Source organism: Battus philenor, unplaced genomic scaffold (genome assembly GCF_028537555.1).
Source record: "Battus philenor isolate CCGP_79_NKW_IND1 unplaced genomic scaffold, ilBatPhil1.0.hap1 SCAF_14, whole genome shotgun sequence".
Classification (NCBI taxonomy): Eukaryota; Metazoa; Arthropoda; class Insecta; order Lepidoptera; family Papilionidae; genus Battus; species Battus philenor.
The window spans coordinates 13,787,204-13,904,826 of record NW_027181676.1 but is presented as its reverse complement, the minus strand read 5'-3'; the positions used below and the strand labels follow the sequence as shown (position 1 = coordinate 13,904,826).

The window sequence follows — 117,623 nt, the reverse complement described above, 5'->3', positions numbered from 1 at the left end:
ACCTCTAAAACTGTTACTAAGCGCAAAACTTGAGAGATCGTCTTGATAAATAAATTAAAACGTCACGTGTTCGCGTGTTGAAAATAATCAATACGGAAAAAAGGTGTGTTAGAATGTAATCAAACAAAAAATTGCACCATAAACATTACAATGGAAATATACCTAAGAAAACTATTTTTTTTTTGTGAATGATCGTTCTTTATTCTCAAGACAATAAAGCAATCATTTTAATTTTTTTTAACTGGCTGCGACATGCCAGTAACATTTGCTAATACCAAGTGTTTTGGACAGTTTGAAGTATATGGAATTAATTTGAATACTACCCGCTGGATTTTTGACTACGATATCTGTTTAATGGAATCAGGCGTTACTTCGCGGAAGTCCATCCTAAGTAAGAAAAGGACCAATATTTAGCCACTTCCGCACATGCAGTGGTAGTCATGCAATAAATTGCACCGCCCGCCAGCCCGCTGATAAATGCGTATGCGGCAAACAATGCGAATCACACAACCGCCACCGCCAAATCACTCAACACGTGTTTCACCCCTCCACGGGGCATCTTCTGGAGTTGTTACACCGATTAGTGCCAAATTTGGCGGTGCATTTTATTGCATGACTACCACTGCATGTGCGGAAGTGGCTAAATATTGGTCCTTTTCTTACGATATCTGTGGCGATAGATCGGTATGGTGATAATGATATAGTGGTATTACACCATCATAGCCGCACCAATCAGAGTATCAGTCATAAATATTATGTATACAAAATAGTACAAGAAATGACATATTCTGGTACGGTATTGTAAAATATTGTATCCGTATCCTGTGCTGCCTGAATCTAGCGACTTCTAGCATAGCATAACTAAGCATAACTTCTAGCATGTAAAAAGAAAAAGGGAAGAATGATAGACGAACAGAGCAAAAGGGTAAGAAAGTAGAAATGTAGCATGAAAAATAGAAAACGGACCGAAAGAGAATGTGAAGAATGAAAGAAGAGAGATAAAATAAAAGATCCCACCATAAATAGGGGTACGAGAGGCCCCCAATAGCGGGGGTCATAAAACAAAAAAAAAGAAACTTCTAGCATTACTATGTCCTCGGTCCAACTAGAATTTGTGACTCGTCGTCGTCTCAACAACCTTTCGTTCCCAAAATAGTTTTGCTATATTATTTTTACGTTAATAGGATGTATCATAGTTTATTTGAAAGTAAATTAGCGATAATATCCTTCGTATAAATAATTGTAATTCGACCTTTTTATATCTACTGAACTACTTTCAATTACGCTAAAAGCGTTATATTAGAACGTTTGTGTATTTGGACGCAAACAATGAGGACCTTGGGGGCGTGCGATGTGTAAGAGTTTCTCGTGGTCAGAGCGCGGGGGGGAGGGGAGTGCGGGGGAGGCTGGGACGGTAGCGCGGCCGTCACGCACCGTCTACCACCAACAAAAAACTACGGCACGCGGTTCGGCATTCGCTTGGTTAAATCGAGACTAAATCTATTCACATATTTTTCAACCTGAAAATTTGAATTTGGAGTATCTTTTTTTTTCATCACCTTCTTAGTGGATGTTAATTTAAAGACTTATCGTATACTCTTCACAATCTTATCATTATTTATGTGGTGATGTTATAATTAATAAGGTGCTAAACATCAAACCTGCGGATTCTTAGTTGTGTGTTCCCAGAATAACAGTCGTGGCAAGGATCTTCCCATATAGATTTCCAATATGACCGTCTGAAAGTGACTTTCATCACTGGGTACCAGCGTTGACTATAATCGACGCGAACAGCGAACACATTTGTGATGAGAGTGTTGTACATATCTAATGGATTCAGGGGTTACTTTGCGGAAGTCCATCCTAAGTAAGAAAAGAACTAATATATAGCTACTTCCGCTATGTAGCAGTAGTCGTGCAATAAAGTGCACCGCCCGCCAGCCCAAATAAATGCGAGTGTTAGTCACTCGGTGTTTGGCACTAATCGGTGTAACTTTACTCTCGCGGATGCCCCGTGGAGGGATGAAACACGTGTTGACTGATTAAACGGTGGTAGTTGTGTAATTCGCATTGTTTGCCGCATGCGCATTTTTTTTTCTTTTTGCAATGAATTTGAGCGAAATTATTTATATATGAAAATATACAAAAATTTTTACTAACTCCGCCAATATCAATATATTTTTCATGTACCTCCAGTAATACCACTCGTATCTCCAGGATTAGGAAGGTTGGTAACGCTGTCATAGAACTTAAATGAAATGCCAAATGCTCCATACTCTCTGCATCGCTTTCTATGGCATTTCTCTCTCTCTCTCTCTCTCTCTCTGTATATATATATATATATATATATATATATATATATATATATATATATATATATGAATATACTCTTTACTGAATTAGATGGCTTCCTGCAATGCAGTATTATCACCTAAGTACACTTCCGGCATTATCAAGGTTAATATCGTAGATAGAATATAAACACTGTTACGTCTATTGCCATGCATTGGATTAGATCACAAGGTGATGGAATATCTCTTTCTGGTTATCCGCTTCCACTTGGCAATAGGCAACACATCGTTTTCAAACGGAACATTATAAAAAGATACATAACAATTTATTTGGTTCTAGAATTTAAAAGAAGGTATTAGTGGATGGGCCTTTCGACGCCGCGTTTACCATGCCCCAATGTAGCCTGTCTAAAAGTATGCCCTGCTATATATATATAATTCGTATCGAGTCCACTTTCGAATTGTCTTTCTTAACCATCAAATTGCCTAACGGTTGGGCATGAGCCCCACGTTGAGAAATACTAGACTAGACTGTATTTAATGACGAAAAATAAACAAATAATTGAACTGAAAATTTCTTGTTGTAACAGTGACCTTATTGGTGAAGTTGGTATAGTACATCCTGAGGGGAATCCCAGAAAAGCCTAATTTGATTGAAATTACAATCAGATTAACCTCCTCTAATATTACATCCTTTAACTTAAGGCTGTGAGGTTTCAAACGCGCACTGGTCTGAGAAGAGCTTGCAACAAACTTAGATAGGTTCTTTTGTGGTCACTTTTGCATTATATTTATTACTTAAAAATCACTTAATCTTTCACACTATAATATGTTTTATCAGTTTTATTTTCAAAAATGTTCCAAAAATATTTGTAAATGGTAGTTGTAGTATTCTAAACAAAGTGACAAATCAATATGTCGATCCACTGTTACTTCAGACGGTGTCGATAGATGGCGCTGGTAGTAAATTGCCTCGCGCTTTCCTTTGATGTTGGGTAATCGCATATTTAAACACCGCACTGGTCGGAAATTACCTAATACAAACAACGAAGAACAGACATGCATACTTTTAATACAGATAACGTAATGATTACCATAGTTAAAGTGCAGCGTACAGCGCAAGACCGATCATCGCGGTGATGTTTAGAGGAGTCATAGGGCCTCACACTGGGGTGATTGATATGATGATGAATGCTCTTTAGCCACGAAAGTTTTGTCACTCATCACACTGATATCAGCTGTATGTATCAATTTCCTCGTGTAACATTCCAGAAGCATCTCCCGATCGCCGTCACCTTCGCTCCGTCACAACGAAAGCAGTTCCGAGCTAGTTGATGATAAGGTATGTTTTGTGTGAACATTTGCGTTAATTTGACCACTGTATAAAAATTTACATATATTGATGTAAAAAGCTATAAATAGATGAATGTATACCTCATTTGCTGGCAATAAATATATGTCACACACACTCTAATATCCTATGGTTTTAGAACTAAATAGCATAAATATAATATAGTAAGTAAAAAGGTTGATAGTAAATAGGAGTAAAGAGTTTAAAGGTGTGAAAGTATATGTTTTTTTACTATCAATTATTGTATGGTACACCATATATAGAAATCAATTGTTTTAGAAATAATAGCGTAATGATAATTTTACATAATTCGAATTTCTGAAAATTTATTATTGTTTACTATATGTCGTTGTAGACTTTGTACTACCGCGTTACAATACAAAAAATAAATTTATAACATATTTCAGAAGTGATCACATAAGCTGTACATTGTTCCTTTAAAGCCTTTACTGTTTATTTACAATCATCATGTATGTACATTTTATTGGCAATTTAAATTGCATAGAAAAATTCTATTGTAATTAAAATAATAAAAATATGTAAAAAACATTATTTACGCTGATGTGGACGCTTACGATAGGCCTGATGAGAAGGTTTAGGGTCAGCCAAAGAGCAGTAAAGAATGAATGATGAATGAAAAAATGCTACGTGGTCGAATTAGGAATGAAAAGACCTCAGAGGAATCAAGAAAGGCAGTAGGTGGTTACATAGCCTTTGGGTCCGAAAGTTTCTCGAACGGTGAACATGAACAGGTAGACGTGGTGAAGGTAAGCCCTCGACTGGGTGAAACATGATGAAGGTCGTATCAAGTCATCATCACTATATTTGGACAAGGCCTATCCTATGTAGGGGGCGTCAATCGGCTAAAATGATGAAGATACATGTTTCTGCATGTTGCTCTGAAGATCGAAGCCTAAATTATATTCTACTAGATAGACTAGATCGTAGAGGGGTAAAAACTTATGGTTGTATGTATTTTTGTATGCTGTATCATAAAAAAATAAAAATCAAAAAAATTGTCTAAAAAATAAAAAAAAATTAGGGGTGGACCACCCTTATCACTTAGGTGTGTGGAAAAGAGATAGTAGCCGATTCTCAGACCTACTGAATACGCATATAAAATTTGGTAAAAATCGGTCTAGCCGTTTCGGTGGAGTACAATAACTAACATTGTGACATGGAAATTTTATATATTAGATTTATTAATAAGATAAAATATAGTTTGTTTATATGTTCACAGTCAAGTGATATCTACATTCAAGGATCGGGGGATGCGCAGCCTATATCCATAGAAACGCCACTGTCCAAGTCTGACAGCAGCAAGGTATGTATTTCTGTGATCACCTACCACAAATAAAGAAAAAAAAACTACTTATCAACTTTTAAAGATGTTTCGCGAAGTTACGTATATTTTCTTCACCATTCTTGTATTTCTATAGAGTTGATACGTTTTCTTTGAATCCATCTCTAAATTAAGTTTTATTCAAATTATACTATATATATATATATATATATATATATATATATATATATATATATGTACTCAAACCTGTTTTTATGCGGTGGTGCTGTGCCAATATAAATGCAAAACTTAAAACGTTCCCCAAACTTTTTTGTGTCGTAGACCCCTTGCCATGTTTTTCCGTGATGGGTGGACCCCCTACTTACCTGATATTGATTTCCTGTAAATTTCTAACTGTAGTGAAGTTTAGTGTATGTTCAAAATGTATTGCGACCGCAAAGCGAATACCAACATCCTTCAACTTACACAATTTTATAAACATATATAATAATGTAATGTAAATGTTTTGATATTATAAGATAGTATGATGTAAGTAAATAGGTACTATCAGTATATGTGTTGAGATCCACTATCGTGGACCCCATTTTCATTTCATGGAAGCCCGATTTTTTTTTCGCTGACGTAGACCCCTTGCAGATTGTCATACACCCCTAGGGGTCGATATAGACTTCTTTGGGAATCACTGATCTATAGGATTAATATCAAAACTATCTTTGCAACCTGATTATTTATTGTTAATTATTTTAAAAAAATGACGTAAAAATGGCACAAAATTTTGTGAAATACATAGAAATCTGTAAATGTGCGAACTATGTTGTGATAAACAAGTACAAAATAGATTTCATTTGAATGAAAGGAAAAGAATACGAATATATGAAAAGGACTAACTTACAGCTACATAGTTATTTAATAAACTTCGAGTGTGATATATGAATGCGAAAAAGTAAATGTATTTTATAATTACAAACATTGTAAATATCAAATATATCGCGGCGTAAACATATTACCATATAATTTGTTGACTTTTTTAAATTACCAGTTTTTATGAAGACTTTTATTTGACGCACTATATGTCTCTGTAGAGAGATATAAAAGTTCCTGAGTAATTTTTTTTATTGGTATCTTTAATTATTTTTTATATAAAAAACACAAAAAAATCGCATTAAAACAATTCTGTACGTGTTCAATTTAGTACAATAGTTTGTTAAATATTGATCACCATATTATTTGATGTTATATATAGACAATACCACAAAACCCAGTGGTGCTGCGTGGTGGTGCGGACGCGGGCAGTGCGCGTAGCAAGAAGAAAAGCTGGTACAACGCCCTCTATCCTACGTACAAGAGCAAGTCCGAGGACTTCAAGCGGCTGTTCAAAGATCTGCCTGATGAGGAACGTCTGATTGTCGGTATGTACTAATTAGAGCATCTATACTAGCAGTTCACAAAGTCCAGGATATCTACGTCGGAGTAAAAAATAGGGGTCGACAATTCGTAAAAGAGGGCCCAAAAAATATATCACATCTAATGGATTCAGGCGTTACTTTGCGGAAGTACATCCTAAGTAAGAAAAGGACTAATATATAGCTACTTCCGCTATGTAGCAGTAGTCCGCCCAAATTAGTGTGATTAGTGATTTGATTCGGTGTTTGGCACTAATCGGTGTAACATTACTCCTGAGGATACCCCGTGGAGTCGTGAAACACGTGTCGAGTGATTTAACGGTGGTAGTTGTGTAATTCGCATTGTTTGCCGCACGCGCATTTATCAGCGAGCTGGCGGGCGGTGCACTTTATTGCACGACTACTGCTACATAGCGGAAGTAGCTATATATTAGTCCTTTTCTTAGAAAATATATCATCTTTACATAGTAAGGAACTAAAATTGTCTTGAACAAGGGAGTCAGTTAGAAGCATACTTTTTTGTTGTTAATTTGTCTAATAAGGATCTATAAGGTCTAATAAGGATTTAAATATTATTAAGTATCATTTGTACATATATAAGGTAAATAAAAAAACAAATATCTGCGAATGGAATTCTCTCCATCAGTGCCAGGTCTAGTTTTTTTGCACGTGGCGGAAACTGTCTCGTACTTATATTCCAGGTGCAATAAAAGATGACTACGAACCGAAAAGATACTAAAAACCAATATTTCGCTAACGAAGTTATAACTTAAGAATAGGACCAATATTTAGCCACTTCCGCACATTATATATATATATATATATATATATATATATATATATATATATATAGGTCCTTTTCTTACCTAGGACAGACTTCCGCAAGGTAGCGCCTGATTCCATTAAAGAAGTTAGAAAGTTCAAGAGCAGTGCAGATTCTTTACTATGTTACTTCGCGCGATGCCGACGCCGTACTGGCTCATAAAAGTTGGTCGGTTGCCATCACGCGCCGGCGCGTGATCGGCAGCTGTTGACCCTTATCTTGGCAGATTTTTTAAATATTACATTAATATTCATACCACATGACTTTTAAGACCCAAGGATGCCAACAGAAAAAACTGAACAAACGTTTGAAAATTAAAAAATTACCTAAACATTCACATACAAATGATTACTTTACCTACAATTTTTTTTCAATTCTGATGTATCTCTAAAGATACATTATCAAGAAAAGGGTTAATAAGCTCAGCCACTGTTACTTGTAACAACTTGCATATTCCATGTTTAGTACGTGTCTAAACTTGAATCTTTAATATTCACATTTCTGTGGAGTTTTGGGAACATGGTAGAAATGTAGCAAAAGATTCAGCACTACCAGATATAACTAAAAAGTGTTCTATAGAAAAAAAAGTCTAGGGATCTTTCTTTTATATGGAAGGATGATGACATGTTATTGCTTTCATATAAACATGGTGTATATATAAATAAGATAAAGGACGAGTCGTTTTCGACAGTGTGAGCTCAGTCCGTCGCCGCTTGTTATTTATATGCTAAATATTGGTCCTTTTCGTACTTAGGATGGACTTCCGCAAGGTAACGCCTGATTCTATTAAATATGGTGTATATATAAATAAAAATCCTTATTTTTGTTTGTCTTGCCATATCATGACAGACTTACCAATTTCATCCATAATTTTTTATAAGGCTTTATACTGTACTTTTTAGAAGTTGTGCCAATTCTACTTGCTATTTTGCTAGACTATATATACAGGCCTCATAGCACAGGACATTCGGGTTTTAGGGTCTTCGGGTGCTAGAATGGAGACCACGATCCAGCTGTGGATAAACTACCTTGTTAAGACCGTTGGAAGATGCAGAATACCGGTCTCTTTTAACCTTTCCTATTGAAAATGTTTGGATGAGGCATAAGCCCAACAGTGGACTTCCTATAGTTTAGAATTAATCAGCTATTTTAACCTTTTCTATTGAAAAACTATGTGTGAGGATTATGCCCAACAGTGGACTTCCTATAATTTAGAATTATTCATCTACACGTCCTGATATCTTGAATACTCACTAATCATATTAGTTCGCTATTCCTCGTAATATCTCACGGCTAGTTCACCCATTTCGGTTCAGACTATTCCTGCGCACTCCAAAAGGACATCCTTGCACATGGGAGGCTGTACGCGTCGCAGAATTTCCTTTGCTTCCACGCGAGCATCTTCGGTTGGGAGACCAGCATGACGCTACGCTGGAAGGATATAACCGCCATCACCAAGGAAAAGACAGCGCTGGTATGATCTTTCAAAACCAAAACATTCATAATGCTCGTTCAAATTTAGTTTGTATGGCTAGCTTACATTTCTAGCTTATTGGTAACTTGACATACATGGTAGATAAATAACCTTTAAGATAGTCGGAAGATTCTGGATGTGGGCATTCCAACGGGTCTTTTTATATATGTATGAAAGGCCCATGCCCAGCTGTGGACATAATTAGATTAGGACTAAATAATATTTATACATGATTTTGAAGGACAATGTAAGATAAAAAACGAAGACATTTTTATTTTGACTTAGTTTAAATTATCTTGTAACACAGTTGTTACATTTTATAAGGATTCTCACGTGTTAGTTTATAACAGTGTTTCCCAAAGTGTGGCCCATGCCCTCAAGGGGGCAATTCCGAAGTGGACTCGACACGAATATAACCCATTTGCTTTAATAAATAAGTTGTGTGTTAAATATAGGTGTGTAAGAATTTTAGAAAAACTAAGGTTGGGCATATCACAAAAAAGGTTGGAAAAAATTAGTATTGGTGCAAACGAAATACTATATTCAAATATCTTTTTATTCAAAATTAGATAAATAAAAGATAATGTTAATTTATTGAGCATTGAAACTATTATCAGGACTTTTATCCATCAAACAACTTTTAAAAAAACCAAGAACAAACTCTACAATAACACATCTTTTATTACGTTTATCAATAAAGATTTACACATATACACTTTATCAAATATATCCTTAATGAAATCAAAATAATCAGACGACATCACTGCCGAAGATTCTTATCATTTAAACATTCGTTTATTTAATAATACGCCTATTTTAAAATGCATTTTGAATTTTATACATTTAAGATTTTGGAATCATTTTATATGCTGCTGCGATCGAAAAGTAAGGTGAATTGAACATTTATAACTCGCGAACATTAGGGATGTAGATTATTTTTTTTCTAGGTTGGTAGGGCACTGCCTATAATATTCGCCAAACGTCTGTCAATTTCTCTGTCCGTCTTTCAAAATTTGTAATATCATTTGATTCAGCTCAAATCATTTTGAAGGATGTTTTGTATCTCAAATAATGCACCATGTCATATGCTTTTGTTCTTGTCGAATTTTTCTGCCAAAAACTTGACTCATGTCGTTCAACAACCACCGTACTCATCTGATTTGGCTCCGTGTGACTTCTGGCTATTCAGCAAACTCAAAAGACAAATGTGGCAACACCGTTTTGATAGGATTGAGGTGATGAAAACTGATTCCAAGGTCTTGAAGGTTACACAGGAATAATATTATTCAGACTGTTTCGAGGACCCGAAAAAGCGTTGGAAAAAGTGCCTTTTATTAGACGGAGATGAAATTGATTTGGAAGAATAAATAAAGAATTTACATTTTATAAACATTCGCATTACTTTTCGATCATATTTTTATATAAGTGAAACAAAACATATCGAAAAGAGTACAGCATGCAAGATATATATATCATAGTCATAGATGTTTTATTTAAAATAGGCGCTCTGGGTTGCCGACTTGCCCGTCAGTTTCTCCAGCGCTGGGCGTATCCATGGAATGCTTAGTTACGTCTTTATAGGAATATCTAAAGGAATTAACGGCGCAGGTGATCCCGAACGCGATCCTAGTGTGCACGGAGAGCGAGAAGAACTTCCTCACCTCGTTCTCCGGCAGGGACAAGGCGTACCTGATGCTGTTCCGCATCTGGCAGAACGCGCTCATGGACCAGCCCATGAGCAGCCACGAGATCTGGCAGTGGGTGAGTGACAATCAACGTTATGTTAAGCAATTCATCTAACAGTCCATCACCTGATATCAAAGGTCCACGAGGAAATACTCATATAGGAGTTATAAAAATGTGGCATCGCCACTATGTAGGTTGCTGTATAATTACTTTGAAATCGTCTATTCAAAATAGTTACTTATTTACTTAATGAATGTCGTTCTTTCTTCCCAAAGCATCACGTCCACTGGAGGACACAAAGCCTCCAATATGCTTGGACGCACTACCTTTCCTCTTGAAACTTGTTTGTGTGCAGTGGCAATCGTATACATACATATGTGCACAAAGTTTGAATTATATACCATTGCATTTCGGGAATCGAATCCTCGACAACGATCGCAAATCTCATTACTCTACCGCTGAGCTACCACTGTTATAATGAATGTATTGTTGTGTATTAATCTAATATATAAAATTCTCGTGTCACGGTGTTCGAACTTGAACTCCTCCGAAACGGTTTGACCGATTTTTACCAAATTTTACATGCGTATTCAGTATGTCTGAGAATTGGCTACTATCTATTTTCCATACTCCTAAGAGATAAGGGTGGTCCACCCCTAAATTTTATTTTTAATTTTTTTAGACAATTTTTTGGTTTTTATTTTATTATGATACAGCATACAAAAATACATATAAACCTAAATTTTCACCCCTCTACGATCAACCCTTATCTTATATTTGTTAATTAAAAACTTTAATTTTTTTTGCAAAACAACGTTTGCGGGATCAGCTAGTATTTAATAAATATCAATTGGGTACACCTACAGTATTACTTCTCTGCAGTTGTAATTACTTCGTTTTGCCTTTTAGATAAGATCGTCTATTATTATAATAACAGTACATAGTTAAAAGTAATCTAGTGTGAAGTCCATTGTATGTGATTACCTGTGTCATACTATAGCGCGAGGCAATCGACCACTAGCGCCATCTACCATAAATTAATAATTTAAGATTCGCACATCTTTATTGATTAACCACATGGACTTAAAATCGTTTAAGCTCTTAGGAATAATCATATCCATTTTTACTCTAACTTAATAGTTATATACTCTTACTTACTCCACTGGCTCAGTGACCCAAAGTGGGTCTTGGCCTCCGAAGCGAGAGACTTCCACTTTCCTCTATCTTGCTCCATCGTATGCCATTGGTCTACATTCAATTCGCGCAAGTCTGCCTCAACGCGATCGATCCAGCGATACCTGAGTCCACCCACTGGTCTTCGACCCCTCGGTCTTTCCAGGTACGCTACCTCCACGCTCCGATCCGATCCCATTCGCTCCAAGTGATCAACCCAGCGGATTCGTTGAGCTTTATATTATATAACTATAGATATATAATTATATAAATATATCGTAATTTCAATCAAATTAGGCTTTTCTGGGATTCCTCTCAGGATGTATACTATACCAACTTTACCAATAAGGTCACTGTTACAACAAGGAATTTTCAGTTCAATTATTTATATTTATTTTTTGATATTAAATACAATCTAGTCTAGTATTTCCCAACGTGGGGCCCATACCCAACCGTGAGGCAATTTGATGGTTAAGAAAGACAATTCGAAAGTGGACTCGACACGAGTTTAACCCTTTTGCTTTAATATATACATATAGGAAAAATATAATAAGTGGTGATCAAGCAATAGTAGTGATTAGAAATCCAATGCATAAAATTAAGTGTGGGTATTCTTAAAAAAAATTGTTGATTTCATTTTCAGAAATAGTTTTTAGGGACGTAATAACTCCAGTTATATATGGATATATAAATATAGGATATACGCATAAAAGTTTTAAAGCTTTATGCTGATGAATAACGCATACATTCACCTTTTTAAAACTTTTACAACTATAACCTATCATCCTCTTTATGTACTGAATTCTATAGAGTAATGTAAATAAATAAATCGAAATTTTTACATACTTTTTTATAGTAAAACGTTTGATCTCATAGGATAAAACGCGGTCAGTAAAACACGAATATCTCTAAAAGTGAAACTCTCCTGCGCCGGTCGCGGCGACGGGATTTATGCGCATACGCAACGAGGCGCGCGACAAGTGGGGCAAACAATATTTTCAACGTTTCGTCGAATTTGAAATTCAAAATCGTCACATGAATCCGCGAAATATTACCACCTCCATATATCTATTTGTGTTTATTCGTTAATTGTTATTAAATCTCCGTGTATAAAGTAAAAAAAAATAAACCGGTTGAAATTTTGAAATAAGAATTTTTAAAATTTAAAATGGGAAGTACCATTTTTCTTCTTTACAGCCGATATAGGCGCAATGCAAGGCATACCTTACTTTACCTTTTCCTGTATACCTCAATCTATATATAAATTTACTTGTTTTGTTAATAAGTCTTAAAATAATTTATTTAACCCTTACGATACTGTAGGTATATATATGTCCCATCAAACATATGGACTGTTGGGACATAACGTCCCACTGAATTGTGATAAGAGACTGCTACGTCAAATTTATAAGCAGTTTGGTTTGAATGGTCCCAATTTAGTCTTTACACTCCTTAAATCTTAGTGAAAATTATATGTTTATTACCAATTGGCACAAATAAGTACATTCACACGCCTGAAGTAAGAATTAAATATAATTTCAATTTTAGTCCTGACACACTATTGTACTGCAGTATCGAAAGGGTTAAATCAAGACAGGAACCACGGAAATGTCCAAACTATATATTTTGGACTGGCATCATAGGGCAAGTTCACCAGGAAAGACGTGAGAATGCAACATACAAGTCTGCAATGAAGAATGTCAATATTATACATATGAAGTTTCCCTTTTCTGCACTAGATGGCGCTAGATGTATTTTATAACGCGCTATCGTTTGTGCGTTTGATGAATATTGAGTAAACGATTCCATATTCACCAGCGATATTTTGACCTTCAATAGTAGACCTCAAACTCCCCACGGTCCAAGAGTTCTTTCTGGCTTACGCAAAAACTTACTTTGAGTCGGCCTCCGCACATCCCCATCCCCTAATTGCTAGCGCCTCACGCTACACACCCCCCCCCCCCCCGCACCTAAAGTAAGAACCAAGAGACGTCCTAAAGACGTTCTCACGCCCATCAGAGGGTTCCCACAGAACACTACCCCACACCCCCTGCAGACACTGCACCTGCAACACTTTACACACAGGTCGTCGCGTTCTACATAACAAAACAAAACATCACCCACCACGCCACAACACCCGTTTTTAGTGAGCGGCCGCCCGCTCCTTAATCGCGAACAGCGTGGGCGAACCGTAGTTGGATCCGGATCCCTCTTCGGCTCGCCTGTGATCCACGCTGCCGTCCCAACCCGCAAGCACACTCCAGCAACACACCCCGTCAAAGCTCTACCGCGAAGAGCCTTAACAACTTGCGAGCGTCCCCGTGCAGCTGGTAGGCGCCCCACCAGCTTTTAGTTTCTAGTTTAAATCTAGTTACCAGACCCTTCCGCTCCGTGAACTCAGTATCGATGAAACTGTAAAAGCCTTAGGGCTAACAGCGTTAACATCTTCAGTAACAATACAATACACCAGCGATATTCCAAAGGACCCTAAGGATATTCTTCCTTGTTTCACTGATGACATCACGCTATATGAATCGGGTAGTCCCCGTTCTTCCAAAACTAAACTTGCATATGATTAATTCTAAAATATAAATAAACAAAATGTTATACTTGTAATTATAAATTGAGAGAAGGTGAAAAGTGAGGCGAGGTATGAAAGGTATACAAAGAATGAAATGGAATGCAAATTGTGACGAAAAAATGAGGAATGTATAGGGGACATAAAGATAGAAGGAAGAAGGGTAGATAAATAAGAAAATTTAGTAAATAAATTATTATTGTAACTGTTATCCCTGTGTAATCAGGACAGGAGAAGTACAAGAAGCCCCCAATAGGGGGTGCATAAAATATCTTGCATACCAGTGTTCTTTTACCGGAAGTGTTGTCTTCCTCCAAGGTCCAACATCTACACTGTTCACTTTAAACTCTGCAGAACCACTTCACTCAGCTTACGATGTAATGGTTCCAACGTAACAAAGATCTTCCTCGTGTATTAAAGATGATAGTGACAGACTCAATAAATAGGATTTATTTAAGTTCGGGTATGGAAACAAAGATTAGATTATAATTAAAAAAAAACTATAGGGAAAAATTATTAATATTACGATAATGTAATAAAAGAATTGATTGTGATAAAATGTGATAAACCGAAAATAACCTAAAATAATGAAGTATGTGTAATATTTGAAAAACGTGGAGAAGAAAGAATGTTAACGAGTGAAAGAGAAAATTGCTACGAAATAGAACGGTGGATGAATATTAGAATGTAACAAGAAAAGAAAGATCTTAGGAGGATTGATAGAGAATGATAAAAGTGCGTAAAATTAAAAAATTATGTGAAAAATTTGATAAAAGTGAAATAATAACCCTGTCCAAAAAATCAGATAGCGGTATGGGAGGTCACTAATATCAGGGGCATTAAAAAACTTATTGTATATTATTAAAGACCTCCACAGTGACCTTAGCTTCTTATCGGTTCACGAGTTCCTACAAGCCTACTTAAAGATATCGGGCGCGTCTCGATATACCCCCTAAACTTCCTTCAAGATCCTGAATAGGCGTCCTAAAGATGTCTTCACTTACTCCATGTTAGGATTCCCATAATCCAAATGCAACTCACCACACGCTGCAGACTCCTGTAAATCTGCAAGCGCCATTCCCACTACATCACACTATCAGGACATCCACATGTCTCCTAAAACAAAACATTTCCACGTCTGTTAATTTTTAAAACATCACGCATTCTTTTACATATATATTTTTAAGTATATACACAATTGTTATCATTTACCTAAAAATTTCAACTGATAACACGAATGATAATTGAAAAGAATATTATCTTCGGATAGGAGTTGGATGACGTAAGCGAAACATAAAAAAAAAATTAACGTGAGAACAGAAGTAGATACGAAATATTTCAACAGAACCTAAGTATGGAATCCAACTTTATACAATTTGGACACGTAGCTCGTGACGTCACGCAATTTCAAATCTAAAAAAGTAGAAACTAGGCAATATATATAAATATATATATATATATATATATATATATATATATATATATATATGAGTGTGTGTGTGTATCTATTATATCGTCTGTGTGCTTAGGATGAATGAAAGTCCCGGGAGGTTTTGGCTCTTGCAAGTCAATGTCGTAGAACATCTGTCGTGTGCGCTGTCCAAATTTCGTAGCTCCGTGCCGTGTGCGTCGGTGAGCGGCAAAACATTTTGACGGGCCCAAGGTCGGCTCACAGATCGGACACGGCGCAGTAGATAACACGCGTCCGTCATCTCAGGTACGACCTATTTCATAATTACATTTATTGCTTAACGTTCATCCTTGCGTATTGTTTTATAAATGAAAACGTACATTTAAAATTCAACCGTCAACTAGTGTTTTCACGCCGATATACTTTTTAATAAAAAAAAAAAAACATTACATTTATATTTACGAAAAAAAAAATTGTTTATTCCGAAAAGTCATCATTGATATCAAATTTTAACATACAATCGCGTTCCAATATCATATATAGTCATAATTTTTGACATATATTTTTATCGTGATCCACCTTGCTTTCTATTCCTCAATAATTTTAGGAAAACTTGTCATATATATTATGTGAAATTATTATTTGTATAACGAAATATTGGCGTAAAATAATTTATAACAACAATCGGTTTTTTAAATCACGTGGACGTGATGACTTCACGTACACGCTTATGAGGGAGCTAGCGCAAGTCACGTCGACATGCACCGATTAAACTCCGTACAATATTCCCCATTTTTCTCTTTTTAAACACTTTCCCCCCCATTCTTAATTTCTGGACAGGAGACTACACCTTCCTACTTTCACATTTCCTCTATCATTTTATCATTCAGCATATATTCAACATGTAGCATCCACCTCGTCACATCTCCTGTTGCACGGTTTTGTTTTCCCTAATTACGTCATCCACCACCCCACAATAATACCGCAAGAAAGTGAAGCGGCTTTCTTCCTTTTCCAAAAGGAACAAAACCGCAAGAAAGTGAAGCGGCTTTCTTCCTTTTCCAAAAGGGTAGCGATGTCACAAGTAATGCTCCTACCAATTTTCATTTCTCAAGTTACTCTAAGCACTCCATTTACGGAACAACAAGTAATTACGAGAGGAAGTAATCACGAGGAAGTCCTTTTGAACTTAAACCTATACACGGACCATACACGTGTCCTGCTTCACTGTGCGCAGTACACGGCTGTCTCGGTGTCCAGGAAGACCTTCGTGGTCGAAGTCGTCTCGCCTACCACATACCTATTCCATTCGCCAAGCTTGTTTTCTTTAGCTGTCGTTTGACGAACGAAACGAGATACTCCTAGTATTCAATATATTCTCTACTACGAGGGCCAAACTGAAAGTTTTTAGAACTGGCAACTTAAAAGCATTATATTAAAAAAATAAGTTTAAATTTTGAAAATAGAACTCTTTACCAATAATATTGAGTATACATTTCATTCATTTGTCATTTGTTTTACGATTTGGCGGCAAATTGAAAATTGTCTGTGCACGTCAGAATGAATTTAAGCCGAGAAAATTTTCGTGCAATGATTTTTTATGACTTTCGATGTCATATAAGTCAACAAGAAAGTTATGATAGACTTCGATTGGCTTTTCACGATGAAGCCCCATCTCGTGCCACAGTTTACAACTGGTTTAATGAATTCAAACGTGGTCGAACTAATCTCACCGATGATTTGCGTGAGGGACGGCCTTCTACAGCGACGACTGAAGACAATATCAGTGTTGTGCGGCGTATGATAGAGACTGACAAAAGAGTGACCTATCAGCAGATTCGGACAAGTCTAGGCATAGGTATGAGTCAAGTGCACAAAATCCTCCATGAACATTTAGCGGTCAGGAAGCTTTGTGCCCGCTGGATACCGCATAATTTGACCGAGGCTCCGAAACTCCGCCGTGTTGATTGGTGCCGAGAAATGATCTAAAAATTTAACGGAGGTGACTCAAATGCTGTGTTCGACATACTAACGGGTGACGAAAGCTGGATTTACTGTTATGATCTGGAAACCAAAAGACAGTCTGCTCAGTGGGTGTTTCCTTGCGAAGAGTTGCCAACTAAAGTGAAGAGAGGTCGAAGTGTTGGAAAAAAGATGGTGGCCTCGTTCTTCGGAAAGACAGGTCATTACGCGACAGTTGTCTTAGAGGATCAGAAAACGGTTAATGCAGAGTGGTACACTAACAACTGTTTGCCACTTGTCTTGGAAAAAGTTCGAGAGAAACGACCTCGCAGCAGGATCCTCCTTCATCACGACAATGCCTCGTCGCACACCGCCAGGCAAACGATCGACTATTTGGCGACCTCAGACGTGGAATTACTGGGTCACCCGCCGTATAGCCCCGACCTCGCACCCTGCGATTTTTATTTATTCCCGAAAATAAAAGAAAAACTTCGAGGAAAACATTTTATGGACGCCGAAGAAGCAGTGGCTGCGTTTCAAAACGCCGTCGAAGAGACTCTTAAGGCCGAGTGGGCAAGGTGCTTTTCTCAATGGTTCCATCGAATGCAGCGATGTATTGATGTAAATGGACGCTATTTTGAAAAGTTATAATAAAACTAATAACTTGCTAGAATGCTTAGTTTTTGATTTTCTAAGAACTTTCAGTTTGACCCTCGTATATGGCAGTGCTCTGAAAATATTTTCATAAATCCGCAATTCTGCAATAAACGAACACCCACCTCATTCCGGACAATGCAAAGGCATTAAGACAGGCATCATACAAAACATATGACAGCCGTTCGATAACCAATCAGCTTCGTCGGAGTCGAGGTGGAGACACATGCACAGGTAACGCCAACCCCTGGTTATACTAGATAGAAGCGTTTCTAAAGTTTCTTCCGTCAATTCTTCTCCCAGCGCTTACACCATGGAACGCCTACCAAAGCGATCTAATAACTATGCGACGTCCCAATTCGGTGAAATTGTAGTATGTAACCGCCCAAGCAGAGGCTTCCTAGGAAGCCATAAAGTATTGCAACCTTAAAAAAGGTTTTTTTTATTGGTCCTCGCCATTGATGTCTCTCGTACCCTTTATAAGGACTTTTATTTTCCTTTTTTAATATTTTTTTCATTTAATATTTTTATTTTCGCGCTCTTCTTTCACGCATCTCAGGATCTTTCGTATTTTTCCTTTCTTCCTACAATTCGTCTAGCTTCTCCTGAATTTTACATTTCTTTATTTTTATTATTCTATCCACAAAGTTATTTAGAACATATTTATTTTTATTTACATTACTTGCTATTTCATTTCTACAATTTTTCTTACATTCTAACTTTTATTTCTGTGAATTGCATATGCCAATATTATTCTGCATAACTTGAGGAAATTTTCTATTGTTTTTTCTTCTTTTATCAGCGAGAATTTCGAGCACTCTCTAATCATTGTGCCTAACCGGCATTCAGAGTCGACGCGAAGTCTTCCGTTTACAGGACAGTTGGCTGCTAGGTGGACCACGGTCTGGTCCACGCCCGGTTCACAGAAGCACGAGGGATCCTCCCTGAGCTTAAACCGGTGAAGGTACTCAGAGATTCCCCCGTGCTCCGTGAAGAGCTGAACCAAGACCGTGTCCACCTCGATACTGCTAAAAGAGGTGTTAGCATGTAGCATAAACACAAAAATAGTACCGCGGCTCTCTTTAAGGTAATGCTCGGACCATATACCAACCGGCACCGCGGCGGCTCTCGTCAAGGTAATGCTCCGAACAACGGACCACAGCGCCTCTAGCGGCGGAATACTAAAACTAGATATAGTGTAAAATGTAGAAATATGAGGTGATGGCGAATACAGAATTCATTCTATCAAAGCATTCGTCTGTTTATATCCGCAAAAAGGCTAAGGCGCCATGCCCCCTCGAATCCGCGGAATCTGAAAATGCCATTTGGGCGGCAGACCATATCATGAGCGTTTGGTCCGTGAAGAGTTAAAGAATGTGCCATATCAGCTTTGCCGACGTCTCCGGTACGATTTGGTCGACTTTACGTCTTTCAATAAAATACAATTACATTTTATATTATACTCTCATCGTAACATCTTCTTGAAACAACTATTACAGTACCCGGCGATAAATATTCACATCGACCTTAGGAAAGAGGCAAACGGCTAATTTCGGCTTTGTTTGTTATCTCTGTTGCACGAAATACAACGACTGACAAACATAACATAGGTAGTGTGGGACAGAGATAGTGCTCTACGAAGCCGAAATTAGCCGATTGTCTCTTTCCAAAGGTCGATGTGCAATATTTATCGCCGGGTAATGTAACTAGTTTTGTGTTATCGCCTCGTCACCGTTTGTACTGAACATACTATTCATAGCAATTTTCAAAAATTAAACATATGTGTCTACCCTACAATAGTCATTTTACAATACTTTTTTTCGAAAAGCTTCAGTTATTTAACTTATATCTAATGTCGACTTAAAAGTCTTTCTAGGTGCTAAATTTTGATGTAAAAATATATCACAACTGATGATTTACACTTGCGATAGTGGGACGCGCGTTCGATTCCTAGATTGCAATGTTAATTCACACTTGTGCCATATTTATATGGGATTGCCACTGCTCATAAAAAAGATTCAAAAGGATGAACAGCAGCGTCCTCTGCGTACCATAATACCACACTGCAATCGCCAACCTACCTGCCAAGTGTGGCGATTATGCTATATTCCTCTATAGACATCTTTAGGGGAGCCCTATGCCTGGTAGTAGGAGAGTATAGGCTTTATTTATAACTTAAATCACTTAATACTTCTTAGAACACGACTAAAAATACCAATTAAAGTAACCTTTGGAAAGAGACAATCGATTAATTTAGGCTTCGTAGAGTATTATCTTTGTCCCACATTACCTATATGTCGTTTTCTTAGTTATGCGAAAGAGATAGCCGATTGTCTCTTTCCAAAGATCGATGTGCAATATTTATCGCCGGGTATGGTACTACATTTCTCCGTTCTAATGATACATAGATGAGTTAGTAAGTAGATATTTGATTCAACAGGTGCATTCGTGCTACGGTGAGGAGTTGGGGTTCAATTCAGAAGACGAGGGGTACCCGAGGGACGTGCGGGACGCGCCTGACGACTCCTCGACCACGCAGCTGGACCCTCACGAGGTAAACACCAGTCCACCATATCTAACAAACTTAGCTAACGGGTGGATGGAACTTCAATCAGATTTCCATGTAGATGCATGAATTCATGATTTGTTCAAGAGATAACTGTCAAATATAGGATATCTCTGAAAGAATGTCGGTATTTAAATTATTCTTTTTAGCTGATGGATGATACTGCAAGGCATATAGGCCTCATCCAGAGATCGCCACGATGACTGGGTCTTCGCTGTCCATGTCCAGCGGCTTCCTGACCTGGACTATGTCGTTGGTCCACCTGATGGCGTCTACTGACTCTTGGCTGCCCCTCAAGAACCTATCGACTTCGAAGTCCACTACATACTATTTAAATTACCAGCTTGGGAGGGGCCGTCTACCTGATAGATCGCTTGTGCAGACTTATATAGAATGAAATCCCCCCCCCCCCCGCCGCCGCCGCGAGCCCACTGATAAATGCAATGTGAAACAACTACCGCCGTTAATTTTCCCTACACGTGTTTCACCCCTCCACGCGGCATCCTCAGGAGTAATGTTACACTGTATTAGGACAATACTCAGGAGTATTGTGACACTGGTCGATAAGATAACGGTGGTAGTTGTGTTTCGTATTGTTTGCCGCACGCGCATTTATCAGCGGGCTGGCGGGCGGTGCACTTTATTGCACGACTACTGCTGCATAGCGGAAGTAGCTATATTTTAGTCCCTTTCTTATTTAGGATGTATTTCCGCAAAGTAACGCCTGAATCTATTAGATACATAGAATGATCTGGCACAATGATCTTCAAAAGGCGCAAAGGCCGGCTTGGGATGTCACTCAGAACACGTTTAACATTTGGACTCAAGAAAAGTCACTTATATACAACTGAATGAATTTCTGAATAGCGTTATATTTTCCGAAAAGTTACATTGATTGATGACAATTTATATATTTACTATTTTAGGATAATTATCAGCATTATTTCATAGAGGATTGACGCGCAAATATATTGTGAATAGCGTAACATAGAAAGTAAATGAAACGACCACATGCAATAATAAACAATAGGTGATATTTTTTTCGTGGTCGCCACTCGAGTACCTTTCGACCCCATTGTCATCGTGTGTATCTATCTCTCTCTCTCTCTCTCTCTCTCTCTCTCTCTCTCTCTCTCTCTCTCTTTCTCTCTCTCTCTATGTGTGTGTGTGTCTGTATTAGCGTGTGTATTTTTTTGAAGAGTTTTAAAAATAAGTTACGTATCTTGAGATCTCACGGTGGTGCCCCGTATGTCAATTTAGACGTCAATACCGACTAAAAATAATCCTCTTTCTTCGGTATCCGTGGTCCTCACGGCATGGCCGCTAGGCATTAGTTCGCGGGGGTGATTTAGCCGCAGCTTTCCTGGTTACAGTGGCTGTTCAGTCCAACTTCTTTCGCTCCTGCTATCTTTTTCACAATTCCTTCTGCATAGTCGTACAGTACGCGCTTGTAAGTTGCCAGGCCGAAGATGAGGATAGATTTTGCATCCTACGTCTTCTTCTCAAGACCTCCTGGCTTCATTAAATCGGGGGCAGACTAAAAGACATGTTCTGCATCTTCAATTATTCCAACACGATTCGGACAGTCAGGGGAATCTTCGTATTTGAACCTATGGAGGTACGCTCGGTAACAGCCTTGGCCGGATATCATCTGTGTTAGGTAATAGTTCAACTCTTCATGATCCCGGTTCACCCATGGCTCTAGGTCTGGTATTAGCTTACGCGTACATTTTCCTTTCGTCGACTTATACCAGCAGGATTGCCACTGTTGGAAGGTTTTTGGTCTACCCTGGGTTCGAAGTTCAACGGAAGTTGAGAAGTTTAAAGGGGCACATTGCTTGGCCGAATGGTTCTCCAGACCTGTGGAGACGGTAGACAGCTGCGGTTGTGCATACTGCCCGTGCAGCGTCCTAATCAGTCAGATTTATAGAAACAAGAACCCATAAAGCGAATAATACAATCGCGTCGACCAGTGATAAGGTTTATCGGCGACGTTATCGTTTGCGTGTCGAGATATCGACAGTCGCAAACAGGCCACGCGTGGGACATGCGCGTTTCCAAAAAATCAAAGAAAAAAGTAAGACATAATCTTGTCACTTTTTGTTCTCGCTGTGATAATATGGTGATGAATCATCTATGTGCTTACGAGTTTATATAACCATAATCATATAAGTGTGGATTCTAGAAGAGCATTCGCCTGTCATGCATACTCAACGTCGCGGAACGTCGCTGGGAGTGCTGGAACATTTCTGTGGGCCTCTATGAAATACGGAATACACCAATACCTCACTTTGCGTCGTGGTTACGTTTCAAAAACACACGACGCAAATTGAAACGCCGCAAAGTTAATGAAGATTTTCTATAGCAAACCATGTAAAGATCGAAGATAGGTTCCAGGGTAACGAAAATACAACTTTTTAAAAAGAAAATTGAAGTAAACATTTAAAAAACAAAAATAATATAACTCTGCCAATAAATAAATTGGAATAATATTAACCTTTTTTGTAACCAAAAACACACATTAAAATTTAAATAAATTTATTATTCTCTTTTAAAAAAAAGCACAACATACTACATTACAACACAATACGTAATTGAAACTGAACTCTTAAAATAACCAAAACAAAGTGAAAATAAAACTGTAATCAATTTGCGTTGTTTTTGATTAGAAAGGGAATCCCCGAGTTTTGATGACATGGCGCAATTAGAAACAAAAGTGTTTCCATTTTTTGAAAAACAAGAAAATTTCAAAGGAAAGATTGAAGACTCGAACCCAAAACAATGCAACCTCGAAAATCTAATGACGCACAGTGAAAATTAGTACTAATTAAGCAGCGACGCAACTTCGAAAAAAACGCAAAACGAAACGACGCAAAGCGAGGTATTAGTGTATTTATATTAGACTAGCGTTCCATATGGAATAAAATCCTGACATTACAATCTGTAGGGAAAGGTAGTAAAGATAATCAATTATAAATAGTAGTTATTCTAATTTTGAAAGCCATTTTAACTATATTATCATTACGTTCTTTGTTACATTTGAAATCATTGATTTCTGGACCAGATATTAGTCAGTAGACTTGCATCAGATGTCAATCCTGTTTAGTTATATGTCAACTTAAATTCTAAACGTGCACTGAGTCCAAAACAAACTCAGTCGAGACTTGTGGTCACTTTTACAAAGGCCATTAATACTTCTGGTTTTTTTATGGCCCCCGTTATTAGGGGTCTCTTGTTCCCCTATCTTGTCAAAGGACAGGGTCCTATCTTTCTATTTTAATTGTTTTTTTCGCATTTTATTTTAAATATTTAATGGAATCAGGCGTTACTTCGCGGAAGTCCATCCTAAGTAAGAAAAGGACCAATATTTAGCCACTTCCGCACATGCAGTGGTAGTCGTGCAACAAATTGCACCGCCCGTCAGCCCGCTGATAAATGCGTATGCGGCAAACAATGAGAATTACACAACCGCCACCGCCAAATTACTCAACACGTGTTTCACCCCTCCACGGGGCATTTTCAGGAGTTATGTTACACCGATTAGTGCCAAACACAGAGTGAGCTCAGTCCGTCGCCGCTTGTTATTTATATGCATTTTATTTTACTTCCGCACTCTACATCCATTCATCTTAAGTTCGTTAATTCTTTTTCTTACTTTCCACATTTCGTCTGTCTCACCCTTTCATCCTATTTCCCTCTTTTCCGATTCCTTTCTTCCGTCACCTAATTCCTAACTTTTTACGTTATTATTTTGTTTTACAATTTTTCTCAACTCCTTTCTTTTTAGTATATCTTTTACAATTTTTCCTATACAGTTTTAGGAATGCAGGTTAATACTTTAGTTAGAGCTGTTCATTTCCAAGCTGTATAACATCTTTTACAACGTAGTAAAATTCTTAAGATCGATTACGTACTCGTAAGTTGTAGGTTCGATTTCCGGGATGCAATATTATATAATTGACACTTTGTGCATTAACTTTATAGGGTTGCAACTGCTCACAAAACTTCGTACCATAACACCACGTCGATCGCCAACCCATCTGCCAAGCGTGGCAAATATAGTATATCCCTACATAGATACATTTAGGAGAGGGTACAATAAAACTCGTGGCAAAATAGAAAGAGACGTTGCGTGTAAGCATCCAAAGGTTACATCACCAGGAGTTTAAGAATGAGGAGTTATTAATAGATCATGGTGAACAGGAGCTGGCGGAGGCCTCGTCGATGGAGACAGGGGCCACCGGCAGCGCGGTACCAAGGACTCGGGATATTTCGCCCATGCGAGGTAAGGCTTTTATCACCTCACAGCCTCCTTATACAATACATATTTCAGAGTTGTACACTTCGTAATACACTAATACCTTGCTTATTATGCGGATATTTTTTCCGAGCGTCACGCAGACTTATCGTGTACCAGGTGCAGCTGGACACGGTATTGGTCCAGATGTTCACAGGGCTCGAGGGATTCTCAGAGTACCTTCATCTGTTTAAGCTGAAGACCTGTCCCTCATGCTTCTGTGAACCGAAAGCAGGCCAGGCTGTGCTGCACCTGGTCACCGGTTGAAATTGAATTCGAGCAGGAAATAGACAGTGGAAGTTTTCCCCTCCTTTTGTGTGACAAGTGTGTCGCCTGCCATTTCTGAAGAACTGCAGAAAAATAAAGAATATAATTGAGAAATAAAAATTAGATCTCAACTATAAAAATTTATAAAGGGTCAGTTAATACCAGAGGAATGTATTTTTAACAATAGATAAAAAAATTATTTAAGATTAATAATAATAAGTTGCAGAATATAACAAAATGTAATGTACAAAAGTCGAAAAACAAAACTAGAAAACAATAATGTGGTAAATATCTGTGATAATCTGGAAAATGGAGAAGAAGAATGTAAGGACATGCTAGAATGATAATAATGCTTATGGAGTGATAAATTTTATGATGGATGATGAAAGATACTGTAAAGCATGGATGCACAGACCGCGGCCCGCCGGTCGAATACTGGTGGCCCACCGACAACAAAAATAATACTCTCGTACATTCGAAAAATATTGAATTATATTCCAGAATGAAACCAAAAAAAATTAATTATCAATACTTCTGGCGCCCGGCCCGCCATTAGTTCATGATTTGCCCGAGTGGCCCCTAGTCTTAATAAGTCTGTGCAATCATGCTGTAAAGGAGAAAAGAAAACAAATGGTAATAACAAAATATATCTGGAAAACATGTTACCCGAAATTGTAACGTCTCACTCTTACACCAAACAGGAGAACCGTAAAAAATTAAAAAAAAAAATACCTCGCTTTACACCGTTACGATTGTCGTTCTTTTGAAATTGCGTCGCCGCTTGATTAGTACTAGTTTTCACTGTGCGTCGTTAGATTTTCGAGGTTGTGTTGTTTTGGGTTCGAGTTTCAATTTCCTTTTTTTTTTTTAAATGGCAACTTGTTTCTAATTGTGCCATTCAATCAAAACTCTGTGATTCAGTTTCTAACTAAAAATCAACGCAATTTTATTAGAGCTCAGTTTCAATTATGTAGTGTGTTGTGCTATTTTTTAAAAGGGAAACAATAAATTTATTTAAATATTTACATGTTTCTGATTGCAAAGTTTATCGTGAGGCATTCTTTCATTCTTATCAAGTTTATTCTCGGAATTATTTCCGTAGTACCGCAATGTGAAGTCGGATAAATTTAATATATTGACGATTCGCATAAAATAAATAAGTATTATTGTAGTTAATTTAATATTAACAAATAAATATACGCTATGTATGTCATGAGGATCGGAATGTGATGTCGCTTTCTTAAGTTAAATTCACACGATTACATTTTTAACAAGTTTTTATTTCTAATCAACAATATTTTCACCTTCGTTACCAACAACCTTTTGTCATCTAGTATACAAATCAATGCCGGAGCGGTAACAAATCAATCGGTTTTTCTGTAAAACATGTCGACAGGAACGACATTACAGTACCCGGCGATAGATATTGCACATCGACCTTTGGAAAGAGATAATCGGCTAATTTCAGCTTCGTAGAGTCACATAGGTAGTGTGGGACAGAGACAGTGCTCTACGAAGTCGAAATTAGCCGACTGCCTCTTTCCATAGGACGATGTGCAATATTAATTATCTATCTCAATTACATTCTGTTATTGTACGGTACAAGCTTATACAAAAATATGATTTGATGACATATATATTTAAAATATTATTAAATGACATAATGATTAATATAAATATAGAAACCGTTTTTAAATTTCATGTTACTAGGTATTAAAATTAACAATTGTTTACTATCTGTCCTTGTAGACTTTGTGCTGCCAGAAACTATTGTCCTGTTCCGTTCTGATAAAAAAAAAACAATGAGTGTGATATATTTCAGCGATGACTTTATATAGGATAATCGGAAATAGATAAATAGACAGTTGTCAACATGCGATGGAACGAAATACACCTTAAGAGCGTGGAATTATTGTCAATGTTTATTTGACATAATTTCAGTCTGTTGTTTTACAACAGCGTGAATATTGTTGACGTGCTCTTGAATTGAACTGGCCATTCAGGTCGCCAGATCTCTTTTAAAATCTGTCGTTTACCGCAACAAACCATTAATAACATTGAAGATATAGACAATTCAAAATGCCAAAAGATATTTATTTCTAATGAATGTCATAAATTTTACACTTTCGAATAAACTTTTATTAAAAACCAGAGCTCTTTTTTTGTAATTTACAATAAAATAGGTGCAGATTTAAATTGTGACATTAATTTTGCGCCACCTGTTATAAGATCTTTGTCGCTTTACGGTGGATGTGTATGGTTAATAATAATATTAAAACTTGAGAGAGAGAAGAGACGAAACGCTACGGAAGTTTAGTATGGCGTTGCTATGGCCTAGCTTGCTCTACTTCAAAGTGTTTTCGTGCGCCTTGAGTGTCAGAAGTGTTTAGTGCACATAAACTTAATATTTCTTCGTTTTTTAATACGTCATAAATAACAGTCAGGTTTTATAAGAAATACTGTTTGCGTGTGTTCTTGCATATAAAAATATTTTATGTTTAAATCTACAAGATGCTTGTGTTATGTATATTCAAATATTGAACCCTTGTTTTAGAAAGTTCTCTTTACTTATGAGCGCAACTTTAAGATTTTTTTTAATTAATAAGTTCTCTACCTGGTTTTGTGTTTAAATTTTTCTTACAATAATAATAATAATACGGCTGAAGTGTAGATTCAGACACCGATAGAGTTGTTAGAATCCGTCGTGAACATTTGAATCGGTTAAGATGCGCCAAGATAAATATTTAAAGATGTATTTAAATTCATATAACTACATATTAAAATTAATTATTGTTCATATCTCCTTGTAGACTTTGTATTGCCAGAAGTCATTTGCCTGTCTAATCGTATAGAAATATAAATAAATGTTAGACATTACAAAATGATCATATATGATTCGAAATAGGTGTAAAAACTTTAAAAGGTTGTATGTATCGCTAAAAGATCAGTAAAAAGCATTTCCGATCACGGTTTTGAGTGATCACTCTGAAATATATTACATTTATTTATTGTTTCATCATTCCATTCAACATTCATGTGTATTGTTGTAAATCTGCATTGATAAATAGTAAATAATAATTAATTTTATTTGTCGCAAATCGAATTTTTAAATCTCTTTTTATTACTATATTTGTATCAATTTATTTTTATATAGGGTGTACGATATATCAATGTTCCGAAACCGGTGTTCCGTGTAGCGCAGTAAAAAGAAATAAATGGATTAAATTTGCCATTATACATATTTTGTCTATGAAAAGGACTAATATATAGTTACTTCCACTATGCAGCAGTAGTCGTGCAAAAAGCGCACCGCCCGTCATTCTGTTGATAAATGCGCTTGCGGCTAACAATGCGAATTACACAACTATCACCTTTAATCTACTCTACACGTGTTTCACCCCTCCACGGGGTATCCTCAAATGTTAGACCGACCAGTGCCAAACACCGACGGTGTTTATCAGCGAGCTGGCGGGCGGTGCATTTCATTGCACGACTACTGCTGCATAGCGGAAGTAGCTATATATTAGTCCCTTTCTTAGTTAGGATGGACTTCCGCGAGGTAACGCCTGATTCTATTAGATATATTTTATATTTGACACACAGTGGAACGTCACGTTGAATCGTCTTACGAATTTAGTTTTCGGTGTGTCGCGTAATTCTAATAAAGATTTTTGTGTGCCGTAGACAAAAAAAAGGTTACGGAGCACTGCCATATATAAGCACAGCAAATGTGCTATACATTACCTTTGAAATTTTAACACCAATTACCCTGCTACATATAAGATAATTCAATATACACCTATCCCCCGAATTACACGGTACTTGTTTTACACGTTTTCGCTTTTAAACGGTTTTCCAAATAAGTTTTTTTTTGTTTTAATAACCGATTTTATTACCATCTCTCATAATGTAAATATTTGTGCTTCGAACATCGAATCGGCACAAATAACTTCGGGTGATGAAAGTGAATTCGAACCATCGATTCCGAAAAAAATAATGAGAGTAATTTCTGACAGTGATTAAGTATAATAAAACATCTTTGGTTTTATTTTTTGTTCTTCTGTTTAATGTATTGTGATTAAATAAAAAAAAACAGTGTTTCCGTAATATATTAAATATTTTCACTTGTCAATGCATTTTATTTTTATTTCTGTGTACACCAATAAATATTGAAAAAAATCACAACTGTTAATTAGCAAAATCATACATTTTCTGCAAGCTTTTCGATTTACACGGTTTTGAAAATATTAAATTTTCGATTTACACGTTTTTCTCAGCAACGTATCTACCGTGTAAATCGGGGGATAGGTGTATTTAAAATTGTCCCCTATAGATTTTTATAATAGCATTTCACGTGATAAATATGTGGGACGTATATGTATTAATAGTTTTGAATCGAGTTTATACGTACCAATATACTACGGTGTTGGATTATGAACTTGCTGCTCTCGAAGAAATGGCGGATGATTGCCATGTTCTATCTCCGGGTAATTTTTTTTATTCAATTCTCTTTAATATTTCTGCCTTTTCTATTCAATCGTAACCGTCTTTAAATGTGGCAACATTATATATTAACTATATGAATGTAATATTTACGATTTGATTTTTTTTTAAAAAAATCACAGTTCGTCGATTGCAGTGTTGAGATATATTTTCACAGTTTCATATCATATGTGTTATATGATTAATATAGCTGTCTATACAATTTTGTGGTAAAGAAGAGAGCTGTCGGTAGAATGAGATATATAAGAAGATATAGTAACAAACAAAAATATAAATAAACATATGAGAAATAATAAAACTGTATGTTCTTTATTGTTAAAGGTGGTAGTAAAAAATTGAATGTAAAGAAAACCAAAACTGTGATGAAGATATGATGAGGGAAGGAAGGTGATGAATGGAAGGTGATATGTACAAGAAGGCAGCGAGAAGTTGTGAAAGTTAAAAGGATGTGTAGAAGAAATTGATTGGAAGAATTAAAAAGAATGCGAAATGAAGAACCAATATATGTACCTACATATGTAATGTCCCTGTCCCTGCCATTATAGGAAAAAGGCTTTAAAAATGAGGCCATATAAAAAAGAGGTAAATACACCGAGAAAAAACTTTCGTCAAAAGAAATGACCAAAAAGTTAATCTATAGAAATAAATAAAATTGTAGTGTCCGTATGAATATACATATATATGGTATATACAAAAAAAATTGTCTTTGTTTGTTCCGGCTAATCTCTGAAATGGCTGAAGCTGATGTAATAAGAAGTAACTTGGCTACGTTTATTTAAGAGAAATTCTTAAGAAAGCTATATATGCTAAATATTTTTTTTTAATTTCACGCGGACAAAGTCGCGGGTATATCTAGTACAGTTAATACAGAGTGATTGGTTATAGATATAAAAGAATTAAATGTGTGAATGTCTGTCCATAGATCAATGGTTTTTGAAATAATGTATTAAGTTTTTGAAATAATGTGTTACTAAGGTTCGTTACAAATAATTTCACATTTCAAATATATTACTTTATACAAGTTGATTGTAAATAACTAGAAGTTAAAAAAATTTGTTGACTAATGAGCTATACTTTCAACTCTTTAATGATTTCATACCCATAAATAATCATCCTGTATATAAAAAAGATCTGAAAAGTATGAAATTTATGAATGTGAAGCAATAGACAAAATGGTGGGAAATTGTTTTTGTTTTTCTGCTTTCGTAATGTCATGTATTTAATGGTATCTAAAACAGTACGTCCAAAGAGGTTTTACTGTAACTGTTTAATTTTAATTATTTTAATAAAATATTGTTAAATTTGATATAATACGAGCAACTGTTGAGTTTCTTAGCAGATCAGCTTTCCGAGTCTGTGGTAGCTTATAACTTATAATGTGTAATTCACGATTTAAATATGTGTAAATGTCTACTTGATTGATGATAATGTAATTAAGAAAAAGTCTTTTTTTGGTCTGGCTTGGATGGGTCAGGGTGCAAAAGGCGCTTAGGCTATGTCTGTTGAGGTCGAAGCTGGAGAGGGCCCTGGAGACCCTGGGCTCGTGCAGCCTCATGATATAGTTTCAGGTTTGCAATTTGTTTCAGTGACGAACGGAGTCGCAGACTTCCGGGAAGAGGAGGCGGGCGACACGCTGCCCACCGACATGTCCGACACAACAGATAGCGAGCCCGACAAGCACCACAAGTAATGCAGCCTTCTTTACCATATATATATATATATATATATATGTATTATCATTGTTTTTATGCCTGTAGCACATCTCTGTTGCGAAACTAAGCGGCGAACCGCGATACTTCATGTGAAGTCTTGTGTTTTAATTTCTGTTTTGCTGCCCAAAGAACTTGTAACCATGTATTGTACCATGATGGTCCAAGAGCTCTTAGCTGTCTCAGAGAGCGCCTCCTGAGACGGCGGCGCCCGTGAACAATGCGAATTACACAGAGTCTGTTTGGCACTAATCGGTGTAACATAACTCCTGAAGATGCCACGTGGAGGGGTGAAACACGTGTTGAGTGATTTAACTGTGGTAGTTGTGTAATTCGCATTGTTTGCCGCATGCGCAATTATCAGCGAGCTGGCGGGCGGTGCACTTTGCACGACTACCACTGCGTGTGCGGAACTGGCTAAATATTGGTACTTTTCTTACTATATTTCTTATAGTTACTTACATTGTCTTACTATTTAGTAATACATCTATACACGTACAATATATAGATTGTCGAGTGACGATCACGAAGAGAAGAGTGTAGGAACACAAATGGTATAACTGTATAGCATTTGGCTTGCAGCTGCGGCGAGGCTGAAAAATGCACATCGACGCACGAAGGCAAGCAGTTCCTCAGCCAGCATTTCCCGTTCAACATCGATCAGCTGTTCACTATGATGTTCACCAACTCCAAGTTCAACCTCGAGCTGCTCACGGCGCGAGAGAGCACCGACTACACTCAGGTAATTTCCATCACCGACAACAGAATGAAGGACATTTTAAAAATAGAACGTGCTTCTAGCTTTTTAGGTTTTTCAGGAAAAATTATTAATTTTAATATGTGCAAATCTAAATTTTAACACCGTTCACTAACAAGTTTCCAGAATATATGTAGCAGCGTTATGCTTCACTACGATCGTCAATCGTCCAAACGTGGCGATTATAACATATCCTCCCATATATATATATATACATATATATATATATACATATATATATATACATATATATATACATATATATATATATATATTAATGGGGGGGGGGGGCGTTCATACTTTGGAGTCGGCATAAATGGGCTGATACTATGACGAATTAAAAATTTTCAAACACTGTTTATTATTTCTGAAACAATCGACTTTTTGTATAGTGTATACCGTGCTTTAGTTGACAGTAAATCATCTATTCATTCAACCCCTCAATGCTTCTACACTAAATCAAACATCTGATTAGTTAATAAAACTTAATTTAAAACACTTGAGTGTGGGTCGTAAATAAACATTTTTGCTTATACAAGATAAGGCAGGTATCAACTTCTAAACCAGAGTTCCCCAAACTTTTTTGTGTCGTAGACCCCTTGCCATGTTTTTCCGTGTCGGGTAAACCCCCTACTTACCTGATATTGATTTCCTGTAAATTTTTAACTGTAGTGAAGTTTAGTGTTAAAAACTTAAAGTAAAAACACATGTTAATTTATACATTTATTAATTGAATTTAAATTAAAACTACTCAAAATAAAATTTTGTATCCACTATACCAATTAAACCAATCTATTACGCCACCATCCTAAAACTTACACAATTTTATAAACATATATAATAAATTTTTAACTTCATAGTTACTTTTATAAATAATGTAAATGTTTTGATATTATGAGATAGTATGATGTAAGTAAATAGGTACTATCAGTGTTGAGATACACTATCGTGGACCCCCATTTTCATTTCATGGAACCCCAAATTTTTTTTCGCTGGCGTAGACCCCTTGCAGGTTGTCATAGACCCCTAGGGGTCGATATAGACCACTTTGGGAATCACTGTTCTAAACTAAACAATGTTGAACATTAACTGGTACGTATAAATATTATAGTAATGTTTATAGTTACAAAAAATGTTGTTATTGTTTGGCTCTTGTTCCTTCGGGTAATGTAATCTGAGCCTTTATGGGGTTTTTTATCAACACCACTCCACTCGCATCTTGTTACTCAGTAAACAACTGCGAAAGAATATATTTATTCAAAATTAAAATACAAAGTATAGCTATATATACAAAGTATGCTGATTGAGATTAATTTACCATGCTATTAGTCGATTATTTATTTGATTTATTCTTATTACAGTTACATTGATGACCTTTGCATGAAATGAGACTAAACCATTGTGTGTAGTAATGTTTCCCAATGTTGAGCCCACGCTCCACAGAGAGACAATTTTTTATTATTAAACGGTTTTATTTAGTTCAACCCGTACGGAATTTATTTGGATCAAAATTAAAAATTGAAATTTAAGCACCTTCCCGTTGTCAGATTGATCTGAAATTTGGTACACACATTTAATTTAGATGACAATACAATATAATAAAATCAATAACATTATAAATCTAAGATGGCCGCCGATACAAAATGGCGGATTACGTATTTTTCCTTAACGCCCTCAATATGGGTATCAAATGAAAGGGCTACACTAGTTAAACACGATGATTATGTCAAAATTTAAAATTCAAGATGGACGCCGTTCCAATATGGCGGACTAGGTACATATTTTTCCACAACCACCACAATATGGGTATCAAAAAACCGTTTAACTTAAAAGTTTTTAAATATTTATTTACTTTGACTTAAGTCTATGGCAGTTATATAAACACACGTCCAAGCGTCGACTTTAGTTGTCAAATTTTAACTTATATCTGCAATTACAGTTTATTATAATTACATTAGATGAACGTGGTGTGTCGTATCAGGATATGTTTGGTGATATATTTGTATAAATAAAATAAACCAATCACATCGGGTTTAATTTAAAATTTTTATTTATAAGAATGAAACTTTACGTGTTGAAACAATGAAAAATAAAACACTACCATCACAAATGTGTTAAAGAGCAAGATATGCTCATTGTCGCGGCAGGTAAAAACCGGCTTTGTGTATTCACCACTGGCCGTCATACCGAAGTGTTTAAAATTATGATACATAGGAAGCTGTAATTTTATAAAGGCTAAGGTGAGTCATGGCACAAATAGGGTTGAAAAATACTAAAATGAGGAGATCCGCTGAAAAAAGAAGTCACCGACGTACTTTGAATTGACCACCCGAAGTGACAATAAGTAGAGCATATCGCACGCAGCCAAAGGCCGTTGAGGTTGAAAGGTTCTAGAGTTACGAACACGGGCCAACAGACTGTCACAGACTTAGTAAACACTTACTTACTTACTCCGCTGGCTCAGTGACCCAAAGTGGGTCTTGGCCTCCGAAGCGAGAGACTTCCAATTTCCTCTATCTTGCGCCATCGTCTGCCATTGGTTGACATTCAATTCGCGCAAGTCTGCCTCAACGCGATCGATCCAGCGATACCTGGGTCTACCCACTGGTCTTCGACCCCTCGGTTTTTCCAGGTACGCTACCTTCAGCGGTTTCGTTGAGCTTTATATTCGCCAATGATATTTGGTTGTGCTACTAAAGTCTCAATTTCGGCATTCTTTCGGAGCCCCCGCGCTGGGCCTCACAGCGTAGGGGGGCATCCCCCGGGTGGCGGATGGAGGGATGGTTGGTAGCACAGCTTAGCTAAGCTAAGCTAGCCGTTTAGGCCCGAAGGGCCCGTTGACCAAAGAAGGATGTGGTCCTCCAGCACATTGGGGGTTGTGCGAAGGGCTAACTACCCTAGAAGAAAGAGAAAATAGTAAACACTAGCACTAGTTCAAAAACGTATACAAGTAAAAATCGGATATATTAGACGTAAATATTAAAACAAAGGCGCGAATGATAATGTCTATGGAATCTAGACATTTTAGAAATAATGAAAAAAGCCAATAGACTCTAACCAGGTAGGCTGGTGACAATTTTAAGGTTTCTGGATGGTGGGTGCACAAGACCGGTCATTGAAGCGAACTTTGGGAGAAATCCATTCCCATCTTGTATATGTGTATGCCTGTTTTTGTGTGGTGTATAGAGATCGCATAAAAAGACGAATGAAACTGTTTATTTTTGGAGTATCTGTAATTCAAGAGAATCTTCTTATATATAACTGACTGCTTAGTAACATGTTAAAAGATCCCAACACCACGGAAGTTTAACCCTTTCCACTCCAATGTCGAGTGTCACTCGACACTGATTTTGTTCCACAAGCTCCACTGTCGAGTGATACTCGACATGGTGTAATACTTATTTTAATTACTTATTTTTTCATATGTGTTGTATAAAGACTGGAGAGTTAGAAATGGAAAAGTAGCAATGAGTCATAAGAAGTACAGACAAACTTTGCTCATGTCACTCATTGGAGACTTTAGGGCACCCGAAACAAGTCGCAGAACTGAGGTCGCGGCAGATACAGAACAACGGCTCGATAGAACCACTCACTTTATTTATTTACAACCTGGGGGGAAGTACAAGGATTGTGCTGTGTTCCAACCGAAAAATAAAAGGGGGGAGAAAAGAAACATGCTATTTTTGCAAAACATGTGAGACAAAACCTTCGCTTCATCCTGGGATTTGTTTCGAAAAATACCATACCAAAAGGGATTAAGAAGATTAAAATTAAGAATTATAATATAGTATCATGTAATTACTCATAAAGTTTATTAAATAAAAAAAAATCGTTTTTTTTTTACAAAATACTCAAAAAAACACTAAAAGTTAAAAAATGTAATTTTAGCGTGGAGCTGGTGGAATAAAAATAAAAACAGCCCTAGGGTGGAAAGGGTTAAACCACAATGCATAGCGTCGTTATACAAACAAGTTAGAACATGCGACTTTTTATTCGTCTACCCTACAATAATCAATTTTTAAAAGTTACTCCATTGTCCACCAGGAAACCTGGCAGACGCAAGGAACTCGCAAAGCACGCCGCGTCTGCTACACCCTGGGCCTGTCTTCGGGCCTAGTCGGCCCTAAGAAAGTACGCGTCACGGAAACACAGGTAAGATGTAATATATACCTACCCACAATTTTGGTAATGTATAACGGATATCTTTTTTAGGTTAACAGGTGAAATATCTATACGAATAAATAAAATTTAAGTGTATGTTTGTAATATGAAAGTAACCGTTTACTACATGCATTCGAATATATATAACAGGTTGTCAAATATCTCCCTTCCGCTTTTTTGCTCTTTATTCAATGCTTTATAAAAAGTGTTAGAGTGATCGGATTTAGTTCAAATATGCGCCGTTTTGTTCGATAATCTGTTTCCATCTTGACGGCAACTTCATAATACCTCCCTCGTAGAAGCCCCCCTCCTCATTTGCGAAGAACTCGGACAGCCACTTTTCACAAACCTCTTTTGAGTTCAACTTTACACCACCAAGGGCGTTCGCCATGGACAGGAACAGGTGGTAATCACTTGGCGCTATGTCCGGGCTATATGGTGGATGTGATAAAACCTCCCATCCGAGCTCCTGTAGCTTCTGACGAGTCATCAACGAAGTGTGTGGTCTGGCGTTGTCCTGGTGGAACACTACACCCTTCCTGTTGGCCAATTCTGGACGCTTCTGGTCGATCGCCTGCTTCAAGCGGTCCAGTTGTTCGCAGTAGATGGTAGAATTAAGCGTCTGACCATATGGGAGCAGCTCATAGTGGATGATTCCCTTCCAATCCCACCAAACACACAGCAAAACCTTCCTGGCCGTCAATCCCGGCTTGGCCACTGTTTGGGACGATTCACCGGCCTTCGACCACGACCGTTTTCGCTTGATATTGTCGTATGTGATCCATTTTTCGTCGCCAGTCACCATCCGCTTCAAGAATGGGTCGAGTTCGTTCCGTTTCAGCAGCATATCGCAGGCGTTGATTCGGTCCAGAAGGTTTTTTTGCGTCAAATCATGCGGCACCCAAACATCAAGCTTTTTTTTGTATCCAGCCTTCTGCAGATGGTTTAAAATGGTTTGGTGACTAACTCCCATCTCCTGGGCGATGTCACGAGATGCCACATGCCGGTCTAACTCGATGTAGTCCATGATTTGATCGGTATTTGTCGTCACAGGTCTTCCGCCGGCTGGCTTATCCATGGTGTCGTTTTCGCCGGCTCTGAATCGTCGAAACCATTCCTCCGCGGTTCGAAGTGATAGAGTACCATCCCCCAAAACAATATAAATCACATTTTTTTTTGTTTGTCTGTTTGCTTCGAATGATCTCTGAAATGGCTGGTCTGATTTTGAAGGGACTTATACTGGCAGGTAGTTGATGCATAAGGTATAACTTAGGCTAATTTTATTTTTAAAAAAATCTTAAATGATGAAAAAAACGAAATAAACTATCCCTCTGTAAAATTTCACGCGAATGAAGTCGCGTTGAAACTTAAATTAGTGAAGCCCATTGGGTGGGCAGACATGGACATGGTTGCGAAAAGCCGCCGGATGGTCGCAGTTATAGACCGGCCATCGTCATGGAAGTGGGCTTTACCATCTGACATGATTATGACATTCAAACCTACAAAGAATTTTTGAACTCGAAGCAAACGGTTAGTTACAAATACGAAAAATACTACACTTATAATGAATAAAGTACCCGGCGATAAATATTGCACATCGACCTTTGGAAAGAGACAATCGGCTAATTTCGGTTTCGTAGAGCGCTATCTCTGTCGCACGAAATATAAACAGTCCGGTATCTATTAGGAGCTGTTAATAAAAATATGATATGCTTCTTTTCATAATTATTTTAATTCTTTGTATAAAATACACCAATTTTTCTATAAGTTGTGGCTTTAAAAGTTAAAAGTATAGATAGTGAAATGAAAGTAACTAAGAATTAGAAATACACACATACTATTTCTTTTACAAATACTATTTCTTAAGTTGTTCCGAACGTAATAGTGTCTTTGTACGTGTGCGGAATTTTTTTTCGGTATCGGAGGGGAAATCTTGGGGGAAGGACAGGGTTATGTGGAATTCCTACCCACTCAGTGGTTGTCTTCAGTACCTTTGGAGATACCACATAGAACTCGGAACTAAGAGAAAAGCTGTGCCTCCCTTGGCATCCTCTCTGTACCGCAGCATCACGAGATTACTTCGCGTTGCAACCCTTCTCGGGTTTGCATCGAGTACACAATGAAGGTCCCCAATATTATCGCCCGCAAACCCGATGCCATTTAAATCGCCTGTTACGATAGTCAGGGGATACCTATACCTTAGCCTTGTTCTAGTCAACCCAAGTTAGAGGGTTTGCTGATTTTTCATATTCCCGTTGTGTTGAAAGCATACCAGAGCCCAACCACTATGTCCCAAATTCATATATGAGCGTTAGTTACAACGTGTTATAGACATAGTCGCCTTATTGTTCTGTTTTCTGTACTTTTTGCAATATTTTCTTGAGCCTTGATCTAAAAAGATATCCTCAGGTGATGAACAAGTGCTCGAAGCCAGGTGCATTGTACTCCATCGACGCCACAAGCGAGAACGCGGGTATCCCGTACGCGGATTACTTCAGCGTGGAGGTGCACTACTGCTTGCAGCGCGTCGCGGAGACCAGCACGCACCTCGCGCTCTACGGACACGTGCGATACAAGAAGAGCATGTGGCCCATGGTCAAAAGTAAACTACCCACACTTACATATATAAGACTACCCACGGTTATTTATTTAAACGAGTATATAACTACCCACAGTTACATAAATATAAGACTACCCACAGTTACATAAATATAAAACTACCCACAATTACATAAATATAAAACTACCCACAGTCACATATATAAGACTACCCAGAGTCATATGTATAAAACTACCCTCAATTACATAAATATAAAACTATCCACAGTCACATATAAAAGACTACCCAGAGTCATATGTATAAAACTACCCACAGACACTTATATAAGACCACCTGCAGTCACATATACATAAAATATAATTACAATACAAGGCGATAAGTATTGCACATCGACCTTTGGTAAGAAACAATCGGCTAATTTCGGCTTCGTAGCGCGTTATCTCCGTCGCTCGAAAAACAAATAGTCCGGTATCTATTAGGAGCTGTAAAACAAGAAATCATTTGCCTGTTTTGATAATTATTTTTATTCTTTGTATAAAATACGCCAATTTTTCTAAAGCGGCACCTATAGCTTGGGGTAAAATAAAATAAAAAAGCATGTTGACATTATGTTTACGTATTTAATTATTTAGGAAAATTACAACTGTACATATAAACAGATATACATACATACATAGTTGTTTTAACAGCTCCTAATAGATACCGGACTGTTTGAATTTCTTGCGACAGAGATAACACTCTACGGAGCCGAATTTAGCAGATTGTCTCTTTCCAAAGGTCGATGTGAAATATTTATCACCGGGTGCTGTACATAGTTAATATCAGACTAACATATCTTTGTTAAGATGTGCCTACCTTGATAACGTTTTTTAAATCTGACAATGTAAACTTTTTGAACATTACCCGGGTTTTCATTTTAAAAGTGTAAACATTGCCTGTAGAGAGATTTGTATACACAAAATTTATTTTGCATCCCATCTTTATATTGTCTATTACACTTCCATTGTAAAACAGTTAAATTCATCCACTTCGTAACAACTAATATTATAGATGGCTAACCTAGTACGTCAATATTAAAGCAATAATTTTTATTCGTCCCCCTGTTGGGCGCGGCCTCAATTTGGGGAACACTAATGTAGACATACTATATTTTCTTCAAGTATTTTTATCACTGCATATGATATACTTCATGATCATATCAATAAAGTTATTTATCCATTCTGTTGATTAATTTTAAATTTTTGAAACTCAAGATACAGTACATACGTAATAAGAGTTTTTATTTTTTCTGTAGCACTCCTGGAGAACAACACGATGTCAGGACTTGAGGAGTACGCTCGACTGCTGGAGGCGCGGCTCACGGCCTCTGCGCCAGCTCCTGCAAGACTCGCCAGGAGACGGCGACGGCATCTCGGTATGTATTCCTACAACTATACCCCCCCTTCCCCTCAACGCCTTTTTTTTTGTTTCGGTGGGGGAAATCTTCCGGTATTCAAGATGCCCTGCCTCTGGGGGGAGGACAGGGGTATGTGGGATTCCTACCCACTAACCCCCCCCCCCCCCCGGTGGTCGCCCTCTGCGCTACACGGGGGACCGCGGTATCTCCCGGTCAGGGATCGCCACGCGGTCTTCCCTCACGCCGTGCTATTTTTCCCCTCAACGCCTATTATAACTGAACAATATCTGAACTTTTACAATTTCACTACACTCTAGTAATTTCACTGTATTTGTGTTAATAAAATAGTGTTTCACTGTTGTCTAATCTGCCAATGTACATGATAGTTCATTATGAACACAGCTTTCTAATCTACTCTGCTATACTATTGGTCATTTTTTTGAACACAAATCTATTATAGTTATGCCTCTCTCAAAAAGTTTTACAGTTTGAACATATGTCGGTCTGCAGTTACTTCGGTGTCGATAGATGTCGCTTGTAGTCGTTTGCCTCGCGTTGCTTGTTTCTTGTTGAGTACGAATTAAGGGTGAAAGAATTTTTGTAAATTTTAGGATGAAATAAATAAAGATAATAACAGGTAAATCACAATAAAAATAAAGAAATTTGTAAAAGAAAACTGTTTTTCTAAATATTTTTCAAAAATACTTCCTTATCTAAGTGTTGACATGTTAGAAGATATCTAGCCCTTAGCTTGAGCCATTACATATGGCATTTAATTGGGAAGCTCCAAAGATCTTAGATCGCTCCATAGTGACTTAGAGAAAGGGTCCCAAGGAAAGACTCCGGATTGGACTGTCTTTCGATACGCATTTTAAGAATTAGAAACGGTCCAACATGTGGATATATCATCATCATTTCAGCCGTAAGTCATCCAATACTGGACATAGTCCTCCCTAATATATTCCCAAAGGGATCGGTTGAAAGCGCATTGTATCCACCCTCTTCCGAAGTCGTTAATAAGGATGTTCAGTGAGTGTGAGTGTCTGCCAACATTTTCATTCACCATATATGAACAGTTGCTTTTAGTACAATTATCGATTTTAGTCTAGTTGTCAGAAAATCCGACATTTACTTACTAACCTCAAAGGTTCCTTCGAAAACCTAAGCTAGCCCTTACATATAATTTTGTCGGTTTGAATACTAATTCAACTGACCTCTCATCACTTTCATTATCGCCCGCGTCAAACTAGGCGCACAATCGTTTGCCAGCGACATCTATCGGCGTAGTCAGAAGATACAACGCTCCAAACGCCATCTTGTGTTAAATTATAGAAACTTCATAAAGTCTGACAAACATATGTAGTATTTCTAGATATTAATTTCTGATCCCAGCGGCGGTAGGTCAAGAGATGGGTCCTCTGCTGCCGCAAGCGGTGGGGCCAATGCTACCTCGAGCAGGCGTGCCTGCAAACAATGGCACCTCTCGTTGGCTGCCCCTACTTCTCTTAGCGCTGCTTGTCCTCAACGCTGCACTCTACTGGAGGCTGGCTACACTGCAGAAACGAGGCTTCGACGCTGATGATTTGCAGGCCAGGTGAGGCTGCACGTTACCTTGTAGCCATTTATTTCTTCACATCTTTATTAGTGACCCTAAAGAGGTGCAGAGATAACTTGTCGACAAGTGTATAAATATATAAAAATATAACACTGTACACACATGATTAATAATAAATTTATTATATAATTACTGATAAACATACATATACAGGAAGTGATATATACAATAAGAATAATACATAAAAGAAGTGATAATACAAAATTGGTTATTAAAGGGAGACTTATAATTAGGTGATGAGAACAGGGTCGTCTTAGTGGATTTCTTATGGTCGTGACTAAGCTTGACAATCTCCCTTACCGTTCTTCACCAGCCCGAAGTAGTTCGCGTAATCATGGTGGAGGAGTTCAATAGCAGTGACCTGGTCATCCATGGTAAAGATAATAGGAACCAAGATTAATCCGAGAAATGCAGTGCTTGAGAAAGTTGAAGTTTTGATATCGTATATGGCAAAGCATGGTCTAGGATTAGAAGTAAGCTTTGAAGTATCTCAGTCATCAAAAATTTAATCATCCTGTATTTGACAACCAATTTCAACATGACGTCCATTGCTTAACATATATACTTGATACCAACAAGTTTTATTGCAATCATTGTTCTATTTATGCTACGGCGGTAGTATACTGTCTACTTTATTCTTCTTTTCAATAGTCTTATTTTCTGAAGTTCATGTTCGTCCTGAATCGATGTGAAACTCATTCCATACTATTCGACCAGACCAACGTGTAGGTGATCGTCCACTATGCCTTGTAACGTCCACTTCCCCTAACTTTGGACTCGTTGGTAGCACATTAAGGCGAGTCTGGTCTTGAATTGATAGGAAATGGAGGATAATTTATGTTACTGGTCACCAGCATATGGTGCTATGATCTCCGAGCGTAAGATTACCGCTGGTTGCAGGATGAGCACGGTAAGCGGGTCGCAGATGCAGGACTGGTCGCGGCTGCTGGAACAGCACACGTCGCAGCAGCGCTCCGAGCTGCTGGCGTGGAGGGACGCCCTCGACCGCACCGTCGCTCACCTGGCACAGGTACACAAGGACATACGTGTGAATAAACATATGCTTATTCACAATTGAAAACACAGGTTTGCACAGATATTCTCACTCGGATGGGGACCCTCTAGTCGACATATACACGTACAAACACACACCCAAGCATCACAGATCCCTCTGTTCCGTGAACTCGTTTCCGATGAAGCTGTAAAAGCCGCAAGCCTAACAGCAAAAACTTCACATGAGGCAATAGACAATAGACATCCAAGCGCATATGTTCAAGTTAAGACGGGTAAATGATTGCACTTCGGCGACTCTGAGGCGGACGATGGTTCGACGTGGTCTCGAACCATCGTGACAGCACCACGAGGGTTTCGGGGGTAACGTATCAACGCATACCCCGGGACGGGCTATCGAAAAAAATAGCACGGCGCGAGGGAAGACCGCGTGGCGATCCCTGACCGGGAGATACCGCGGTCCCCCGTTTAGCGCAGAGGGCGACCACCGGGGGAGGGAGGGTTTTAGTGGGTAGGAATCCCACATACCTCTGTCCTCCTCCCAGAGGCAGGGGGGTAAATGATCGCAAACATAGCCTCCCTGACACACACGAATGGACAACCAGACGTCTACGCATGGAAAAGCAAAAACACGCACAGACAGACAGACATTCAAATAAACATAAGCACGCAACAACGTGCATACAATTTCAAATATAAGCTCGAGGTAAACACCGAACATCGTACAAGATATGTGTTTACCCTACAATAGTTGACTTAACATGTATAATTTGGCTTAAACACTGGCCAACAAAAATTATAAATATGAGATAATTTTTTTTCTTCTTCTTCAACAAAATTTAAACATTCATAATGAAAAGTATTTTATTATTTCCCGATTTCATCACATTTGTGTCAAAAAAAAATTTTTATTTATTATTTTATGTTCATTTTAAAATATCTTTATTCAAATAGGCATGAAATGCAACTTTTAAATATTATAAGCTGTAAGCTACCACCGGCTGATCAATACCAACCTGATCTGTTGAGAATAGCCAGCTGGAAACTCAACAGTTACTCTTTTAAATGAAATTTAACAATTTATGATGTGTACATTGTAATATCAACAATGTAAATTAGATAATAAACCAAGTTCAACACATTTCAATCAAGTAAAAACTTTTATTTTAGATTCAAAATTAAGTAACGGAAGATTTGAGACACATGTCTATGATTTTTGCATAAAGAATTTTAAATTAGTAGTACCTTTTAAAATAGATGTTAATACCAAAAAATCATTTATTCACAGACTTATATTTTTTTAAACAATGCATACTGTATTTAATGGAATCAGGCGTTACCTTGCGGAAGTCCATTCTAAGTAAGAAAAGGATCAATATTAAGCCAATTCCGCACATGCAGTGGTAGTGCAACAAAGTGCACCGCCCGCCAGCCCGCTGATTGCTTGAACACAAACTCTGTGTTTGTCACTAATCGGTGTAACATAACTCCTGAAGATGCCCCGTGGAGGGGTGAAACACGTGTTGAGTGGTTTAGCGGTGGCATTTGTGTAATTTTCATTGTTTGCCGCATACGCATTTATCAACGGGCTGTGCACTTTGTTGCACTACTACCACTGCATGTGCGAAAGAGGCTAAATATTGGTATTTTTCATAATGCATAATGTGTCTTCTTATATTTAAGATACAAATTCTTTTGTGCCATTTTTTTTACATTTATTTTTAATATTTGTTATATAATCTATTTTTGCTTATTTTTTCTTTTAAAAAAGATATTAATAAATTTGTGAACCATTTCTCAACAGACGGAGCAAGCGTTGAGAAATCTACTTGAAACTATAAAACCGTCATTAGAAAAGGCACAAGCCGAGGCGTCCACGCCCAATAGTGAACTGTAAATAAGTGATGTGCTAAGCAGAACTTCAGCTGGACTATTTTGAAATGGTATGTGGGAGATATATGTTAAGTACATAAATATATGGCGAAAGGCCAGCGTTGATACCAAGTATAAATTAAATTAAGAACACGTTAGTTATCATCTGAGATATATTCTCTGTGAGCAGAATTCTTAAAAAGTTTTCTAATGACAGATGGCATACGGCTATGTGGTACAATTTTTAGGTTATGTAAAAGTTTCATGACAAGTTTAGTAATTATTAGCAAATAACACATTACGTATTATTTTGTGATTATTAAATCTGTATATTTTGATTAAAAAAAAAATTTGCAACAATAATTATATTGAACCATTTTATTGCATATCCGTTAAACATTTAACTTTTGTTTATATTTATTTTACTTAGTGAATAATATGCTCTTATATCGTCAATTTTTATATATAAATCTAAATTAAACAAGTCTGTTTAAATGTCATAAATATTTAAAAATAAACACCATAGAGTTATGGATCTTTCAGATTATTAGTTGTGGAAGTGCTGTGATAGTCAAGTGCCAAGGCACATATATTTATTGCCCCGGCATGCACATGCCTTTAGAATATTTCGGCAACAAACATAAATATATCAAATATATATATGGACTAAATGAGTTCATTTACTCTGTATATGGGCAGCAACAACATTAACAAAATCCAATACTAAAATTAAAGACCAATTATAAACTTTGCAAAGTGCAAGACGAATAAAAATCATACCAAAAATATGTTAATTAATAGAAAAAATCGACATTTTAACCTTGAAATTATTATATTTATCAGAGAATTTAATTAATGTTTTAATTATTGCCGTTAGCATGAAAATAATCATAATATATGCAAGTCCATAAACAAAACGTTTTTAATCAACATTTACTTTTATAATTAAATAGGCAATTTATGAAAAAGGTTTAAATATATAACAAAAAGCTGATTATCTTCAGCTTTCAGCTTCTTTAGCTGCTTTAAAACATAAACAATATATTTCCTGTCATTTCTTTGGAATATTTTGTTTTATATGTACAGTGGTATTTACGACAATAAAATGCAAAATGAATAGATCTCTTCACCTAAACCGTTGTGTCGGCCAAAACTGAACTCAACAAATACGTATTTACGAATTTTGCAGCACACTTTAACTTAAATGTTTCACTTAGGTTAAATTTTAATTTCAAAATATATGTACTTACAAAAAAAAACAAAATTTTAATATAAAACTATCGTTAACCACATGATCGAATTCCCGCCAAAACATCCGTCAATTTTCAATTGTCATCGCGGCGTTTTCTTTTTAATTACATTGATCAATCAAACGGCATTAGAAATCACCTTGCGTCCATCAATTTTTTAAATTAAAATAAAATGAATTTTAATCTTCGGTTTTAGAAGTATGATAAAGTATTTTTCCATTATCCTTGTATTATATTCCCTTAGTCGCATAATTGCTTCATTAGCGTTCCAATTTTTGTATAGTGGAATAAAGTGAGATATATTACCAATGTGTTTATACACTATTCCTTTAGTATAAATTTTAATTTGCTTGGGCAGCGATTTCTGTATTAATGTTTAACTGTAAAATAAATCGTACCGGTACCCCCTTAGACGTAACCTTCCGTACGTACGCACATTATTTATATAGATAATAAATATAACATCTCTGTAATATAGATGTGTGGAAAATTATATTCAATTAATAATTTTCACTTTCATATAACAAAGACATTCATATATTTTAGTACACTATTGATTTTAAAAATATTTAAAATATCATCATTCAACCTTCAAGGTATACTGCGAGGAGTTTTTACTTAAAGGTGACAGGAATTTTCTCTCATGTTACCACAAATTTAGTTAATTATTGATAATTTGCAAATTGGCCTTTGTACTGCAAATGTAAGCAATAGTTTAATTCATGTCACAGAGACCCTAAATCTTTGCGTGCTTGATTTTGTTATGCTTCTAATTTTATGTTGCCACACTTCCCGTCATTTGGCCGTGTACTGTCAAATGTTTTTAAATATGTGAACACTACAAAAAAAAATTGTTTTTCATTAACACATTCCATGCGATGTGGGACGTATACGACCTCTGCTGCACTTTCCGTTCAAACCATTTGCAATTCTTATTGAAAAACAAAGAAATCTGAAATAAATGAATTGTAGGCGCGAATATAGATAACTTCAAGTCACGTACGCGCGAACGTAATGCATATAAATAAAATTTATAACTTTTTCCTGATAATTATTGCTTTGTATTGAAAAAGTACAAAGCATACGTCTTTTTTAATTTTTAAAGTGTGGGTCGTATACGCCCCATGCGGCCTGAATGGAAAATCTTCAAAAATTGCCGCGGCACGGAACGTGTTAATAATTGTTTCTGTGACACTTAAATATTTAAGATTGAAATGTATTTTATAGATTTCTGTACATCTTCATATATTTATTACGTGTTAAGACTAATTAGAGTGTATCGAATGTTACTACCTATATAAATTGTTGGTTAAAAAAAAATAACTATATCTAAATCTTACATCTTTTGTATATTTTAATTTTACGGCGATCTCTTGTTATTAGTAACAATGGTGCTTTTGTTTCTTTCTGTTATTTTTTTTTTTATTTCAAATCGTGCCAAGTGGTTGGCATCGTACAAGCGTTGGTGTTTAGGCTATAATTATAGACCATTCCAGGTGTAAGTGATCTGAATACCCTGTGTTTGCGTAGCGGTAGATTCCTATTAGTTGTATTTGCGTGAATTTAGGTGTCGATGTTACAACTTGTCAGTACCTGTTGCGCAGTTGTGTAGGGCAATGTGTGGTCGAACTTTTAGATATATAAAATTCATATCACTTTGACAATAAATTAAATATACATTTTTCAGTGGAAACATTGTATTGCTGTCAAATTAATATCTACTGAATGTCAAAAATATAATTAAACAAAAACTATTTTCTTCATGTAAAATGTTAATTTTTTAAGCGTCCACTATTTCTCGTTTAACACAGCATATAGTTTTGAAGGAACTCTGATTAGCATAAACCACGTAAGAATGCGTTTACATTAGTGATAAAATTTCAGTGTTCATCTGTCTACACAATAAATTTAACTGGTGTTTACCTTAAAAATATATTTCAAATTTCATTATTAACGTCAGGAGAAAACTAGTGATGTTTTTGAAATATTGAAAATAATTACTTATACATGTTAAAAATGGGCGCCAGTAGAAGCATCTTTACCCCTTTCATTAAGTCACAATTTTAAACAGTTTGATTTCTCTTATATTGAGTAGATATTACTTTGACAACTACTATTAATGGTGCATTTATAACAAATTTTATTATCTGTTCAATTGCTATGCGATTAAAAGGCATCATCTGTTATTTATTAGCTCTAACAGTTGCTTTGTATTGAGCGTATTTATTAGAAACAGGGTGTAGTACAAAATATCACATTGCCCCACGCTGCGGACAGGTCTGCGTTGCACAAAGTCCGTAGTCGGCCACAAGTCTTAGACTACATGTTCTCAGTATTTGAATAAAAATAATTATTATTGAATTGCATTGTTTTATTTTGTTACCTACGCGAGCTGTAAAACTACAGTGAAGCAAATTGTTACCTTCTTTGTACATGTCATCACCTCAATCAAACCTGTATATTACATATAAGAATACTAGAATAAAATGCTTAGTAACACTATTTTTTCTAATGTCGTACATCTGTCTGTATTATTTAATTCTATTAGATTTATTTATATTGAATCATTTCTGTATTTACCTGACGCTTTTAACGAGTAGATCATTTAACTGTGCATGATACCATGTATAACAGTAGAAGTTCAAATATGTCCAATGCATAAAGTATCCTTTTTGGGACAAGCATTTCACTATATCTTTGAACATACCATTCCCATCAAAAGCCATGTGATAATTTGGTTCATGGACAAATGAATTCTGCTAAGCTACTAATAAAGCTTTAATCTAAATATGCTTTTCAAAATATGGAGTTTTGACTAGCCCGAATCGCAACACAATTTAACAAAAATGAAAACAATTAATTTTAAGGGAAAATAAAAATCATGTTGCATATAAGTTATTTATTTATTAGTCAATCACTTCTTTACTTACCTCACTCTGCATCCTGTGATCCTGAAGGTATATGTATATATGAAAACTCTTCACAAAATTCTTCGTCATTTCGATTTGTATTATTTATACCACAGACAACAATGTAAATAATGAGTTATAAAAGTACTTTGTCTTTTCTTGTATTTCAAGCAATAACTAGAAAATGTTATTTTAAAATAAGTAAATATACAGTACCCGGCGATTAATATTGCATATCAACTTTTGGAAAGAGACAGTGTGCTAATTTCGGCTTCGTAGAGCGTTGTCTCTGTCGCACGAAATACGACTGACAAAACGTCACATAGGTAGTGCGGGACAGAGATAGTGCTCTACAAAGACGAAATTAGCCGATTGTCTCTTTCCAAAGGTCAACGTGCAATATTTATCGCCGGGTAATGTACAATAATGCCTAATTTTTAGTATTCAACTATATATCATCTATTAGTTTATAAATCCATTCAAATACTAAAATATTGCTCATACAGATAAATCATACGTTAAGAGTGAAAAAATAGATTATTTGCTGTCAGTTAGTGTATGGTAAACCCTATTCCAAAACTCAATGGTTTCAAAAATAATATATTATGTAATGATAACATGGTAAGAAAGTTGTTTTTTAAAAATTGAAATGACAACATATTAAAATTAAATCTGCATAGATCTGTCACTGCAGGATATGTAAGTTATTAGCTTGTATTATTCCAATTTAGAGAAATAATTGTAAGAACTTAAGTTTTACATTAACCATTTTAAAACTTAATGTTTTGACAATTGATGAAAAGGCAGTAAAATAAGAAATTAAATTGTCAAATTACCTCCGAAAGTAGGAAAGCTTAACTGAAGAAAAGGAATCCTGGGGACTTCATACTTACTGGGGGGATAAGCAAATAAAACGAAATGTATTCCGACACTGTGTCAAGATTTATTTCAAATCCATCATACACAGCAGTCGGGAGTTAACTTAAAGCTAGGTTCATTTGTCGTCATCCTTGAAGACCATGGTGCTGTGGCACTTGCCGCAGTAGTGCCGGTCCTCCATCACGGCCATGAACACTCCGGCGCCGCACTGCTCGCCCGTGCACTCGCGGCGCAAGCGGTGGATCTTTCCGTTCTCGTCCACCTGAACAAATTTCATGTTATCAACTTATTGGATCACAGATGTCACAATTAATAAAGTTAATTATATTTCATTACCTTAAAAGGTGACTTAGTTTTTAAGGTGTCGAAAATAAATGAGTTCAGAAATTATAAATAACAAGGTTACCATTGTTATTTATATATAATTAGAAAAGACAAGAATTAGGACAGCTTAACAATATCTTGTGAGATTCTAACACTACAGCGGTTCAAGTTACTTTCAACAAACTTTTTGCCACCAGTGAAGCATTATTTATAACAACCAAAGAACAAATTATTAGGATAGGTAAAAGGTCTTTTTGGCAAAATTTTAAAAAATATTTGTTATATAGTTATAAACACAAAAGGAAACTTATTGCAGATTAATGTGCAAGCTAAGCAAGAGATAACATCTATTTCAAAGACTTCTTTAGGAAGGAAGTGCTGTCTCGAAAACTACTTAAATATCCTACATCCTCTCCGAGAAAAACAGCTGAACAACTCAAGAGATCAGATGGTGATAGAGGCAGTTCTAAGTTAGGCTCCAGCAGAATCACTGTACACCAGAGCCCTAGCTTAGACTCACAGAGTCCCAAAGTCGACTCTTAATAAGTTAAACATGCTAGCATAAAATAAATATAGCATTTCGTAAAAATTTTTAGCATCCGAACAATGAAACTTAACCATAAGCTATCTATATTTTTTGTGTTATTTTATATTTGTCACTGAGTCTGCAATGTGTATATATTATGATATTTTTGCATATATTATTGTAAACTTTGCTGAGTACCTAATTAAAATAAAAAAATTGACTGCATTATTTGTATCTGGCTGGTTATGATACTACAACTATTTTTTTTCTTTCTATCATGATGATGAGTGAAAGTCTATCTAAGAAGACTGATACATTTTAAAATTTTCATCAAAAACAAAAATGGCAACCAAGGCAAGAAAAACCTGTGATATTTATAAACCTAATGATGTCTGTAAGACTAGCAAAGTTGGTTGAAGCGTATTTAGCCCAGGAATTTCGACATCACAAAATCGACAAGATGCACCACACCCAGGTTGCACTATTATGGATAAAAAAAATGTATGCCATCTTTGAAATAGTTAATCAAGACATACATACATATACACACACACACACACACACACATATATATATATATATATATATATATATAAATATATATATATATATAAATATATATATATATATATATATATATATGCTGATATCAGCCTGTTATAAAATAGATAAATAATTTGTGACCCATTTATAAAAAGCTGGATTTACAAACTTGGGTACCAAGACAATATAACTGAATGAAACCTCAAACCATGGACTCAGTCGAGACAATGAAACTAAATGATTTTTTAATAGATTACTGTTTTTAACAAGCAGATGAAGTCAAGGTCATGCAAAAAAAAGTCATGGTTGAAGATTAGCCAGGCTTCACAGATTGGCTAAACGTGGGTTAAATTACAATAAGGTTGTGCTATGTATGGTAGGATTGGAAGGGCAGTGTTTATGATGTTTAAATGACAGGTAGAACCATTGATTCAGATCTCTACTGCAAACCACTGATAAAATTAAAGAAGTTCAGGATGGAGTTAAAAAACTAGGAAACCAGCCCGCTGAGAGGATGGGTTTGGTTTATCATCATAATGCTGTCCATGTTCATCTTTTGTGAATCAGAAAAAATTAAAGGAGTTTGACTAGACAGTGATAATGCATTAAAACCATTTAACCTAGACCTTTTACACCTTTACATTTCTACCTGTTTTGTTCTCTTCAGATTTTTTTAAGTATTCAAGTCAATTCAAATTAACATTAAAAGGAGATTGCCAAAAGTATTTTTTACCTATATAGCAGTTCAAGAAGACTGAAATTTTCATATGAAATATAAAGGAACATTTTTCCTGACTTACCAACATGACACGGAAGTAGTTTGTAACTACAAATTATTTTAATGACTCACCTTGTAAAACCTAAGTACAGCTAGTTTGACCTTCTTCTTCTTGTGCTTGATCTTTTTGGGTGTAGAGTAATTCTTCTTCTTGCGTTTCTTGGCGCCACCACGCAGGCGTAGCACCAAGTGAAGTGTGGACTCCTTCTGGATATTGTAGTCTGAAAGTGTGCGACCATCTTCCAGTTGCTTGCCCGCAAAGATCAACCTGTGAAACAATGAAATTCTTTTATTGTAAACACTAATAAAAAATTAATTAATATATATAAAAATAGTAATATAATAAAAGCCTTAAAATTGTTAATGTCTCTTTAATAAATGTATGGTACTCTATCAAAAAATTAATGATTAGAATAATTATTATCCTTCATTTTTAGCTAATGGATGCACATTGCAAGACATGGGCCTCCCTCAAGGATTGCTACAATAACTGGTCCTGAGCTGCCAGCATCTGACTTTTTGTAACCTCAAATATGTAGTCTGTCCACCTAGTGGAAGGAAGCCTACCCATGTCAGATACTAATGATTACTCTATTTTAAAATAGATTATTGTTTCCGATCTGTCTATATAAACTCTACTGTTAAGACTTATTTGGCCTGTCACATTCATTCTCTTTCACTGACAAATGTCTACCTGTTCTAAACACCCTATGTAAAGAGATCACGCTGCACTAAGAAGGCAGGCTGAAGATGGCAGTTTGGAATTATGGTAAGCAGAGAATGCTGCAGCATCAGGACAGTCTTCAAGTAAAATCAAATTGTGGTACTGACCTCTGCTGGTCAGGAGGGATTCCCTCCTTGTCCTGGATTTTAGCTTTGACATTTTCGATGGTGTCCGAGGGTTCCACCTCGAGGGTGATGGTCTTCCCCGTGAGTGTTTTCACGAAAATTTGCATCTTGGCTCCTGGAATAAATAAACACGAAATTTACTACCATGTAAATACCACAATTTTGTTATTTGAATAGAATACTGCATTTGTGTAATATTATTTGAAAACATGGTTTCGTAAATATTTTAAATAATAGTATGCAAAATTGGAAGCAGAACATTAACACAATCAATCAATTTCTTTGAAAACAAAAAAAATGTCATTCTCGATGTTAATTGGAACTTGTATTTATTACATATTTTATATTACTTATCTATATATTTAAAGATATTTTATATTCATCTACAAGTGAGATACCAAAAAAAGTTTAAAATAGCCAAATTACACACTAAATAAATGGTTAAAAAACCTTAGGGCCTTATTTAATGCTTGTGTGAAACTAACTTATGAATACAAAAAGATGGAATGCATAATTAAACAAAACGCCGCATGTTTCTGACAGTACTTTATTGAACCAAAACAAATATCACAAAGCTTTAAACAAGAAGTATGGCATTGATGACTCCATCGTTCTCCGGGTTGTTGGTGACCTGCGCGTACTTGCCCCATACCACCTTGCCCGCTTGAGTAACAAGACCAAGCTCGGAAATGTTCACTTCAATCACAGTACCCTTCGTAATGACACCGAGGCTCGTGTACATCTGTGAACTAGGGTTCTTCTTCACTCCAATTATAGGAAGACAAAACGTAGCTTTTAGCTCCGGATGAGTCACATGTGCCTTCTTAAACCTCAGTGCCATCGGCCGTATAAAGCGCTCGAATTTTGGCGGTTTTCTTGTGAAGTTTTCTCCTACGAACGTTACTTTAGTTACCATACGCTTCCAGGCCTTCCGCTTCGACTTGCCAGACTTAAGGACTTTGAACACCTCAGCATCAGCCTGCGCCCTAACTTTAGGTATTGGTACGTCCCACTTTCCAGCTTTTTCTTTACGTTTCTGCTTTATCATGTTTGATAGAACTTTAGCTCGGGACTGTACATCTCTGTCGAGTAAATAAACCGGCAGGGCGCCTTCAGATACTTTCTCTGTATTTTGTTTAACATTCTTCTCTTCGTGCGCCTTGATCTTCTTTTTCATTTGAATCTTTTCATTGCGACGTTCCTTGTTATAGATCTTAGCCTTGATGCCTCTCAGCTTGCGAGCCTTCTCGGCTCTCTTGTGAGGTTCACGGGCCTCCTTCTTTCTCTTCCGTTCCTCATAGTCAAGACGTCTGCCATAAAGCTTTTGGTGGCGCTCAATGTATTCGTTCTGCGGCATTGTTGTTGCTTTATCGGCAACTACAACAAAATGTAACTGCTAATAAAAGCATAAACTTCAACCACAAGTGTGTAATATAACCTCTTCCCCACTGCGTTTATTACCACGTCCCCGTTTCGCTTGTAACCGATTAAAATTATTTTTTTGTATATATGGGTTTACACAAACGATCACTAAGACTCAGTTCAACTATTATTCAATAAAAGAAAACTAATTCGCAACTGCTTACACGTCGGGACGATCCCACGTGCAAATGCAATTTGCTGCGAACCTGGTTGAAATATTTCGTAATATTATGTAAATTTTACTTACGTTTATACTCTTTTCATTAGATATAAATACAAAATCTTATTACACGTGAAAAGTTATTAAACATAAATTGTTAGAATGCGAAACTGACAAACTCACCTTATGCCGACACCATGCCACAAGGAAAAGGAAGTTGTAGTAAAACATAGACAATAACAAAGTAGAAAATAGTTTTTAGCACAGATAATATTAGCAACTTTAATAATATTGGTAATCTAGTTATTATTCTTTTTAATAACACGATGTAAAATATTTAAATATATATGTGCTACTTTCGAAATAATTAGACTCTGTACAGGATTAATTAATAAAATAATAAAAACGTAAATAACGACGTATGGTTTTATTAAAAAATAAATAATATTACATGTACTACAGTGAATACATTTCATAACATATACCTTTTATTAAAATATAAGATGGTTAGATTATAATTGAATTATCGCAGTCCTATAATTATGAGCAAATTTAAATCAGACCCCAAGCTTTATGATGTTGATTGTTTAAGGAGTGTAATTTAAATTTAAAATAAAAGTGCCCAAAAGTTATAACTATAAATATTTGTCTTAAAACAGATGTTTAAGGAATACTTATAAAGAAGTTAAACTAATCTTGTAGTGTATAAATTTACAAAACCATTCTTTAAAAGTAATTATGACAGTCTTTAATAATTATGCAGTAAATCATATGCATGACAATTCAGAATTTTGTATTTAAATAACTAAAGTAGATATTAAATAAAATCGTGTTCGTAAAAGTACATAAATATAAATTTTAAAATATTGGAATTAACACGAGGAAATTAGTTACAACTCATTAATTATTAAGCGTTTGCCTTGTTCACAAGCAACTTTTAAAAATATATATATTAAATGTGTTATGCGATATCATCAATAACAAAGATAAAATAATATAAACAGTTTAATTGTATTAGTAGAACATTAAATTAATTTAGTCTTATTATGGTAGTAATAAGTATCCATTTGCATACTCTGCTGTTCTTGTCTACTGTCTCCTTGACTACGTTTACGGTACTCGTATCGTAGTTTGTAAAATTGTATTGGTCTGTATGACGATACTTTGCTGCGATTGGACAATTACATGTTTACTACAAAGTTTGGATTGGTTAAAACTTCACTACTTATCTTTATTTATACTTCAAAATTCCACAAACGAGTCGAAACGAGTTTAACATATATCCTCGTCAGAAACATTTCGCAAACCCAAAACTAGAAACAATTTGTTATTTAATATATATTTGTGTAATATGGATACAACAGCTTCTTACTCATCAGGTATGTTTTGAAATACACATTAATGTTTCTTTTAACAATCAACATGGTGTCAATATTGTAATTTTTTTGTTGTACGATGCCCGATTTTGTGGGGACTCTTTTCAAGGTCGAAGAATTAGTGGATGTACTTTATTCATAATGTTGTATTCAACATATTCAGAACTTCTGAATAACATTGATCATAAGACATTAGTATGAAACTGCCTGATAAGGCTTGATAACCTTAACGATGGTTTTGACTTAAATAATATACACAATAGGCTATATAGGGCATATTCGCCGGACATATGGTGTAAAGTATAATTGTTGTTGGCGCGAACAATAAAGATACGTATGGCTTCTTTTTAAAAAGATTTGCATGTCATAATTTGGTTTAGTTTTCTGAATATACGTTCGTAATATAATAATTATTATTTTAACGTTGGGATTGATGGCTAACAGTTTTGGTTGTATGAACATTTTTAATGGTATTGTACACTCGACACTAGAAGTGATTAAAAGTTTTCTGATTTTAGTTAATTTGTTTATATACACGGGGTATAATATCAATATTCTTCCTATGGGTTTGAGAGCGATTTGTGGACATTATATCTCGAAATCACGAACAAATTATTTTTCTACTCGCAAACCTATTGCGCGCATTGTTAAAAATTACGTTCAAATTTTATCATAAGTGACGAAGTTATCGATAATAAAAATATGTTTGGTTACATAGTTTTCTCTATTTTTAAAATTAACTTCTATATTTCATCACATTACTGTTAGGTTCCTGTGTTAGTTTTTCTTGCTCATGAAGTAGATCCAACTGGTAACTGATCCCTTCCTTATGTTGTTTGTCTTAGCAAGTACATACTTGTTTACTTGAAGGGAGCAAAGTCTTAAGTTATTTTTTTTTATTTGCGTCTGATATGTGCAAGTGACAAGTACAAATAGTTTTGTATTTTCTGTGTAAAAGATTGGAATAAACTCAGTGGGATTTTTAGTTCTATCAATGATTAGAATATAGGTTCATATATTTTCATTTACATATATGAATTTATATTATACACATTGCAATGGAATTATGTTTTGAGGGTAAATTTTTAATATTTCTTACTATGTTATTATCATTAAATATCCTATAATTATGTTAATGATAAATTTATTTTAATTTTCATCATATCATGATGAATTCCCCTTGCAAGTCAGAGTCCTCAAAGATCTCTACAATCACTGGTCTTGCATTGCCTGCATCGAGTGACTGCCCACATATTTATAACATATATATCTTTATATATTAATGTGTTCACGATTCTAATGTTCATTTAAAAGCTTTTGTTTAGTCTGTGTGATATAATATGTTGAAATTGATAGGTGTAAGGTTTTTTCTATTTCAAATTTTTAATTCTCTGGGTCGTTAAGATCTTTGTCAGAGACTTATGACTTGCAGGGGTGTCTGTTTGATGATATGAACTGTTTTTTTTTTTTTGATTATCATTCTTCTTGATTCTGGCCAGTGTCATGATGTAAAAGTAAGTATCTAAAAAAAATATTAAATTTTTTCAGAACCTTCATGGAGCAGACGTTGTTCAACTGAGACCGTGTTCAGTATTCAGGGTAAAGAAACAGGTAAGAATATTTTTTTTTACATTCGGCCTGTTTTTCTGTCTTTTTGTCTGTGCTTTTTTATATTTGCATGAAGGTAGTAAAGAAATTTTACAAAGTCAAGTTAAACATTTTTTTTTTAAATTTCTCTTGTATTGTGTTTATTTAATTTTTATTGTAATCAACTAACACACTAAAGTAGTTTGGGACTATTTTAAAACTATTTGACCAAAGTAAAGGTATGTTATATCTTTAACATAAATCTATATGTCCTAATATATATTTGTGTAAAATGTTCATACAATTTGTGTATGAAATGCCAACGTTGAGTGCTCTATTACTAGCCTTGCATTGTATAAGAATATATTTCAAGATATATATTCATAATGATTTGAGACCAATTGATTGTTGACTGAAAAAATATTGTTTTTAAAAAGTATTACCTCTTCAATAGAAAATATATTTGAGTAAATTTTAAGTAAATTATGTTTGTTATCTAGTGGAAGCTTAGAGTAAATTATTAAATTGTCAACATTGTTTTTTGTTATATGTCTATGCGCTAGACATGGAGTAGTCATATGTTCATAATTCGGCACATGATGCCTTTAGTGCAAGTCTGTTAGTTCTGTGTGCAATATGCATTTTAAGAATATATGGTCATATTTAATTAGTTAAATCTGCCTCCAGGCTTCATTTGCTGAGCTATGAACTAATTGTATCTATTCCTTTTCTTGCATACTCAATGTAAATCCTCAAAGAGATCCCAGCAGACACCTGATGTAGCCAACAATCTCGAGAAGGTATCCAGATCTCTGGATATTTTTTAATTTTACACATATGTAGCACAATGAATTTTTTTTCTAACTTGCCACCAATAAAGTTGACTGGTATATAAGCTAAATTATATGTATCTGTGTATAAAGTTTAAATGAAAATATATGTATATGCTGTTTTCCTTTCATATATTAGTTGTGTATTATTTACTAACATTTAGATGGGATTGGTTTTTTTTTTTAAATAAGAAATATAGATTTACTAAGAAGATGCAATTTTTAATCTTCTTTGATTCCTGTAATATTAATATGAAATATTTTTGCTTAAACACAGAATTGTAACTCCATATATAATGCCTGAAATTTGAATTGGTATGTTGAAATGTTATTTTTTAAAACAATACAGGGTGATGTTTAATTTTAATTTTGACATGCTAGCCCCATAGAAACATAAAGTTTTCTTCATAGAAAAATCCATGGTTTGCTTCTGGGAGACCATGACCAACATGGTCATCATATATAACTCAGATGCAGTATGCTATATAGCGATCTCGAAAAAAACCAAGAAGACCACCCATCAGTTTCTTTTTGACACAATACAGGGTGATTGATGTAAAAACTATAAAGGGATAAATGTATAGTTCATTTGCTGTCAATAAATATATGGTACATACTATTGAAAAATCAATAGTTTCGGAAGCCATTATTGCTATTTATTATTACTAAAACAGTAAGTAAGTAATCAAAAGCATTTTCAATACTATATATTAAAATTAATTATTGTCTATCTGTCCTTGAAGACTGTTTGGAAGATATTGTCTTAGCCATATTCCGGTAGAAATAAATAAATTTTCTTTTCGTAGACAAATGAACTATACATTCACCTTATAAAAGCCTTTACACCTATAACCAACTACCCTTTATATTAATAAAGTTTTCACATGCAGATAAAAAATATATCTTTACAGTATAGAAAATTTTAATTGATTAATAATTTTATTAAAAGAAAGAAATTATCTTTGTTGTTTTATATGAATAATTATTATTTATTTAATTCTTTATTGTGGACCAAGAAATAGAGAATGTTATGTGAAATTTCAAATGAAAAATCGTAACTTTTTTTATGAAAATAGTCTGTTTTTGTATTTGATGACTTGACGTGCTTATCAAATATATATCTTAATAAATAAATCTTTTTTTTGTAATGTGGTTAAAATTTGTTCATTTATATATCAGTAGTACTATTATTAATAACTAAAGGCAGTTTTAATATTGTTACGAATGATGAATACCTATAACATGCCTATATGTTATGTTTGTTGAACTCGTGCTAATTCATTGCAATGACTCAGGAAAACAAGATTGCAAGACATGCACCGACTTGTCGTGACGGTTATTTCATCGGTTGCACGTTTTCCCTCGTTTGTTTCCTGTTAAATTGGCGCGGCCATTTCGGAGGACAGTCACCTTGTTTTTTTTTTTTTTGAAATTTGCATGTCATCACACCGTACAGCCAATATATTTTTTTTTCGTTTCGGTTAGTCTTTTTAAATTTAATGTTAATTTTTTTGCTTCTATTGAAATTATATTAAATTGCATTGTTTATTATAGAATTTTATTTAAATAATAATTTGTTATATATTTCTATTATACTTTTTAAATATGTAAATGTACATTATTTATTTTAATGTAAGTAAATGTTAACATGTATTATTGGATTTATGTGTATATTAAAAATTGTAAATATTTTATAGTTTCTTCGTCTATGGGTATGATTTTTTTAAGAAATATGCCTGTTAATATTAAATATTATTGTTTCATATCTATGTACTTAAGAAGTATTACATAATGTACAAGGGAGTTAAATATTTATACACTGGAATTTTACGTTGATTGGAATGGTAAAACATTACAAGTATTAAATTAAATATAAGTCTAAATTGAAGATTCTTTATGCATGTGTTTAGATGTTCATTAACATATGGATATAATTGTCAGATTTATGTCAACATCATTATGTGACCTCGGAGCCAGCCAAGTTGAGGGTTGTAAGGACATGGAGACTTCGCGGGGGACCCTCCATCATCAATTACATACATTAGTCATACAATTTTAGCTTAAGTGTTTCATGTCATCATAGATTCATTAATTGATTGTAATATATTCAATAGATTGGATATTAGGCTTAACTTCCTGTAAATTTCCTACGTTCCTTGAAAACAAATTTGGTTGGTATATATGGCGGTGACATTATTGATTAACTAATATTGTTTGTTACCAAGCACTGTGGATAAGCATTGTAACATCCTTACATTCGTATTTTTTTTTAAAGATTTTAATCCTAATATCCTTTCTCTATGTATATCCAATAATTAGTTTAAGCTGCACTTTTGAGGTTAATGCAAGATAGATATGGAAAAATTATTTTCAAGACATTATTTTATGATTTTATAAAAAAAATAGGCACTGTCAATGACATTTTAAAATTATTTTTAATCTGTTATGATAGATAGTCGCACACTTGTGTAATCAGTGTAAAAGTTACCGCACATAATCACTTGTCCTCCCTATGATTGGACATATATGACAAAATTAAATTAAAACTGTATTAATCATAGTTTAATAGCCATTATATATTGTTACATGCTTAGCATAAGTTTGTCCGGAGAGATGTTATAGGCATTCATTTCTATTATCTTCATAATATATATTTAATTAAAACTTGAAAAGCAATTGATTCAAAAAAACGTCGAGTAATAGGGCAGAGGAACAATCAAGATGGCGCGTCTGTACTGGGCGAATGTCAGACGTTGACTGACTATTTTTCGCACATGTGAACGTAACATTAGCCCGCTTTTAATATTGTTGTGGAGTTTCATCCTGCTTCTTCTCCACAACCATAACATCTTGCGAAGCAGAGTAGAGTCAAAAATAAAATAGATTTAAAAAATAACTTCATAATCGTTAAAAGTTGCAATGTTGAATAAATTAATTTTATTTTTAATCAAATTGTGCATTTCTCTGGTATTACTTCAGTTTCACGAATTCAGTGGAGTAAAATATATTTAATATAGTGTAAACTAACCTGTTTTTTTGGGATATATAAGTCCTGGTTTTGAACATTCGTATTTGGCACTGAGATGTAACAGTAATAATGGCTATTAAACATAGTTTTGGTTCGCATTATATGGAACGGAAGGTATTTTTTCTGCCAAAACTTGTCTATGCCATTTTTTTAATACCACGTAAGTTATGCAGCTATAATTAAAAAGTATAAGTCCATTCTGAACAATGTAAGTACATGATGGGATTTTTTAATGATTATTTTTATTGGTGAGTATTATGTTTATATATGTGAGTTTTTGTGATTGTCTGTTTGGTTGTAACTATATATATAAGTGTTATGTTTTGCATGTGAATGATGTTGTGAAATTTGAATTGTATTTGTTTGAGGGGAAAAAAATGAAAATTTATAAAAAAATGATTTCCAAAAAAAAACCATAATTAAAAAAGAAAAGATTGATGAATGGTGATAAAAAATTGGCGATGAAAAAAAATATTGAAGTTAAAAAAATTAAAAAAAAAACAGTGATTGAATAAATGAATAATAAAAAAGATTTAATCCATGCAGTGGTGTTCCGGAGGGAAGCAGCATCAGGAAAATGAAAGGCAAAAAAAAACTGGTTGACCGTTTGGCTGAATGTTGTGGTGTTTGTAGATTTTGTGCGCGACACGAGTGACACAGACACAGACACAGAGTGTGTGGGCAGCGAAGACGAGCGAGACGTGGAGTTCGAGCCGGTGACGGAGCCCGAGGACGATGGCCCTGTTTCATGTGACTCTTCGGGCGGCAGCGATGTGAGTGTCCCAAGTTTACTTCATTTTAATGTTTTTTTTTATGGCCCCCACTAACTAACTCCAGGTCCCGGCCCCCACCACTTGCCGAGAAAAGCCTCTCTTTATTTCAAATAAATGGGCTGTTTCATGGACCCGTAGATCGAGAGGAACAAGCCCGACATTATGTGAAGTGTTCTTCGTATGTTGTTTCAGAACGAAATAATAACGACGAAAGTGATCGAGGTGTCGATGCGTGACGACGTAGACCTGGTGTTCGCTGATTCGGAGCAGACAGAGTCCAACGGCAGCGACAGCGAGATTGACCTGCACGACTACTGGCACTGCGCCCAGTGCCACGCCCGCAACGACAACCCGTGCTACCGGTACTGCCAGAAATGCTTCAAGGTACATATAGCTTCTCTACATTTCACATCCATGATCAGTCATAAAAAATATCCCCTCCACCTAAACTCGTTGTCACACGAAGTTACACCACGCTGGTAGGCTCCCAATAAAATGCATAGGCCACCCCCAAAAATCGTCACGATGACCGGTCATGCGCGGCCTACCCACGTATCAGCATGTGGTACAATTGATTATTTAACAATAATTAAATTTCAAACGATAGACGCCCCCTGGACATAGGTCTTCTATATGGATTTCCACTTGGATTGGTTGGAAGCGTCACGCTTCCAAGGTCTTTCGATCGCCATGTGGGTAGATGTAATAAATACAAGACAACAGATATCCAAGGGTTTCGAAAAAATTCTGAACTTTATGCTGCGCCTCCTCCTTTTCTTCAGTTCATATGTGTCACCTCAAATGTGATAACGTAGTGTGGCCGTTCTGAAGGTGAATACCTTATGCTAACTCCGTCAACCAGCTGTTTTCACCAGTTGATGTTGCGTTGGTTGATTTATTAAACTTATTGCTGATATCTTGTGATATCTGATTTGACCATTATGCTTCTTTCTCAATTCAAATTCAGAAATTCTTTATTCAAAATACATTAAAAATAGTTCTATCTCACCCACATCACTCTGTCCCACTCGCACTCATGTGCGACTCGAGAAAAGATGGCGACTGAGATACTGCCATTCGCTAACCACCCGGTCTCCGAGACCGAGTGGTAGGAGTGACATTAGCCGGGCAATAGCAACAAGCAAGGTCGAGTTTCAGCAATCTTGGGCGCCATTATGTTGGTATACTAAGTGGATTTTATTGATGAGCGACAGTTCGGGACCTCCGTCCTTTTTGGGGATCCTTGAGAGCATTCTTAGAAGAGTAGCTGGTCCAAAAAAATGGGATATTTCTTGAAGAAATTGCAAGACTCCTAGCAAAAATACTATTTACCCACTCGTCAGCTAATCTTCATATGGATATACGTCACGTTCGTGGACAGGAGCCCCGGAGCTGAAACAGCCCGCAGTCCCACACCTATAAGAAAGAGACGGGAACATCAAATTTCTTCTCAGATATATCGGGCAAAGCAATATATTAAAAATACCTACAAGCAAAGCAAACTTGTCATAGCATGGAAGCTATTGCAAAATCGATAATTTTTATATAAGACATATGAATATATTTATACAAGAAGGCTTTATACATGCACTTGAATTAATCTACTACACTGTCTTGGAATGAAAAGCTAACAAGAACCGAAGAAAGAAAGAAACTCAACAATCGAACAATCTCAGGATATTACTTAAATCTGCTAGCATACTCATCACCGCCTGAAGTTTCTGAATGATGAGACCTGGATAAGTGATTGACAAAACGCAAATAAGATAATTGAGAACAGACAGGTTGAAGTTTGTATACCTCCCCCACTCAGACGCTCACATATCTCAGGTTTTGACCATCATATGCACTCTGTAAAAGATTTTGCACTATTTATTTGTAATTTATTTAAAAATAAGTTAAACAAAAATTCGTTTAAAAAACTATAGCAGTTTAAAGGATTTGTCATGTGATAATAAAGCTACATATACTAGTTACCAGTTTGTATTTGCTATGGATTTTGATTAGGCTGTTTGAAGCTCTTTTATAACCACAATTGTTTGGATCAGAGTTCCCCAAAACTTTTTTGTTTCGTAGACCCCTTGCCATGTTTTTCCGTGTTGGGTAGACCCTCTACTTACCTGATATTGATTTCCTGTAAATTTCTAACTGTAGTGAAGTTTAGCGTTAAAAACTTAAAGTAAAAACACATGTTAATTTATACATTTATTAATTGAATTTAACTTATTTTTAATTTAACAAGTTCAAAATGTATTGCGACCAAAAAGCGAATACCAACATCCTACAACTTACACCATTTTATAAACATATATAATAATTTTTTTACATCATGGGTACTTTTATAAATAAGGTAAATGTTTTGATAATATAAGATAGTATGATGTAAGTAAATAGGTACTATCAGTGTATGTGTTGAGATCAAGTATCGTAGACCCCCAAATTTTTTTTGGCTGACGTAGACCCCTTGCAGGTTTTCATAGACCCCTAGGGGTCGATATAGACCACTTTGGGAATCACTGGTTTGGATAAAGACTTCATTTTATTATTTATAGCATTTTAAAGCGTAAATATAGGGTTTCAAGTGTTTATGTAGCGAAAAAGTTTCGTCGTTTCCGCCCATAGACCCACTGCATGATATAGGCCTTCATAATATGATATCTATGGGAGATACACCATAAGCACTATGCTTGGCAGGTAAAAGTATACTGTATAATTGTCGAGAAGTTTAATAGTTAAAATGGGTTAATAAATTTTTCAATAAATATATTTATATGCTAAAATGTTTATTAATGTATTCTAGGTACGTAAAAACTTCTTCCCTCCGAGACCGAAGCGAAAACTCAAGCGTAACTTGCTAGAGAATCCGAGCCTCGATCCTGAAATAAACACGAAAGATGGCGACACTGTCGCGCGACTTAATTCCGACAACCTGGCGCTTTTGTCCCAGGACTCTGGTATAGATTCCCTAGGTGTCACTCCAGGGTCAAGCCAGGACCTAAGTCCCAGCGAAAGGGTGGGTTCGTCTGCAGAAAACGAAGTTAAAAGTGAGAGTAGTTTAAGTAAAAGTTTTATATCGCGTAGGCGTCGCAAAAGGCGTGCTGATTCGGCGGATCGTAAAAATAAAAGAATGAAAGAAGATTATTTAGACTCGGGGAGTGATTCTGATGTTGAGACGGTGAAACCGTTGGTCAAAATGGTCAGTGACCCTTCGCTGTCTGTCCACGAGGTGGATACTGTCCAATTGTCCAAGAAAGCCATCATTAACTCGTTAAAAGAGAACTTGGATGGTAAAGACATGTGTATAATTTGCTTCTCGAAGCCAAAGTCTGGTGTCTTCGTCCATGGTAGGATTGCCCATATCTGCTGTTGTTACAATTGCGCTGTGAAAGTTTGGGCAAAAGCCAAACGCTGTCCAGTTTGCAATTGTAAAGTTAGCAACGTCCTAAAGGCAGTTGTTATGTAATCTATGTATATAGTATGTATATAGTCTGTTGTCTTCGATATTTAATAATCAATAAATTTCATCCTAAATTTTTGGGATTAAAAAAAATCGATTTCAAAATTGAAAAAGTAAAATGGATATTATACACTACTTATATCCTATAATCACCTGATACAGGAGTATATAGACTCAAACCTGTTTTTGTGCGGTATGTGAAAATTTCAATGAAATTGTATCAAAATTGAGTGCAAAGAAGATTCTTCAAACGACAAAGCAAATTTAAACTTGTATATCAAAAATTTTGCATACTGTTAGAGCATACAGTATAATGATTATGTGTTGTAGCATTTCGTAATTATCTTGAGTTATTTTACGAGTAAATTGTATTTCGAACACTTTAAAAATTTAGCCGGTTTGGTGGAACCTTTAAATCTACATTTCTACCATATTCCCAAAACCTACAAAAATGTGACAATTTAAGTAGCGATACGTTATGTAAAACAGTCAAACACAGCTTCTTGAAATGTTACCTGCCTATATTGATAGGTAATCAAACATTTTTCATGAACATTGGTTTCATTGTCACACCAATAAAGACTCAAGTCTTTCTTGGATCACAGGCGGTCCACTTGGTCACATTTTTTCTTTTATACCAACTCGTGTTAACTTTGTACGATTTTTTATGTGATCCCAATCCACTGCACAATAAATGGTTTGAGTCTATTAAATATGTACCCAATAATAGAAGAAATTTTTTCATCATGTCCATCAGAGATCTACTCTATGCTGATATTATCTATAGCTTAAAGAATTGCGTTGAACACACACATTTGTCATTATAAAAAACAACATTCCCGAAGTTCAAAAACCTATGATACCCACTGTTGGCCATAAGACGAAAGTTTTTATTGCTTCTTATATAGTCTTTCTCTTTATAAGATTAGAAAATAATTGTAATTAATAATAGTTAAGAAAATAATAGTTATTGTACAGGAGCTGATGAGAGGTTCAAATTAATTTCCTTTATTTGAATTCACGATTTCCACCGAAAAGAGATAATATATATTATTTTAGAATTAGACAGTAAACAAAATATTTTTAAAAATATAGTTAGATATAAAAAAGAGCCGTATATAATATTAAAGAAGCAATGCCTTATTTAGAGTAGTTTGAGTGACCAGGAATGTTATTAAAAAAAGTTTGTATATGAATGAAATAAGGCCCAATGTTATTATCGATTTCGTAAAGAAATGGAGTCACTATCTGACATTTGTAATTTCAGTGCAAGGCTTGTACCTTATATTTGAAATAAATAAAAATGTCTGTGGATCCATATTTAATTAAGAGGGGAAAATATACACGGGGCAATTTCAGGTGCGATATTGTGCAATAAAAAGAAATGTCAAAATTTTATTTTAGATATGAAGTTTTTGACACATCCGTTTTGGCGCCAATTTGCAAACGTTTGACGTTAGAAATTACGTTTATAAAACATTTCTGGTCGTGTGAAAGTCTATATTCTTATTTATTTAAAGCGCTTCGAGAAATTAGGTTTAGGGAACTTAACTTTTTTTTTATTAAAATCAAACCCACCATCTTTACCTACCGCGTAGAGCTTCTATCATTTGTTTTCTTGTTTAAGTAATGTTTTTATTTGGAAAATATATTATTCTGTATCAAAGATGTTATGTAACGCTTAACTAGGATTAGATATCAACACTAACGTTATTGTGCCTTTATTTTCATTATGGTTTACCTAATCGCCCATGTAACTGTAGTAAAAATAAAACATACGAAAAAAAAATACTAAAATCGAAAAAGAAAAGTCGATTTAAAAATTAAACAAAAGAAACATATTCTTTAATAAATCTTTTTTTTCAGGATTACTTGATTTTTATTTTAAATACCTTCACTTCCTTATAATATTGTATCAAAATTACTTTATCATATATATAAAAACTAATGTATCTGTCTGTACTAGATGGATTCAAAAACCATACACCCAATCTCTGGAAGGTTCGTGAAAAAATTTTTATAGCGGTTTCTCAAATTATTCCCGCCAAAAATTATATCACTGTGTTCCAATGTAAACTCGTATAAAAAGTGACCGTCTTGATTTATTTGGAAAGATTTAATACGAGCCTATATAACAATTTATTGAATTCAATAATTTTGCAGTAATAATTAAATCGGTGTTTTAATTTATTTGGCATAATTAATAATTACACAATCAGCACCATTATCTACTAAATATTAGTAAAAAAGCAGGAAAATAGTGAAAAAAAAACGGAAACATAATTATAGAAAATATAAAAAAAATGTAAGTATTAAAAGCAGACTATTTTTTTAAAATCCAAAGAAAACCTATGTAAAGTTTTAAAATTTATTTTAAGATTCAACAAATAGGTCTATATTAGAGAGGTTATGATTATATTTGTTCATATTACGGCGCTGGGGCAATATAAATAGAAAAGATGTTAATAACGAAAGTTATAAATGCATGTGAACAAATGTATGCACCTTTAAATTATATTTTGTGTGAAATCGAGGGCTTAAACTTACATGTAATAATATTGAATGTCAACACGGCAGATGTTTATGTTCAAAGGTTTCGTCACTGCCGCCCCGTGTTTTTATATCAAGTCCGTAAACGACACTGTATTCAATTACAAGCGTAAATTTTGAATTTATAGACTAAATGCGGTATATTTTTTTAGTTTATTCGTTGAATAACATAATTATCACTAAGTTATTTGGATGATTTTAGGTCTGAGCCGTAGTTGCCTTCTTTCAAATAGGCACACCAACAGCAAAACATAAGTAAACATTAGTTTTATTTAAAAAAAAACACGTTTGCCTATTGTAGATACAACCCTGGCTATAATTATGCTAGCTTAGAGAATAATAATATAAAAGACGAATAATTACATGTGAAATTAATTATGGATGAAATTTTAAATATTTGTGACATTGATGATTTTGAAAAAAGTAAAAAAAGGTAAACTTGCACAGAGCATAAAAATGTCAAATTAAAAAAAGTTTGGTTAAAGAAGTATTTATTGCAAACAAAAAATAATTGCGTTGGAGTTATGTGATAAAATATCTGACATTTATTTCAATTTTCGTAACAATCAAAATGAATCACAAATTTATAATATTACATTAAACCTTGTGCAAACGCCCAGATATTCAGCGACCACCAATTTAATTTTAATTTTGTTACAAACTTCCTTATTATCATGCATCATTTCAAAGGTATTTATACCCTTAAATCGTGTAATAAACTGAATTAAAATATATATAATAAGTATGCAAAATAAAGTACCACTGATGCACTTTTAATAAATTTTGTCTCTAAATTTAACGTAATTGGAAGCACACATTGAGTCGCGCCTTCCAAATTGGATTCGTGGATAAAAAAGGAATATGGTAGAGTAAAATTAGGCGGGCTATCATTTTGTACAAAATGCGGACAATATTATTTTTTTCTCTCAGGCATAAGTTTTTTATCCATTATAAAAAAATAGAATAAGATGTAATTTTTAATGTAAATAAATAAATTAAGATATCTTTTTTGGTTTAGACATATGAACGTATTTACTTATAAAAACGTTATAAGAGAACTAGCTTTGCAATAAAATAATAATATATGATTGTGGAAGCTATATATATATTTGTGTGGTAAATTACGAAACAACACAAGTGTTGCATATATGTAAAGGTAATCAATTCATCTTACCCAGGACTATAAAGATAGCAACACGGTGGTTCTGTGGCCCTCTCAGCCAACCTTGTGTCTAAATGCTGAACGCATAGTTAGTGATGGTCCAAGCCGAGATTCATTTTAAAGTCCTTCCTTCCATGGGTCACTTACCAAACCTGTCTCTCTCGAACCGAGGCTCCGAAGAGAGCTCAATAAGTTATTTACTCAAAACAATATTTAAACTAGACCTTCAACAGTCCGCCAAGGAAAAACGTTCCTTAAAAATAAAAGTCATTCTGTTATTAGAAGTTACAATGACCAAAAAAACGCTTCTAGACAACTAGCGACCTATTTTTTTTTGCATTACACACAGCGTAAGGTTTAAAAGGCTTTTTAAGCTAAATTAACATATCTGACCTGGATATCGATATTTTAACAAGATTGTAGGTGCCACACTTGAAGCTGCATACAATCACCCAAATCATCATCAGAGGAATGTAAGATACTGTGAAGAAAAGTAAAGGAATGTATGACTGAGATTGCTGTGACTGAAAAAGAAGAGGTAAATAATAAAAATAGAAAAAAAAATTATTGCATTATAAAAACCCTGTCCCTCCAGGGATAGAGGTGAAGGATAGGTTCCCTATAACGGGAGCCATAAAAAATGTTAATCGGCGACTCCTGACCAACGACACGTATTAAGAAAAAAAGAAGAATGGACAATCGTCTTCATAGATGACACACTGAACAATGCAGCCATGACAAGACATCGGGTTGACAACGTCAAGCAAGCCACTCATACGCTACGCAACTGCGGTAACCTTCCATGACTTTATTCCAGAAGGTGTATAAATAACCACCCAATTCTGTCAATACAAGCATTCCGTACGGAAGAACCATACAGTGTTTACTTTACAAAACAGTGTTTTTCCTTTTGGGAAAGTACTATCTATACTCCTCAATTTCTCTATATCTAGTTTTATTAATTGGAACGTGATAGGTATATGAACAGATGGCGTTTTGTGAAATGGACTTAACTAATAGAAAATAATTATTGTTGATCAATGACAACCTATGCAATGAAATAATCTTAGAGGTTTCTTATTAACATCGTAATGCACTGTAAACTTCAATGGTATGATTGGGTTTCAATTCCCACGTGGTGATCTAACTTTTACTTTTACTGTACAAAAACGTTCATTACCATTATCCCACCTATAAGACGCCCATTGATAAGCATAGATATTCTAAAAGATTTCCTAAAAGACCGATCGGAGGCGATCTGCATCTAGCGTCTTTCGAGAACCTTAACAAGCTCTTCTGACTACCTTATCGGTGGAAGATCAACACTGCGCTTGCCGGTCTGTAGTCTTCACTCCAGGAGCTGAAGGTCCAACTGGGTTATAGTTCCACACGCTACGTGGCCTGCCCACTGTCAATTCCTCTGGGCTATGTCGCCTAGTTTCATTCGAGTACATTCTTGATTCGATTTCTTAGAGAAATTCCGATAGTGGTTCTCTTCGTGGTACGTTGACTGCGAGCTAGCCAGCGAGGCTCGGAGACCACGCTTAAATGCCGTAAACAACAAGACGTACAGATTCATGACATCCGTACAAGATTGGAATCCCTTTCACACACATTAAGAGTTTTGCTAATACTTTTACAATGCGAACAGCGAAGGATTGAAACAACCTACCGGTGTCATTGTTTCCAGACAATTATAACTGTTTTTTGGGCTCTTCTTGCATTCTTCTTATAATCTTTCGTACATCATCTTTCTTTCCATATTTCTTCTGCCTTTCTCTTTCATATCACGATATCATTCATTCCTCACCTCATTCCCCAGTTTTACATTTCTGTATTTTATTTTAAACATTTGGTTCTTTCCATTTTTATTTTGCTATTTTATTGTTCACACTTATTCTTGTTTTTAACTTTTATTTCTACTGATTGGTTTTTCTGCAATTTTCTTGCAAATTGACAATTATAACTAAGGAGTCTTCAAGACAATAGTGAATAGGTATCTTCTAAACAAACATGTAGCATTGTAGACCCTGCCATGACTAGATTACGCGAGACAGAGGTCAGAGGCTTTGTATATAAAGAATAAAAAACTATTAGAATTTTATAACTAAAATGGCAGAATTGTATTCCTAATTACATCATATTTGTAATGGCTATGTATACATGATTGATTAAAAAGTGATAAACTATTGTCTTCACCAAAAAAGGTTTTTTCATACACAAAAAATGCTTTGTTACGCTTCACTCGCGGGTTGTAGGAACAATGATGCAACTGTATTGTCTGGGCTTTTTTTTCTAGTTTTGGGAGACAAAGGACACGAAAAACAGTCTCAGCATTTGACTATTTGTTTATTAACGCCGATAACAAAAGCACACGATGCGGATCACCATATCAAAAGGACATGTTTTTTTATATATCCAATTGTAATATATATAAAATTAGTTTAGTCTAGTTTAGTCTTAAAAAAAAAATTGAGGTTATTTTTTTTAAACGGACTGTAATTGTCGCGCAAATGGTATTTGCAGATAAAGTATATGGCGTTCATTAGAACGCACCTGAACTCATTATTTAAGAACGCATCTACTGTTCCATTCTCGCTTTTGATTCAGTGTATCTCTCTCTGACGCACTGTACTACTGGCTAAGCGCGTCGCTTCGACCGCTGTAGCAATAAAATATTTATTGTAACTCAGCTTGGGATTGTTATGCTTTGATATTTTATCATACGTTTAAACCATCCGGCAAATATTTTCCTTACACTGGATTATCTACTACAGGTCGAGAGGTCTATACCAAAAACCATCTTTTAAGTGAATTTGAGGAAGGAAGCCGCACCTCGGGCCGCTTCATACTAATTTTTTAACGGATTGTGCTTGAAAGTAAAAGCTATCGAATTATTAAGGACGTTGCAATGAATAATTTATAGATTAAATTTAACAAAACCATCATGCAGCCAAGTGTTTCAACATAGATCGATACCATATAAAACTAAGGTAATTAAAAATAAACTTAACTTATTTTAATTTAACTTTTTGTAACCAAAGCTTAGATGTGTACATCCATTACTTGGCTCCAGCTGGACGAAACCACTGGTCACATATCCAACGCCACTATGAAATGTTCCCAAAAAAAGTGGTATCGATGAGCTGTAAAATTGAATTGCCACTGGGAAGTCCAGACTTGTCGCCTTGTAATTTCTTTACCAGACTCTTATGTAATTCTTCAAAAACACTTAGAACTTTCTAAATTAAAGTAAAACATTCGAGATAAAATAGAACGAATAAATATTTACTACCAGACGTGTTTTTGAAAACCTACAGTAGTTGTAATTCTAGAAGACACCTTGCTATAAAAGATGAAAAATGAAGAAAGACCTTTTTTTGTTAAATAAAAATATAAATATTCGTTGCACAACATGTATTTTCGTATATAGCTATTAAGGGCCGAAAAAAAATGCTTTTTTCATAATTTCGTGCCTACCCGAACAATACCAAAAACAATTTTTCTATATCTAAGTCTTGAAAGATTTGAGATTCGTTAATCTCTTTATTGAAAAACATCTACAAATATTTGAATTTCAAAATAAAAAGCGTTCTAGAATGTCCGAGCATGAACATTTTTCATGGTGACCCTACTCGTGAGGCATTCATACGGCGCGCGAGTGTGCATGAGTCACAGAAACCGTTTTTTCGTTTGTCAGATACGTCATTCTAACCGCTTTGAATTTATATAAATTCAAAGCGGTTACAATAACATATATATGTTATATACCGATTATTTTCGAAAGAAATTAAATTGAAACCATTGTTTCAATTGCAAGTCACTAGTTTAAACAACTACGCAATGTTGGAATGGTAATAAATAATAGACAATTTTTTTTTAATTGAGATTACTTCCATATTTTTTTGTCAGTACTGACTTTAAATAACATAGAAAAAAAGATATTCAAGCTGTTAGATGCTTTTTATCAAGTTCTTCTGCTTTTCGAGCAGAGAATTTGATAAATAAATTACTTAATCTATTGGTAAATTTATCTGTTCTTTTTTTAATTTTATTTAACTATAAAAAAGATTTCTAAGCTTGAAACTTAAACAGTTTAATTTAAAAAAAGAACACTCCGAGTATGTTGTGAGCTTTTCTCATCAAAGTGCGTTTGGAACCCTTGTAGTTTTAAATTAGATATGAAATTAGGTTATTTTGGTATTCTTCACATGAAGTTCAGAAGTGATAATTATAAAAGATCCTGCATTAATAACATTAATAAAGCACCTTTTACACATCTGCCATAGGTTCATATAACGTACCTTCGCCTTAATATCCGTTATTATATTACAAGTAACTGATCATATTAAAAGGACATATTGGTCGATGTAACTTAGATTTGAACCCAAGGACTTCATAACTGTAATTCTATATTATGATAATACACCAATACCTCACTTTGCGTCGTGGTTACGTTCCAAAAAAACACGACGCAAATTGAAACGACGCAAGGTGAATTAAGATTTTCTATAGCAAGCCATGTAAAGGTCGAAGATAGGTTCCAGGGTCACGTAAATACTACTTTTTAAAAACAAAACTGAACAAAGTAAACATTTAAAAAACAAAAATAATATAACTCTGCCAATATATAAATTGGAATAATATTTACCTTTTTTGTAACCGTGCTAGACGTTCTAGAAAAAAGATATCTAAATCACACTGTCTAGAAAAAAATCCGTTTTTCGCTAAGGATAAATAAGATACTGCAGACCAAATAAAATTCATTAGTAATATATAATGATTGTATTTCAATTTAAATATGAAAACTGGTTAATGATATGTTGTTTTTTTATGTCGCTACGTTATCGGTGATGTTTCGTACATTCTCGTTTTAGGTGCGCCAGGACAATATTACGTTAATAAATTGTTCACTGACTTTTATATTTTCATCATTATTAATCATCATCATTTTTACATATTTTCTTTTATTCGTCAAATTCCGTGCAATACTTTATTTTCCTTTGTTACGTCACCTTCCTTACTTCTTCTTCATCTCCACAGTACTACAGTAATACCCCGCTTTACGCGACCCCGTTATACGCGGTTTCACTATAACGCGAATTGCAAATTTCGCGCTTAAATGCCTCGAATTACGAAAGAGTGCTTATAAATATAATGTAGTCATCAACTTCTCTATGGTGTCTTGACCATCTGTCAAACAATTAAAAACAGTGTTGGGTGTTATGAACGTATTTTACAAGAACGTAAACAAAACGGCACCCAAAAGACAATAGATGTGTTTTTCTGTAAAAAATAAGAGTATGTACTGCATAGTGTTCTTAGAATTAAAGTGATTGATTAAAATGATTTGTATTTTTTTGTAATAATTTTTGACTATGTTTAATCATAAATCTCGTTATACGCGAATTTCAGTTAACGCGATTTTTTTTTGGAACGTATCCCTCGCGTAAAGCGGGGTATTACTGTACTTTCAAATTTTTAATTTTGTATTTATTTACAATACCCGGCGATAAATATTGCACATCGACCTGTAGAAAGAGACAAACGCACACAATCTATCGACAATCTCTATCGCACACTACCTATGTGACGTTTTGTCAGTCGTGCAACAGAGATAACGCTTTCCAAGCCGGAATTAGCCGATTGTCTCTTTCCAAAAGTCGATGTGCAATATTTATGGCCGGGTATTTACTTCGACACAACGATACAATCTCCTTCAACTTATCATGATGGGAAAGGTCGCTGGTAAAAGGAAGGTTGGTAGGAGAAAGAAGTCTTGGCTTCGTAACATTAGAGAGTGGACCGGAATCGCCAGCGCTGCTGAGCTATTACGCAGAACCAAAAATAAGGAAGAGAGCAGGAAGCTGATAGCCAACCTCCACTAGTTGGAAAGGCACTTCAAGAAGAAGAAGAAGATTGTACTTTTGTTTCTTAAAATATTTTTATTTTTATTTAATATTCTTTATTGTACACGTTAAGATACATTTAATAGGTTTTACAATAATATACAAAAAAGTACAATAGGCGGTCTTATCACACAAGGCATTCTCTTACAGACAACCGTAGTATGGAAAAGGTAAAAGTACTAATAGTGGGTATTTTACGTGTACAAAAATACATATTTACAAACAAACGAACATAAACATACATAGACATACATACATACGTATATAACATATATACTTATAATAAATAATGTTTAATACATATTATAAATATGATACAATAATAAATTAAAATTTTGCATATCAATTTTTTCCTTTTTGCTATTTTAAATTCTACATCACATTCTTATAGAATTCGGTTCGTTTTATCATTCTAGTTGTACCCGACTAAGATTGCTTGCTTTTAATTAACTTACTTATGAAATGGTGTTAAATATAATATGACGCAAAACTTTAGACCAGTGATTCCCAAAGTGGTCTATATCGACCCCTAGGGGTCTATGACAACCTGCAAGGGGTCTACGTCAAAACGTACGTACTACGTAAAAACCTGAGAGTCGCAGTCTCGTGTTTATTTAATGTTACGTATATTTTACATAACAGATACAAAATTTTATTTTGAGTAGTTTTAATTTAATATAAATAAATTAATAAATGTATAAATTAACATGTGTTTTTACTTCAAGTTTTTAACACTAAACTTCACTACAGTTAGTAATTTACAGGAAATCAATATCAGGTAAGTAGTAGTCTACGACACATAAAAGTTTGGGGAACTCTGTTTTAGAGTAAATCTGGACATGATTTAAAAAGATTTTCCATTTAAGAGAAGCGCGAAGTAGACAGAACAATTGCAGAACGTATTATCCTATTACCTGACAAAATACAACATATCAGCACCGGATTCACAGTCGCTTCTTAACTCTACATTCAAACAGCAACAACGACATCTTTCCATGTTTCACAATCAATATTAAATCTCTAAGTTCCTATAGTATCAGGAAAAACTGTAAAAAAAACTATTATCAGTTCTTAAACGCGCAAATAATAAGAAAGTTCTAGAAGCCCTTCGAAAACATCACGAAAAATCCACGTTTAAAAGAGGCTTTAAAACAAAAATAAAAGAGAAGAGCGACATCTCTTGTTGTTCTCTAGTTCTCTTTTAGAGATCAATGAAAATAAAGACGACGTAAAATAGAACATAATGAAAATACCTTCCTGAAGATGAAGATAAGCTGAACATTCATCACGAGCTCCAGAATTACTCGCAATTCACGCTAAAACCTGACCAGTATCGTTATTCTGTTCACCAGCATTATCCTCAATGGCGGTCAAAAGCACTATTTACAATTTTTGATTATCCTAGAATAACAGTCGCAATTTATATATGCCAAATAACATATATTCTAAAAATTAAAATTATTATTTTTCACTAATTAGTGTTTATTTTTATTTAACAGGCAATAACCTTCCATCCCGAGTCCAAACTAGAAACGATATATTAAATGAATAAAGATGTAGTAGAAAAAAAAGTTTAAAATCTAATCTTTCTATCATACCAATTAAAAAACTTTAAACTGAGCGTCCGACATACCAATTAAGATAATTATTAAGACTAATAAGAAACGATATTATTGTATCATACATTATTCTTTTATATTACCCGCATAACGCAATCTATGTTCACAGATTATACCCGAATAAGTTATAAAACCATTACATTCTAGAAAAAAAAAACTATATACAGTGGTACCTCGACATACGAGTGCCCCAACATACGAGTATTTCAAGATACGAGCCGACGAGCAAGTGATTTTTTGCTTTGAGCTACGAGCGAAATTCGAGATACGAGTTCGGTTCGGTAGTAACACAAGATACAAGAGTTACAGTCACAGCAGCGTTCTGAGGTTATGCAAGAAATTGGTTTTGAGGAGTCAGAGGAGGAGGTTATTTCTACAAGTGAGATAAAGGAGATCTTAGGAATGTGGGAGAGGGTTTCACAGTTCGTGGGAAAAAAAAACACCCAGAAAAAGTTGCAACAGTCGCATCTGACCTTTTTAATGACCCTTGCCTAACTCATTTCCGGAACATTCTGAGAGGGAGAAAGAAACAAATCTCCTTGAACACGTTTTTTTCTAAACGGCCTACAGGTGAAAGCGAGAAAAATGTAGCGAAAAAGGCAAAGACCAGTGAGGATATCGATTTTATTTCTTTACATTCTCTTTTTTGTTTTTGTGCAATAAATATTTGTTATTTATAAATACGTTTTTATTGTTCAAAACCACGTAACAAAAATAACTGGGGTGACATTTTGGAGGTTGGAATGGATTAATGGTAGTTCAATTGTTTTGTATGGGGAAATTTGCTTCGAGATACGAGTAATTCAAGATACGAGCAAGGTTGCGGAACGAATTAAACTCGTATGTCGAGGTACCACTGTATATCATTTCTTATGACGTTCTCTTATTAAGACTTTTCCAAATTTAAACTAAAACATGGTTTCTTTTTAAAAAATATTTTTTTTTAAAGTTGGAACAACATTATCATAGACCGGTTAGAAATAGCCTATATTAATCCACCTTGTGGACGAACCTCCTACAACGCTTGAAGTGGTCTTCACTTCTCATATAAGATTCCGAACTATGAGACCCTAACGGATATGTGTTCTGCACGCTACATGGCATTCTTATTTCAAATTCAATCTGCAAATCTACGGATTACCTTTTATCTGATTAGATCTCGTAGGAAAATCCCGAGCAAAGTCTTCTCCGTGGCTCGTTGAGGGTCTATAACAGTGTTTCCCAACGTGGGACCCACAGTGCACAGGGAGTCAATTCAAAAGTGCACTCGTCACGAGATTAGGGGGTCGTATGAATTTTAAAAAAGTTGAAAAATTGCTCATAGAACTGCTATAAGCTACTAAAATTCTGAGCGGTGAACATGTCAGCCAATGACGCCCACTGCAAAGCATGTCTCCTCAATTATCATCACGATACGCTGCCCGTATTAAATCATTTAGCCCAACCTTGACCATGTCGTCGTTTACCGTCAACACTTAACCAATATAAATTATATTCTTGTTAGCATCTGTTAACATTGTTTTTAGTTCACTACTTTAAAAGTTTTAAATACATGTTATAAGAAAGACGAATATATTTCATATAAAATTTAAAAAATGTTTCAATGCACCCAGCAACGATATTTAATAATAATGGATAATTAACAATAACTAAATATCGTTACGGTAGCGTAATCTATCGCATGTGTTTCCTTTATAATTATAATTGTTTTTGAACGTGAATCATCGTGGATGAACGCCGCGCGCGGTCTTTGCCTAGCTGGCCGGCAAGCGACGTCAGCGCCTCCCCCGAAATCCACCCGCAACTTGACGAGTTGAGTTCACAGACACTACTCAGTCGCATTTCGCCGGTCCAACGTAGTGCTCGTATTTATCTCTTATTTACTCCTTCGAATAATCCTAGGTGAGTTTTATTTTAATTTATTTTTCCTCCATTAATACATGACCACATTAATTTAAAAAATATTTCGACAAAGTTAATTTGTTACTTTTTCTAATAAGATACCGTTGTATGATTATTTGATGTGAAAGACATTTTCTGTTTAAAAATTCGTAACTTATAATAATTGAAATAATATAGTATTATTATTCGGTTTAATAGTGTAAATATGTTATTATAGTCGTTAAAAAGAGGGTGCGTCCCGATGATTTCATCGCTATCCATCGACTCTTTTTTTTAACACGGTTAAATACATTATTGCAGTACATTCATTGTTTTGTTGCTTTATTGCGCTATTCTTTTGTGTGTCGTATTATTTAAGATAACATTATTGTATTGAAGAAAGCGACAAAATGGCCGATAAAAATTATCAAGAGTGCATTAACTTATTTATACATACCCGTATTTGAAAGATATCGACATTCCGGCACAATTTCTTTTTCATATCTATACTGTATATGTAATACATTATTAAAATGAAATAAAAAGAAAATACAGATATATGTAACAAAAGAAATAACTGTACGGATACGGTACGTTTGTCAGAATGTATTATGTTAATAAATACAGTAACTCTGATGAGCAAACCATCTCCAGTCATTCAACTTTAACGTTTCATTTGGATTTAGTGCTTACGTAGTAGATGCTAAGAATGCAGATTGAAGCTTTGACATGATTCATTCTATCAATTTTGAATATTTCATAAAAAGAACACCATAATTCGAATTATAAAATTGTTTATTTGAATTATTTGAGTATTACCAGATAAATTAAATACAGCTGGAGTTAAGCATTCTGTTCGTATCACTTGGGGTCCTAAATTTAGATTGTGAGTAACGCCACATGTTTGACACAAACGCTCTTTAAGTTTAGAAATAAACATTATGTATTTACATACTTTAAACTGTTTACTTAGGATGAATTCTATTTTAGACAGACACATTTTGACGATAAAAATCTATGACTTATAGTTTCAGCATAAGTTTTTTAAACATTCATTATCTGTTATTTATGTTCGAAAATAAGCCAAGGAAGGCTTAACGGATGATGTAAAAAAAAGTTTTTAAAATTAGTATTCCATGGAATAACTTTCACCGCATGCGTGAATCATCGAAACATGTTTAACAAATGTACAATTATTTCATTTTCCGTGAATTATATACGAAAGTATAGTATTCATAATTTATTGTTCTCATATTTAATCATAACATTTTTCTAAATTATTTTCATGTATACATTTGCTATTGTATATTTTTATTTATAATCTGTTAAAATTAATAATGTAATAGGCAAAATCCTGTGAATTTACTTACATTTATTCATAATAAAAATAAAATAATTTGTACACTATAAATTTTAGGCTGTGAGGCTAAATTTTAGTCTGTGAACATAACCCCATGTCGCCGATGCGACAATATTTTCGATTTATTTCCTGTTTTCATTTGAATGACTTCTTCGAAGTATGATTCACTTTAACCTACCAGTCGTGTATTGACGATGTGTAAAGAAATGTGTATAACTTAGTTTTGAAAACGTGCTTATTGTAGGTATGGACGTACGTAGTAATGTAAATAAATTGTACGTAGTATAATCCACTCAGACGGGAGATTGTCTGGTTTGCTGAAGCGAGACGAAATACCTCCCGGGGGTGTGTACGAAAGAGACGGCAGTACTGTCGAATCGATTGCGAGACTTCCACCCCTGATATTTGAAGATTAGGGGATGCTGTGGGGGTTTAGTTTATTGAACGATGACGGAATAAACCATTGCGTTCGAATTTCGAATTCATTAACAGTCGAAATTCTCATAGAACAACCGTAGTTTTATTAGTCATGTAGTTGGTGAAAATTTTTCACATTCCTTTTTTATTACAAGATTATTATAGATGGGCTTTAAAAAAACATTTTTTCTTTTCTACATATTAAAACGCTGACTTTTTTTACTTCTTTAAACTTACTAATAAAGAATGAATTAAATAATTCGTTTTATTAGTTATTTATTGTAATAAATTCTAAATGAATCAAACAAACTGTTTATCCAATTTTATTATAAAAATATTATAGATCTATATTTAAACTATTTAGTTATAATAAGGCAGCTTTACATTAAGATCTGCGGTCTTTCAAAACTTCTGCCATGTGAACAAAATATTTTTTAAATTTAAAAATGGAACGTTTTTATTTAAGGTTACAATTTTTGGGCTGAGTTTGGTTTGTCCGTCATTTCGATGCGAAAGTATTTCGACAATTTAAATAAAATTAAGAAAAAAAATATTTTGAAATCCGAACGAAACACGCATAACCGGTGGCGCCAAGTGAACATTTGGCGGTCATCGACCTCATCGATACATTAGTGTTTTATGTATACACCGATAATCGATAATTCGTACAGTATTTTCTTTTTTATAAATTTTATTTACTTTTTTTACTCCAAATTGTACGCCAATAGACATAAGAAGAAATCAAATGTAATAGGCCGAAATAAAATGAAGTAAAATGAGCGGAATGAAATACTTCGATAAATGCAATATCTGTTGTTATACAACAATTTTAATTATTTAAAAAAATACTGTTCTTTACTGTCATTATTTATGGCAGAAATCAAGTAGGCAAAATATCGAGACCTATGGAAATAATAAAATCGATAAAAAATCGATTTTTTTAATCAATATACTTCTCGAACTTGTCTTTGTAAATATCTAAGCTACTCGACAATATAAAAAATATTATTAAAATTTATTTATCTAACTGGACGATGTTTGCGCAATTAAATGATAATTTCAAATCGTTTTACATTTCACTTTAAAAGTAAATATTATATTTTTGTAGCTAAATATTTTGTGCGTTTTATTTTATCTATCACATGTCGCTTGCGTTGGTTTGTCCCCTACCATAGACTACAGACTGGAATTATAGATATATAGTGGGTGTAAAACGAAGGGTGAATCGGTTCTAGGTATCCTAAGCGGGAGGACTACAGATCAATACGGGGCGAGGGTTGTCGAGCCGCAGTTTGGGGGAGAAATAATGGCGGCCGCACACAAAACGATTCAGACGCACCACGCGCCACGGTTCCGTAGTTTATTATGCGACGTAGCTCTCGCCTTTACATACCTACCCACATTACACGAACACGAATTGCGTCTATCATATTTTAACATCTTAATATTATAATATAAAGTTTTTTTTTTTAAATTTATATCGCTGGGGTGTTTTTTTGCGTTTACTGAGCGCAGACAATTGAGAGAATGTTTACCGCTATATACAAATTTTCATAGGGTAAATAAATCTGAAATTTATACATTTTTCTTATATAATTTAGAACTTTACTCAATTATACATTAATGTATTTCAAGTCTCTAAGTAAGAAAAGGACCAATATTTAGCCACTTCCGCACATGCAGTGGCATCTTCAGGAGTTACCCCGTGGAGGGGTGAAACACGTATTGAGTAATTTGGTGGTGGCGGTTGTGTGATTCGCATTGTTTGCCGCATACGCATTTATCAGCGGACTGGCGGGCGGTGCATTTCATTGCACGACTACCACTGCATGTGCGGAAGTGGTAAATATTGGTCCTAAATATTGGTTGGTATATATATATATATCTGGCATCCAGCTACTTCCAGCTACCTTGATTATGCCGTCGGTCTACCTAGTGTGGATCCTACCCACCGTCTACCGGCACCTGGTCGCCACAGGAACCTTTCGAGAGAAATGGCTAAAGGTTGCACGAGTGATTTGCCCCGTCCACTACCTTTTCAAACGAGCAATTCTTCAAGCTTCCTCAATAATCTTGGTTCTTTTGCGGACCTCCATTTTCCTGATTCCATCTCGCTGCAAAACTCCGAACATAGTCCTCTCATTTGTTCTGGTGACCTTGAGTCTTTGTATGAGGTCCGTCGTAAGTGATCACTTCTCAATCCATATATCACCATCATCATCATATATTGTGTATATATCTAATATATACAATTCTCGTATCACGGTGTGCGTGATTGAACTCCTCCGAAACGGTTTAACCGATTTTCGTGAATCTTAAAATCAAATCTTTTTTGAGAATCGGACATCTATTTTTCATCACCCTAAATGTTAAGGGTGGTCCACCCCGAAATTTTTATTTTTTAGACAAAATTTTTTGTCTTTATTTTTTTATAATACAGCATACAAAAATACATACAACCCTAAATTTTTACCTCTCTACGATCAACCCTTATTTTTTATTTAAAAACTTTTTTTTTTCAAAACAACGTTTGCGGTATCAGCTAGTATACACAGTATATACATGTAAACAAATACAGGTGTGCTTATTTGAATATATAAGACGTTAATAAATAGAGACAAGATCTTTTTCAAGATGTATTTAATTAATATTTATATATGTGCGCATTATGAAAGAACAATATGATACAACTGTTTAGTTTTATCATTATACCGTTTTCGGTTTTAATTAAATCGAGTTTATTGAACCCTTAATTAACTCATGAGGTGTTTCTTGCTTAAATTTCTGTGTGAATTCGTAGCGTGTTCAAAGAAAAAAAAATTGTAAGTGGAAGCGCATTGGCAGCCATCCGTGTTGCTTCTTTAATTTTTAATTGCTCGCATCGCAACTTGACGGTCCATAAAGTTTCGAGCGTAGATTTTAAACTTGCATTCTAGAATAGTGAGGTCGATGACATTGTTCGTCATGTTTTTGACACATAACATTTTAGTCATCGGTTTTTATACAACACTAAACGATTTCCATATAAAATGATTCAGATCCATATTCGAAATATTGTTATTCTTTATTCAAACGACATAAATTTTTAAATTATAATCTGTATTTGAAATTGTTTCATAATTTAAATAATAAAAACTTTATGACAGTTTATGTCGCTCATTTGTCAGCTTAGACTTACATTTCAATCACCCTATATAAAATCGTGATGACTTTAGAAAATATTATAATAAAAAAAAATTATTTTGAAATGCTACATGCCAGTAACTTCGCTGTTGAGTTTTGTATGTACAATACATTAATTGACAACAAATTAGTTATGCATTTATCCTTCTCTATTAGTTAAAAAATTACGTTAACATTGTTCGAAATTTGTAAATTCTTGAATAAATATTTCGAATCGGTAAATTTTCTACAAACGACTATAAAAATTAAAAATTCGTTCAAAAATGACACTACACATAAATAAATTGTTTTCAAGTATTTAAAGTACAGAATGTTAACATTTATTAATAATAATTTATTTTTACAACTTTAAAATCGCAGTAAAACGAAACCTTACCTAACCTAACCTAAAAAAAAAATTCTTTAAATAGGTTATGCGACCTTTTTTTGGCGCCAAAATGTGACATCTGTCATATGTACTTAAATCACTAGTTCTATTAATAATAATCCAAAAATCCAATTTAAAATAAATTTATACACAAAGAAGCTAATATATATGACAAAGGATTGTATATATAATCTGTCGCCATGATTACAATGGCACAGACGACGGCTAAACAATGAATGTAGATTAATAATCTGCGCGCGTAGAAATAGCGCGGGATAGGCTCGCGTCATACTCGGGAATGTTGAGATATTTTGCATCGGAAAATAAAACCTTGTCTACATGTCGCTTTCATTTTTAACTTTTGTACGATTTAATTTTACATTCTTGCAAATTATTACATTTATTTTATTAACACTTTTTTTTCAACATACACAGTAAATAGACGGATAAAAAAACAATTCATATGATACAAGAGGCGATCTTATCGCTCGAGGCGATCTCTACGATTCAACCTTTAGATTGAGGATTACATATTAGCTGCCTTGATAGATTTTGTTGCATATAAATATATTTATATATATAGAGAGAGAGAGCGCAAATGCGCAAAATACAGACAGACGTTTTGTAATCTCGTTAAACTTGACGTGACATGAAAGCTGCATTACAAGTGGTAATCGGATGTAAAGATTAAACTAGGAAGGCTCAGACGACGCTGTCTAAGAGAATTCGTTCCCTTTACACAGGATGTCCCAAGTCTATAATTTGCAATCGTTTGCGAGTATCATATATAAACTTATAAATATGTATGCATTGCATATCGAATATTTAGTTGTAATAAAAAAATATAAAAACCGGTTATTCAAAAAAACCGGTTATGTAATAATTATTCGTCGTCCTAAATAAAACCGATTATCGAAAGTAAATTAAAACAAAATGCTTTAAAAGCAAATATCTATTTGAATAATAGAAAGAAATTACCAATAAATGAAGATATGTATTAACATTTTTCATGCAATATGTCAATAACTTCTGGCTGTATATAGTTTGCAGGGACAGATAATAAAAAATAAATAATTATAATATATAGTAATTCGAAATTTAAAATTTCTTTATTTCTAAAACGATTGACTTTCTTTTATGGTATACCGTACATTAATTGGTAGCAAATCAGATATACATTTACCAGTTTAAACCTTTTATACTGTGTAATACATTAAAAGAAACCATAAACGCGATAGATGGGCTAGTACAAGCTTTGACTTTTAAATGGAATTGAGGTGGTCATGTAGCACGTATGCAGGATCAGATATAGACCAAAAAGTTACAGCGCAGAAAAGTCCACTTGGCGAAAGAAAGAGAGGAAACCCTGCGCAAGGAAGACGACATAATTAAAGTCGCAGGTGCATATTTGTTCCATAAAGCCGAATTTAGAGAAGATTGAGTATCCTTGAAGGATGCCTTCTCCTGCAGTAGTTCTAGCAGAATATTAAAAATCATACCATAGATCAGAGTTCCATAAACTTTTTTGTGTCGTAGACCCCTTGCCATGTTTTTCCGTGTTGGGTAGACCCCCCCTACTTACCTGATATTGATTTCCTGTAAATTTCTAACTAGTGATGTTTAGTGTAAAAACACATGTTAATTTATACATTTATTAATTGAATTTAAATTAAAACTACTCAAAATAAAATTTTGTATCTGTTATGTAAAATATACGTATCATTAAATAAACATAATTTTTTATTTCATAGGTACTTTTATAAATAATGTAAATGTTTTGATATTATAAGATAGTATGATGTAAGTAAATAGGTACTATCAGTGTATGTGTTGAGGTCTATCGTGGACCGTCATTTTCATTTCATGGACCACTAAATTTTGTTTAACTGACGTAGACCCCTTGCAGGTTGTCATAGACCCCTAGGGGTCGATATAGATATATATATACATAGATTGTAGTCACTTTTTATTTTTTTTCTAAAAGTAACTACTATTTTTTTTGTTGTACTGAGTTATGTTCTATTTAAAAATAAAAGGTTTTTATTTTATTTTATAATAAGTTAATTTGTTACTTCTTTCGAAAATATTGACATTTTTAAATAGTATATAGACTAAGCGGAACATGTGGGTAGTTGCAAAATATAGTTCCATGTACCGAGATGCGACCGGTCAGGAATCTTCCCCTTTATAAATACATTTCGACGGAGCCGATGTAAGAGTCTAATTCAAGACGCAACATAAATACTGGAACATCATGGAGTACGCCAAAAGACGCATTCGGAGCACAGATAATTAATGCCGTCTCAATGCGAAATGTCATTCCTATCGTATATCTGTGGTGTATCGAAAAAAAAATATACATCGATATTATTGACTGAAATCTGTTTTGAAATTTATTTTCTATAGTAACACTCTATTAAAAAAACATAAAAAATTGTAAATAAATATCTAAGGAAATTACTTAATGGCTTCATCACCATCACCATCACCTTAGCGGTGAGACGACAACTATTTTAGGCGATGAATTTGACCTCTATCTCGCCTTATCTTCAATGATGAGGTCTAAGATGCTACATGCTTACCAAAAAGGAACCTATTCACTATTTTCTCGAAGTCTCCTTAGTTTTAATTGTCTGGAAAAATAACGCCAATAGGTCGTTCCACTCCTTAGCTGTTCGCACTATGAAAGCATTAACAAAACGCTTAATGCGGGTAGAAGTAATTTCAACCGTGTACGGATGTCGTGAATCCGTGAAAGATGGCGGATTTATTTGGTGTAATTCCCCCATTTAACAAAGTATATTGATTTCTCTTGTGATCATTGAAGGTAGTAATAGAAATTTTAGGAATGCAATCCAAAATAAGGTTTCTATTTATGAAAAAAAAATCAAATATCGCTTTTTATTATTCGAACAATTTTATCATCATTTCACCCAAAGGACGATGACCGGTAAGTAGTCTTAAATCCAGTTTCTTCGTCGGAACAAAATTACTTATAGCTCTTAAAATCTTTTACGTCTAATACTTACGTGACGAACAAACTGAACACCTGATTGTAAGTGTACAATCTTAGATATTACAAAGTATGGTGTTACTAGATTTTGAATAACAAAATTGGTGTGTAGAATTTATCACAGTATTATTAAAACCACACAAATTATTGGTTAGTTATAACATAGCTAAGGATGCGTTCACATGAGGAAAAATATCGGAATGGTATAATATTTTTAATATTCCCGGAGTAATTGATTATATATGTAAGTTTTAAAAAGGGTGAACACTATTCAAAATTAAGGGTTACAGAAATAGAGTAATGATAATACAGTAATTCAAAATCAAATTAATGCATATTAAAAATAATTGTTGTTTATTATCTGTTTCTGAATGCAGATTTACTGCAAGATGTTAAACGTCGTATCGTTGTAGAGTAATCATTTTACAGTTCCCGGCGATAAATATTGCACATCGACCTTTGGAAAGAGACAATCGTCTAAGTGTCCCACACTACTTATGTGACGTTTTGTCAGTCGTGCGACAGAGATAACGCTCTAAGAAGTCGAAATTAACCGATTGTCTCTTTCAAAGATCGATGTGCAATATTTATCACCGGGTATTGTATATAGGGTGATCGAAAATCTAATATATAAAATTCTCGTGTCACGGTGTTCGAACTTGAACTCCTCCGAAACGGCTTGACCGATTTTTACCAAATTTTACATGCGTATTCAGTATGTCTGAGAATCGGCTACTATCTATTTTCCATACCCCTAAGTGATAAGGGTGGTCCACCCCTAAATTTTATTTTTAATTTTTTAGACAATTTTTTTGGTTTTTATTTTATTATGATACAGCATACAAAAATACTCTACGATCAACCCATATCTTACATTTGTTAATTAAAAACTTTAATTTTTTTGCAAAACAACGTTTGCGGGATCAGCTAGTAGATGTAAAATCTTTTACATCTATAACCCATTTTTCGGGTACTTTAATATTGAACGTATCTCCTATACTGTGGATATATGTACCCCTAGTGTCGTATTGCGTCGTAAAATTGATACTGCAATACCGCATTGCGACCAGACGAGTGCCAAATTTCTCTTTTTCAAGTCCAACGCGTTTCGTCTCGACATCCCGACTTGTTTTCATAAATCTCTCTAACGGTTTTATATAGAAACTGTTTTCATGATATTTTCGGTGAAGATTTATTTCGTTCTATTTTTGAAAATCTCAACTTTTTAATCCTATGACTTTACTTATATCTTATTAATCTTACGTGAATATAAAAACATTTTTGATATAGTAGAAGCTCATTATTAGAGGTGTATATGTTCTATATATATGTCGCGAATACAGAAATCGACCCGACAAATAATTTTTTTTTTTAATGTAATTGAAGATATGGACATTTTGATTGAATTTCGTAATTTTATTTTGCTTGGCAGTTTTTAAAGTCAGTAGTCGCATTAGCAATTTGCCTTTTAAAAATGACTTCGTTCCATACACCGATCAATGTTCATAAATAAATCTCATAGCTCATTTACCATTATTAAACCTTCACAAAGATTTTTTAAATTAAAAATCACGCTTCCATTGCCTGTTGAAGCATCCTCTTCTGCTGTAAATTAAAAAAACTTTTTTTTTAGTCCATTTGATGACATTTACAAAGGATATTGTCACATGCTACCCAGTTGACATTTACCGATTCTGACAGAACGCAATTGGCCAGTATTATCTCCATTTTTGGTAGCAAAATAAAGTTTTGGTAGGAACATCTGTTTTGACTGCTATATATAAGAAGATTGGCAGAACAAAATATCAACTTTCATAACAAAATTAATAAGCTAGATTTAAATAAGTTTGATATGTTAAATAGGAAATAAGGAAAAAAAACTGTAAATGAAGTAGTACAAGGTTTCTGCCGTTTTAGGATAGAGTTGTGACGATTGTAATTAAAAAAAATCAACTTTATTTTTTCATTTAGAAACATTAGTCCAGTGATCTTATTTTAAATTTAGATATGCGTAGACAAAATATTATAATGTATAGACATAGACTAATATATAAGTAGCAGCTTTTTTTTTTCTAAAGAACCTTTCAAATATCGATGGTGAGTTAAAAAAGTTTATATGGCAATTATATTTTTTTTAAGTTTATCTGTGTGTTAAATTGTTGCCATATGAATGCAATGTAAAGGGTAAAGTAAACTTTTTATGAATAAATAATTTAATATTAAAAATTAATTAATGTGAGTATTATTTTTTTTTTAAACGGACAACGAAGGTCACAGTTGTCGAGGGTACTCCGATAACGTTTAATCTCATACGGTCTCCATCACGAGTGTTGCCATAAATGGAGAAAACTGTAAGCGTACTATATTGCTTGCCTTGTACGGTCTTACCGGCCAAGGTTGACATCTGGCTTGTGCTTCGATGATCTGATCAGGATAAAGGTATTGATGTCATGCGAATATATCTGCGAACACTTCTTAAATATTTTCAATTTATAATCTGTATTAAATCCGTTAAAATCTAATTCAAATTTGGAATAAATCGGTACGAAATCGCGTGACAAATAGATAGAATCGATGTTAAATTATATTATAATGTTTACAGCGTTCTAAATTACAATTTATCCTATTAATTATCTTTAATTAACGTACAACAAATTTTTTATTATTTATTCATGTTACGTTATTGTTCAGTAACCTTTTTTATAGTTCATAGGCAAAGGTCATATATCTCTCTCCAGCCTGATGTCGAACGACGAGTTCTACCACATATGCTTGCCTAGATGAGATATAGACGCCATTTTTAAGGTTCAGAAGTTTACCAAAGACATATATGGGGGATATACCGTAATCGCCAGACTTGGTAGGTGAATTGGCGATCGCAATAGACGCTGTTACCCATCCTCTTCAAACTTGTTTGTGAGCGCTGATAATCATTATGGCATAAAATGTGAATTATATAAATTTTTATCCCTACAATCGAACCCGCAACATACAATCGCTAGGCTATTGCTTTTTTTATTATGTACGGTATCTAATAATTTAGTAATAATGCAGGAACAAGATATAGTTTTTAAAAATGCGACACACCATTCAAGTCCGCTTGACACTTGTTTTTTATGCAAACTTCAAATAAATCGGTAAAAAATGGCGTGACGAATAGATAAAATCGATTTTAAACTCGATTAGTATACGATCCATCGAAATTATTGTCTCAATTGACAACGGAATAAATTTAATTTATTTTCCTGTTACGTTAGAGAAAATATAAATTCTTAAGAACAGAAACCATGAACCTTGGTAGGGAATGCTTGCTTTATTTATAGAATCAAGGTCGTGTCATCCTGCTGCTGCACACTCGTTGCGTCTAACGCGCAATAACTATGTATAGAATCTTATAATATCAAGGATAAGATCTAATATACAGGATGATTAGTTATAAGTGTAAATATTTAAAAGATGAATGTATGATACACCCTATATATATATACAAAAATTATTATTTAATAAGAAAAATCGTTTTGAAAAAATTCATTGCTATATATTAAAATTATTTATTGTTTGCTATCTGTCCCTCAAAGCTATTCGCAGATGTTACTGGCCAGTCGTATTTCAATAGAAAAAAATAAAATAATGTAAATTATTTAAAAAATTTATAGAAAATAGGTATATAAATGAGTGTTTACATCTTTAAAGTTTTTACACCTACCAATTATTTTGTATGAAAAAAAAAGTTTTTATATTTAAATTTCATGCTAAACATCACTATATTTACGAATTTAAAAAAAAACAATATAGTATGATTTCAATACAAATAGATAAACTTAAATAATAACCTAAATAGTAGTTCTAAAAATAGAAACGTTTCGTAAAGTGGCAACACCGCAATACGTACGACCGTGATTCTTACAGTTGACATTGGCAATGAACTATAAATTTTCGTTCCGTCCGAGCGACGGTTATTAAATAATAAAAGCAAACAAATAAATTATTAGCTAGTTCTATTTTTAAAATAAACTATTTCCGTTAATAAGCTATATATACTTCGAAATATAAATACGTCGTAATTGATTTATTGGAATCGATTTTATTATTTAATGAGGTATAAAAGAAGACTTTAATTTACATATATCCTTTTTTGATTATTTTACTGAAAATTTGATTCATATTTAATAAATAACATGTCTATTTATTTTATTAAATTTTAAAACGAAAATTATGACTAGTTTGCACAACCAACCTTAACTATTTATGTTATTTGTGTTAATATTAAAAAATTTAAAAACTATTCACTTAGATATTAAATAGTTTAGGAATATCTGCTTCAGTTTCTACGTATTAAACTAAGACCAACAATTAGTTATCTTTGAATAAGACGTTGGACGTTCTACGACTGCAATGATGAAATTAGAAAGCAGTGTTCACATTAACCAGATGAAGTAGACGGTTCGAATGGTGGAGACGACGAGACGAAAATATTGGCATAAATAAGAACATAATTACACTAAAGTGATTGTGACGTAATTGAAATTTGCTTAAAATTACAAATAATTTTGACTAAATATTAAACATCGAATGAGTGCATAGAAAGCTCGCAGCAATAAAGTTGATAGACAATATAAAATATAAAGCCATTGCGAAGCAAAAACTATATGGGAGTGAGATCGACGATCAACTTACGGGTGAAATTTTAATAACTTTGAAACTTTCTACGGTAGCAAGCGACGTGACTCATACAGCGTGTCCCTCCTCCCCTCCTGGCGTCGTATAATCTTTCTCTTTCGCTCCAAAGCGAAAGACGCGATATCGACCCATGCGCTTTTTTCGCCATCGAATGAATAAAACGCTATAAACTAGAGCTATTCACATGCTATATTATACGTTAAATATATTTATTGTATAGATAGTTATAGCATAATAACTTTAAATGCTACTAAAAGAACGTCTACATATTAAGATATTTGATCCGTTTATTTTGAAAGTGGTATAATTCACTTAAAAATGAAAAGATACCGTTCAATTATATTTAGTGTTGCCATTAACTAGATTTTTTTGAAAAAGTGACTTATGTCAGTTTCAAAATAAACGACTCATTTTTAAAATTGTGTATCTTTAAATCGTATTAAATACTAACCTATTTCTAAAATAGCGTTAAAGTAAAAACTGTTATTTACATATGGATATTAATTCACTAGAGTCTGAAATAAAAGCCATTTTTAATAATATTTATAATTATATATTTTCGTCATCAAACCAGGCTCGGAAAAATAATTAAAAGATATTTGGGCTAAAAAAAATAACCAAAAAACAACTGAACCATAAACGACCGAATAGCATCCTTAAATAATTATTTTTAATAACACTCGCTTAACCACATACTAAAATTCATCGGTTTATTATTTATGACATAAAACAGGAAAAATGTCAAATCAGAGTTAAGGAATAACTGATGCGTTTCTGCCTGTTTCGGTAGGGTCAACATTACGAACCTAGCATTAGTAGTTTATGTATAAATACATATATAAATACATACACTATATTAATTTCTTGACTTTCGGATGGTGTTTAGCAAAAACTATTAAGAAATATATATTTTTTATAGTATTTTTGAATATTAGTAAAAGAAAATTATTTTTAAAAAGTCATGTTCTTTTTTTATTGTTTTAATATCATTTCAGTCTTGTGCCTGTTGTTCAAGTAATCTTTGGTATATTATTTAATACTGTCAAATAGCGCACCAAATATGTAAAAAAAAATTATTTGAACATTTTTACTGTAACGTTTTGTTTACCTACTAAGTTTTCATAAATAGACTTATGCATTAATCGAATATTAATCCAGTTTACTATAATCTCCATTTTTTAAAATATGAAATGATTAATTTTTATGTATATTCAAAAGTTTAATTTTTTTGAAAACGGGTTTTTTAATAAAACATCTAAGTTAGGATCAACTTAATACACAATAGGCGTTTTACATTCTTTTCACATATCAAAAATGTAGTCAACCATCTTTTTACCGGAACACATGACGTCATTTCTTTTAAAAATGGAAGCTTAATGACAGATCCTTATTATTATGAGTCACAGTTTAAAAATTAATTGCATAAATTTATAATTTTTGATGTAGATAATTTATTGGTTATATTTCTATTAAAATAATTTGGTATTAATTTTCTTCGAATGTTATTGGTATTTAATAATAATAAGTTTATTTGGTGCATGCCAGTAGGCTAGACGGCGTCGGCGGACATTTTGTATTGCGACCATCTGGCGCGCATGGCGCACGCGTGTTTGGGATATTTTTTGTATCACGTTTTAAATCTTGCTTTACTCGTTTAATTCTTTACCGTATAAGGAATTGGAAAGGAGCCATGACACGACTCGAACCGTTACACGCTGTGATAATGATGTAAGCGTAAAATATATGAAATTTATTTACTTATATGTTCTGTGGTTTATGTTTTCATGTCAATTTTTTTTATTTTGTAAATAAAATGACAACATTGAAATGGCGGTGAAATTAATACGTGCTTTGTAGAATTGAATGTTAATATCAAAAGAAATGTATAATATATATGCGGATATAATAAAAAAAGTATATTGGTCCCTAAATCATCACCGAAGTGACATTTTGGCGACGAACGATAGGCCGATTCGAATAGTTTTTCTATTAGCTTGTATAGGTTATGTTTTTTTATTGTTATATTATAATTATTGCATTTAAAATTAAAACGTAGTAAGTTACATTAGTAATATAAAGGTAAATAAATTTAATTTGTCTTATCTATAGTATAGTCCTTCGGTATATCAGGGGATCATAATTCAAGTTTTAGGTAATATTTTATTTAATGATTAAAAAAATATCGTCCAATTTACGCCCACTTCAAGGCCTCTTCTGCAAAGCTTCTCCCAAAGATTCTTCTAGAAATGATAGGCCCTTCATACTAGCACAACAGTGCGTCTACCGGATCCTGAAACAAATATGTTTCACATATTTCTACAGACTTAAGTTTATGTTTACGTACCCTAGCGGTAAAGGACTGAGATTTATGATCGTAAGGTGGCGGGTTCAATTTCCGCGATACAATCCTATATAATTTACAAGTGCATTAATTATAAAGGATTACCACTGCACACAAACAAGTTCCCAGAGGATGGTTGGTAGTGTTCTATGTACCAAAATACCACACTTGTCTCCAACCTGTCTGCCAAGGGTGGCGATTATGGTATATTGTCCCATAGATATCTTTTTATGCGTTGAAATAAATGAATGAAATTTGTTTTATACGTGTTTAATAAATTCGTCGAAAGGACAACCAGTGTGACGCATTTAAAAAATTGTTTACGACGTGCGTTTCAAATGAGTCACTGTTGATATGGACTTGTTCACTTTTTAGATAGTGATGTTCTATAGAATATCATTCTTATCTTTAAAAAGTTTTGACATAAATCTTGCTAAGTAGATAACAATATTTTGTTTATACAATAATAAATATTTTGCTTTGTATTTATTCGTGATTTTTGTTGCTTCGTTTTAATTTTCACTTTTGCACACGTGGCCTTGGTTTGTATAAATGGCCACCGTTCCTCGTAAAGGGAAGCAAGGACAATATATTCTCAATAAATTGTTTACTGATTTTTTATTTTCATCCTTCTATCTTTCAAATTATCTTCCACAGTATTTTATATTATTGGTCATATTCCCTCTCAATCTTTTCCATACATTATTTTTCTCTATGCGTCATCTTCCTTACTTCGCCGTCACCACCAGAGATTAACTTTTGTTTTGTTTTATTTTTATTTATTTACTTTTCTTTATTAAAATATTACATTTACTTAAATTTCAATGTTTTTCTCATTCTAGTTTTTCCCGATTAGGATTTGTTGCTTTTATTTAACCTTATTATCTTTTTACAATACTCCAAGAAGATTTGGCGCTCTTCTTCATCCAATAACAGCTTGGCAATGTTACCCTCTTCTATTCTCTCCTGTAACCAAAACTAATAGTCTGTATGTGACGGCCGGTGATCAGGAGCGCCACGGTCTGGTCCACCGACCCTCGTGGCAGTTATAGATTCCGTGGGATCGTGAGGGCAGTGCGCAGAGGAAACTCTTAACCTAAAACCTCTTAAGGTAGGGGGATCCTAGGCTTTGGCTGTTAGGTTCTTCTGTTCTGATCTCAGCGGCCTCCCAACCAAGGAAGATTGGGTGGCCGTTGACTTTAGAACGCTTATCTCCATGGAGCGACTTGGTCAAGTGCTTGTATGAACGGTTCAGTGTTTAAATGTATTGTCTTGTGTATTTAAATATCTTCAAGTAACAACAGCGTACATTAAGAAAATTCGTTTATTGTCAGACTACGCAGGATAATGAATATACGTTTAAGAAATTCCTAGTTATTTTATTAGATTTTGAGTTATGTTGTTAGGGCTGTAGTGCCAGTTACAAAAAAAAATATCCACATTGTAAAAAAATCTTTTTAATTTTGTTATCACAACAAAATTAACTTTTTTTAAGAAAAAAACTTATGTAATGTTTAAATATAGGTTTGAGTATGTCTTTGGAGTTCCGCTCTTACCTTTCGAGAAAAATCGATAATTGTTATTTTTTTTATTAATATGTAATAGTCTTCGTAAAAACACATACATAGATTATATAAGAATTTAATATTTTTCTATTTAAAAAATACAAGCTTGTCCGAGAACAAATGACTAGTTAATGATATTACAAAATCTGGTTGTAATTTCGTTGTTAGGAATGTAACGGTGAAATTAAATTAAATTTTTATGTATATGCAAATAGATAAAGAATTAATTTATTACTCGGATGGCGTGAAAAATAAAATCATTTGAATAAATTTTAAGAACCGAAAAAAAAATACATTTACATGGGGACAAATTAATGATATTTAATGTTAAAATGATACGTTTATTGGGATAATTTAAATAGATGTCCCAATAGACCATATTATTTCAAAAACTAAATTCATGTTTCACACGATGACTTAAGGGCTATACAAATACTTTCTAGAATGTTCTTAATACTGAAATTAAAATTTACAATTTGATTTCGAACTGAAAAAGTTTTTTGTATAATTCCAGGAAACGTCGCGGGCACGGCTGGTCAATAATTAAAATAATCGTTGTGAAATATGTTATATATTTGAAAGCGAAATAATTCTAATTTGAATTCGAACGCGCAAAAATTATTTGAAATATTGTGGCGGTTGTGGCCAGTGATAGTTATTATTTTAAGGAAATAATTAACTAAATGTTTATTAGAATTTTCGTAACTGTCAATACACACACACACACACACACACATATATATATATATATATATATATATATATATATATATATATATATATATATATATATATATATATATATATATATATATATATATATATATATAGTTATGATTCTGCTAATTCGCTTTGCCAACCGACCGTTACAAAGTTGAATCATTTAGTTTACGTAAAAATATTTTGTTTGGTGACATCTCGGCACAGGAAAATACCTTAATTATTTTTTAAAACCGCAACATATGCTCAATAAACACACAATTTATATTCATTTTATTATCTATATATGAACATTTACAATGATCAGTCACGAAAATGTCCTGAGGATCCAGATTGATTAAAACTGACATACCCTTTTAGAAGAGCCAGTTATAAACTCAAATGGGTCTTTTTGTAGTAGAAAAATTAAAAAATGAACAGTGGTATCCCAGCGGTATGGACTGAGAATTGCGATCATAAGTTGCGGGTTCGATACCACGGATTCAGTCTTATATAATCCACACTTTGTGCATTATAGAATTGCCACTGCTCACAAAAAAGTTTCCAGAGGATGGGCGGCAGCGTCCTCTGCGTACCATACACTGCCATTGCCAACCGTCTGCCAAGCGTGGCGATTATGATATATGCTCATTATAGATATCTTTGGGAGACGTTTATACCTTGCAGGGGGCGTCTATGACCTGAAATGACGAGAGACATTCACTCCCAAAGCTTTATTATCACTTTAAAACATATCAAGGGTTCAGTAGGATTTTATTACAAATTTAATTATCAAATTTCTTAAATTTATTACTATATAATTTAGATATATCACACTGGAATATCTTGTACAACGCTACTCAGGAATCAAGTAAAGAAATCAAGTTATAAATTCAAGTCTCCGCTTAACAAACTTATAAAATCTTCAAATTTGAAGTCTTGAAGACACGATCATATTGTCGATTGGATATAGATTACGCAGGAATGAAATCAAAATGCTAAAAATGACAGATTAGCAAAGCAAACTATTAATTGGTATCCTAAAGATATGATACTTAACATTTTTCGGACTACCGTCAAAATTACTAGAATAAAATCCTTTATAGTTTAATGTTTTGTAATCATTGTTTCGATATGGCGTCAACTACTGGACATTTAAGTAAGAAAAGGACCAATATTTAGCCATTTCCGCACATGCAGTCGTAGTCGTGCAACAAAATGCACCGCCCGCCTGTCAAACACAGTCACTAATCGGTGTAACATAATTCCTGAAGATGCCCCGTGAAGAGTGAAACACGTATTGAGTGATTAAACGGTGGTAGTTGTGTAATTCGCATTGTTTGCCGCATGCGCATTTGTCAGCGGGCTGGCGGGCGGTGCACTTTGTTGCACGACTACTACTGCATGTGCGGAAGTGGTTAAATATTTGTCCTTTTCTTACTTAGGATGGACTTCCGCAAAATAATGCCTGATTCCATTAAGTACTGAACATTTACCCCCCAAATAAAGACCAAAACGTAGACTGACAATTTAGGGAACCTATATGTTTAGCCGTGGACGTTTTTCAGCTGAAATGATAACAGTATTCATCTAAACTATCTAAATTTTGAACTAAGTTTTAATAGCAAATAATTAGTTTTATATATTTGTTCAGTGGCGAAGTAATTAAGTGTAATGAACTCTCATTGTATTGCCTCTTTATTTTAATTATGTGCTTTAATGTTAGTATATGCACGTCCGCTCGCTGGACCAAGACGTTGCGGTACCCGTAATGAGATAGATACCGCTATCCGCGAAATAAATACATTCGAATGTACATTTTCATTTTGCTGTATTGTTCTTAATTTAAATAATTTTATTTCTTTTTTTGTCTACGTTATTAGAGGCCCTCTGGTACAGGGAATGTCTTGAGTGCACAAGGATACACCAATACCTCGCTTTGCGTCGTTTCGTTTTGCGTTTTTTTTTCGAAGTTGCGTCGCTGCTTAATTAGTACTAATTTTCACTGTGCGTCGTTAGATTTTCGAGGTTGCGTTGTTTTGGGTTCGAGTGTTTAATTTTTTTGGAAATTTTCTTTTTTTTCTAAAAGATGGCAACACTTTTGTTTCTAATAGTGCCGTGCCATCAAAACTCGGGGATTCCCTTCATAACTAAAAATCAACGCAATTTTAATACAGTTTTATTTTCACTTTGTTTTGCTAATTTAAGAGTTCAGTTTCAATTACGTAGTGTGTGGTAATGTAGTGCTTTTTTTAAAAAAAAAGAATAATAAATTTATATAAATTTTTACGTGTTGTTTTTGGTTACAAATATATATTTTTGTTTTTAATGCGACGCCCACTGATCATCTTGGGGGGGTTTAAGATCATCACCATGATCTGACTTCCCTCGAATATATCCGCACAAAAAAACCTTTATATTTCTTGAATAATTTTTTTAAAGATTTTTAGCAATTTTATACTATGCGACCTCTATTGACATTACAAAAACAGGTTTAAATGTACAGTACGTTGCGTTTATCCGGAAATGTTATATGATACACGAGCACTGAATAAGGTTACTCATTTCATTTCCTCTACACACGCACGGATGCCGACGAATTTTTGCAAGTACCATCTGCAACTTGTGGTTAAACCATGTAACAGGTTGTGTAAAACAGGTTAAGTTATTGACATGTGATATTAGCAACGGAAATTACGCGGGAAGGATGTCATATAAACTTCATTGTTACGTCATCTGAAAAAATGTTGCCAGCAAAAAAAAAGTGTTTATGTGGGAGAAAAATGGCAACATTAGATTAGAAAGATGGAAGGATTGACATTGACAAATGACGAATGTTGTGTAGTTAGAATTGCTTTTAAGTAGTTGTGTTAATTAAAGTTTTATAAGTACAGTACCCGGCGGTTAATATTGCACATCACCTTAGGAAAGAGACAATCGGCTAATTTCAGCTTCTTAGAGCTTTATCTCTGTCCTGCACTATCTATGTGACGTTTACTCTGTCGTTGTATTTCGTGCGACAGAGATAACGCTCTACGAAGCCGAAATTAGCCGATTGTTTCTTTCTGAAGGTCGATGTGCAGTATCTATCGCTGGGCACTGTAAATTCGAGTGTTTTTCCATTCAGAATCGAACATTTATATTAAAAAAGACATACTTATTCATTTTTATTGTAAACGTCATATGGTTGACATTAATATGATAAATATTAAATTCAGCAAGACAGCGATGTTAAATCGAGGAATGTATAAAATAAAATCGATAAATAAATCGATATTCAATAACCTCATGAAATTAAAAACTAAAATTGCTTTAGTCGATGAGATCTAAAATCGATTTCTGTTGATTAAAGCAAGTTCTTATTTCAAAATTTCCAAGATGTTCAAGTTTGTATTACAAGTAGTACGGCGTTTACTAACTTCATTGATATTTCTAGTAAGAAGTTTCAGTGTTGTCAATGTCAAACTTACTTAAGCACTAAAGCAAAATCAGTTAATTTTGTTAAATGATTTTATGTTCAAAGTTTTTTTATGGCTAGGCCTTTACTAGGTGAACAAACCACACAGTCAAGATCAGGGGGAGTCGCAGACCGGCTTTTATGGAGGCATCTTTGTAGACCTGTGCCTTGCAGTTGGGGTTTAACGGATGACATTATGATGAGTGATATGAGTGATATATGAGTGGTATTTCAAAACACCGCCATGTCTGAAGACGAAGGTCTTTGACTAATGTGTGTTGCCGGTGATGATATAAAGATCCGAGTCGTGGTCGCTTACGACAGGCCTCATAAATAGGTTAGAGGTCACCCAGAGAGCAATGAAGAGGGCTATGGAATTTCACCGATATTACTCGAAGAATTTCTCGTCTAAAGTGGCACATTATTCGTGAGACCGATGGTTCGAGTGGCCACCACGAGCCGGTAGACATGGAGTGGGTGAGTCCTTCGCTAGATGCGGGCAGAGCAGGACCGGTTATCCTGACGATTCTTGGGAGAGGCCTGTGCTAGTAGTCCATCAGCTGGAAATTGTCTTTATAAACTGCCATTTAAACCATTTTGTTTTAAATATAATAACGTAAGATCACACATGAATGTGGAGAAATATTTAAGAATATATATAATACGTGATATATTAAAGAAACATTGTCGATTCCATAAATCATGTACATGTTATTTTCACGTCAGTCATTGATATCGCGTTATCGGCTTTCATTCTGTTAATTAAAACATTTCGTATTGTTTGTTATATGATTTATTGGCATCTGTATCGCAAAAGGCGGGTCCATTCTGAACATGACGTCGTACTATACAGAATGATTGGTTTAGCTATTCGTACCTTTAAATCTTTCACCTATAACTAAATATCCTGAATAAACAGTATCTAATAAATAAATACGAGGCTAAAATTGTATAGGGCAGATACTGGCTGATTATAATTTTTTTTATAGCGCAATCTGTTAAATTAGAATGCAGCAATTTTAAAATTAGAATACATGCCAGAAAGAGAAAGTGCTTTTTTCTTTCAGTGACCACAACATGAGAGATGACGTCACAACAGAAGAGATCAATTTGATAGAAACTAGAATGAAACTAAACTCCTCTATAAGACATTCTTCAACTTAAAGCTGTATTACTATTTTAGACATAAGATGCCCACAGCTGGTCATAGGACTCCGTCGGGAATGTTCGTAGTTAGTAGTAGAAATAAATATGTAATAGTAAATGAAAGAACATCACAATGTACATATAGTTCATTTGTTTTTATGGCAAAAAAAAAATGAAAAGTTTCTTAAATCTGACGTTGATTAATGGGACACTATTATTTAAATGATATTTTCTTTATAAATTAAAAAGATATACTATCCCAAATAAACATTTGAAATATACTTATTAATTCTAGAACACACGGATTTAATTTAAAAATATAAAATATGCTACGTTATATGACATTATTACAGCTTAATATAGATATTCCACTATTTTGTGATCTAATTAACATATATAAACATTTAGATTCCGGTTTGAAAATCGAACTGGAGTAAAAAAAAAACCGTATTAATTTTCTAGTTCATTGTACTCTAAGATCGTTTCGTTTTAAATTGTTACATTTAAAATTAAATACGTTAAATAAATTAGTTATATATTTATTTTCGGTAAATTTTTGACAACTCTATCAAATGTCAAATGTCAATGACTGTATTAGATTAGTGTCACGTTTAGAAAAGTCAATTTGTTCTCTTCTGCTAGGGTATCCATTTTGTAGCGTTAACGCTCGGAATTTATCGCCGGCCAGTACGGCCACAAAACTTTTATGTTAAATCATTCTTGGGTGTTCAAATTAAAATTCGAAAAACGATTTCAATTCGGACGCCATCATTGATGCTGTCACTTCCGTTTTATTCGTGTAAATAGTACATACTCTTTGTATATATGTGACATGTATCATCTCGACAGCTCATAGCAAACATTTTCCTCGTCATGAAAAAGAAACGAGTACATGCTCGGGCGACCTCCACCCGTTAATTGCGTATAATTTCAATCATGGACGTCTACTGGTTGACAGTGCTATTAGTTAAGTAGCTGGAGATTTTTTTGTCATCATCATGTCTGCCGAGAGACGCCAGCAAGACTCTCAGATTCAGTCGCGATGCATACGCGATTCAAGACTCAGATTCAGTCGCGATGCATACGCCATTCATTCTCGATGCAAGACCCATATTCAGTCGTTATGCATACGCGATTCAGTCGCGATGCATACGCCATTCATTCTCGATGCAAGACCCATATTCAGTCGTTATGCATACGCGATTCAGTCGCGATGCATACGCGATTCAGTTTCGATGAAAGACTCAGATTCAGTCGCGATTCATACGTGATTCAGTCGCGATGCATACGCGAATCAGTCTCGATGCAAAACTCAAATTCAGTCGCGATGCATACGCCATTCATTCTCGATGCAAGACCCATATTCAGTCGTTATACCTACGCGATTCAGTCGCGATGCATACGCGATTCAGTTTCGATGAAAGACTCTGATTCAGTCGCGATTCATACGTGATTCAGTCGCGATGCATACGTGATTCAGTATCGATGTAAGACTCAGATTTAGTTGCGATGCAAACACGACAGAGTCCGAACAATAAACCTAACACACGTTAGTCACCGTTCGATTACCAACCGATCTCGTCGGAAACGAAGTCTGATCGTATGTCACAGACGTTAACCCCAGATCATACTAGATAGAAGCGTTGAGTTTGAGGAGTTTCTTCCGCCACTTTTCCCTGAGCTAACGCTTTACTAAGTGGTAGTAGTGATATTAGCCAGGCAACCTACCAACAGGTTCGACCCTCCCGTGCGCTCTTGTGTCGGAATGCTATGCGGTTTTTATCGACGAGCTACAGCCCAAGTCGAGGTCTCTTCTTGATTCCTTCAGCTTAGTCACTCCATGAAGCGTTCACTGAAGCGATCTAAGAGCTCGGTGTCCTCCCAATCTGGTAAAACGGTAATATATTGTGGCCTGTGCTGACTCTTCTCCGCAATTTACTGCCTGCCACCACAAATCCGCGAAATCTGCAAATGCCATTTAGTAATTTAAAAAAAAATACTAAAATTTGCAAAAAAAAAAAATTATACAAATATACAATCGTGACAAATATAGATTATAAAACCGCATGCTTATAAGGTTGATATACAGTACAATTCATCAATTCATTTAAACATCCTTCGGAAAACAAAAGATTGTTTCCCTTACAGACCGGATGTCGTATGACTTAGTGTACAGTCCCTCACGAGCCGGAGACAACAATGACAAACTAATTTCATATTCTACTCGTGGATACACCTTCCTACCGCAGGTATCGGGTAGGATATACCGCGGTAGTGAATTGTCAGATAAATAATTCTGTTTTTAAAGACAGTTATGTTGTATCAACTCCGTTAAATTTTAAAACCTATGAACATAGTGCGTTCAATTTTTTACACTGCTAAATAATGTTTTGGCCACTAAAATTTATTTTAATTCATTAATATATCGAAAGCCCTACCAAAAGTCATTTTTTTTATATAAATTTTTACGTGTTGTTTCTGGTTACAAAAAAGGTATTTATTTTTTCCAATTTATTTATTGGCAGAGTTATGTTATTTTTGTTTTTTAAATGTTCACTTTGTTTAATTTTCTTTTTGAAAAGTTGTATTTTCGTTACTCTGGAACCATCTTCGATCTTTACATGGTTTGCTATAGAAAATCTTAATTCACTTTGCGGCTTTTCAATTTGCGTCGTGTTTTTTTGGAACGTAAACACGACGCAAAGTTAGGTATTGGTGTACCTGATAATTGGTTATAGGTGTAAAAACTATAAAGTAAATATATAGCTCATGTATCATCGCCAATCGCCATGTATAGTGTGAAGTGACCATTAAAAATGTGTGATTATTGCGTTCCGTTTTATACCTTACTTCTTACACATATATTTACGCCAGCTCTATGTGATTACATATAAATAGGTTAAATTTAGATGTTATTCGATATGTTTATACATTCGTGTGTGTTTGTAAGCATTCGTTTCACCGCTCCCTTATTTCCGCCCCCAAATAGATTGTATGTTAAAGGGGGCACTTTACAGAGGGTTTATTGTTAGATGAAGTCTATTGAGACGATATTTCTCCATGTTTATGTTGAACAAGATTTCCTGTTATAATACATAAGAGGTTTTACATATTAATGCATTAAAACTATTCCGCAAAGGTTTTCGTTTCGGAAAGTTCTAGAGGAAATAAATTTTATATCAATGTTTATAAATAAACCACGTGAAGTCATTTAGTGGTTGTGGTATTAATCACGAAAATTATTTACACACCTGAAAATACAATCATACAACAATAATGAATATATTTTTGAAATAAAGAATAATAAGTAAATAAATAAAAGAAATTTGGTTAAATTTTTCTTTAAACGCGAAACGGCATGTCTAATTTTGCTATTTTTAAAAAGATGAGGGTAGTCTTTGAAAAGAACTATGGAATTTCTAATAAACCAATACAAACTCACAACACATTTCTTTAAAAAAAAAAATTAAAAAATGTGTATTATTTAATCTAGGAATACTATACTGATGTTAATGCGTGGAATTAAATGTTGACGCTCACTCAGGAAGCTAATTATTCTAAATTCAAAACATCTCTATCCAAGTAGGCATTTACATTCGCTTTTGCATCGACGATTATTTTAACATTATAAGCAGTAAGCTACCACCGGCTCTGAACATCTGTTGAGAAGAGCCGGCCGGAAACTCAAAAATTGCTCTTTTAAATGAAATTCTACAATATTTTATATATATATTATAACATGAACCTTGTAAATGAGTCAATAAACAAAGTTTTACGCATTTCGATTTATTTCAACTAAAACACTGTGCTATAATAAGATTTATTTAATATTATACAAGATACTATTTGTAAAACTATATTTGTAAAGAGCAACTGTGAGAGAGCAACTGCCTTTTTTACCAGCGGAAGTTTCCTGTAGGGACAACAATGCCGGCATTTTATGTTGATTGATTCGAAATCACAGCCTATTTGAATAAAGAATAATTTGATTTGATTATGCAATCCACAGAGTGTATATTAACAACTGTCATTAGCTGTCAAACATTTATAAAGATAAAATATTTTGAAAAAAAAATAGATGTCATACAAAAATCATAAATATTTACAAATGTAAATATAATATTACTAAAGATTTTTAGTGTAGATAATAGTGATTTTTAAAATATTAAATAGTTATAAAAATGATCACTTTGAAGTATGTTTTTTTTCTATAGAATTATGACTGGCCAGTGACATTTGGAAAAAAGTGTAAAAAGTATTTATTTACGACGAACATTTGTTTAACTTAAAATGTAACATAAATGTCGATACGTATTTAAAATGTACATTTAAAAAAAAAACAAATTATAGTCTATGGCATGTAAAGCGTTGGATACACAGACGATCATTGACCGGAAAAAAAAAAAACATGGCGCCGAGTCGTTTTAAACGGACTCTTTGTTTCTACGAGTGTTCCTCAGATGAGTTGGGTTATATGCATTGCGTTTCGCTTCACCAGTTGCATGGCATTCGATGGCTCATACAGCAATCAGTGAGTCAAGAATTTCTTCATACGAAAGTCGATGGACGAAGTCATTAGATAACGAAATGACACGTTTCACAGATAATATTATGCGTCACTGTGAATAAGTGTTGCCATTACTGTACACATAGTTTTTATATATAGATATACCCCACTTGTGTGGTACCAGATATCCATACAAAGGTTGTCTGCCTTGTGTGATAAAACCGCTCTTTGTACTTTATTGTATATTATTGTGAAGCTATTTACAGTATATATACACGAAATTCAACGACTGACAAAACGTCACATAGGTAATGTGGGACAGAGATAGTGCTCTACGAAACCGCAATTAGCTTATTGTCTCTTTCCAAAGGTCGATTTGATGTGCAATATTTATCGATCCTGTAAATATATCTTAACGTGTACAATAAAGAATATTAAATAAAAATAAATAGATATCGACAGTAATAATTTATTATATTCCAGTCAAATATGTTGCGATATATATGCGTTGTTTTACCTTGTAATTAAAATATTTTAACAAAGGTTGTCTGGTAGAGAGCGATAGGACTGCGGCTTGTACCATATAAATTATTTTTTTCCTCTATTTATTATCTATGGTGTACAAAAAAATGTTAAAAAATAAATATCATTTAATATATACCTATGAAAGAGGGGAGGAGTGTTAGCTTTTATTTACTATTTGTTTAGACGATTATTTACTTTTACTTTAGCTATGAGCCGTTTATTTTGAAAGTGACGTAAGTCACTTATTAAAAAAAAACCGAGTTAATGACATTTTTAAAAAATATCTCGACATTAAAACAAAGTAACTTATGCCACTTTCAAAGTAAACGGCCCATATTATGAAAGCTTCTTCAATGAGTTGCTATTGGATGAATAAAGTAAAATATTATCGATTCTCTTAAAGATAGATACTTACGCACGTATATACAGGATGATTTATTAAAGGTATAAAAGATGAATTTGATAGAAATTACAATCAAATTGGTCTTTCTTGTAATGGAATCAAACGTGTTCCGATTTAAAAACAGCAAGCAACAGACTCATTGTTTGTTTAGCATTATAATCATAATTTCCCTAATAAAACCTCCACTGCTGAGCACAGATCTTCACCATCGATTTCCAATAGCACCTGTTTGAAACAGCCTATATTAACAGTGTTCCGAAAATCTTAAGGTCACCTGTCAACCTGTTCTGTTGAATAGGGCGTGGTCTCTCTCTCTCCCTTCTCTTTACAGTTTGTACATGTTAATTAGTATAATATAATTGTTTGCAGAAAACCAAAAAATGGCCTGCTCCGTCAGCGATGCCCCCTCCCTGAAGGACCTCCCGAAGGTCGCCAATGACCTCAAGAGTCAACTCGAAGGCTTCAACACCAGCTGCCTTCGTGACGTCGACACCAATGAAAAGATCGTCCTCCCTTCAGCTGAGGGTATGTCCATATAACGAGTTATATTGCAACCACAATATATTTAATTACTTCATATAAACAATAGATTGTTTTAAATTTAAACTGAATTTAGTTTGTTTGTACATTTTTGTTTTAAATTCGTAGAACAAAGTAAACAATAGCCTAGAATAAAAATAAGGTCGTTTAGAGGTTTTCATTCATTTTCCTTAAACGACGCAATATGTTGATACTGGAATTATAATTTATTTAAAACGTTTGCGAATTGATTTCAAATTCACAAGATTTTGTTTATTTTCTAAAAGTATAATTATAAATGTGGAATTTTTTTTAAATTTTTCATTAATGGCAACATTTTGCATTGTAATAACGTATTCTTTTTTTGAATTTTTGTTTCTTTCTAATTATTGTCGTTATGTAAAAGCCACTCTCCTTTTTAAATAAAAATATGTTTTATTTTGAAATTTATTTTTTTATATTACAATTAAAAATGTACGATGGTAGTGAAATAAGTGAAAATACATATAATGTTATATATTTTTCGGATTAGATCATTTCTTTATGTATCAGACATAGCACAAGAAAAACAACACACAGCGCTTCTTCAAGATGTAGAGAAATTTCAAACGACTGCTTTAAGGAAGACGGATACGGTTGAAAAGATCGTGCTACCAAACGCGCTAGGTATCTTGTTTGCGTGGAGCCAAGCTAACAACTGTGCAGTAACCCCCTTATAACGCGATGCTATTAAGTCTCATTTATTTCTCCCTTATAACGCGAGGATTTTTCAAAGTTATATTTCTGTAATGTGTGATTTATATTGAAGACATGTAATTTAACTGTCTCTATATCCATATAAAAAATTAACTGTGTTTACAGTGTCATATACAGGATGATTTCCCTCGTATAACGTGAGGATTTTCCAAATTAATTTCTGTTATGTGAAATGTATAGTGAAAAAAATATAATTTAACTGTCTTAGGATTCATGTAAAAAATTTGACTGTGTTTACAGTAGCATATACATGGTGATTTTCCTCGTATAACGCGAGGATTTTTCAAATAACATTTCTGTAATGTGAGTTTAGTGGTGAAAAAATGTTAAAATGGTAAAAAAATTCTTTGGATTCATGTAAAAAAATATCTGTGTATACAGTTTCATATACAGGATGATTGATTATAGATATTACAGCCATAAGTTTGATACGCCCTGTAGTTTCAGAAATAAATATGTAAGGATAATATATAAAAAAACGTTTTCAATATTAGGATTACTACATATTAAAAAAAATTTGTTTAATATCTGTCACTGAAGACTTGATGACAGAAGGCATTTGTCTGTCGCATTCTAATTTCAAAATTTAATTAGACATTTTTTAGAGTCATTACTTTATACAGGGTGATTGTAAATAGTTGTGTAAGTATGCTGACAAATTAGATATACATACACAACAAGTTTTTACGACAATAACCATCATTTATATATTTTTTTTTAATTTTTATAAAAATAAATAAGGTGAATATTTAAATGTGAATCATTTCTATATATAGCGTTATACGAGATAGGTATTGCGACGCGTTATAGAGGGATTACTTTACAGGATTTTGAGTGCGTATAAACCCACGCTGAACGTGTTGTGCTTCGAACATTATTAACTAAATTTCTCCATGTTACATACAGCCCAATACGTAACTCACCAGTTCCAATGATTTACCAATTGTTCAAATAATTTACATAAGTGTGAAAATCAATCGAGCGAAGTATTTATTTCTTCCTTAGTATATATAACCGGTGCGTAACATTACATGACCAATTTAAAATGTAACAATTTCATTAACATATTACATTGTTTATATATAACAAGCATGTACATCATTGTTTGGTCGAATTAACATTTCAATAGTAATATGCGAGGCTTCAAAATGGCATTGGATCACATGGAACGCAGAACAAATGGTCACGGGGTTGATAAGGTCCTGGAATGGCGACCACGGATCAGCATATGTTGTAGTATATATATCTCGTCTGACAATTTGATTTTACGACCAATTTTAAAGTCGGAAGTCGTTGGATTCAAACCCCTTTTGACCAGTGCCATGGCCAGATTCAAACTTTCTATATTGCCACAAATAGGCCTATAGCATTTTGCCGAGATATTTCATCGAGATTTTAAGTGGGCTTTAAAATTTGACGCTCTGACCCCGGGACCCCGTGACAAATCTAAATCTGGTGCTGTATATAGAGCATATATCGAGGGTAACTACCATACTATCACAACAGTTCTAGATCACGTTGATGATGATACGTGTAAAAGTCGAAGAAGCTGGTGACAGCTTCAAGGTAACATCCTCTGTCAATCCTGTTCGGCATTTCTTCTAGAGGAATAAAGATGATATAAACTTCACAGATTAGGATGCGTTTTAAGCCCTTCTGTCTTTATATTTAAGAATATTTATTTCATTTAGGTCAGTGTTTCCCAGGCCCACACAGCACAGGGGGGGCAATTTCATCGTTAAAAGGGGCATTTCGAGAGATTAATATAAAAAATATATATAAAGGGGCGTAAGTGTTACAACGGCTAAAAGGCATGGTACATTAAATGTTGGAAAAACTGATATAGCCTATATCTGATATAGTGTATATATGTAAACCTGCGTTTAACTTTATTAAAAATATATGTTGTTGTGATGTTTTTTCCTGCTTCTTCTACAAAACTATAACACTGCGAAGTCAAAAATAAAATTGATTAAAAAGAATATATAATAAGTTTATGATTAAGAGTTATGTTATAAGTTCCAATATTGAATACGAGTGTCATTACACGTACGAGTGTCATTATAGAGAAGTTCAATCTAATTCTGCTTCGTCTTTTTTGGACTCAGTAGACGCTCTCTGCCAAGCAAGGTCTGCTTCAAGATCGCCGCGATGACCGGTTCTGCGCTGCTCGCATCCAGTGTAGTTGATGGGGAACCTATACACCCCTGATTGTAGTCTCTATCGAATTGGGGTCTTCTGAAAATCATATCACGTACACGAGTGGTGATTAAAAATAATACTATATAGATATTAATACGTACAACTTTGGCTTTTACAGACGTGGCCGCTGAGAAAACTCAAAAATCGCTATTTGACGGCATCGAGAAGTTCGACGCCACCAGACTTAAGCATACGGAGACTCAAGAGAAGAACCCGCTTCCAGACAAAGATGGTATTGTATTATATTTTTTAAAGAGCTGCATGAGCGATACAAAGCCTAAAACACTATTATTTGCGCACACAATTGCCTGCAACCACGATTGGCTCTTGTTTCTTTTTATTTATTTAATATATATTTCCCCAAAACATTTACGCCGTCACTATCAAAATATCTTTTATGCGCAGTTTTTGGAAATTTCCTATTTATGATTAACACAATTAATTTTCTAATTTCTTATAGAAAAAATTTGCTATGTGAGTTTAAACATGACACGCACTACAGTCGCTAAGTAAAATTTGTTATGTGCAATTTTTGGAAATTTCCATATTTTGATTATTGTTAACAATTTTTAACCAAATGTTTGTTAAACAAAATAACTGCTTTATGACTACGCATTATACGATGAACTATATATAGTCTTACGAAAACAAGATATGTGCAATTTTTGGAAATTTCCTTATTTTTAGTGTAATTAACAGTTTCCTTGCCATTTTTTTGACATAAAAGACTATGCTCTAAACATTATACGTTACGATAAAAAAAAGGCTGTCCAGTTTTTGGAAATTTCCATTTTTTGATTATTACAAATAGTTAATGAAAATAAGTATTTTCTATAGCGAAAACTTTTAAAACATTACAAGACATGGTTTTTCTCTAATATTTCAATGTTATTATTTTTGCACATAACTAATTATGTGTGACTAGGATATGTTATATTTTGAAACACAAAATTTATAAATTCCTTTTGACAAATTTATATACGCTTTGTTGATTTTTTAAGAATAAGCTGGAATTATTTTTGCAGTCGTTTCGATTTTTAAAATGATATAGTTTAATGTCTTAACGGCATGTACATTTTTAATTGTATATTTGCTTCTCGAATAATTTATATTTGATACGCTTACAATTTAAGTTTCTTTGCAAAATGACATGCATTTTTGTGTGAATAGGGTTGGAGATTTAATCATTGTGTAATCTGTTATTTTTCCATCTGTACAGGGTGCTTTATTACACATGTAAATTTTTTAAAGAGATGAATGTATTTTGCTGTGAATGTACGCCCTATATAAGAATCGACTGTTTCAGTGCTATCAAGGATTAAATTTTTAACAAAAATTGTAACTAAAAAATATATAACTTTTTAAAGTTATTTCAAACCACATAAAAATAAAAACTTTCATTTCGTGGTTTATAGGGGAAAGCCTCAAAGAATAACAACAAATTATACAAATCACATAAATGATTTTTTTGTTATAATACGTTAGCATTCCATATTTAAAGCGAATAATTTACTGGAGTTTCTTTGATAAAACATATGATGAAATCGTGCTAATTAAAAAGAGAAAATAAATTAATATTAAATCAAATAATAAGTAATTAAAAACTTGCTTGAACTGTCACGGTTTTACACAAGCAAACATGTGGGCGGATATGCGTAAATGTAATGTGAGTGTGTGTGTGAATATACGCTAAATGGTAGAAAATATGCAAGATGAGAGAGAGAACAAAGAGAGAAATTGTGTAGAATGAGAGAGGGTAAGTAAAAGTAGGAGGGTGCAAATCCTTATCCCGAAAAGAAGATCGGGAAAAGAGTGTTTTTAAAACAAAGAGAACAAGAATGAAACCTTTTTAAACTTTTTTTTAATGTACGTCAAACGTAGTCTCCAGCCCTATTTCAAGGCATGTTTTTATCTTGCTTACGATTATGTTTATGCCCTGCACGATTCTGCTTATGCCAGTTGTCGCCGCGGAGAAGGCACACCAGAACCTACTGGACGGCGTGGAACATTACGACAAGACCCAAATGAAGCATACAACCACAGAAGAAAAAAACCCGTTGCCGCCCATCGAAGGTTCTTTTTATATTGCTTTATTTATGCCTTATTTAATCTGTGATTTACTTCAGCTTTTTTTTGCACTGCTAAGCTGTTTATATTTTAAATTCTTTATTTGAAATTAAGCTATAGACAAGGGATAGCGCTAAAGAAAAGCTCGGCGGGGTGGGGGCCGAGGGGAGAGATCATTAAAGCCGGACTGACGGATCGGTGTGACCGATACTCCTCCCGTCTCGTCAATGTGCTGGGTCACAAGTCACGATTCTCGGGGCTGACGACCCGAATAGCAGTTCTAAAGTGGCTTCGCATTGCGTAGACGTTCTCTGTCATCGACCATACTTCTCATCCTCCTCATTCTTGCTTCGTCACACTCACTACTAATGATTGTGAATAGTCATTTTTATTAAGTGCCTTGCCCGACCTTATTCTTTCTAGAATTCTTACGCCCTAATTAACATATATTTATACCAAAGCGAAAGGGTTAAACTCGTGTCGAGTCCACTATAAAATTGCCCCCCTGTGGGGTGTGACCTTCACGTTGGGAACCCCGATTTGGACTATTTTTGAAAACTTATGGCGAAATATGTTAATTCATCAATGCCGGTGTGGTACTTCGGCTACTGCGATATCGAGGGTAGTCTAATCTTTCTACCAAAGCTCAAAGTTCTAGAAATAAATTGATTTTCAGTCTTCAACAGGTAATAAAGAGAGAATGCTGTTATATCTCTCGGTTCTTCGGCTGCATCCAAATTCACTATGAATAAATTCCTATTTATATCTTTGACTAAGTCGTAGTACTTAAGCCAGTGTTTCTAACTAAACCTTTTTTGTGCCAAGCCCCCCCTTAGCCTTTCTAAAATTCTTACGCCAAAATTTTATATTAAAGCGCAAGGGTTAAACTCGATTTCATTTTAGAATTATCCCCCTTAACAAGAAAACAGGGCGTCATATGGGGCGTGAACCCCACATTGGGAAACACTGGGTTAACCTCAGTTGTGTTTTTACGTATATTTGTTTTTAATACTTACTAGAATAGACTAAAGTCGATGTATTTATATTTTAGTCTGTTCTAAATTGATATGGTCAAAATGGCCAGAATGAAAAAGAAATCAAGACATTGTCTCTTTGCCTCTGTTTGTAGCATAGGTCTGCTCGAAAGATCGCTACAATGACTTGCTGCAACCGTAACTATATTACCAGTACATCTAGTTCATAGGCTTAATTTGTCCTGCCTATTGCCACCTCATACGAGCAGTTCTTCTGGCTATGTCGGTGACCTTGATTTTTCTGTAGATCTTACTTTTGATTGGATTTCGCAATCAAGCTTCAAACATTGCCCTCTCCATTGCTCTCTGGGTGACCTTGATCCTTTTTACGAGGGCCGTCGCAAGTGACCAGATCTCGGAACAGTATGTCATCAGCACAAACATTGGTCAAAGACCTTCGTCTTCAGACAATGCAATATTAAGAGAAGAAGTTTGAGAGCTTCTTGAACGCTGCCCATACAAGTTGAATCCAGCGAGTGATCTCTTTCTTTTCAATCTGAACGGTTTATCCCAGGTACATAGTCGTCTCCAACTGCCAGCGTAGCACCTCTGAATACTTAAGTATTCACGATATAGATATTATACATCGTATAAGCCTTATAATGTATTATTTTGAAAAAAGAATTCATAAAAATTTCTTAAACTTTTTTCTGGATTTCAATGTGATATTTTTTTAACAGCTATCGAAGCTGAAAAGGAAAAGAATAAGTTCCTGAACGGAATCGAGAACTTCGACCCCACCAAGCTGAAGCACACCGAAACCTGCGAGAAGAACCCTCTTCCAACAAAGGACATCATCGAGCAGGAGAAAACAGCTTGAATTCCCAACATTAATTATTAACCAGCAATTATATCTCGCTAGTATCGCCGTATTTTAGTATCAATATAAGTTTTTTTATAAGTAAAAGGCCCGTTTGCGTCGTCCGTTGACACATTAAAAAAAATAATGTCAAGTGACATTTTTTGACGTTCAATTTTACACATTCGATTTACAAAATTTACCGCCAAAACGTAAAATCTTCCTACAGGCGACATAACTGCGCGGGAAATACAAGGCTGATACAGATAATACAACTATTTTTGTCAATGAATAAATTAGAATTAATTCAATTTTAATAATTTTATACTCTGGTCACCCCGTGCCTGTTTATGATTTTTTTTTATAATCTACGGTGTAATTGAAAACGGGCTTCGTAAATCGGTCATTATCATTAGTATATAGGAAACCAAATTTTCTATGTCACTTTTAACATGATATAATATGCAATAAGTGTATTTTATGAGCATTTTTATTTAATTTATATACTAAAGGTTATTAATTAAGATCCTGTACTGATATTATATTAAGTTGGGGACACACTGCACTCCAAATTAAATTTATTTATATTGAATATAATTTTATTTTTATTTTTTTGCTTTCTGCATGGTGTTCTCTATATTTTAGTTGAGAAAATTAATTGACTGAGAGAAACGTGCATCGAATTCGGAATGTATTAAATTAGGGAGTGTAGTTACCAAGTGTAATTTGGTTACAAAAGCTTTTATTTCAGCATTATATACCAGGCAACGCCTGAAGTAGTATTAAACGCAATAAGGAATGCTCAATTCTATATCAGAACGCTAAAAGTCTGTCATATAAAGCAATAGTCTATGTCTTTACCATACGAACAATAATTTTTATACTAATATACTGCATTGTGTGCAAGCACAATACATTGTTCACTATTTTAATACTCTAAAGATGCCAATAAAAACCATTTTATCGACAATTTGTATGTTTTACAGACGGTGCTTTTTTAAATATAAAATGAACAAAAAAAATTGTTTTATTTTAACTCAACCCTTATTTGTATAATATCCGGTATATGATTTGGCACATCGAGGCCTTTGTTTAACCACTTCGCTTGTCGGTCACAAAACCATACGCATAGCCGAGCGTCTACTATAATCGACGGCCGTAATATGAATTCACTCGTACCGAAGTGGTTCAAGGAGAGAAGCAGAAAAATTGTCCTCTTAAAGAAGAGATTTTCGTGGGTACCATAAAGTCTAAGTTTTAGGTAAAAACATCCATTTGTCTACCACCTATTAATTTATTTATTATACAGGTGATTGGTTATTGGTGTAAAGACCTGAATGGTGATCAATCTTAAAACTCTTGAAATTAGGGAGGCTAATATCTTCTGACAGTATAGTCTGCAGGGACAGATAGTAAAAAGAAATAAATTTTAATACAAAGCAATCCAAATTATGAAAAAATTAGTATATTATCATTACGTTATTTATTATTTCTGAAACCGTATAAAAAATTGACAACAGAAGAGCATACATTCATCCCTTTAAAGCTTTTGTATCTGTGACCACAGGCAGGATTACTAATTTAAAAAAAACTTAATGTAAACATGGCGGCTTATGTGTACGCCATAACTACAAAATTGATGATAAAGATATTTACTTAGTCTGTCATTATTTGACAGTTAATTGGGTATACATTTATCACTGTAGCTTCAACACCTATAAACAATCATACCCGTATATATTTTCTCCATGTATATATTATAAATAAGAAAGTATATTTTTTTGTTACTATACAAGATCTGTAAAGTCGATAAAGATGTACCCTAGGGTTTGAGGTTATGTATAAAGCAAAATGCAACTAATAAAAAGTAAAAATATATGATTATTAAATCTAATGAGAAGCAGTATTGGCAATTACCATATTTTTGGTTGTGACACAAATGAGATATGTTTCAATACATCATCCACCGCCGTCGTCACCAGGAACTTGAAAACATGACTTTTAAATTTATATAGATTTTATACAGTAACCTCCGTGAAATTCGAAATATTATTGTGAAAAAATCCTTAATGGTGCACCATTACAAAAATCCCTACCATATTTATAAACTAATCTGTTATGATATACATATTATTATAATGCTTTGCAATCGAATCGCTTTAAAATTGACGCAATGTCATACAAAACTATAACACAGCTTTAGCGAAATAACTCTATATTATTATTAATAATATTATATAATATTTACATTTTTTATATATTTAAGTATCTCATTGTCTTTTGTTCAAATCGTTTGTCGTTAACAAAATGGCGGGTGTGCGCTTTAGACTTGCCGAAAATACATATTTTTTTATTGAACGTGGTATTTTAAACACACACTAACCTCCTAACATTTTAAAATAATGATTTCCATTTTTGTGGTACCAATTTAAAACAACACTAAACCTCAAAAGCACATTTTGCTACAGAAAGGCATAACAGAAGCAACGATAATTATTAAAATATATAACTTATGTATTTTTCATATTTAGGCTGTACATTTGTAATAGTTTTATATTTATTTATACGTTTATCATAGATCTTTTGATATTTAACTTGCGAATTTACGTATTTAATGAATATTATTATTTATTTTATTGACAGAACTTTTAAATCAGCCTATTTAAAACAATTACGAATAAATATAACAGGTAGGTCACTACATTTTAATAACCAATAAAATTAGACGATTGAATATTAACCAAAAATAAACATTGCCATTGATAACATAGTATTTCAATTCTTGAGCAAACATTGCATCTTAAGTTTATTCAAAAAAAATATATTACGAGAGTAAATATATATATATAGAGTCTGCATAAACCATTACAGTGATGAAAGATTTGAAAACAAAATAGCTAGATTTTGTTTTCAAATCTTATAATAGACGACATATGTCATATTTTCCTTGAGATTAAAAGCGGTAAGTAACATTAGCCTAACCTTAAAAAATAACATTCTTCGATACTAAATGCCTCTGTTCAATAAGGATTCACATATATATTTTCTTTGTTGGCTTAGCCTTATCGCTGCTGCCGAAGCCCAGCTAATCAAGGTTTATTCTTATTTTATATTTTAACTCAAGGGGTCCTATCGTGCCCTTAAATTAATAAAAACAGTCGTTTCAAAGAGTAACAAGGCATAAAGACAAGAAAGAACAAGTTCTAAGTGTTTCAAAAGTCTTTTTATATATTCATAGCGATAATAGATATTTACCTCTACTAAACGTTATTCTACATCAAATCTATCAATACGTCTTTATATTAATTACCATTATTTAAGAAAATATTAATAACAGGTAAATACATTATTAAAAGAATAGTTTTTTTAACATGGCTACATTTAAAAGCTTACAATTTCTATTGATGAGTGTATGGTTATTTAAATCGATAGCTGCCATATCTATGATTACTACGGAAATGTAAAATTAAAGTGCACAACTCCATATACTTTCAATATTTAATTCGCTTAACTAATATTAAATAACTAAAACCAAATACTTTTTATATTTATTGAAATCATATTCATTTTAGATACTAGTAAAATAACGGACAAGATAATATTTAAAATTTAATTTCGTTTTAAAATCTTTGATAATATTTATATATTTATACTTAATAAAGTTATAACCCGTTATAAGTAAACTGCATATGTCTGTACCTGTATATGTATATACTCGAAATAGATGATATTATTGGAAAAGTAATATTTTTAACGAAGTTAAACGTTTTATTTTAATTATTTGTCGGAAGTACATAAACAATTTATAACATACCAAAACTATAGAAGATTTTTGTCTATGGTAACATTTACGCAAAAATGCTATTTTGATGTAATTTTGATTTTCCTTCCCGCCGGCACCTGACGGTTTGCGTTTGGCACGTGCAATTTTTTCTTTACATTAAATAA

The 117,623-nt window shown here is 34.1% G+C and overlaps 5 protein-coding genes across 10 annotated transcripts; 3 read left to right on the top strand and 2 right to left on the bottom strand.

Annotated features, from left to right (window-relative positions):
- Positions 1-3,242: 3,242 nt before the first annotated feature.
- LOC137918479 (protein Aster-B-like) lies at positions 3,243-45,117 on the top strand. Its single transcript, XM_068761299.1, has 16 exons — positions 3,243-3,286; positions 3,564-3,633; positions 4,883-4,966; positions 6,189-6,354; positions 8,488-8,645; positions 10,254-10,406; positions 20,550-20,663; positions 24,879-24,960; positions 31,329-31,428; positions 32,034-32,193; positions 36,253-36,360; positions 38,779-38,971; positions 40,224-40,343; positions 41,718-41,919; positions 42,841-42,970; positions 44,756-45,117. The coding sequence occupies exons 1-16, from the start codon at positions 3,243-3,245 to the stop codon at positions 44,846-44,848; spliced, it is 1,977 nt and encodes a 658-aa protein (XP_068617400.1). The 3' UTR covers positions 44,849-45,117.
- A 4,786-nt stretch (positions 45,118-49,903) lies between these two features.
- RpS27A (ribosomal protein S27A) lies at positions 49,904-54,721 on the bottom strand. Of its 2 annotated transcripts, none has more exons than XM_068761294.1 (4): positions 54,647-54,721; positions 52,864-52,996; positions 52,105-52,300; positions 49,904-50,123 (listed from the first exon to the last, which is right to left on the bottom strand). In XM_068761294.1, the coding sequence occupies exons 2-4, from the start codon at positions 52,986-52,988 to the stop codon at positions 49,977-49,979; spliced, it is 468 nt and encodes a 155-aa protein (XP_068617395.1). In that variant the 5' UTR covers positions 52,989-52,996; positions 54,647-54,721; the 3' UTR covers positions 49,904-49,976. The 2 variants fall into 2 exon arrangements, with proteins under 2 accessions (XP_068617395.1, XP_068617396.1); XM_068761295.1 differs by lacking the exon at positions 54,647-54,721 and adding an exon at positions 54,551-54,639.
- Ip259 (NSA2 ribosome biogenesis factor-like IP259) lies at positions 53,415-54,695 on the bottom strand. Of its 2 annotated transcripts, none has more exons than XM_068761291.1 (2): positions 54,647-54,695; positions 53,415-54,258 (listed from the first exon to the last, which is right to left on the bottom strand). In XM_068761291.1, the coding sequence occupies exon 2, from the start codon at positions 54,236-54,238 to the stop codon at positions 53,459-53,461; it is 780 nt and encodes a 259-aa protein (XP_068617392.1). In that variant the 5' UTR covers positions 54,239-54,258; positions 54,647-54,695; the 3' UTR covers positions 53,415-53,458. The 2 variants fall into 2 exon arrangements, with proteins under 2 accessions (XP_068617392.1, XP_068617393.1); XM_068761292.1 differs by lacking the exon at positions 54,647-54,695 and adding an exon at positions 54,551-54,642.
- Positions 54,722-55,723: 1,002 nt separating the features above from the next.
- On the top strand, positions 55,724-65,865 carry LOC137933729 (E3 ubiquitin-protein ligase Mdm2-like). The gene is made up of 5 exons (XM_068777757.1): positions 55,724-55,842; positions 57,388-57,450; positions 61,918-62,057; positions 62,250-62,441; positions 64,858-65,865. The coding sequence occupies exons 1-5, from the start codon at positions 55,815-55,817 to the stop codon at positions 65,518-65,520; spliced, it is 1,086 nt and encodes a 361-aa protein (XP_068633858.1). The 5' UTR covers positions 55,724-55,814; the 3' UTR covers positions 65,521-65,865.
- Positions 65,866-78,541: 12,676 nt separating this feature from the next.
- cib (thymosin beta cib) lies at positions 78,542-114,689 on the top strand. 4 transcript variants are annotated; one of them, XM_068777829.1, is made up of 6 exons: positions 78,548-78,656; positions 106,668-106,823; positions 107,370-107,483; positions 109,894-110,007; positions 111,735-111,848; positions 113,557-114,689. In XM_068777829.1, the coding sequence occupies exons 2-6, from the start codon at positions 106,679-106,681 to the stop codon at positions 113,694-113,696; spliced, it is 627 nt and encodes a 208-aa protein (XP_068633930.1). In that variant the 5' UTR covers positions 78,548-78,656; positions 106,668-106,678; the 3' UTR covers positions 113,697-114,689. The 4 variants fall into 4 exon arrangements, with proteins under 4 accessions (XP_068633932.1, XP_068633930.1, XP_068633931.1 ...); XM_068777831.1 differs by lacking the exon at positions 111,735-111,848 and having other exon boundaries at positions 78,542-78,656; XM_068777830.1 differs by lacking the exon at positions 107,370-107,483 and having other exon boundaries at positions 78,553-78,656.
- The last annotated feature ends 2,934 nt before the right edge of the window (positions 114,690-117,623 follow it).

Excerpts from the sequence above, each read along its gene's own strand:
- LOC137918479 (XM_068761299.1), top strand. The coding sequence starts at position 3,243 with ATGGCGCTGGTAGTAAATTGCCTCGCGCTTTCCTTTGATGTTGG. Across the intron at positions 6,355-8,487 it reads TGAGGAACGTCTGATTGTCG|ACTATTCCTGCGCACTCCAA; the intron begins GTATGTACTAAT and ends ATTTCGGTTCAG. Across the intron at positions 31,429-32,033 it reads GAGCCCGACAAGCACCACAA|CTGCGGCGAGGCTGAAAAAT; the intron begins GTAATGCAGCCT and ends TTTGGCTTGCAG.
- RpS27A (XM_068761294.1), bottom strand. The coding sequence starts at position 52,988 with ATGCAAATTTTCGTGAAAACACTCACGGGGAAGACCATCACCCTCGAG. Across the intron at positions 52,301-52,863 it reads ATCCCTCCTGACCAGCAGAG|GTTGATCTTTGCGGGCAAGC; the intron begins GTCAGTACCACA and ends ATTGTTTCACAG. Across the intron at positions 50,124-52,104 it reads CTGTACTTAGGTTTTACAAG|GTGGACGAGAACGGAAAGAT; the intron begins GTGAGTCATTAA and ends AAATTTGTTCAG.
- Ip259 (XM_068761291.1), bottom strand. The coding sequence starts at position 54,238 with ATGCCGCAGAACGAATACATTGAGCGCCACCAAAAGCTTTATGGCAGA.
- LOC137933729 (XM_068777757.1), top strand. The coding sequence starts at position 55,815 with ATGGATACAACAGCTTCTTACTCATCAG. Across the intron at positions 57,451-61,917 it reads TATTCAGGGTAAAGAAACAG|ATTTTGTGCGCGACACGAGT; the intron begins GTAAGAATATTT and ends TGGTGTTTGTAG. Across the intron at positions 62,442-64,857 it reads ACTGCCAGAAATGCTTCAAG|GTACGTAAAAACTTCTTCCC; the intron begins GTACATATAGCT and ends AATGTATTCTAG.
- cib (XM_068777829.1), top strand. The coding sequence starts at position 106,679 with ATGGCCTGCTCCGTCAGCGATGCCCCCTCCCTGAAGGACCTCCCGAAG. Across the intron at positions 107,484-109,893 it reads CGTGCTACCAAACGCGCTAG|ACGTGGCCGCTGAGAAAACT; the intron begins GTATCTTGTTTG and ends TGGCTTTTACAG. Across the intron at positions 111,849-113,556 it reads CCCGTTGCCGCCCATCGAAG|CTATCGAAGCTGAAAAGGAA; the intron begins GTTCTTTTTATA and ends TTTTTTTAACAG.